The 140999-nt window shown below is 42.1% G+C and overlaps 10 protein-coding genes across 21 annotated transcripts in view; 5 read left to right on the forward strand and 5 right to left on the reverse strand.

Annotated features, from left to right (window-relative positions):
* Nucleotides 1-565: 565 nt before the first annotated feature.
* cmya5 (cardiomyopathy associated 5) lies at nucleotides 566-13240 on the reverse strand. Its single transcript, XM_062384709.1, has 14 exons — nucleotides 13017-13240; nucleotides 11509-12148; nucleotides 8232-11342; nucleotides 6122-6217; nucleotides 5728-5946; nucleotides 5594-5616; nucleotides 5234-5358; nucleotides 5010-5144; nucleotides 4637-4783; nucleotides 4371-4512; nucleotides 3626-3759; nucleotides 3425-3542; nucleotides 2809-2985; nucleotides 566-2732 (listed from the first exon to the last, which is right to left on the reverse strand). The coding sequence occupies exons 1-14, from the start codon at nucleotides 13130-13132 to the stop codon at nucleotides 2480-2482; spliced, it is 5436 nt and encodes a 1811-aa protein (XP_062240693.1). The 5' UTR covers nucleotides 13133-13240; the 3' UTR covers nucleotides 566-2479.
* Nucleotides 13241-14316: 1076 nt separating this feature from the next.
* tent2 (terminal nucleotidyltransferase 2) lies at nucleotides 14317-21331 on the reverse strand. Of its 2 annotated transcripts, none has more exons than XM_062382102.1 (15): nucleotides 21261-21331; nucleotides 20782-20936; nucleotides 19588-19695; nucleotides 19195-19441; nucleotides 18964-19078; nucleotides 18797-18882; nucleotides 18636-18693; nucleotides 18311-18377; nucleotides 18141-18217; nucleotides 17881-18009; nucleotides 17736-17779; nucleotides 16863-16999; nucleotides 15815-15906; nucleotides 15621-15700; nucleotides 14317-15507 (listed from the first exon to the last, which is right to left on the reverse strand). In XM_062382102.1, the coding sequence occupies exons 2-15, from the start codon at nucleotides 20898-20900 to the stop codon at nucleotides 15418-15420; spliced, it is 1449 nt and encodes a 482-aa protein (XP_062238086.1). In that variant the 5' UTR covers nucleotides 20901-20936; nucleotides 21261-21331; the 3' UTR covers nucleotides 14317-15417. The 2 variants fall into 2 exon arrangements, with proteins under 2 accessions (XP_062238086.1, XP_062238085.1); XM_062382101.1 differs by having other exon boundaries at nucleotides 20782-20978.
* A 1718-nt stretch (nucleotides 21332-23049) lies between these two features.
* homer1b (homer scaffold protein 1b) lies at nucleotides 23050-45166 on the forward strand. 4 transcript variants are annotated; one of them, XM_062382107.1, is made up of 9 exons: nucleotides 23050-23495; nucleotides 29486-29642; nucleotides 31616-31747; nucleotides 33204-33293; nucleotides 35929-36077; nucleotides 40901-41057; nucleotides 41280-41390; nucleotides 41475-41555; nucleotides 41730-45166. In XM_062382107.1, exons 1-9 carry the CDS (start codon nucleotides 23476-23478, stop codon nucleotides 41919-41921), a joined length of 1089 nt encoding a protein of 362 aa, XP_062238091.1. In that variant the 5' UTR covers nucleotides 23050-23475; the 3' UTR covers nucleotides 41922-45166. The 4 variants fall into 4 exon arrangements, with proteins under 4 accessions (XP_062238091.1, XP_062238090.1, XP_062238093.1 ...); XM_062382106.1 differs by lacking the exon at nucleotides 23050-23495 and having other exon boundaries at nucleotides 29114-29642; XM_062382109.1 differs by lacking the exons at nucleotides 23050-23495; nucleotides 40901-41057; nucleotides 41280-41390; nucleotides 41475-41555; nucleotides 41730-45166 and adding an exon at nucleotides 36363-38038 and having other exon boundaries at nucleotides 29114-29642.
* A 75-nt stretch (nucleotides 45167-45241) lies between these two features.
* On the reverse strand, nucleotides 45242-62272 carry LOC133946346 (junction-mediating and -regulatory protein-like). 2 transcript variants are annotated; one of them, XM_062382103.1, is made up of 11 exons: nucleotides 61114-62272; nucleotides 55839-56012; nucleotides 51773-51923; nucleotides 51003-51172; nucleotides 50748-50913; nucleotides 50276-50314; nucleotides 49686-49855; nucleotides 48886-48969; nucleotides 48709-48804; nucleotides 48106-48622; nucleotides 45242-48009 (listed from the first exon to the last, which is right to left on the reverse strand). In XM_062382103.1, the coding sequence occupies exons 1-11, from the start codon at nucleotides 61912-61914 to the stop codon at nucleotides 47702-47704; spliced, it is 2676 nt and encodes an 891-aa protein (XP_062238087.1). In that variant the 5' UTR covers nucleotides 61915-62272; the 3' UTR covers nucleotides 45242-47701. The 2 variants fall into 2 exon arrangements, with proteins under 2 accessions (XP_062238087.1, XP_062238088.1); XM_062382104.1 differs by lacking the exon at nucleotides 50276-50314.
* Nucleotides 62273-65047: 2775 nt separating this feature from the next.
* On the reverse strand, nucleotides 65048-68596 carry LOC133946419 (betaine--homocysteine S-methyltransferase 1-like). Its single transcript, XM_062382110.1, has 8 exons — nucleotides 68485-68596; nucleotides 68005-68137; nucleotides 67760-67872; nucleotides 67478-67669; nucleotides 67235-67382; nucleotides 66912-67094; nucleotides 65834-66062; nucleotides 65048-65467 (listed from the first exon to the last, which is right to left on the reverse strand). The coding sequence occupies exons 1-8, from the start codon at nucleotides 68503-68505 to the stop codon at nucleotides 65350-65352; spliced, it is 1137 nt and encodes a 378-aa protein (XP_062238094.1). The 5' UTR covers nucleotides 68506-68596; the 3' UTR covers nucleotides 65048-65349.
* Nucleotides 68597-69883: 1287 nt separating this feature from the next.
* cenph (centromere protein H) lies at nucleotides 69884-72976 on the forward strand. Of its 2 annotated transcripts, XM_062382112.1 has the most exons (11): nucleotides 69885-70027; nucleotides 70083-70149; nucleotides 70573-70715; nucleotides 71397-71452; nucleotides 71537-71582; nucleotides 71696-71764; nucleotides 71917-71973; nucleotides 72065-72128; nucleotides 72255-72306; nucleotides 72505-72665; nucleotides 72775-72976. In XM_062382112.1, the coding sequence occupies exons 3-11, from the start codon at nucleotides 70594-70596 to the stop codon at nucleotides 72865-72867; spliced, it is 720 nt and encodes a 239-aa protein (XP_062238096.1). In that variant the 5' UTR covers nucleotides 69885-70027; nucleotides 70083-70149; nucleotides 70573-70593; the 3' UTR covers nucleotides 72868-72976. The 2 variants fall into 2 exon arrangements, with proteins under 2 accessions (XP_062238095.1, XP_062238096.1); XM_062382111.1 differs by having other exon boundaries at nucleotides 69884-70149.
* An 893-nt stretch (nucleotides 72977-73869) lies between these two features.
* On the forward strand, nucleotides 73870-77744 carry dimt1l (DIM1 dimethyladenosine transferase 1-like (S. cerevisiae)). Its single transcript, XM_062384845.1, has 12 exons — nucleotides 73870-74049; nucleotides 74655-74728; nucleotides 74845-74931; nucleotides 75430-75491; nucleotides 75838-75931; nucleotides 76024-76073; nucleotides 76170-76293; nucleotides 76420-76512; nucleotides 76772-76836; nucleotides 76941-77004; nucleotides 77127-77233; nucleotides 77331-77744. The coding sequence occupies exons 1-12, from the start codon at nucleotides 73992-73994 to the stop codon at nucleotides 77371-77373; spliced, it is 921 nt and encodes a 306-aa protein (XP_062240829.1). The 5' UTR covers nucleotides 73870-73991; the 3' UTR covers nucleotides 77374-77744.
* A 4533-nt stretch (nucleotides 77745-82277) lies between these two features.
* Nucleotides 82278-99988, reverse strand: LOC133946461 (kinesin-like protein KIF2A). 5 transcript variants are annotated; one of them, XM_062382113.1, is made up of 22 exons: nucleotides 99786-99988; nucleotides 94954-95048; nucleotides 93779-93901; nucleotides 92712-92766; nucleotides 91750-91866; nucleotides 91560-91604; nucleotides 89366-89466; nucleotides 89133-89228; nucleotides 88989-89043; nucleotides 88738-88900; nucleotides 88435-88525; nucleotides 88236-88299; nucleotides 88034-88125; nucleotides 87410-87552; nucleotides 87056-87260; nucleotides 86836-86946; nucleotides 86678-86745; nucleotides 86283-86408; nucleotides 84709-84856; nucleotides 84392-84493; nucleotides 83286-83421; nucleotides 82278-83195 (listed from the first exon to the last, which is right to left on the reverse strand). In XM_062382113.1, exons 1-22 carry the CDS (start codon nucleotides 99844-99846, stop codon nucleotides 83110-83112), a joined length of 2283 nt encoding a protein of 760 aa, XP_062238097.1. In that variant the 5' UTR covers nucleotides 99847-99988; the 3' UTR covers nucleotides 82278-83109. The 5 variants fall into 5 exon arrangements, with proteins under 5 accessions (XP_062238097.1, XP_062238098.1, XP_062238099.1 ...); XM_062382114.1 differs by lacking the exon at nucleotides 91560-91604; XM_062382115.1 differs by lacking the exon at nucleotides 86283-86408.
* A 2989-nt stretch (nucleotides 99989-102977) lies between these two features.
* unc45b (unc-45 myosin chaperone B) lies at nucleotides 102978-112396 on the forward strand. Of its 2 annotated transcripts, none has more exons than XM_062382120.1 (20): nucleotides 102978-103120; nucleotides 103835-103996; nucleotides 104081-104117; nucleotides 104213-104388; nucleotides 105444-105533; nucleotides 105650-105817; nucleotides 105947-106112; nucleotides 106211-106381; nucleotides 106705-106876; nucleotides 106957-107257; nucleotides 107522-107616; nucleotides 108293-108434; nucleotides 108517-108657; nucleotides 108765-108892; nucleotides 109092-109158; nucleotides 109369-109482; nucleotides 110092-110207; nucleotides 110296-110413; nucleotides 110537-110692; nucleotides 112003-112396. In XM_062382120.1, the coding sequence occupies exons 2-20, from the start codon at nucleotides 103835-103837 to the stop codon at nucleotides 112273-112275; spliced, it is 2793 nt and encodes a 930-aa protein (XP_062238104.1). In that variant the 5' UTR covers nucleotides 102978-103120; the 3' UTR covers nucleotides 112276-112396. The 2 variants fall into 2 exon arrangements, with proteins under 2 accessions (XP_062238104.1, XP_062238103.1); XM_062382119.1 differs by lacking the exon at nucleotides 102978-103120 and adding an exon at nucleotides 103359-103418.
* Nucleotides 112397-131520: 19124 nt separating this feature from the next.
* Nucleotides 131521-140999, forward strand: part of pip5k1bb (phosphatidylinositol-4-phosphate 5-kinase, type I, beta b) — a 24725-nt gene continuing 15246 nt past the window's right edge. Inside the window, exons 1-6 of the mRNA XM_062382121.1 lie at nucleotides 131521-131834; nucleotides 131924-131992; nucleotides 133105-133235; nucleotides 136273-136390; nucleotides 140054-140206; nucleotides 140779-140999. The exon at nucleotides 140779-140999 is cut by the window's right edge and continues 79 nt beyond it. Of these exons, the coding sequence (XP_062238105.1) occupies nucleotides 131924-131992; nucleotides 133105-133235; nucleotides 136273-136390; nucleotides 140054-140206; nucleotides 140779-140999 (692 nt within the window). The 5' untranslated portion in view covers nucleotides 131521-131834. The remainder of the gene's footprint in view (nucleotides 131835-131923; nucleotides 131993-133104; nucleotides 133236-136272; nucleotides 136391-140053; nucleotides 140207-140778) is intronic.

Raw genomic sequence — 140999 nt, forward strand, 5'->3', positions numbered from 1 at the left:
GTTCCCTGAAGGCCTGCATGTGTTTGCCCTCCTCTTCCTCTTCTCCCCTCTCTCCCTCCCCTCTCCGTTTCCCCAGAAATGAGGAAAGGTGTCAGACAAAAAAAAAATGGGGTTGAGAGTCTGGAAAAATAGAAACATAATACTTGAATAATGACATGTCTGCTGGGAAAGACACGCTTGTCATGGGAGGTGTTTAAACCTCAAATCCTCAGTAGCTGTAGCTCATAAAAAAGTATTTGAAAGTTTAAATACATGATAGATTCAGCATATAACGTTTGTAAAAGTACAGTATATTTGTCTGAGGTAAATTTCAAGATAAAAGAATCTTGAACACATTTTTTACAATTAATTTGTGCATCAAAGTTTACATACAACTGTTGGTTGATAATGTTATACTATATTATAAATGACTTATTTTTGCTCTTTGTCTCAATATTACAGCTAATGGAGCATGTAATGGAGTCCTGCGGCCCTCTGGTGGTGAGTGTGAGTAGGACAAGTGTTGAGCTGAGTCAATGATCAGTCCAGTTGTGCAATTAGAAAACAAAAATCTTGTTCATACAGCTCAGGGTTAAAAATCTGTTTTACAGGTAAAGGAAGTAAAACAGTTGATCTCTGTTGACCATCAAATGCACATAAACACAAATTAAAGAACTGATCTGTTTACAAAGGTTATTTACACAAATAGACCTATTCACAATATGAAACACAGTTTAAAAAGTGCTACAGTCTTTTTGGAGATATAAACTCTGGGCTGACAAAAGACTTGATCTATCACAGCTATGACTTAAATGTGTCGGAGCCTTTACTCACAGTGTCAGGTCAGTAAGGCAACTGAGAGTATATTAAATCAACAAACATTTACAAAACATACATTATGGCCATAATTACAGAATAATCCACAACACAATTCACTTCTCCCTCCACAAAACAAAGTACAAGATGTTCATCGGTGAAAAAAATGTCAAGGCCCTCTGATTGAATTCCAGTTATGTTCCACACTTGCTTCTCTCTTTGATATTTGCAAAATAACAGTTTTAATTTCTCCAGGTTTTCATTTGTGTTTGATCTAGGGCTTGGCAATGAAACAATATCAATAATTATCCTAATGTCATTTTAATAGCAAAATGGCAAAAGTCACATATATAGCTCTATAATGACTATCCTTTGTGCAGGCATAACTCATCATTTACCTCATTGTGTTTGTTATCCTCTGTCCATAAAGACGAGTTTAAATCCACAACCTTCACTCAGGAGCAAAATCCGTCTTTAAACCCAATACATAATAATGTAACGTATATCGTGATGATTATCGATATCAACTAATTTGAGCATTTTTTATCTTCATATAATTTTTGACCATATCGTTGTGCCTTAGCTCGATCACAGGAAATGGAGCTCTAGGCCGATCAGGTTCCTTTAAAGGGCCCATATTTTACACCATTCTGGGATTTAATTAGAGGTCCTGGTACGACTAAGATGGTATATCAGTGGTTTAAAGCCGAAATAACTGCTGCTATGTGTGTTTCCATGTCCTCTCCTCTGCCTCTCTCTTGAGCTGCAGACAGATTGGCAGACTGCACTATGAGTGACACGCGACCAGGCCTATCACCGGTCTCCTTCTGGCGCATTCACTCAGGTAAACACAGCTTCAGTTACATCAGGATGTTTCTGAACGGTAAGTAACACCGTCCTCAAGTTTGTTCAAGTTTCAGCAGGACAGTCGCCATGTAGGAGTAAATCCTGAGTTACAACACAGAGTTTCAGTAATGTCTACGTTACTTCGTACTGAGCACCTGATACGGCACGTCAGAAGAAATAAAGTGTAGCTGCTGGTCTCGAACACTAACGCTGTCAGAAGGAATGTGCAGGGACACATTCTCTACCTTGCATCCCTCCAGGCTGCAGTGTTTCTTAAGTGTTGTTTGTTGTGGTCAGCCTGTGGAAGCTAACAAGCTGCTAGCTCAGCAACATGTCTGCTGGGTGTCGCATTCGGTGTGCAGGGGTGGAGGTGACTGGGAGCGGTGTTGGTGGGTTTGTATGCTGTACTGGTACCAGCTGGGTGTGGCTTAGAGAAACGAGTGGGATCCCGAATTACATCATTCGGGGGAGGAAATAAGAAACGAGACGTTTCAACAACATATTTCTTAGAATGGACTGAGTGCAAAAGTCTGCGCAGTGACTGTTTTCATACTTTGAGGATCCCTACCGACCCCTTCAAGTAATAGCGGATAGTTAAAGCACAGAATTTTTTTTTATACAATATGGGCCCTTTAAACAAGAAAACAACCAATCAATGGCGCTCTTTAAATGAATAGGATCCATTTGTGTCTTCCTGCTTGACTGTGGATTTAAATATATGTTATGTCCTGTCAGATCTGTAAAAATATATCTACGTAGAATAGTGGTCATTAAAAAAAACATAAAGAAAGTGATATTGTCCATCATTTAGTGTAAACTCTTCAGGCGGGTAGCTGAGCTAACTGTCCTTGGTAAACTCTGGCACCTCCAGCACCATCCTGACTTCCAGACTGCCCGGCATCTCCAGGGCCAGAGCGGGGTGGCACGGCTGGGTGAAGCGCTGGCTGAACGTCCCCAGCAGCTGACCACTGAGGGGGTTGTAGAAAGACAGACGACCGAGCTGGTAATCCAGGAGGGTACCTACTCGCTCCGGCATCTCAATCACAAACACGCTGGACTGAACGTGGTTGTGGAGCAGCTGATATCTGCAACTGCAAAGACAAACAGTTGGAACATTTAGAGTGACGATGTGAGGAATCTTTAATAAGAGGGGAGAGGTAAGCATACCCTGAGGGTGTAGGGACACATTGCAAACACCATGACTGGCTGTTTTCCCCCAGTGAGCTGTCTCTATTGGCTGCGCTGTACGCCACTCCAAGTCTGTACGCTGTGCTTCCTGAGACAATCGTCTCCCAGTAGTAACGCCCACGTGCTGACAGCAACTCACCCAGGACGGATGGACACCTTGACAAAAAAACACACAGACTAAAGGTTTACACATGTTCATGAAACATTCCCTCAAGTAGGAGGTTATTGAAACTTTGTTAAGGTTCAGTGGGTGAAATATAGTGACATCTAGTGGTGATGTTGTATGTTGCAGCTGAATACCTCTCAACTCACCCTCCCCTTCCATATATGAAAAATAACATGTGGTAGCATTCAGTTGTCATAAAAAGTTTTAAAAAAAAGTGTTTAGTTTGTCCAGTTTGGGCTACTGTAAAAAAACATGGCGGCCTCAGTAGAGTGGACCCGCTCCTAATGTAAATATAAAGTATTTAAATATAAAGGGCCCATTCTAGGATAAAGAAACTAGTGAAAACATCACCCGCATTTTTCTATACTTATTTTTCTGCCAATAGATTCCCTTCACCTTCACCATGAACACTGGACCTTTAAAACTCACTGTGTGTCTGCGAGTGGCATGTTTTCACTTGTGTCCTGGGAAAAGTGCAGAGCGGTCTGGTCCTCTGAAAGCTCCAACGCAGGGTGAGCCGAGGCCTTCAGCAGGTGGAACCTCGTACCTGGAAGAACGAACAGGTCACAGGAGAGAACTTTAAAAACAAAAACAACAACAAAAACAATTAAAGTGTGTGTTTCTTTTAACCTTTAGTGGAGATGAGTGCAGCCTCGCTCTGTTCGCTGGCTCCAGCCTCATTTACAGCTTTGATGTAAAACAGATAATTCTCATTGGGCTGCAGAAGAACCCTCTGTTCACAGATCCTGATACCTGAGATAGTTCTGGGAACACACACACAAACACACACACTTTAAACCATTGTACAGCATAAAGGTTTAATGTATGAGAGCAGCAGCATCACTGGATTCAGAGGCCAGCAATTAGAGTCAGACATAATGCTGTTGCATTGGGAACAATTTTGTAAATTAAAAAACCAGGTACTTACTTACTATTAGACAAGAAGTAGTACTTTTACTTGAGTACATTTTTGTCTATTTATTTGTACTTTTTACTTTAGATATATTTATCTATATATTTAGTACTTGCTCCACCTCTGGGTAATGGCTTGACGTTTTAACTTACAAGTCATTAGCAGAGAGTAATTTTCAAAGTTATAATCACAAAATATTTTCAAATTAATCATAACATTTTTCTGTATAAAAAATATATTTATTTTGTATATTCACTTATTCATGAATTTCACTGATGTTTTTGTCCTCTTTACTGCTCACACAGCAAATTTCCACACAGTAGGACTAATTAAGGATCATCTGATCTGATCTTATCTTATCTCAGCTACATCATTTTCCTGATTCTACTACCTATCAGATTAAAACAGTAAATTTGACTTGCTACAAACAAATGATACGTGTCAGATCATGCATGGTCTCACCTGAGCCCCTCTCCCTCCAGGTCATACTGACGGCAGTACTCCAGAGTGTAACTCTGTCCGGGGGTCTGCTTCTGCCACCTCAGCGTGGCCGAGTCCCACATGATAGTACAGCGGTCTGTGTCAATCACTGGCACTGATGGAGCTGCCAGAGGGAGAACAAGGATCTAAGACAATAGACAAAGTGCTGCTGCCTGGATAAACCTGGATATGTCATGCAACAGAAATCTAAACGCTAGATCAAAAAGTTAAAGTCATTGTGCACTGACCGGTTGTGAAGGCGAGTCTGTCGCTGGGCAGAGAGCAGCCTGTGTAGTTGACAGCCATCACCCACACCTTGTATGTCTTATCAGGCTCCAGCTCCTCCAAGACACAGTAACTCTCCTTCACTGTCACACGGTACTCCTCGGACACAGCTGTGGACAACAGCAATATAAGAATGACGCATTATATCAACAGCACTATACCCACTACAAACACTGGAAAAAAAAAATATATAATACAATATAATACTTATAAAGACCAATCATTTATTTTTGTCTCAAGATAGGTCATCATTTGAGATCATACCATGTTAACAAGCTCAGAGCTGTAAGTCTAAATAAGACACTATACAAATGTCAGTCAAATAACAGTGTTTACCCCCATGTGGATCCTCCATGCAGTAGACCTGGAAGCAGTCTATGATATCTCCAGGGTTGACCTTCCAGTAAACGGTGACACTGGTGCTGGTGGCTGAGCCTGGCTCCTGGGGCTGCAGCGTGGGCCTCTGAGGCACTGAGGCGCAGAACAAAACACACATGCATGACACTAGACTTCATGTGGATTCACATGTATCTGTAAAGAGATGTCTGCATTTGACAGACCTGGGATTCCCTTGCGATGTTCGACGTGTGAGCTGGAGGTGTTGCCCTTGGCGTAGTCCTCGAACACCAGTAGTCCCTTGGGACCCAGCTCCAGTGACATGGCTGAGTCTAGAGCTGCCTCGAGCCTAAACACACAACCACAACGTTTAAGTTCTGCCTACAACAACAAGCAAATGTAAAAAACGGTCTTTGCTATAGGTCGGGCTTGGTTTGTGGAATCAAAATCTACATCCAAAATTCAATCAGTAATGTTATATCCCTGCTGGTCAAGCAGCATGCTGCACTGGTTATCACTATCCAGCGACATTATTTAGTTGTTATGAAAACCACACTAGCTCACACTCCATTCACGGACATTACCTTGCACGAATGTCCTCAGGAGACTAATAGGAGAACAGATCGAAGAGGGGTTCATCAGAAGTGTGACTCAAACCCTGATCACCAATCTTTGTCCAATCACGACATCAATGATCTAATCAATCTTCAGGACTCACCCGTGCGTCGGTCTCGGCCTCTCGGGCCGTGGTCTCCAGCGTGGCCTTGGTGGTGTCAATGCTCTCCTGGAAGGAGACTATCTGGTCGTACAACTGCTCCAGCTTGGCCTTCTTTTCCTCCTCCATGCTGACGGACATGTTGTTGTACTGCTCCATCACCAGAGCCATCATCTCCTCGTTCTGTGCCTGCATCGCCATCTCGCCATCCACACACTGGTCCTGGTGGCGAGGAGAGTGACCAAGACACAGAGACACTTTGATTTCACAAACGTTCTCTGATAAAATGATTTACTGCTGAGAAGTCATGCTGAACAATGAATGTGAATCTGATCCTGCAAACATTTTAGAGCAAGGGAAAATTGAATGTGTGTGATATTAAGTGAACATGCCTCACCTCTACAGAGTTGTAGGCCAGCTCCAGTTCAGACACCAAGTCCTCAATGTTCTCTGACCGACCCTGCAGCTCTGAGATCCAGTCACTCAGCTTCTCCTGTTAAACAAACATTTATATGTAAATCACCAGGCATATATATATACATGTACATGTACATGTATATATATATAGAGAGAGAGCTTTAGTTTTGAAAGCTGCACCAAACTTAAACCGCCTCTGTAGTACTTCTAGTGATTAAATTCATCCCATCATTTGCTTCTGAAACATGTATTTTACAAAGGCAATCTGACTGATGTCTGGGAGAGGGATTCTCCTTCTTACTGTTGTTATTTCGACTGATGACACAGGTCAAAAAGTTGCCTCCAGCAGCTTTAAGGGGAATCACCATGGAGGATTCAGCAGATCACTCTCTGATCCTCGTAAAGCCGACTGCTCTCCACTAAGACTGTGAAGAACAGTTGTGTGTGTGTGTTTACAGGAGCTGAAGATGTGTCGGTGTATAGCTCAGAGAACTGGACTGGAGACAGGTTTGCTAAGTTGTCTTGGTAAACTTGTCACCATGGATGTTCCACTCGGTGTACTGTCTGAGTGAGGTGGGACTTGTATCACAGCTTTGATCTGCTTCTTATTTACAGTTTACAGGCTGTCAGTGTTTCTTATAAATACAACATCACACAGGCACCAGACCAGGTTCAGATTTCATATGGAACTGACATCTGATCATTCTCAGTTTGGTCCAGCTTTCCCATCATTTAGATGCCAAATATTTTACTGAGATTGTTGATCATATGTTTTCTAATACATCTTCTTAGACAAATATTTCAAAACTGAATATTTTCTCTCCTAATGAATGTAGCATCAAACTGATGAGCTTTCTCTAATTATAGCTTTTTGAAAACTGTGGGTAATTAATTGTTTTAGGTTGCTAGAAGGTGTAATAACATATTTTAAATACAAATGTGTCTGACCCTGTGCTGATCCGGAGGTACTCTACAACAAGAACATTGTGTGTATGTGTTTGTGGGTGTGTGTGTGTGGTTACAGATCAAATCTCACTCTCCGCTTGATGATGACACACTGGACCTTTCCACAGATCAAAGTGGAGCATTACATCACAACAATGCAATGTGCTTGGCCACAGCCTGAGGGAAACACAACCTTGCCAGCATGAGTGGAAAAGTTATGGACAACTTATTTAGGACCAGTTTATTATATGATGATCCAAACCAATTCCAGTAAAGAGCGTGACCATCATAACCGTGTGTAATAATTCTGGTAAAGTGTATGATGATGACCTGCTATATGATAACTGGTAAGTTATGGAAACTGCTACTGTGGCGTTTCAGCCACGAGCCGCTGAAGCGCTCAAACATCTGGGAGACGCTGTGACCCTCCGAGGCCACGGACAGACGTAAAGGAAAAACATATTTTCTCTTCTAACAGATTGTGACTCAATCTCCTGACATAAATAATTGTGTTACTCTCTGCAACCATTCAATGTGTTATATCATATGGGTCTGATTCACTTTTAATCTTCCATTGTTTCCCATGTTCTTTTGAGAAAAGGCCTATTTACTTACAGACAGAAAGAGATCAACTGTTCCTTTAAATGTATTTCTCACATTTTGTTTTTATTTTGAATAAATGTATTATGATTATTAATACTTTGCATGTTTATTTGTGGAGTATTAGTGTACATATCAATTGTTAATGTCCCCCAGTATATAATATATCTTAATGAACTAATAAGACAGCTGATGGTATATTACAACTGAGCTGATGTTCAAGATAAGCACTAATGACTGTATAATTTCTATCACTGTTTATCTTGTATGTGAGTATTTTATTATATATATTATATATATTTCATGATTTCCTTAAAGTCTATTGGTTCATTATTCATTCATATTTCATTGATTTCCCATAGTGTAACTGAACATAATCTTTTGTTAGAATCTTATGATAAATCCAAAGTAAGGACTTGCCATGCCAAAAACTGATCTTCATGTGTAATTTCAGTGAAGTTGCCCTTTGCAAACATGTAAAGCTGTACATTTAAAACACCTTACATGCAGATCACAACAAAGGCAATATGTGCTTTGTACAATACCTTGATTTCCTCATATGCTTTGTCCACCGACATCACCTCATGGCTCTGATGTTTCCCTGACTCACATTCGTCCTCTGGCAGCAGACATCCGCAGGTGAGACAGAACCAGTCCATCTCCTGCAGCTCAGCAGCCAGTCGGGCCTGATTCTCCTCCTCAGCATCGATGATGTCATAGTCAGCCTCGATCAGCTCTTCTTCTGGGGACACTTTCTCCTCTGCCTCCTCTATCTCCATCTCTACACCTCTCCTCTCCTCTCTGCTCTGGCCCGACTCAGGCCTGGATTCCTCTGCATCTCTTTGTGTTTCCGATTCAGGCATCTCCTCTGCATCCTGTTTAGAAATCATCTCATATTCCAACTCCTCCACAGGAGCTTCTGGAGCCTCTTCAACCACTTCATCTTGCTCAATCTTTTGCTCTGTATCCTCTCTTTGCAGATCAACATCTGGAGCTACATCCTGGATTATAATGATTGCTTCTGGGGCATCTGCCACTTCGTTCACCTCAGCCTTCAGTTCAACATCTGGTTCTTCTGTTTGTATATCCTCTCCCTGCAGCCCAGATAAATCCTCCAGGGGAGTAAAGGTCCTAAGAGGAGAAAAGACATCCTCGTCTTCATCTACGTCCTCCTCCATCTTCTTCTCCTCTGTGTGAACCTCCTCCTCAGGAGCAGGTGGTGAGAATGTTCTGTCTAATTCATTTTCAAGTGGTTCTTCTACCTTTTCATGGACTTCTGGCTCTAATTCCAACTGAGTCTCTGTCTTTGTTTCTTTGATTAGCATTGGTATATCTTCAGTTGCTACAAGATGCTCATATACACTATCAGGTTCAGGGACAGCTGGTGCATCACTTGGGGTCTTGTCTGACCACTTACTGATGTCAATGTCCATCTCTACAGCTTGTCCTTTGGGAACGAGGAGGATCAACTCGTCACCTATACTCACCATGTCTTGAACTATGGTCCCAGTGTCGTCTGTGGGTGTTTTAGCTTTGACTTCAGTCATTGATTCCTCTGGTTGCTGCTGCAGGGCTTCAACCATTTCACGAGGTTTTTCGTCTGAATCCGTCTCGACTTCCTCTGGGATCACGGGTTCGGCGACTTCGCTTGAAATCTCGGTTTTAACCTCTGATTCCTGATGAGCTTCAGCGTCATATTCTGGTGACTGGCTCTTAGCTGCAGCCTCCAGCGTTGCCATTGGAACATCTGCTGTATCATCATGTGTTGCCTCCTGAAGATCAATCTGAACCTGGGTTTGGATCTCTTTTTCATTCACTGCTTTTTCAGTTACCTCCACAACTGCCTGCACTGCACTTTCGCAGTCGGTGATGACATCCACAGGTCCAACATCCTCAGGAATGTCTTCTGTTTCCTCACACGGTGACATTTCAACTGATGTCTTCATTTCACCTGAGGTCTCGGTCGAGGTGATCATTTCCTCTTCGACCACGACCTCTGGTTTGGCCTCAGTCGTTGTTTTCTCATCAGCAGCCTCCATCTTGGTGTCAGCAGCTGCCTCTTCAGACAAGGTCTTTTCACTGGTTTCTGTTTGGATTTCTGATTGATCGTCCGTCTGTGGCACCTCGTTGCTTTCAGGTGCTGTCTCATCTTTGGCCTTCACAAGCCCTTCAGGCATTTTTTCCACTTCCTCTTGTGTCTGATATGGTTGCTTGGTTTCAGTCAAGCTTTGCTCACTTTGTTTGTGCTCTTCTCTCTGATGCTCCTGACTCTCTCTTTCTTTTTGCTCTACTTCCTTCTCTACCTCTTGAATATCAGGAAGTGGTTCATTACTGCTGCTAGTCTTGGGCTCGGCCTGGTCTCTTTTTACCTCATGTTTAATTTCCTTGACCTCACTCAGTTTAAACTCCTGAACTGATTCTTCTGGTGCTGTCTCATCTTTGGCCTTCACACGCCCTTCAGGCATTTTTCCCACCACTTCTTGTGTCTGATATGGTTGCTTAGTTTCAGTCAAGCTTTGCTCACTTTGTTTGTGCTCCTCTCTCTGATGCTCCTCACTCTCTCTTTCTTTTTGCTCTACTTCCTTCTCCACCTCTTGAATATCAGGAAGTGGTTCATTCGTGCTGCTAGACTGGGGCTCAGCCTGGTCTTTTTTTACCTCATGTTTCATTTCCTTATCCTCTGTCAGTTTAAACCCCTGAACTGATTCTTCAGGGGCCTCTGCTCCATCCAGTTCTCCAGTCAGCATTGAGAGTTTCTCTACTTCTATTTCCTCCTCAAAAGTTGCTGATTGCTCATCATCTCTCCTGTCTCCAGCTCTGACCTCCTGTATCTTCGGTTCCTCTGTCTTTGTCTTGTCTATTTCTGCGTCTTCAACCATCCTTGTTAGACACCCTGTCATCTCAAACTTACTATGTGAAAACATCATCCTCCCCTCCTTCATATCCTTCACAGACTCCGGTTGGGCCTCCACTGTGGAAGTTTCATCCTTCAAAATAAACTTCTCCAGGTAGCCGTCTGCCTCGTCTGAATCCGAGAAACGTCTCTTGTAAGACTTCTCAGACGTGACGCTCTCCGCCTCTGAGTATTCCTCGTCACTCCTCTGCCGCTGGCCTACAGCGTCCTCGTAGAGGTCAGAGTACATGAAGGACATGGCGGTGGGCTCCTCCAGAAGGATGGGGTCGATGATCTTCGGGGGTCCAGGGGAGATATAGATGGGTGTGAGCGTTGTCTCTTCGCTCCCAAACAACACCGAACCGCCCTCCTTCATTGTTCTCTGGCTCTCTCGTCTCATCCTCATCCTTATTCCTCCGTCTGCCTCGTCATTGTCCTTCCGCTGCGGTGCATCAGCAGGAGATCCTTCTCCGTAGAAGACCTCATCCAGGTGTTCTTCAACCATATCCACATCTGTTACAAAGACAAAAGAGTCTTCTGATGCAGAGGGGCTGTCTGTGACCGTCTCCTTTGCAGGTGTTTGCTCCTCTGCCTGGGGTATCAGTGGAGGCTGTTGTTCCTCCTGCTGCAGCTCTGGAACTTGTTCTCCAGGAACTGCATGATCCAAGAGGGTAAAATTCTCAAAGTAGTCAAAGTCACTGGTGCTCTCTTTCTTAGTGGGAGCGTGTCTGGCTTCTGTGTCTGCGGATGGCTGAGACGAGTCCTGTTCCGAGGGATGAGGAGAAATAAGCAAATCAGGACATAGTGATTTTTAAATCTCCAAATAAACAGGCATCTTATAGGACAAATGAAGTCACGTAAATGATAGGACTAGCGTTAGAAATTAGATATCCCATCATAATAATTGTTCAAATCAATCAGATACGTACCTCTTGGTGATCTAGTACTTCCCTCTCCTCTGGCAGGACGTGATTTGGTGTCCAGTCATGGGGATTTCGGGACCTGATCTGTGGAGTCTGGTCCAGATAAGACAAATTGTCGTGCAGCTCCGTGCTCTCCTCCTCATCCACAGTAGGAAGTTTGGAGGGGACCCTGATGTTGAGGATCTCATAACCCTCAGAAATCAAACTAAACAGTTGCTGATCTTTGTTTTTGATTTCTTCCAGGTCTGGCTCTGTTTCCGTTTTCTCCTCTTTGACGTTGGGGAGAGAGACCTCCATCATCTCCGGTCGCTCCACTCCCAACACTGAGGCGGATCTCGAGCTGCCAGGTCGGCTAAGCCTGTCCCCCAGTCTGCTGCTCCTTCCTCCAGACCTAATCCTCCTGCGGACTATTCGCTCCTCATCGAAGACGATGGTGATCTTCCCCGCAGCTCCAGAGCCATCCATGCTGTAGGCTTCAGAATTGGAGCTCGTTTCGGAGGCCCAGGGAGTAGAGCAGCGGCTGGAGGCTGTCTCCCAAACAATACCACTGTCCTCACTCTGCACTGTCACCATGGAGAACGATGGATCCACCATCAGGCACTGCAGTTTGGGCTTCACCGACTGGTCCTGGACAACCTCTCGCAGACTGAAGGAGGGAGAAATGGAACAGAGTTAGAGGAAGGAGCGATCAGGCTGTTTGTGCCATTCACTGGAGGAGGAAGGGGGATGACTTAACACTCTGAGTGCAAGAGGAGATCCTCCTGGCACGCCTCTTGGAAATGCAAGCAGAGAACAAACCAATGAATCAAATCAAAACATATCTGAGCAGCATCTGCCCTAATTCATGTTTTGCAGCACTGAGGCGATTCAGAAAAAACGAATCTGACAACACCAGAATGCCCGCTGATCTTTTCTCAAGACGATTACTTGACGTGTCAATCTCCAGCATTAGACCACGTGTTCAAGCCCAGGCTGCCAACGTGAGGGATGAGCTGAAAAATAAGGATGAAATGTGTCGCGAGCTGTTCCTCCCGTTATGAATACAGCTTGGTTCATGGAGGGGGGCTACAGCAAGGTGACATCCCAAAGCGTCACTCATGTAATATAAGAGAAGAGATGCCTGGACTTAACAGATACATCCAACATATCGGTGTCTTCTACTATTCAAGACATGTCACGGATAGCTCCAGCACTGAGAATGAAACACGATAAATGAGATGTGTGATATGGGATGGTGAATATATCAAATAGTCAAATAGAGCTACCTGCCATGCCACACTCACATTTCCTGCTCTGAACTGAATCACAGATGGTTATATTAAGTAAGTTATGCACTCTTTGTGTAACATGGGTCTCATTCTCCATAAGGAGATAAGACAAGGCTACAAACAAGTGGTTCTTCCACTCACAGACTCCATTCATGCATCTCTCAGCAGAAAAGAGACGATTTCACCCAAACGGATCCACAGTTGAGATTATTCCGCGTGTAAAGTCCAGATAAGTGAGTGAAGCACCTGTTCTGCAGCTCCTCTAACTCGTCTTCATCGTCCTGACTGACGGCCTCGGAGGCTTCAGACTGAAGCTCCTGCAGCTCTGTCATCTCCGGCTCCAGACTCTCACACTCCTCCATCTTGTTAACGTCCTCCCAGCTATTCCACTCTGCAGTTCCCAAAGCTGTTTTTCTGGATGTTTCCTTTTTCACTGCCTTCTTGATGTTTTCAGCTTCTCTGAATTGGGAATAGTTGCTCTGCCTGTTTGTGTCATTCTAAGTTGGGAGCTGTCCATCTGACTCAGCGGGGGACAGAAATAGACGTGAGTGGGGGAATGACAGAGGGGAGTGGAGATAGAGAGTGGGTCCATTTCACTTGCTGTTGAGTTAACATCAATAACACACCAAATCCAAGTAGTCAGATTTTAAACCTGTTGTGCAATATTGTTATAGATCTGAGAGAATTGCCACCATGTAGCTCTAGGTCTTTGCCAATGTCCAACAGCTGACTGAGGGTATGTGCCTTTAAGATCAAAATCCCCCAAGTTAAATATAGGATATGTGCTGAAACAGTAACCCCCCCTGCATGGTCCCCCTGCTGCTGATGGCAACGCTAAAGAGGTCCATGCTCATGCCCCCCCCATATGCAAACATCTACCCCCCCTTGCTCTGCTGGCATGATGCAGAAGTCACAAAAACCAATGAGTGCATAGACTGCCAGAGCAGGCTGCTGTGATCCCTGAACAAAAGGTGAATAGGTTTTATAAGGCCCGTGAATCAAAGGCACCTGTGATGCACAGAATTACGTAACATTTCCTAGAACATGCCTCCCCAAACCAGGGCAGTTTCAGTCAACAGTTTTTTTCCCCAAACTCATATGAGGTCACTGAGACCTTTCCCCAATGAGATGTAATGAGTTAGTCTTTGAGAACAAGTGAACTGGTCAAAATCTGAAGAAATTCCGTGAAGGCAGACTTTGGATTTGTCACATTCAAAGTCCCAAAACATGTTTTGCGATGCCACTGTGACCTTTAACCCGGATCTCATCAGTTCATCTGTGAGTTGAAGATTTATAGCAAATTTAAAAGAATTCTCTTGAGATGTCCTTAAGATCAAGTGATCAAAAGGCAGATAAGTTTTTATAAGTCACAGTGAGCTTAACCTTTGACTTCGAATCGGCTCATCTTTGAGTCCACGGAAAGGTTAGCACCAAAGTTGAAGAAGTTCCCTCAAAAGCACTCTTAAGTTATCGTGTTCACAAGAATGGGTGACAACAGGAAAACCGGATGCCTCATAGAGGTCAAACATGTGAAGCGACATAATCATAAATGTTCAGAATTTTAATATTTTTAAACAAACATTTGGAAAACAGTAATGTACAAAAAGAGCTGAGGAACAATATAAGCTATGGACAAAAAAAAACAAACTAAGTCACTCAAGAGTGAATTCTGTAAATAACGTGAGTATTAAGTGAACTGCAAATTAACGAATAACAAATCTGAACTTGTCCGAATAAATCAAGAGGATCTTAGATCTATAAGGTCACAGTAGGTTTGTTACCGCTAATTCAAAAATAATCCAAAAACATCCGGTTCAGTGATAAAGGATCTCCTCAAAATCATTCAAACCTAAACAACACTTTTAAAAAGCTCAGAAAAAAAAGGTGATGATAAAAAAGAGAGGATCCTTAATGTAGCGGTAGAAAAAGCAAATTTCGTGTTTAAGCCCAAAATCACTTAGAAACTGACCAAGAATAAGGCTGTGATGTTACAAGTTGATCCTAAGAGAATATTCATACTGTATATTTTGCATGTATACATCAGAAACAAGATTTCTCATGTCACTAGGCAGTACGGCTGTGACCACTAAAATAAGTTTTTTATAAACCTGAACGCAGTTGATTCCATTAAAGCTCACTTCAGACATGAGCTGTTTGCAAGTGGTTTTTGCATCTTCTCATTCTTTGTTAACAAACTTAGCTTCATCCCAGGAATACCCTGTGTATTGGGACTAGTGGTGTAGCAGCAATAACCATCTCATGTAACATGAACAATTATCCTCCTGCTTCAGTGCATCTCTCTGTCACCAGTTTAGGTTTCGACTCCAGAGCTGTCTAATGTCGCTCCACAAATATTGTAAATTATTTACACTCTGTTTTCTGGATTATTATGGAACACAAATTTAAGAAAGACGGCAAAACATTTGACAGTGTAGTATATTCAAAAGGTGATGCCACAGGACACACTGTACGTGTACGATATGAAAGCAACCAGGACTTTCAGAGTCCCAGAAACGTTTTGGGCTGTGAGGTGCGGAGGCAGCACGGCTTCTTGCTCAGCACATCCCAAAGGTCTTTCATCGTTTCTGGGCAAAGGGTCGGGTTGAGGTAGAGGACTCCACTCAGCTCGTCTAATTAGAGGAATCCCTCATCTCCTGCCTGCAGACTCTCTATTAATGACAAGGCTGACTGGGAGGATCGAGTCCAGGTCCTTCCTCTCACGGAGGATCCGAAATGACTGAGCAGACAGAGATGAGAAACAGGAGGATTATGAAGAACGTATAGCTAGACCACAGCGGCTAATGGGAAGGAAACAAAATAAAGAGCACATTTATCTGGACTAGCATGTACCTCTGCAAACTGATCTTTGATGGTGTCAAACTTGATCTTCTCATGGACAGCTCTGGCAACGTTATTTCTTTCAAATGGCTCTGAAATGCAACAAAACACCATCGATCAGATCAAATCTGAGTTCCTTGTACTGAGGCTACAGTTATTATTATGTGGAGGTGGCAGCAGCGTTTTACATCCACTGAAATGTTTACCTTCCACACATATGTATTTGTTTCTCCACTCTTTGGAGTTGTTCTTGGGAAAAGCTCTGGCCTCTCTAACAGAGATCACATGCCTGTCCCACCTGCAAGACGGAAAAGGGAAGAAATTTAGCACTGGAATTAAACACAATGAACAAGGTCCTCAAAAGTGACTTTGCAGGTTGTAGCTAGAAACATGTACATTTCAATGCCAACAGGCAAAAGTTATTTAGATTTTAGGCACCTGTTAGTTTCAGTTCAGGATGAAAACAGAGACTTCCTGAGAGACAATTATAATATCCTGTAGCTCTTTTTACTTTTTGTTACATGATCATCAATTTACAAACATTGAACAAAGGCTTTTCATTCTTACTTTGCAATAAAGTTACTGAAAGAAAGTTGATGAAATTGTTTTCTCTTCAACAGTTTCTGCCTGTCTATTGTCTGTCTTTATATTTTTGAGTTTTAAATGATGGAGGTTCATTATACCTTGAATTTGATGCATTCAGAGACATTTTGTATTGTGAATAAAATAGGGGCCAATTAAACATTCACTGTCACGTAATTCAGTCTTCTCGGGTATAATTGTTTAGTTTATGGATTTGAGTTGTTGTTACAAATGATTTTGTTACGATTCTTTCTTTCCCAGGAGTAACAGAAAGGGAAAACTAGAATCACCGCACTGCGGTTTGAGCTGTTTGAGTGTTTGATTCTGTAAAATGGAAAAAATAAGTGCATGTTTTTGTGGTGAGTTCTAGTTCAACGTCTCGACTGCGGCATGACGTGGTAACACACATACTGCAAACACAGTGACCGTTGTATGTCGTGTAAGTGCTGTGTAAGGCCAAAGGTCCCACCTGCTCCTGCCTCTCACCAAGAAACATGACACCAGAGTAGAGGATGCAGGATAGAGGAAGGAGAGGAAAGATAGGGGGACTGAAGAGGGAAAACATGTTGGCGACAGGAGACGAGAAATTGGAGCGAGACAATGAGCAGGCAAAGGGAACCGTGGGTGCATCTGAAACATGAGACTCATTAATGTGATGTTCAAGGGAGATACCTGAAGTTTGTGGCATAGTATTTAAGGAAGCCCAGAAGCAGGTCTCCTAGAGAAGACTGGTTTCTAGAGATGAAGGGTGGGATGTGTTTGGGTGCCTCTGGAACCATGTCGATGTCCATGAAGGGATTGAAACACTCCTGAAAATCAAGGCACAGGACAAATGCTCTTAACTGGGTGAAACTGCACATTAGGGAGGTGTGAAATAATTTACAACCATTTTAAATGTGGATGATAACCTGTCAAAGTGGAGTTAATAACATAAAATATAACAGTTATAAAGGACTTGATTTTTGTCCAAAGCTGCTTTTCATCATTAAATAATTGTTTTCTTTCTGATGGTTGTTCTATTTTACATCATAAAAAGAATTGTCTGCAAAGATTTTATTTCGTGAATTTCCTGACACTGTGCATCTTTTCACATATAAGCAGGTATAAGCTATTATTTTTTTTAGGCAAGTTCAAACTCTTAAAAGGGTGATGGACTCTTTTCCCACAGCCAGTAGAGGAGTTTGCCATTCAGTCTTTTTCCACCTGGTGCACCATGTTTGATGTCATGAATGCAATAAAAACTGAGGCCCTCTCAGCTCAAGGCCTCTCCAGATCTGCACGCTCACCTGGCTGTCACAGTTTCATCGTGGCCGATCAGAGTCGAGGCTGAATCAAACTTGTGTCAACTGCAGAGTCATTTGACCAGGGAGTAAATGCCTATTGTAACCATTCCCATTGCAGACAATAGCCAGAAGTTGAGATATAATTGAGTATATACTGTTGACTTTTCACATTTAAGTTTCCAGCTCGGGAGGGTTTTGACAAAATATACAGTTATGATTCTGAGAGAAAAATTTACATGACATAAGCAATGAACACACTCACTGGGTGGTCCCTCTGCAGAGAAGGAAGGACAGGTTCATTAAGAGCTGTAACGAAAGTAACATCACATACATGATGAGATTCACTCCAATCAAAAGGTACAGAGCAAACAACAACAGATTTTTGCTGCATGTATGATTGTACTGACTTTGCAGGTAGTGCAGGATCATAAGCACCAGTGTGTAGCTGCTTAATGTTCCTTTGCTGGCATCATTGATTTGGTGATGCCGTGCCCACTTCTTGATGACAAGAATCAAGGGCTTTATCCTGTGATCAGCTGTGAGAGACAACACAAGTAAACACAGCAGATCAAAACCGAAAACCTCTATATCTTCATTCCTACAGCTGACATGGAAAAAGACGATAAATAGTAACTGCCACAGAAACTGAAATTGTACTCTTACCCACCATAAGCGTAACTCCTCAGAAGGAATGTGTTTCTGATGCCAGTTAGGTTGTTGATATTTAGATCAAACTCCAGATTACTAAAGGAGGGAGGCATAGTGACAGATTCACATTAAGACTACTTTCTGATTTGACGTATTAAAGCTTCAAATGTTTAACTCTTTTGCTTCTACCTGTCTTTTTCTTTGAACCTGAGGATTGGCACTTTGGCTCGGATTAGCTGGGTCCTTTCAACATAAGCTGAAAATCAAAACAAGCGTCATTAGATTCATTTTTAGTTTCAGTTTCCAATTCAAACGTGAACCTCCTTTTAAAACTGTATTACAGGCTCCACCTAGTGGAGGCTGCAGAGAATACAGAGACAGAGGAGATAAGAGGCAAAGCAGAATAAGAAGTAAGATGGTAGTAAGATGGCATTACATTGTTTCCATGTTCAAAGCTTATATTATACATCTTATTCAAACTTATTGGATATTTGCATTACTACTTATTACTTACGGAGTGTTTTAAACAGCCTTTGCAGTACAGAGAGCACATTAATAGCATCAGGTCTTTTCTGAAACAAGAAACAATGTGTAGGTGTCCAAGTGAAAGTAGATATGACTGTACATTTTAGATATACACTATGACATTTGCTGCAGAGAGTCAGAGATACTTACTTGAACCTGAAGGACCAGACACAGATCAGCATCACTGCTGCGGCAGCCAAATCCACTCATGGAAGATCCAGTCAAGTAAAGTCGTGCTACAGGCAGAAACACGTTAAATTACAAAAGATCACAACAGCAAATCTGAGCAGAGAGTGACGTATTATAGTTTAACACACCTTCATAGACTCGCTGTATGTCTTGCTGAAGCCGAGCTCTGCACATCTCCTTCCAGGTCAGATCTGAAAGTTGCTGCTGACATGCCTCAAACAGCTCCATCATCTGAGTGCTCAGCTGAGGGCACAAACGCATTAACTAAACCAAAGCATACCTGCACGTACAAACACAGTCAAACTTGATCTATGTTAGCTGCAGATTGAGACCATCTGAATAGTAGCCAAGGGCAGTACCTTGTCCTTGGTATAGGTCTGCAGGCGGATGGGGTTTTCTGGGACAGGAGGCACCTGAGGCCAGGGATTGGGGTGTGGTCTGGGATGAAAACCAGAGAAGGACGATTGCGAGGACCCAGCAAACACTTGGTCTGGACGACAAGGACGGGGAGGGGCCCGAACTGAAGTGTACCCTGTCTTTGGGTGGGTAGAGGAGTCCAGGCGTTGGCGTTTCACGACATGGGGGCTGTATTCCTCGAACTGCCTCCTGGCAGAAAGACACAGATGAGGAAAACACGTGACAAGACTTATTAAAAGGTAAACTTTGATATGATGGATGAAAGTTTAAAGAAATATGAGAATGAGACTGAGGGTTATTCAGCATGAGAAAGAATGAATAAGAGAATGACTTACTTGCGCCTGTTGCTCTGGGGGGCTGTGTACAGAGGGGCGACCTGAAAGGTAGGTGGTGGGGGTTTCCATTCATATGTGGGTAACCTCTCTAGACCAGGAAAATTAAAGCTACAAAAAGACAAGCATGTTTTACTGAACAAGAATCTGTCTGCAAGAGCCTCTTGGCACATCAAACTGCAATGAAGACAAAGTTATCATCTCCCACAATAACAAACTATAACAAGCTTATCTCTGACACTGAGACACAGGACTGGACAGTCTGGCATCACAGACTTTCAACTATGATGGAAATTTTGAAGCTTGGTCGGGAGAATAGAGATGACAGTAGATACTGTACTATTGGTTCATTCTGTAGTATTCCTTCATGTATTTATCAGTATATCTATCAGTATTGTATATCTGTCCTTCTCGAAATGATTTGTGTAACTATGCCTTAAGACACTGGCTGTTAAGGCAGTAACCTCCTCCACCAGAGTCTATCACATCCTCTACTTCCTCGGTTCCAAAACTGGGGTACATGTACCCCCAGGGGTACGCAAAGTGGTTCAGGGGGTACATGGGGAGAAGTTTTATTTGCATTTTCAAAGTGAGTTATAAATACGTAGGGTACGTAGCTGGAGATTGAATGTCTGAAGGGGTACGAGACTGTAAAAAGTTTGGGAACCACTGCTCTACTTGATACGTAGGGTCGGTGCCAAGACCTTGGTTTCTATGGCAACTGCCTTTGGGGAATTGGCCAGCATCAGCCGGGCTACAGACAATGAACTGTGGATTATAGGGCCTTCTAAATGACAATTTCACATTAAGGGGACATAATTAAAGAATAATCTTTTGAAAAAGATGATTTAATAATAGATCAGCTACCAATACATTTCAGTAAATAATAATAATTTAAAAATATTATTTAATTATAAGACTCTTTTCCAAATAATAGTATAAGATGCTTGGGCAAAGACACATGAGCAGGAATAAAACAATTTACAATAGAATGGATAAAATCCAATAAAGTCTGACTGGTCATAAATAAAAGCCAATATCAAGCATATCCAACGGCTTCCTCAACAACTGTAAACAAAAGGGATTTAAAAATAGCAAAACCCAATGTCTGTGTCTCAGATTAAATGCCAGAGAGTCTTTACCATGTCTTTACTGCTGGTTACCGATGCTGCTGATCTCCAGCACACACGGACTCACCTGTTGGCTGCTGCCGGCCTCTGGATGTTGTAATCATAGTATCTGGTCACTGGAGCTGGCGGGTACTGGCCGTGGCTGTGGGCTGAGCGGCCCCTCGGAGCAGCGCCGCGGGGGAACATGCTGCGGCTCTTCGCGGAGATCCAGCATCAACTCCGCTGAGAGGGAAACAATGGCACCTCGTCAACAGTCGAGCATCACTAAACGATGGAAGGTGACACACACACACGGAATTACTTCACATTAAAGCGACGAAAAAAACTGATTAAAAGTTAAGAGGAAACCAAAACTTCCTCCAGGCTGTGTAGCAAGTTAGCAAAGTTAGCTCGTGTAAAGTAGCGCCTCGCTAGCTAATTCAAACATCTTCAACCATGTTAGCTTGATATTAATACCATTTCTCTGTAGGTTTACATGAAGAGTACACCTGTGATGAAATGTCTCAAGTGTTCCCTCAATAACAGAACCCACGTTCTGTCACTCACCAAATTTCATTTCAAACGTCAACAAACTCCAGCAGCTACTTTCGAGCGTCCATACTTCCGCATTGATGCCGTGACGTCATGAAGCCCTGCTTAAAGGGAACGCAGCACTGCGCCCGTTAAAGGGAACATCAAACCAAAACACAACCAAGCGAACAAAAGGGTTTGGCTCCTAGACACCGCAGCTACAGATTGTGTCTGTGTTCTCTTTGTTCCCTGTTTGATACCCAAATGACTCTCCTCTGATTGATGTGAATCAGATAAGGAAGATCACCAGTAACATCACTATGGCTGCTTCAGGCTTCATCACCTCACTCTCTCTCTTGAACTGAGTGGTTCAAATTCAACTAAGCTTTTCAATGTTATTAACAATACAGACATGTTTCTTTTTTTAAATTTATTTCAGGACGGTGGTTCACTTATTAACCACTGTGTTCAGTGACAAGATATGAATGCTGTGGCAGACGATCGTTATTGTACACAGACACACAAATATAGACCTGTAAAGTACATTAGAGAGATTTTCATGTAATTTCATATCAGTTACGTTTGAATTGTGTTTAATGTTACTTTATGCTGTTGTGAGTTCTTGGAGTTATTTGTGTGATGCAGCATGATCAACTGATCAATTCCTAAATGGATTGATATTTCCCAGAAATTTGGCAAACCATTGAGTAGAAGCATAGACAAGTAAAAAGAATAAACTAACAAAAGGTCACCCTCAGACTAATAATTTCAAATTACATTCCCAGATGATTATCAGAAATCATATATGCACATATGACAAATGCTTATAAATGGTGCATAAATTAGTGACTTTAGAGAGAAGTGTAAAATATACTGTGTCGATTCAAAAGCTGTCAAAAACAATTATTGACAGATAATAGCCCAAATAACTCTTGGAGCATGAAATGGATAATTAGTTTTGTCCCTTTATTATTGAGCTGTGTCATACTTAAAGGGATAATCATTATCCACTCACCACTATGGCGATGGAGGGGCGGGTGAAGTGTTTGAGTCCACACAACTTAGATTATGAGTGAATTTTCATTTCTGGATGAACTATTCCTTTTAAAGATACACCGGTTACACATTCACTGCACGTATTAACAGCCGCCTCACTTTGAGCTGCAGAGCAAAGTATGAAATCTAATTTTGCAGCTTTATAGAATAACATTGTCTCCAAGCCCGTGCGTGAGTGGGCACAACTTCCCATTAAACTTCTCATGAAACAACCTCAAACATCAAATGGCATCGGTCCCTTGAGCGCCGAGTGACGTCACTGCGGAGGACGGGGTCGTGACGTAGGCAGTTCGATACTGACACTGATCTGAGTGGGAGGGAAGCGGATGCGTCCATCTGCCAGATGTGGAGCGGCTTTTTTTGGGGGGGGTGGGGAGGGGGGTGCTGCACATAGGGGCCTATTAGATCAATACAGCACTGAGAGAGGGAAACACAGCACGTAGAAGCTGCAGTAGAATGTAAGTCATGCGAGAACATTAAAACAGCATTGATAAGGGGCTCATTAATACATGAATCAATTGTTTTTTGCAGAGGCACAACCGATCGCTTTATATCCAAAGAGCTGCATCAATCTTTATTATAGGAGCGCACTGGTGATGCTGAACGTGGGGGAGAGCTTTGAAATAGCTGTAGTCTGGGCGAGAGTGGGGGTGTAGCCTGTGAACCTACGGTAATGAGGGAGGGAGGGCGGGAGACGGAAAGAGAGGTGGACAGTGTGATGCTGTCTGTGCGTTATCTGCTGCCTAAATGAGGGTTGTCTTTTCCCAGCTCAGGCAGCAGGGCTCTTCCACCCTTCCAGCGACCGGGATCTGGCATTCACGCGGCTACAGCAGGGCGCACGTCGAGTCTCCATCGGATCCTTGTGCTGGGTCTCCCACAGCCCCTCTGCTGCTGCTGCTGCTCCATCATCACCAAACGACCCCCAGCACCGGAGAAGAAGAGGCAGAAGAAGAAGCTGAGATTTCCGTGCCATGTGCACAACGACATGTATGTGTGAATTCACGCGGTGACCGGCGGACAGCGGCGAATGGAGCGGCTGTCATCAAATTCCTGAAGACGCACCGATAGAGGGGAGGCTGTCGTGTAGAACAGAGAGAGAAGACCTTCATACGCATCAGCAGCCAATCCGAGACATTCATTTTGTCTTTTCTTATTATTGCCAGTGAGAAGGATCAGTGGTCAAGTGTCGCTCTCCATGTCAACCATAACAATGGGGTAAGTGTGATTGTTATCCCGCAAAGGCTTGACTGTGAGATCCATTCGCCACCTCATCCTCTCTGTATTCACATCAGCTGCATGCGGCCGCCTCACACCATATGAACTTCCCTGTCATGGAAACCACAACATGCATAACAATATAATAACGCGGGTGCATATGCGTAAAAAAACCAGGCCGTCTTTACACGAGGGCTTGTGGCGGTTTCACATTTGCCAGGCGTGTGGCTTAGTAATGATCTTGTCATGGCCTTCATGTGCGGCACAGGGTAACAGCTGATTCTGATGTGTATCATGGAGGAACTTGTATCTCTACCCTCACAATAAGATGAAATACGTTATGATGGGTAAAGTAGAAGCCCACCTCAGGATGAAGACAAATGCAGGTGGAGAAGTTCCATCATCAAACTTTTACCATCCAGATCTGCAGTGAGACACTCCAGGTTGCCTGTATAGGAAAGTTCAAATCGGAATTTACAATCTGAATTCCTCACTGCTCCTTATTTATTTTTGCTGCCTTGTAGAACAATAAGAGAATGGATAAATATGCTGTTTTTTCTAGGCCTCTCTGTCCCATCGTTTACTCCCCACCTACATTATAGACAGTTATGTAATTCTGAAAATAGGCATTTGAAACACCAGCATCTCCTCCTCATATATTCTCACGTAGAGAAACTGTGGTCTGATCTTCTGTAGGATCCTTGTCCTGCTCAATAGGGAAGGTCTGCCAACCATATTGTCAAAAGCAGGTAAATGGTAATATAGCTACAGTGCTGCACAAGGCTCCAGCGACAGAAAGTGGCTTCCTGTCTCTATGGCAGCAGGGTGACCGCTGCCGTACACATCCTCAACAAACAGACACCCATCAGTGAAGTATCTAGCCCGGTGCGCGGCGCTGCTCATTTGCATGTCCCCTAACCCTGAGCTCAGCGGTCCATTCCCCCCACCAAGCCTGCCGTTCATTAACAGCTGTCGCCTGCAGTTCATTGTGATTAATTGCGCGGCAGGAGGTTAACAATATGGCACAGGCATGGTGTGATTTCAAGGCATCAGCCGAAACTCCTGCATTAACTATTTACAATACACTGGAGGCCTCTCAGGCGCCCACTCTGCCCTCCTACAGTGTGGGCAGCACACATCATTCAGCAATCTCCCACTCAGCCCCAGCTCTCCACTGAGCTCCGCCACACCGGTGACTAACTTACTGTTATGCAACTGACTCAGTGACTCAATTGATCCACAGCGGATTGAAATACAGACCGTGATTCAAAGCACAAAGCTGAAGTGTGAACATGTGCAGGTGAGATGAGAGCGAACATGAAGTGGGTATGTGCAGGACTGCTGTCTTGCTGCCTGTCTGGCAGGAATGGCACTAACACACAGATCGAGTCATATTTCACACACGGCCTCGTGGCTCAATACCAAACCGCTTACAGGTCTAATGGTAACGACAGGGAGGAGAACATTAGTGTTATGGGATGAGAACAGGAGATGCCTATCAACACTCTCTCTGGTGCGCTCTCACTTCCTCTGGCAAATACAATCAGTGCTCAGATGGACTCAGTTTCTCTCCCTGTCTTTGCTCGAGTGTGTGGGTGTGTGAGAAAGAGAGTGAGTGTGTGGTTTACAGGCACATTTTAGGTCATCCCTGTAGATCTGGGCAACAGGGAGCTTTCTCATTAATTACTCCTCTCTACCTTAAATAAGATCTACTGGCTGTCAAACCTGTTGCCGTTGAGTTCAAGAAAAAGACAGGAAGGACAATTTCAAGAGAGTGGAGGAGTAGATTTGGAGGTGGCGCGGGAAAGTGAGATCTCCTGAGATGTTTCATTTTGCTTTAGTTTCACCGGCAGCGTCTGTAGAAACGGGGGCAGCTGCATAGTCGAGAGGACACACTGAAGTAGAAAGTCAAATGCAGCATGTGAGTGTGCGTGTGTGTGTGTGCGTGTGTGTGTGTGTGTGTGTGTGTGTGTGTGTGTGTGTGTGTGTGTGTGCGTGTCTAGCTGGTTGACTCAAAGCCAAGTATTCACATCTGTGCATCAAACCCATGAAACCCAGGAGGCTGCTATATACAACACTTGTTGGAACCTCAGGTGTGTGTGTGTGTGTGTGTGTGTGTGTGTGGGTGTGTGTGTGTGTGTGTGTTTGTGTTTGTGTTTGTTTGTTTGTTTGTGTGAATGCCCTGTAGGCAGCTGTAGAGACTTGTTCACAGATCAATATCAGTGTTAACATAAGTATAGTTGAGGTGAGCACCAAAGCTCAACATAGTACAAGTTTTCATAGATTTGACCTCTTTATCCATACAATTTTACAAAGTCCATTAACATCCCGGACATTTTTCTTGGGGTCTATTTATTTGTTAAAAACTATTCACAATTAGGGCTACTACACCCAGACAAATTCGGACATTGTTTCTGACAAGATATGTGGGAGCAGAACTATCTCAAAGTCTGGGCAAATCCAATCACTGGACACCACGAAAAGTATGTGATAACGTTCTGTGTACTGACCCTTTAATTCAAATCACACATCAGCCAGTCTGTCTTTATATCAGTCCACCTGAAGTGACCATTCCATAAATTACCCCAAGTGTCATTTTAGAAGATGGGATCAATTCCTTATTGCGTCGCTGATGAAGTCAAACTAAAAGCTGTCGACCACAATTATAATAAAACATTAGAGGACCATTAAAAAAAATATCTCAGTTTTCCTACAAACAAATAATTTCACGTTATATAAATAAATAAAAATAGTGGATAGTTTTACATTGCTGGATGTTAGGATAAGAAAAGATAATGTAATGTAAAATAATATAACGTTACATTGCGTTATGTTACGTCACGTGTTACGTTACACTTAATACTGTGAAGTCGCAGCAGACCATGAGCCGATGTTACGGCTCATGAATGGGATTTGCTACTTTATGTACATTACATTACGTTTTGTTACTTTATATTATATGACATTCAATTATATTATTATGTGTGCCGGATGGTGCGCAGTCCCTAAGACCCTTAGCTGTTTGACATTGTACCTTTCTGACAAATAGATCTCAGCATAATTTAAGAAGCATAAGGTAAAGCAAGGTAACGTAATGTTAAATAATGTAATGTAAATCAGTGTTACATGGCATAACATTAATTTACCTTACCCTATGTTACCTTACATTACCTTACCCTACGTTACCTTACCTTACCTTACCTTAACTTACCTTACATTAGACTTTCTAATATGACCAATAGCTGTTTGACATTGTACCTTTCTGAGCGTATTGATCTGAGCAGCACACAGCCACAGTTCATCTAATTGTGTGCACCTCTCAGTTTAGAGCTTCCCACTTCCTTCATCTTCTCCTGTGCGAAGATGGGTGGATTCATCAACGCTCAATCTTCTCCTACATTCATCACCTCCTCCACGTTCCTCCTCCTCATCCCTCCCTCCTTCTCTCACTTCATCACTCGCTCTGATTCTGCCTGCCCTCTCTCTCTTTCTCTCTCTCTGTTTTAACATTCACGTTCCATCACCTGCCCTTGTGTGACGCTGTACACTCTGCATACTTAACACCTCCTCCTCCTCTTTTTCCTCTTCCTCCTCCACACTTTCTCCATTACCTCTCATTTGCTCCCAACTAAAACCACCACTTTTCCTACACTGGTTTCCAGCTTCAATTTCCTCTGTGTCCTCCTCTTAATGCAGCGGGCAGCGATAGTTTTCAAATTCCTACTCTTCACGCCTCCTTCATGCACTGATAGAAGTTAGATAGCTTTTTTATCTTCCTCTCTTCTCCCACATGCTAGGGCTAGACATCATTGTTTTAGTGTGAGAAGATCAACATGGTCTGAGTTGACCCCTTTTTGGATTGCATTGCACTTGCAGAGTCTGGTTGACATTTCACGTTATAAAAACTTGCTTTTAATGAGGAAAATACACACAGAGATTATCTTTATTCAAAATTTGTAAGAAGGTAGCATTCATCATTTCGTTATGGAAGGAGTTCCTCTTTTATTGGAGTGTGTTTTGACTGTTCACTAGGAGTAGATATTGCCTATTTGACAATTGATGGGTTTCATTTTTGAACTAAAGTGTTTGGCTCAGGTGTTTGTGTAAAAATCAAAGCACACAAAAACGCTGTTGTGTTTGGTGCACACACACACGAGAAGCTCAACATTTTACCACAGCTCCATCAAATTATGCAATGAAGAGCGACGCCGGTTGCCAAGCGGCTATTGCACAGATCATACAGTGAGGCCGTGGTTGTGTGATGTGTGCCGGGAGAGAGTTGAAATGACTCACAGTTCTGCCACTTACGCTGCTGTCGATGATTATGATAATTCACAAACAGCACTCCACAAGCAGCTTTGTGGGACGGCATTAATCATCCCAGATTCACTCTCTGCCTTCCCATACTCCTCAAATTCCAAATCATTCTGTCTCTTCCTGCCTATAACTTCCCTCTTTCTGTCTCTCTCTCTGTCTCCATGTTTTTCTTTCTTTCCCAGTCTTGGCTAATCACACTCAGGAGGGGTGCTGCTGCTGAATTTTAATATTAATTTATACAGCAAGCCTTTTGATGTCCCCCATCACCCCCTCAGTGCAGTGTAAGCACTTCTCTATCTCCTGCTCTGCCAGCACTGCCAGCCCAGAATATCTCCCTCTGCACCCTGTGCTTTGAGTGTGTGTGTGTGTGTTTGTGTGTGTGTGTGTGTGTGTGTATGTGTGTGTGTTTGTATGTGTGTGTACTGACTGTAGATATTACCCAAGAAGCTCCTACAATACTGGAATATATGAGGGCACAGGAGGAGCAAACCACTGAGCAAGGGATAAATGGACGAAAGAGCGAGGGAGTGAAGGTTACATGTGAGTGACGGGTGATTAAGATTAAGATGCATTTATTCGTCCCAAACACATGCACAGACATGCAAAGGAACACTCATGCAGGTAGGGAAATTTAATCTCAGCTTTTTACCCATCTGGTGCAGGACACACAGAGCAGTGAGCGATCATGTACGGCACTCGGGGAGCAGATGTTGGGGGAGTAAGGTGCCTTGCTCAGGGGCACTAGACAGGGTAGGGAGACTCTTGGATTTTTGGACAGATCAATCCAGGTTCGTCTTTTGTTGTCTCTCCGTGAAGTCGAACCAGAGACGAACCAGAGACCTTCTCTGCCCATAGTCCAAGTTTCTACCACTAGACCACCGCCTCTTGTTTTTTTGGTCAACAAAAAAACAAGAAAACGAAGATGACTCTTATACAATCCCCAGCAAACACACATCAGGGTGAGTCTAAACTCAGGTTTAAGTATCACACAAAGGTCAATAATGAATTAAGTCAACTCATCTGAACCCGTCATGGAGTTTTGATCTTCTTCTCTTCACACATATACTCACATATTTGCATTTATACATATTCATAGGTTCATCGCAAGGATGTTTATGCATTGTATGTGTGTTTGTGTGTGTGTGTCTGCAACTGCAGCTCTGTGGGGTGTGTCTGTGGTTGTTAACCATGGCCTACTCTCTATATTTAGCCTTGAACCCTCTCGTTTCCCCCCCTGTGCTCCCGAGAGTGACCCTCACTCAGAGCTGCAGGCATTCCCATATCAGAGCAGTGAGAGTCGAAGCTGCCTTACACAGGGAGAGGGACTTTCTGCAGGAGAGCTGCGCGCACTGAGTGTGTCGATTTGAGAGATAATGTGTGAGCGGACGTGTAGATTTAACATGTATGTGTGAACTCTGCTGTAGTTCAAGGGTTCATTCAGCTTGTTGTCCTCGTATACAAGACTATGAGTGGGAGCAGTGGTCCTTTGACAGCCTCTCTTCCCGTGGCGTAACTATGGAGGATTGCGAGTTGGAAATCCGGTTGCCAGGGCGATCTGACTCCCCTGTGGGCCACAGGAGGTCCGATGGCGGCGGCGGTGGCGGCGGCGGGTTTGGTGAGACGTTGGTGCTGCGGCACAAAGAGGTTCACCACTTTTTCTTCGCCCCCTTCAGGGAGCAGCCCATCTACAGCACGAGGGCCCATGTCTTCCAGATCGACCCCAACACCAAGAAGAACTGGCTGCCCACCAGCAAGCACGCTGTCACGGTCTCCTACTTCTACGACAGCACGCGCAACGTCTATCGCATCATTAGCCTGGACGGCACCAAGGTGAGCAGTTGATTCAGATTTTTACAGTTCACCTTGCACACACACACACTTTGTGTTATTTTCTAATTTCCACCAGCTGGCATGGTCCTATTAAGATGTTCCAGATGTTTCTATATAATCACCTCATCACACATCAAAAATCATTCCAGGAGATTTTAGAGAGTGCTAATGGTGTTAATAAGCTCTGCACTGGAATCTAATGTGCAAACACATCTCAAAAGAGGTCAGTGTTGCAGCCCAAGACAGGATGACTCGTGTTTCATCCTGTGCCTGCGTGCATCTACTGTATTTGTGCATGCATGTCTTAATGTCTCAGGTTATTCTTGTTAGAAATCCAGGAAGGATATTTCTGCTGGGCATGGTGTGATGGAAGATTTTTATACTGGGACGGACCAGTCACACACCGCCAGATATGGAGACAGGGAGGGGGGAGTTTAAATGAGAGAAACAGATGATAGAGTGAAAAGGATGAAGAAGTGTGAAGCCAGATAAGAGTTGATCTTAATAGTTTCACTTAACAGCCATAATATTTTAACTATCCAAGGTAGACTTACCACAGGCTACGAGAAACAATGTTATATGAACCTGTAGAAGCCAGGAGTACATATGATATCTACTGTGTTTTAAGACAAACATGTCTTATTCACGATGTTAAGGAGAAGTCCTGCACTACCCACAATCCTCGGGTGTAATAGTGACGCCTCTGATTGAGGGAGCTCGCTGTTACCATGGTAATGTTTAATGCATCTTTTAAAATCGTGTTGGCTACGCAACGCTCGGATCGCTCAGTCTTTTGCAACACAGCATTAACAAGGTTAAATTCAAGAGGAAGTGTTTGGAGAGGGATCATTTGCAATGGTACATGGGACACGTAGTTCCTTCTTTGTTTTTTCCAATATTTAGTTTTGCTCCGAATCACATGATTTATGATCATGTAGTAGCTGTTCGGCCTGTTTTTATATAAGGATTTTCTGAAACGCCAATGGAGAAAATGTATGACAAATTTACTTCTGGAAGCAGAACCGTTGCGCTCAATAGACACTTGATCCCTGAATTCCACACATACTCTCTGACTGCTACCCTGCTCAAAGTCATTCTCGCGTATTGATGCCAGCCAGAATATCAGCTATTACACAACACTGCTAATTGATTAGCCATTCATTTGTTCTCTACTTGTGATACATAACAAAGGGAGTTGACTGTATGTAAAAGGTTTTTGTTTATGGAAATTAAAGGATCTCAATACCCGGCGACTTTTCCACAACCTCGTCTTTTGCAATGAGGAAATGAAGAAAACGAGACGTGAATATATACTTTCCGTCATTACTTGATTTAATTTTTTATGTGCCGATAACAGATTGGTGATCTAGTGAGTATTTGCGCGAGCCGGATGTTTTACTTGTCAGCCATTTCCTTTTCCAGTTTCGGAGTTGCTGGTAGAGTTACCAGCCACTCTACCCTCTATGTGTATCTCTTTAAAGTTTGTTGTGTCGTAATGATGCTGCATCACCGACTCTGCAGCTCAAGGCTTTCAAAGTCACACTCAGCCGCCCTCTGTTCCCTTCACAAACATGGATGTTATTGTGTTGGTGGGCGTGAGCCTGACGTAGACCTGAAGCTATATAATTACTGTTCTCTCAGGCCTCCTCCTCCAAACATGCATAGAAGCACAACTCTCACAGTGCTATTTGTTACAGTCTATAAAACCACAGAAAATTTTGTAAAATTCTCAACGCAATAACTCAGAAGCCCCTGGTGATGAATTCAGAGACTTTGCTTTGTGTATGATTTAGTACAAATTCAAAATTATCCAGTTAGCAATATTTCTTCATAAATAACTGAGCAGAGAGTTATCATCAACATTTTTCAAATAAAGAAGATAGTTATCGATTAATTGTCGCACACCAACATGTGTGCATTGCAATAATACAGTTAACAGAATACATGTTAAGTGTGTTGTCTCTGTCTTGCAGGCAATAATCAACAGCACCATCAGTCCCAACATGACATTCACAAAGACCTCACAGAAGTTTGGCCAGTGGGCGGACAGTCGGGCGAACACCGTCTACGGCCTGGGATTCTCCACTGAGCATCATCTAGCCAAGGTGCCACATGCACACACACACACACACACACACACACACACACACACACACACACACACACACACACACACACACACACACACACACACACAAACACACACACACATCAATCATGTTGGCTTCTCTTTTCTGCTTCTCCCTCACTTTGAGAGGAAGACGTGTTAACTTTCATTTTACTCTAGTTGCTATAGTTTCAAAGTATAGAGTCTGCGTGGCAGTTTGACGTGATGTTTTTTTTTTCCTGTGTGCATGTGTGTGTTTATGAAAGTATTAATATATGTGTGTGTGTGTGTGTGTGTGTGTGTGTGTGTGTGTGTGTGTGTGTGAGTCTGTGTGTTTGTGTGTTTGTTTGAGTAGGTGTTGGATTCTGTCCTCTGCAGTATGATTAAGCTCTGTCGTGAACTGAGGAGGCTCACAGCATCCCCACACATTTCACACACACACACACACACACCAATACACTCATATTAAAAACAGATTTCATATTATACACTGGACATGATGGGTGGAGTCAGTGATGCTTCAGATTTAAAGGGACAATCCACCAATTTTACATATTGGTTCATACTGGTTCAGTCCTTTAATGAGAATTGTCTTGTGATCTTGTGCATTATATATATATATATTATCGTGTTTTTATAAACAAACCGTGCCAAAAGTGCCTGGTAATCATATTTAAGGTTTAGTTTAAATTGAAGCTTCCATCATCGCCACACTCCTGAAACACTTACACTGAGAACTACTGGGTTTATTTCCCTGTACCAGACCTATTATATTGCACTGAAGTGAAATGATATTGAGTTACTGATTGCAGCATGGCAGACACAGGACTGGCTCCATTAGAGCTGTCAAATCTCCTCACCACTCAATTCTCTTTACATCTGTATGTACTGGATAACTCTCTAAAACTGTTGGAGTGTATTGTTGGCGACGAACCACGCCCTGAAGGGACATCAGGGATGTTTATATTTGCCCAAAGCCCCTCAGCTGAGCTCACCTTACCTCTTCAAGCTCACTGGACGTATCTTTGCATCCGACCAAAATAACCCCACAGATCAACTTCAGCAACCGGCAACTATACTCATTAAAAGGAAACTATACGAGGAAACGGCAGAGTGGCACAGTCTTCTTTGTTCAAGTGTGTGTGTGTGTGTGGGTGTATATGTCTCTGATAGAGAGGTTACTAACGGTGACCTAGTTAGCTCACATTTCAGCTTGGGCATTATGGGTAGGGTGCCATCTTTTCTAAGTTCAACACTGGGTCGTTATTGGCAACAGATTCTCTCCGTCCTTCGCCTTGCCACACAGTTGACCTATTACACACTGATCTGCATATGTATGTGTGTGTGTGTGTGCATGTGTGTGTGTGTGTGTGTGTGTGAACATATGGCTTGACTGAACAGATTAAACCTCATTTGAATTAAAGTCCATACTGATATCTGTCCTCTGTGACCAGTTTGCAGAGAAGTTTGCGGAGTATAAAGAAGCGGCGCGGCTCGCTAAAGAGAAGAGTCAAGAGAAGGACATGGCCACGTCTCCTTCTCAGGTACGTTCACTACACGATACCCTAACCCTGTTGGTTGTAGTTGTGGGTTACTTCCTCTATTTCATACCGTACTGTGAGAATAACCCATCTCCCTATGAAAATATATGTAAATGATCTTAATCTACTCCACAGCCATTGATACCCACCTTCTTAATATGACAATCATGCAAAGTTAACTGAAGTAATTCCCGGATCTGCCTGTTTATCCGGTTCCATTCCAAAATTAAATGAATTTTTCCTTTCCCCTTGTCCAATGGAAATCTGTTTTTGTGTAATCTTGCTTACAAACAAACCGATATACAAACCAACCAATGAACAAATTAACTGTGGTGAAAACATATCTTCCTTGGTGGATGTAACAAAGCTGTCTGCGAGCTCACCATAGTTCGGTGAACATAATTAGCTGTATGCTTGCTGTTTGTTTCTGTAGGGTAGCTAATAATGAAGTGTTTTAGGGCATGTAGATGTGTCTGAGAGGAAATTAGCTTGTTTCAGAGGAGAATCCCCAGAGAAATCTCTTCTTTCATTTAAAGGCTGCTAACAGGCTTCATGTCCTCCCCTGTTCATTATGTAGGCAACAGGAGCCACCCCCCACCACGCTGCGGCCTATTACTTGTGCTATCAATGCGGCTGCCCACGTGGGCTGAAATGCTACAGTACCTTTGTGCTTCCCCATGGGAGGATGTTTTTTAATGAAGCCAAGTGGACAGCTTTGCTCTCGTCGGGGGTCGAAGGCTGCAAGTGTGCACGCTGGCCAGCGCAGCTCGCGTGGTGCTGGAAGAGGAGGGACTGGCGTTGCATTGTGCAGCCTCCCTGCTATAAGCCTGCAGCAGAGCACTGAAGCTGTCTGCTCTGTTTCACCACTGAAAGCCAATGTTTCACCCACATGCCTGCTGGCTCTTTCTAATCTCCCCATCTTATCTTTCTCTTCTCTAAAAAAAGAGACGAAAGAGAGGAATTGTTCCGATGAAACGAGTCGAGAAAACACGAAGCTTAATTCTATATGCTGGTCCCAGTGGGCCAGACCCCAGAGGAAAATGTGTCCGGAACAGATATTAAATGGTATATTAATGAAGGTTGAGTGCAAAATGTAGCGCCCGCCATAATCTTTCTCTTATCTCGCACTTCCTGCTTGTCCATTAGAGACGTAGAGGCAGTGTCATTGTGCTGCTGCATTATGCCTGAGCCCAGAGTTGTAACAGCTTTGTTTTATGTAGGCGCAGCAGCTAAATGATTTGTCTCTCGTATAATTCTGTGCTTGTATGGGATATAAAGATAAGCATTAATCTGCAATTTCCCACTGTCATAGTAAGCTATTTAACGGCCTATAGGCATGTGGAACCACAGCAGTAAGAGCTCTATCACTGTGTGAGACACACACACAGAAGATTGTTTATGTATGAGATTCTTATTTTTATCTTGTCGCCATAATTATTATACATTTTGTATTATTACCTGTGAGTTAATCATCATTTATTGGGTAATTGTAGGTACAGTCCCTCGGTGGCAAAGGGCTGAAAAAATCTGTCGACAGAAAATCCACATCAGTGTTGATAATTCTGAGCAAGAACAGCTTTGATTAATGTCTCAAACCTGAGGATTTTAGTGTTCTCTATTTCATGTAGTGTTTTAATCATTTTAAAGTAAACTAAACTCTCGATTTAATTATGAAAAACAATCCACAAGTGAATCACTAGTTAAAATCTTTGCTACTCCAGACAATACCGCCCGTCATTATTCATACTAACTACAACTCTGTTCTTATTCTGTGTAAAAACAAATGACTGTTCCTGATTTTGGTAAATGCCCCATCTCCTGTTCGCCTGATGCTGTTGCTCTGGATCAGAAACCAGACTCGACTGAGAAGAATCTAATGTAGCAGATGTAGAAGCTTTCGTGAACTGACTGGAGGTTTAATGATCACTTTTTCACACATATATCTATTTACTGAAGTTGCCAACATGAACCCTAAATTGTTAAAATATCTATCTCTTTAAAACTTTTCTTTCGAAGGTTTTATTAATACAAACATTGCAGATATGTGCTCCACACAAAAAAAGATAATATGACATTATACTTAAATAAAGCAGTAGAACATACATATATCGTGTATAAAAATAAAACATAACATAAATTTACAAAAGGGAAAACCATTTTTTTTGCTCAATAAAAAATCATTGCAGATTTCCCTAGTTTTATTTTCTATACGTTTTAGAGTCTTCATATTTTCTTTGAATCGACATAGAAATCCCTTGAAAATTGAGGAACAGAACCCCTATGTTTTAAATGAAGTCAAAGTTATGGTTCGCTCTTTAAAATGTGTAATAAATTGTACTAGTATGATTGAATTCACACAATGTATAATATTTCAATCGAGTCCAAATTACACTTGAATGGATGCTATGGTAAAAAGTGTATAATAGATTCTGGTTTAACGTTGAAGAATTTGTTTTCAACAACTTTGTTTTCAACAAAAACTGTACTTAGATTAGTTGGATATATATTTTGTGAATTGATTTCACATTTGAATCCTGTCTTGGGTAAATCTGAATAGTGATACAAGGATTAGGGCTTTTCAATTTCGTTAGGCATCTTAACTGACAGTAACAGCTGAACACCTCTGTGTCACGTGCAGGAGTCTCCGGCTGGTGAGCTCTCGTCACCTTTGACACCACTGACCCCGCCCATGGAAACCATCAACGGCACAGATGACATCTGCGACTCAACTCCCAACTCAGACAGTCGCCCAGAGCCGTCACAGAACGCACTGGCCTTCACACACAGGTACATCCCACAGCATGGTGCCGTGGTCCCAGTTCCGTGCTGTCATGGTTACTACAATAGAAATGTTACAGCATTTACTGTCAAATATCACACACACCACACACTTTTAGAATAGAAGATATAATAGATATATAATAGTTTCTCTCAGTTTTTCCATATTTGTGAAGTACAGAGGGGCATACCTCTTGCGTTGCCTGGACGTGTGTGTGTGTGTGTGTGTTGCATGTCAGCATGGTTGTGGACTCCCTCTATTTACGGCTGCTCTCTCGTGTTTTTCCTCTCCAGGGAGCAGTTTAAGACTTGTCGGGTCTGCTCTTTCTGATAGGGATGTCGTTACAAGTCCTGACAACCTCGACATCATAACTTCACAAAGCATATGACAATAATAATATGACATAACACAGACAAATATGTTCAGCCACAAGCGTTCCAAAAAAACAAAAGCCTGGTCGCAGGTCAGTGAGTGGGAGAGTTATGCAAAACCTGCAGCTCTGCCTGGTTTTACTAACTGATAGAAGCTCCGCTGAGGAGGGATATGGGCGCAATGACATTACAGGACTATTTCTTGAACGATATCGGTGACACTCACAATGCTTCACTTCTCGTGGACCAGCAAGACATGAAACTAAGTGTTTCTCAGGAAGGAGGAATTATTTGTTGAATCTGAGCCTGCTTTTAAACTCACTTATTTGTCATGTTTGCCAACTGCAATGCAACGATATCTTATAAAATTGTGAATTCAAAACTTTTGACTTTTATGATGTTTTATGCATTATAGAGTATGTGACCTCTATATGCATGCGGCACTACTGTTGTATACATTACTTGTGTCTATGTGTCCTGTTTGCACAATGAATCTGGAAATGGATGATTCCTGTAACTTGTGACTGTCAATACTGGAACTTCACATACAGTAAATAACAATAATAATAATAATAATAATAATAATAATCAACTTGATTATTTTCCTTTTATATAGCACTTTTCAAAGGTGTTCACTAACAGTAGAACAGAAACATTAAATACACTAAATTATGTAAGATAAGGGGGTCAAAGTGCAATGTAAATATTTGTATCTGTGCATAATGGATTTTTGAAGAGGTGTGGCTGTGAGGTTCATCACTGAAAAAGGTCAATGACGCGTTTATGTAAGACTTATATAACACACTGTGGATAGTGGGTGGCAGAGAAAGACCAAGACAGACAGACACCAGACACACAGTGTGCGTGTGCGTGTTCTTATGCGTGTGTGTGAGTGGGAGTGTATGTGTGTGTGTCACTAGATGTTTAGGAATCTTATGTACAGACTTTATACAAAGCCCCTGTCTTTCGCTTGTTCTTCCCCTTTCCTGTTTCTGACTCACATTGCTCACAGCATCCCCACACATTACACATTATACACAAGCACACACACACACACACACACACTGTAGGGCTTGGACATTAAGTTTGAGTCATTTCAGTAAATTAAGTGATGTTTTTTCTCAGGAAAGGGAATGTTATATCTCCTGTCTCTTGTAGTTGACTGTAAACCTATTTCAAATTTTACAAATCTTCTTTTGTAAAATCTCTGTAACTTGTGCCATTTTGATCATTTCTCTTTACTGCGATTCTTAATAATTAAAGATATCAATCAATCGCTTAATGTATTATCTTTCTTATTTGGCTAACTCTTGGTGTTTGAGTGGAGAACCTTTCCATCTTCAATATTTAAAGATCATTTTAGAGACCTATAGAGATTGACTGAAGTGCAAATGCCTAGAAATCCCCACCGCTACATCACAAACTCTGTGAGGCTACAGAGATCTGTGCAGAGAGAGCAGGATGTAGAGAGGACACCCACTGCCTGCTGCAGCCTTGCTGCTGATATGTCTATTAATGCTGCATGCGTGGGAGAGGGTCGACTCTCAGCATTTGCGATGGCAAGTATGGATGTAACAAGCAAACCTCATTCTCACATTTTCAGATATTTTATCCTTTCTGCTTTTACTGTGGCTTCATCATCCTCAAACTGTATTTGGTGATTTTTTGTTTAACAGTGTGTAAGCATGTTGTTTGATGGCCAGAAGAAAAGAATAAAACCTTTTGTAGTATTTTTTTTTTGTGTTTATTTGTACACATCTTCAGACACACATGTAGAAATGCCCCTGAAAACAGAAATCAGGTGTTTTGTCTCTACATGACGGTCTCAGTCGGTCTCTCTGTCATGTGTCTGGAATTAGCTGAGGACTTATCCCCACAGCGTGTACACCAGGCTGCTGTGTGGGCAGGTATGAGTGGGTGCAGAGGGCAGAGGAGGAGAGAGATCTGTATGCAGGGCTGTGAGAGGGGATTGTGTATCGCAGGATGTGGGCGTGTTTGGCAGGTCTGCAGTGCACTCGTTTTGAATCGTTGTCAGAATGTGATAAGACCTTTAGTTGGGGCTGGCTTGGCTGCGTGTGAATGGTCTTCTAGTGGTGGAGGATGTAGGCTTCTGTTGGCGGATTCGCTCTGGGCTTGTGTGAACGGGGATGATGCCGATGTCATGCGTCAGGATGCCGCCTGCATCCTCCGTTCCTCCGGTGCTGCCATGGCAACTGCTCTGCCTCCCTGCCTCTTGAAGGGAACCATGATGAGAAAGAACCTCCCTGATAGCGCGCGCTGGTCAGCAACACGGTAGAAACACGGAAAACTGTAGAAAATCTTTTTGTGTCATACAAGTTGATGCTCTGTGTGTTTGTTTGCATTTTATTGAGCCTGGGAGGAGAAGTATTTGTCATTGTGAAAAAGTAAAAGACACTTAACAAACTGTTGATGTTTTATTCATTGAAGGTGAATTAGCAGGGTGTACAGTATATACAGCATTAGAATAAAATAAAATAAAACAAATAAAAAAAGGCAGAAGTTTCATTAATCAGATCAGAACAGCTGAAAACACATAACTTTTGCAACTTCTGCATTTGATTTGAAACTTTTGATTTTTACAGTCTGAGACTTTAAAGTTTTGAATTCCTTTTATTTTAAACATGGTGCAAAAAGTGTTTAATAATTTCATCCCGGTACAAACAGGGACTTATTTCTCCCTTAGTTCAACATCGCATGCTTTGCTCCAAAATGGCTATAAATTGAAAAAAAATGATCATAAACAGCAACTAAAAATAATCCATAGCTAATAAATCCTCATGATAAATGATTGTTGTCTCAATAATCACATCATCTTTACAAAGAGAAGTTCAGCGACACAGCAGCAGCTAACTTACCCTCCACGTCTCACACACCCTCCGCTCTGCTCACCCAGCATCGTGCTCAGGTGCCCTCCTGAAACCTCTCAGCCAGCCTCATTTAATGGAGACGAACGCCAGTGTCAAAACTTCTTGAACTCTTTCCTCTCCTCTAATTCTCCCTCTGTCGCTCTCACTCGTTCTCTCCGTCCGTCTCGATCTGCACATCTTGACGTCTCTCCTGCTCTCCTGCTCTCTGAGCTGCTGTGTGGGGTTTATACATTGGCGGGGCTGCATGCCTTGGTGACAGCATCCCTCCATGTGTGTACATGTGTGAGTGTGTGTGTGGTTGTGTGTGCATGTGTAGGATGAAGTGTCGTTTCCCTCCAATGCGTCACACACGCAGACACACTTGCACTCACAGAGGGGGTGGCTGTTGTGTAAGAACTGAAGGCGCTGTGGGAGTCCTGAGTGAATTAGATCTGGGCTTTCTCTCTTTTACACTCCACAGAGTGGGTGTTATGGCATAGTGGAGAATGGCTGCAGTGTTTGAGCGTATATACATGTGTAGGTTCCATGAGGGGGCAGAACAAAAGTGAAAACACTCTTCTGGGTCAAACACATAGACTCATCACTCCTTGAACGAGCTCAGCTTGTTTTTTGTGTTTTCCTGTGGACGTGTTTGCACCACTGTGAGGGATTACTGTGAGGCATGTGGGAGTAGGAGCTATTTTTCAAAGGTACTTGACTCCATGTCAGTACTCCACAACATGTAGATCTCTGAGTAATTCACCTGCCCAGGTCAGACATTATATGAGAGTCAGAGCGGGCTTTATATAAAGCTAAATCAATGCCTGCAATGCTCTGATCTAACAGGGGAGATGCACAGTGGAAGCATTTCTCCTTCATACACACATATATCAAATTTTCCAGCCTTTTTCTCCCCCACACATGCCACACATCCATCTGGAAATTCAATCACTTCTTCCTTATCTCTCATCTAATTTCCCCATCTGAGAGTAGCTGGACCAGATTAGGCTCCAGCCAGTCTGAGGATATAATCTCAGATTACAACTCATGTGGCAGACGGGTGCTTTCACAGCTTCCGTCCGGGGAAGTGCCACCCTCCTGTCTGAGTGCCCGCTGCAGCCTCCGTCAACTTTCAGTGTTGGAGGATGGATGGACGGATGGATGGACATATTACTGGATGGTTCAAGACTGTTAACACAAAGCGTTTGTCTGGATGGATGGATGACTGAATGTCTGGATGGTTGGATGGATGGATGACTGAATGTCTGGATGGTTGGATGGATGGATGACTGAATGTCTTGATGGATGGATGAATGACTGAATGTCTGGATTGTTGGATGGATGGATGACAGAATGTCTGGATGGATGGATGAATGGATGGATACTTACAAATGAGTGTAGTTCTAATACAGTATTTGTGTGAGGTCTTGTTAAAAATGTACCTTCACAGTCACCACTTGATGTTGTCAATTCAGATCAGACATCACAAATGTACACATTTACACAGTTATATACATCCGACATGAAACTATAATCACTTATCATTTAATGTTACTGTTGTGGTAACCTGACATCTCTCTGTGTTTTCTGCAGCCCCGCCATGACAAAACATTGGGAGGCTGAGCTGGATGCACTAAAGGGGAATAACGCCAAACTAACGGCAGCTCTGCTGGAGTCCACAGCCAACGTCAAACAGTGGAAACAACAACTGGCTGCCTACCAGGAGGAGGCTGAGAGACTACACAAACGGGTGAGGGAAGGGGCGCGGGAGTGCCTGCTGGCTTTCATGTGTGATACTTTTCTTTTCAAAGCAAACAGGAGGGATCATTTGGAAAAGATTGTGTGAAGTCTAGATGAGAGGATGGGAGTCAAAAGAAAGAGGAGAAATGGGTGTAAGCAGGAGGGGGAGTAAAAAGAGTTTGTCTAGATATTAGAGATGCGTCACTTCACAATGTCCATTTCCTCCTTTTAGGTGACTGAGCTCGAGTGCCAGAGCAGCCAAAGCCCAGCGATCAAATCCCAGAAGACTGAACTCAACCAAACCATAGAGGAACTGGAGAATACGCTAAGGGATAAAGAAGAGGTGTGTGTGTGTGTGTAGGTTTTCGTGTGTTTGTGTGTGTATGTGCATGTTACACATCCTTATCATCTATTTACTGTCCTACAGGAAATGGAAAAGTTAAAAGAAGAATTGGAAAACATGAATGACCTGATGGAGCAGAAAGACACCCTTACCCAGAAACTTGAGGTGAGTGAAATGAAACTAAAGGTGGGACCACATTTATCAAAAAAATATTTGATTTCAGTAATTACAAGAACTTTTACTTGGTGGTATGAATCTGCCCTGGGACTTAGTAGGTAGGCCTCACATTACCCACCTAATAGCATAAATATCTCATAGACACTGCCTCTGTTTCTCCAGGAGACAGATCTGCGCAGTCGGGTGCTGGAGGAGCAGCTGGCGGGTGCAGAGCAGCGGCTGGAGGAGAACCAGGAGGAGCAGGAGAATTTCAGAAAGAGCCTGCGGACGCTGCTGGAGATGCTGGACGGCAAGATCTTTGAGCTGACGGAGCTCAGAGACACCTTGGCCCGGCTCATAGAGGAGGCCAGCTAGAGACAGGGCTGCCCGATCTTCACAGACAGAGCCATATGATAATTGACACCCCCAACTCAACTGCATCAATCCCACCGCACCATGCCCAAATTCTCCTACACCCGACACACACTAAGACTGAGACCCTGCACTGCCCCGATTCTGATTTTGCTCATAAAAGGGCAGCTAACTCCCGGTTTTTAACCTTGCAGGCACCGAGCTCCAACCAACCACAGGCACTCCTGTCGTTCAAGACAATACAGGGACTACCTCATCTTGGCCTTCTGATTGGCTGGTGTAGGCGTAACCTTGGTTGAATTTATCCTGTCGGTGAGATGCCCCCCCACACACAAACACATGCATATACATGCACAACACCTCACTCTCACCAAGAGTTAACTTGAGAACTGTGCCTCAGTGCCATCTGCTGTTTGTCTGGGAGAGCTGCACCACAGATTGCAGCATGACAACATCTCTCTCTTATACACATGCACACACGTGCACACACACACACACACACACACACACACACACACACACACACACACACACACACTCCATCGCTAAACTGCCCCCCCACAAGGGGAATGTTGAAAGTCATGTGGAAATAATTGCCGTTAACACTCTGCGAGAACTGCGCCAAAGCTGCCAAATCCCCCCGAAAATATTGTCCTCTAACTAGCAGCTGCTTTGATCCAAAGTGACTTACTGTACAGAGAAGTGCTGAACACAGAGAGTCCCACGTTTGAACTCGGGCTGCCAGCGGAGTTTCACTGGAAACAGAATTAAAGGATGGCTCTGTGTACCAGCCTGGACACACAAGGCTTTCTCGGAAACAGAGCTTGCTTTATGCTTCTTGAGTGGAAATGTAAGACTGCTATGTACCCACGGCCTATTTAAAAAGAAAAACCCAACATGATGGATAGTGTTCAATCTTCCAGAGGCATCGCTCGTGCCACACAGTAATTTGAATGGGCACGCGCCCTTTGCTAGATTTGATGTGAGAATTCCTGTATCCAGACTGCTTCCACCGTCTCAGACAAGTGACCTATCTTCCTGCCAAGCTCAGTGTGGTGTGTGTTTCTGAACAAGGCCTGACCTTACAACATAACGTGTGCCTTCAAAGCGCACGCAAGTGGACACGTGTTTGTATAATTTGTGTGTGTGTGTGTTTTGTGTAGTGAGAGGAAGACCCTGTTCTTTTGTTTTCTTTTTGGACATCAAGGCCGTTATACACACACACACACACACTGAGCAATACCAAACAGGCTCTATAAGACACCTCTATCTCATTCTATCAGGTACTCTACTCAGTGGACTCATGCAGATAAAGGTCAAATGCAGCTCAGTTGATCGCCCCCAAGTCCGACAGAAAGTGTACAACCGTTGACCGCGAACCTGTGTGGCAGCCCTGTCGAAGTAGTGCGTCGTGAAGGGCCTACAGAGCGTCATCGACATGTTCGTAAATCTCCACCCTGAAGCAGGCTACAGATATTCACTCCTCACCGGGTGAACACTAAGAACTGTACGCAGTTTCTATCCATTTTGTTTTATACATAGAATATAACACTGATGATATAATTATAGAACTATATAGGACAACTTTCTACTCATGATGGCATTGTAAATGAATGGACGAATAACACAAATGCAGTAACACCCTGCCGCGGCTTATTGTTGTGTATTAACCAATGGAAAAGTATTGCCTAGTATAGTAGAGTAACCCTCCTCAATATCTGTTTAAAATGGCATAGCAACACAATGTAAACGCAGTGTTAAATGTTCTGTACAAAAAAATATCCACATATAAAGCGGCTCCAGTAACAGTAAAATCCAAAACTGCATCTTTAAAAAAAATCACGAGAAATTCTAAAACGCTATATGCTCATGTGAAATGCTGCTCATCCTGCCTTTCAACTGAGCACCCTGTTTACACTGTGTTATTACACTATTATAACTCCACTATATACCCAGAGATTTAATCATTAAGTCCTATAGCACAGCAGAACTCTATACGTAAAACATTAGTGTAGTTAGTGACACAGCAGGTTAATACACTGGAATAAGACCCATGTAAAGGGAGATGTTACCTAGTTTTTTTTTTCTCTTCCTGGTTGAACTTTGACAGTCAAATGTCAGAGATGGAAAACCTTAATATTAATGCTGTTGTTAAATGAATGCCTTTGTACAGTAGTGGATAAGAAGCTTTTCATTCTCCTGTTTTGTAACTTATGGTATTTAAATGTAGGTATTATGATTATGATTATTATGATTACTGTATTTAGAGGTATGAGAAGACTGGCAATATTTTTGACTATTTAAAGTAATTTTGAACTCATGATATTAAAGAGGTACCTCAGGCTGAAGATGTTCGTAGATTGGTGAGACTTGTGTGTATGCAGGTGAAAGGATTTTACTTTATTTGTATTTATTTGTATCTTATTCAATGGCATGGTCTTTCAGTTTGAAAGCAGGAATAATTAATTACCTATTCAGATTTGGTAATGCTTTAGCTCAAAACCCGCACTCAAGTAGCCCCTGCTTTTGGTTTCATTTGCGCTCAAACTGCATTTGCACTCAGATCTTTGGTAGCTCAGGTCTTCAGGAATTCTTTATTCTGCACAACAAGTCTGTCAAAATTCCCCAACCAATAGAGCGGGAGTGCATGAACCCCGGTTAAGTAACCGCCTGTATGGTTCTCTCTCAAATTAAAAGAGTTGAGTGAGGGCAGGACAATTTCACTTGACAACACAGAACATGCCATTCTATTGTTGGGGAATTTTGACAGATTTGTTTCACAAAACAGGCCGAGAACAAAGGAGCAGAGACGCAGCAAGTGTGAGGAAAAGAGCTGAAGCTGGAGCACAGGAAATCCAAATAGCTGAATATCTGAGTGTAAGGACACAATTTGAGCACAAGCAGAGCGAGTGTTATGGGTGTATTTGAGTGTGGGCGCAGGGTTTTGGGCAAAAGCATCACTAAACAAAGTCAAGCGCTGCTCTCAAACTGAAATACCACACTCTGGAATAAAAAGCAAATGCTGATGGAGGCCGATCAGGAGACCCGCCTGGTGGTGCTTCAACCGAGCTCAAGCCTTTTGTTGTGTTGAATTTGCCTGGGCTGAGCAACACACCCCTGTGGACAAAGTAATGCTATGTTTTGTATTCAAATACATTGACCGCAGAATTCAAGCTGTACAAATCACTTTTTGTTGTTTCTTTTCTTTTAAATTAAAAACACATTATTCAGTCGACCGTGATGGAGACAATCTTCACAAGGTTTTATTCAAATGCAGGGGTGACGTTGTAAAAAAAGAACTGAATAAATGAAGGTGATAGGACTAAAGGCAGAAGGGTTTCTTTAATGAACAGTATCTGTGTAAAAACAACCGCAACCTGCAATAAGTAATCTGAACACATTATCCCCCATTAGGTTGTTTCATCCCTTTTTTGTTCATTTCTTTATACTGATATTGCACTTGTCAAGTGACTGCTTATACACACAGAGGGTCATACATTGTATATATATAGAGCCTGAGGATAACAGGACCACATAGGAAATGTATAGAAGCAAACAAATTTGGCTGGAAATACTTTGGAATAAAGCAAAATAAAAAGAAAGAAAGCGATGAAAAATTACAGTTAGCCGACAAACAAGCTCTGTGAAGGTTATTAATAGCTAAAGGTCTGTTTAAAACAGAAGACAGTGTGTTTATAAGGTGACCCAGGTGATAGTCAGCTCATGGCGGAGGTGTCACTTTCTCAACTCAGTTTCCCTTAAGTTTTCAGCACATTGTTGGCCAATGTTTTGAGCAGCAACATCTTTTGGGAAACTGTTCTGGTGACATCATGCCAGGTGTGTTCTGGGTTAGGTTTAAGTTCAGGGTTAGATCTCTGTCTCATGCTACGGTAAATGATGAGGTTACCATGAAAGAACATTTGTGCTGACAGTGACATAAGACATTTAAAAGTGCCTCGGACTTGCCCTGACCAGCCTCATGATTCATCTCAACACAAGCACGAGAGAAAGAAAAAAGGCGCATCCAAGCTGTTGAAGAATGAACCCGCTGAGGCTGCTCCGACTCAGAGCTTAGTTTATGACACATGTTTTTGCTTCATGTTAAAATATGCGTGTGCTCCTTTCCTTTGCCGCTGACTATCTCACTGGTCCACTCATACTGTCCCTTCTTTTTTCGGTCTATATCTGCATGTTCAGTACTTTTAAGCCTCCTCAACTACAACAGAGATAATGTTTCACCAGTGTTTAAAAATAAACAACAAAAAATGTTGTTTCTGTACAGATAAAGTGATTCAGAATGTGTATCATATATCATCAAACCATTTTAAAAATATCAGTAAAGGCTGCACACTCACTTTTGCTCACGTTGGCTGTGCGTTTAGTGCACGAATCCAATGCGTGTGTGTGCGTGAGCGTGTTTTCACCTCAAGCCCTGTGAGTAACAGACCTCCCACTGTGCGGCTCTGCCCACTGAGTGCAGAGGAAGAAATTAGGGAAGATACAACAGAGAAGAGGAGAGAAAGTAAATAAGACGGTAGGAGAGACCGCATCAATCACGACCGCCTGCTACACAGCCCACGGTGGCACCCTGCAGCTCCGAGACAATCCAACCTCCCACATGCCATCCATCATTCAAACCAGCGTGACCGCTCTCACGGCTCAGCCATGACTGTCCCACGTACGTTTGGGAACCACCGACCAAGTCTGCCCACACAATTACCGACAGTAACCGTGACCTCCACTTCGGTGGAGAAACTCTCTTTCAGCTCTCCTGCTCTAGGAGACCCGCTGCAGGTCAGAGATGTTGTCGGATGTGACAAACAAACAAGTGACTCTGCATATGTCCATGTTTCACCAGCCTGGCCATACAGAGCGGGTCGAACAGATGGATCTATACATCCTCCCTCACCCAGAGAGGGTATGGGGTGGCGGAGGCCGGAAGAAGCCAAGGGTGGGGGATGGTCACGAATCTGGTGTGACAGACTAAAGGATTTACAGTATTTGCACAGCGTCAGATTAGACAGGCAGGGGTCTTGTGACAAGGAAAAACCAGCTGTTTAGCCCAGTGTGATCAGTCATAATACACTGGATGAGCAAAAACAGGGGAGAAGTGATGCCTGATGGTGCCATGGTTTTCAATCTGGGCAGTAAATCCTGACACCAGTTTAAATTTCTGTGTAATCTTCTTTTAGGTTTTCCCTAATGACCTGAAATCGGCAAACATACACACATATCATTTTTTGTCACAGTTTCTCATTTCTGATGCTTCGGGGCAACTGGTAAAGATAAGATATGAGGTTTTCAGTATTACAAGTAACTGTCAGTACAGTGTGTCAATGTAAAATGTGTAATGTGCTGTTTCTGAATGTTAAAATGGCCACAGAGGGTCAGTGCAGAGCTTAACAACCTAACATAGGACAAAAGTAAAAAATAAAACATGGCATTGTTAGCGTCTGATAACAGGAATGAAACACAGTGACATACAGTGGAAAAAACACACAGATCATGTCTATCATGGAGGTGAATGCAGTGTGAAAAACCAACAGGTCGACCATCGTCCTTTGGAGCATTTAGTGGTATTCAGTTTGTCTCAGGTCCTGGCATAGTCACAGGGAACTGTACATGGGCTGTGTGAGTGAGTGAGTGATGTATGTGTGTGTGTGGGTTTGCAGTACAGCGCAGCTCTCTACAATGCAGTAAAGTACAGTTCATGCAATGTCAGAGGGTGCAGGCATTTGTGTTTGTGTGTGAGTGTTATTTGTTGTGCCTGAGCCTCAAGCCCTTTAGCTTTCCCAGTCAGGGTAGGCGAGCCCATCATCATCCGAGTCAGAATCGGGTGAGGCCTCCTTGATGCGGCGCAGCGCCTCATGAATGCTCCTGGTCAGGGGGTCGGTGGAGGCCGGGAGCTCTCCCTTGTCCTTTCTCTCTTTATGGGGGACACGTCTCAGTTGGACACCCTTACGAATCTGAGCCAGTATGCTGTTTGTCTCGTCGTCATCCTTGGAGGGGGGCAGAGATCGCTGGTCAACCTTCCTCAGGTGGAAGCTTCCTCTCTTCAGGGAGGCCAGCACCTCGTCCATGGGTGAGCTAACTGCAAGCAGATGGAAGAGAAGACATACAGTGATTGGCGAGTGAAGCTAGATAATCTAAAACGCTCCCGAGAGACTTTTATTACATGGTCCTGTACCTCTTCTGTTGGCGTCAAACTCTGGAGTTTTCCTCAGCTTTTTACGGGCATTCATCAGTTGGCTGCTGTCAAAGAAGCGAGGGATGAACGGGCCGAGCGGGGAGAGAGAAAGCGCCTCTGTTGCACCCTTCCCCTCAGCCTTTGGCCCGTGCCAGCCTGGGCTCTCTGAAGGCGAATGCCCCTCCCTTGTTGGCGGGGGAGGTGGAGGGGGTGGTGGAGGTGGAGGGGTGATAGGGGAGGCTAGCAGGGAGGACAGCGAGCAGGGGGAGCAGGAGGACTCTGCAGGAACGGGCACAGGCAGCGGAGGGAGGGAGGCCGTGCGGGCTGTGACGGGCTGAGTGGTGAGCGTGGAGCTGGGTTCCGTCTGCACACTGGTGCTGAGACACAGCCGCTGGCCCTGCGGCTGGACGCTCTCCTCCCTCACGCTGCTCAGCTCCACTGTCCTTCCTCGCTCTCTTCTTCTGGTGTGGGCCACACGTAGTCGAGTGGACTTCAGAATCACCTGACCTGGGTACCGCTGGAGAAGACGCAGAAATAAGGGTTCAGTAAAAAAAATAGGTGGAAACGTTCAGTGACGCTTACAGAAAATAAGAGAACACGTACCTGTTTGAAAGTGCGGAGTCTGTCCAGAGTTCTCTGCCTCTCCTGACTTACTCTACTATTCTTCCTCTCCTCATCTTCCTCTTCTTCCTTTTTCAGCTGGAAACAAATTCAATGACTTTGAGACTGAGGGAGTTACTGATAACACCGCACAGATACAGAGATAAGAAACACATCTACCTGTAAGACCTTGTGAGCTTTAGAGTCTTTGTGTACAGTTTGATGATTCTGCTGTTTCTGAGTGTGGCTGGATACACAGATCTCCTGCAGACAGACGAGTGGAAAGAACAAACCCATTTTCATACACACGTCCATCAATGAAACAACTGCTTCCTTTATAATTCTGTTGTATGCAACATTGACTGTTTTGATAGTTAGTGGACATTTAAGATAAAAGCAGTTTACTTTACATGTCTACCTTTTGGGTAATCTCACAACCCAATCCAATATTGTCAAGAATAGTTTCAGTGCAACAACAATTGAATTGATTAAGTAAACACTATCTTATTATTTGTGGACAATACAACCAACAGCAAAGAAGAAAGAGAGGCAGCCCATTTGAGAATATTCAAATTAAAGGTTCATATTTTTAGCTGTTTCTTGATACAACAGGACAAAGTTTGAAGTGTCACTTTTACAGCATGAACACACTTTATTACCTCGGCCAAGGAGGTTATGTTTTCATATGCATTTGTTTGTTCTAGATCTTGTGGATTTAAATGGTTTCATAGGGGTATAAGCTTTTGTAGCCGGTGTATTACAAAGAAAATAGGGCTAGAAACCTCTAATTGCAAACAATGTGTCGCTGATTAAAGTGGCTTGTTTTAATTAAAGGAGACCGTTGAGCCTCGGCGGAGGAAGGAGCTCTACTGAGTGGTATTTTAGTTCTATACTCTGTATTGAATACTATGCATTTACCATATGTAGAACCCAGGTTTCAATTTTAGGATTGAACACAAGTGTGAGTGAAGGATACTCACCCTCTTGTTCTTCAGGTAGGAGCGCTTGGCAGTGATGCGCCCCCTTCTGGCCTCCAGCTGTCGAGTGCTGACCTGAAGTCTGTGCAGCTCTTCCTTCTCTGCAGTATCATCCTCTGTAATTTCATCAGCACATTCAAAGGTGTCATAGTACACCACTTCTTCCTGACGCTCTGCAAGCACATGGACACAAGAATAAAGATTTAGCCGACACAAATTTACAGATCTTTCATGTGACACGGCACCGTGGTAAAAATCCAGACAGTCTTGATCCATGTATCATTCGTTTCAAGACACGCACGTCTGACAAATTATGTATCAAAATCAAGTTTGACCTGTGACCAGCTTTTTTCATTTCCTATTTTGATTCAAGCAACAAATTGGTATTTGTTTTTTGGTATCAGATTAATAAACAAATGCCAAATAACAAATATTTTTTTTCATTTTATGATTTTAGAATTCTAGATTAAGTATCCAAAGAAAGAAGGATAAATGGATTAGTCTTGTAACAGGTTTACGCACAGCCAGCCATATAGAATAGTTTGTACAGTTTTGTGTCTTCTCAAGATTCTCAAGAACAGAGATTTCCAAACCTTTCTGCCCCTGCCTGAGACTTATGACCCCCGTTAGCCCTGGATGTGGTTGGAGCAGACAAAGGTTTGATTTCAGGTATTTTGCAAATAAAAAAAACGACCTACTTGCATATGTCACAATGTTAGCTGTGTTGTATATGAACTTGCTGCAAGTGTTGCTATCACTTATCTGTCAATCACCTCAGGTGTCGTGGGGGCTACTAAAATCAGAAAGCTGATGGGGTTTCTTTTATTTTCATGGCTAAAAAAGTTGATCTTTTCTAACAAATACAGCTAATTGTTTTCCAATTTAATAATATTTCTGGAAATTATTACGTGACTACCCCTTTGTTGTCTTGCGACCCCCCAGGGTGTCCCGACCTCTAGTTATGGAACCAATTGTCTAGAAAATTTGAATATGCATCTCAAGCAGCTTATCCTGAGAACTTTTATCCAAAAGCAGCTCGTAAACTCAGCCAGAATCAGTTCGTACCTGACATTTGTCTGCGAATGCTGTCGAGCTGTGCGGTGAGGAGCAGCTCTTCACACTGTAGTATATCTGCCTGGATGTCATACAGTTGCAGCTGGAGCTCATAGTACTGTGTCTCCATGTGGTCCAAGAGGACCATTGCATCCTCACTGCTGCACAGACTCTGCATCTGAGAGGACAGATCAAAGGACACAATGTCTGTGAGTGTGTTTGTGTCAGTGCATGTGATTTGGATGCTGTGGAGTGTCACTACCACACCTCGTCTCTCAGGGAGTGTTTCCTCTGCTCCAGGCTGATCTCCCTGGCTCTCTGGAGCTGCAGGGTTTCCTTGGCGGCAGAGTAGCGCAGTCTCTCCATGCGCTCCACCGCTGCCGTCCACGAGGATTTGCCAAACTTACGCTGGTCCACTTTCATACGCTCGAACACCCCTGAACACACAAACTCAAAAACTAAGTAGAGGTAACTGAGTTGCACTTCACACTATTAAATGTCACATATGCTCATGTCAGGGAGTCAACATGTCACTTATGATTTAGTTCCTATTAATGTGACGACTTGAGTCTCACAGAGTAAAGGTTTATTACAGTTATGCAGAGAGAGACATCTATTGGCCACATTTGAACACTACAACATCCTGCTTTTGAAGCCCCTCACTTAATAGATTTTTTATCTAGAGAGATTCAGATAACCAATGGACTAATCAGCATTGGAGAAAAACTGGGATAAGCAGGGGCCTACTGTGGAGAACCCTGCACAGAGAGGAAGTGCTGGCAGAGCTGTTTGATCAATAGGATGTCCTTGTTTCCTCCGGTCCCTGTCAAAGCATGGCTGTGTGCGCTGTCTCATTACTACCAAATCACATTAGCCCTGGCGCTCAAATCCAAACACAGGTCAATAGCAGGCCAATGCTAACGCTGTATGCTCTCTCTGTGTGTGTGTGTGTGTGTGTGTGTGTGTGATCATTCAAAGTCATTCCTCTGCTGCTTTATTGACTCGACATTGGCAGCGACAGTGACAGTGTACCATACCTTTCTGTGCTCTGGCAGTGATCTCAAAGTACTTGACTGTAAACTCCTGGATGTTAAGCACTGCCTCCTGAGCTTTCTTCTGCCAGTCACAGTCCTCCTTCTTTAGCGCTTCTATCCGCCTTAGGCCCAAGTAGTCATTGTCGATGGAGATCTGTCGAGAGAGAGACAATGACGGTCCTCAGTAAGGGAGTGATTAGATAAAAGACTTATACCTTCACATGTTGCAGAGAAAATGTTGTCTGAATTAAATAAGGAACGAATTCTAACACACATTCATCCACTTTTGCAAACAAAGTTTTTTCATACTCAGCAGAATTCAATCTTTTTCAAATATCAGCATCGATGTCACAAGGTTAACAACAAATCCATTTTCAACCAACTTACAAAAATATCAACACTGTATCAATATTGAATTGATTAAAACTATTGTTAATTTGTCCTGTATATGAAAAAAATTATATCTATAAAGACTTAAACAAACACTTAAAGCCTATTTTTTACAAATGTATTATTTTTATCCCCATACAGACAAAACAATCACAGACAGAGCAAGGCCGATTCCCAAATTCCTGAGTTTAATGACAAAAATCTGGGATATAAAAGACCAAATGTCTGAGGGGAAAACAAGAGCAGTGTAACACAAGAAGGAAAATGAGCACTATGGGTTACAGAGTTACGCAGCATCTCTGTGTGACCCTGGGTTACCTCTCTATACCTGGGCTCACGCTGCACGACCAAGCAGTGCACCAGTATCACTTTCCACTGCAACTTCGTCCTGTGCGCACTCCTCAGACCCCCCCCCCCCCCTTATCAATGTTTAATTTAAGAACTGTTGTATTCATATGCAGTGATGCAACTCAAGTTAGTGTTGCATCAACCAACTATTTAAAATCTAACTTGAAAACATAAAGGTAATCTCTATAGTTAATGCATAAGAATAGAGGATGGTTATGATATTAAGATGCTACGACTCAGTTAGTAGCTAAAGCTGCTCTCCAGCAACATGCAAACATCTTCAAAAAACTCAATGTGTTTTGTGTGTTATCAACATTTAATCTACGCAAAAGGTGAAAAGAACATTTAAAGGATATTAACCTTAACTCTCACTCTCCTATTGATTCAACTTGTTTTTTTAATTCATCATTTGACACTTCAACTTTACTTTAACTGTAAACATTTGAACAAATGTTTGGCTATTGGATTAAAAAACATTTTTCTGCGGTGTTGTAGTTAGTACTCGGCATGCTTGAGCCAGTGAGCCAGGCTCAAATTTCAGCCTGGCTTCAAATTTCAAATACCAACTTAAAAAAACTTTTTAAGAACTTCGAATTCTCTCATTTGCACTATTGTCTTTTTGTTGACTTGTTTATGAAATGAGAAATTGAGTTCAGAAACATAAATGACAAATTGTAGAAGTGACAGAATGAGACACATAAACTGAAAGTAAAGGAAATTTGAATAACACAAGTGATATAGACACTACTTGCTATAAATAGACCCACAAGAGCTCACACACTCTCCCACTACCACCCAAACAGATGGTGCCATGGTGTAATGGTTAGCACTCTGGACTCTGAATCCAGCGATCCGAGTTCAAATCTCGGTGGGACCTGACCTTTTCAGGATGTTATTCTTACAAAGCCTCTCAGGGATCATTTACTCAAACATGTTTACACACAAAATACCTGAACACATTTCATACCTTACAAGTGTGGAAGCAGCGAGTCAACTGTGGCAACTTTGGAATACTTAGATTGTGATTTTAAAGAAAGCGCAGCCAAAACTAACAATCTATAACATTCTCCATTATTTTTGGTGAGAGGAGGGACACACTACCAAAAGAGTTACCACCTACACTATCAAGCCACTTTGAACTTTGATGTTTACTCAACACCTCATGGAGTCTGATTCAAACTAGTAGCATAATGTGACAAAAGTCCTTAGTGTGACGGCATTTTAGAAGTGCAATCACATTGCATTAGGGTGCTCTGCCGACTTTGTGTTAAATGATTAAGGTATATTTCAATGTTGATCAATGAGGTTTAATGGTTTAATTTGCTTCAAATATTTTTTATTTTTAATTCAAAGGCTTCTTGTACTTGCTGATTTCATTTAAAGGGGACATATTATGAAAATTCCACTTTTGTAGTGCTTCTACACGTTAATTTGGGTATCTGGCATGTCTACGTCCCAAAAACAACTCCCGCGATTTGTCGTGGTTCTTCTATTTCAGAAACGATACGCTAGAGTGCGTCGAATGGGATTACAACCGAAATAAACGTCATAGCCACACAATGCCCAGGTAGGGAGTCTAGGACTGCTGCTACCCGTCAGACATTTAAGTGGCCGCATAAACAAGGGACCCCCGGGACACCTCTAAACGTTGACTCAACAGTGTGGAAGGATGCTGCGCCAGCTCAAGCTCCCACTGCTCCCACTGCGGGGCTGCGCTGGGGAGCTGGGGCTCTCGCAGCCAGGTTCACCGGGGGTGAGGGAGGCGGGGCACTTAAAACAGGTCAATCTGAGGAGTTTTAGACAGAGTTAAGAGGGAGCAGTTTTAAATGATCCTTGTGGTATTTTGACCAAAATGTGTTACAGACATTTCATTAAGACCCCAAGGAACCATATCAACTGTGGTAAAATGGGCATAATATGTCCCCTTTAATCTAGAGATCACATCCAAAAAGTGTTTTGGCCTCAACCAGTAGTTGGTTGAAGAGCAGGTAGGATTACAGTCAACCCGGATTATACTGCTTTTATTCGTCTGATTACAGATTCCACTGTCATTTGATTGGCAACACAAACTTTTCTTCAACTTTTTTATCAATTATACCATATACAACTTTTAAGGATGTGATCTTCCTTGTTGCTCTATATTTCCATAGTTCATACTTAGTCAATAGGATGTAAAATTGCACATGAATAAAGTGGATTTATTTCCCCCCTCTGTAAAAAGATGTCACTCAGCTCATTGGGATACATCCCTCCACGCTTACTTTTCAGTCCTCCGCTAAAAGGTTCCGGACTTTATTCAGCCACACCTAAACTCCAGAGGTCTTTAATTTCACTCTCCATCTTTCAATTCTGCTACACGTCTGCTGATCCCAGTGTGTCAGCATCAGCCTGTGCCTGCTGTAAACCTATAGGACTGCACACAATATAATTTATTCATGTCTCTGCGAAATGTCGGGGAACAGGAGATCCATGCGGCTCACAGCACATAACTCAACATCCACATGCCACTTCCAAGAAGTGCTTCAGATATTGTGGCAAAGGAAAGAGAACTGACAGGATGTCTGCTCACAGCTGAGGTTGGAAAAGGCCATATGTGCTCATTGTTGACGGATGTCGCGTGGTAATATGATACTGAAGTGTTTTTATTACTGATGTTCTGTGTGTGAGTCAGGGTGCTAAATATAAATGTTCCATCAGCAGTGCAGTGATTGAACAAAGCCTTTCCGCTGTTTATCCACTCACCAGCCTCTGTCTTCTCTTTGCAATTAGATACATCTCACCCCCTCTCTTTGCTTTAATGAGCATAAAATGAGCACATTTTTCATGACACATCACAGTCAGACATACACATACATGAACAGTGATGCACACGAAAAGAGCGGAACCTAGTTTAAGAGAATTTTCAGTGAGCACACATTGTATTTCATATTTTATTTTATGTCTGTGTCTTCAGAGACATACTGAAATTAATCTCTGAACTAAGGCCAATCTTTACAGTGGTCAGCTTCTTACGTATGCAATTTAAGAATAGCATCTGAATCAGAGATCTAGAGCCATACTACCCGAAGGCACATGGAAAAAACGTGGTCATATTGGTCTTTGTCCTTTCTCTAGTTAAATGTCTTGTATACTATGTTCTTGTCATAGGAGCATCAAGAGGCTTGGTAAAATCCCAACAAATTACTGGGTCGCTGCAGGATTTGGGCCCAGACATAAGAATCAATGGATTAAAAATGTAGTGTGTGTGTCTGTTTCTTGCGGTGCAGACTTTTAAATTATTTGTTGCATATGTGCAATGTGCATATTCACTCAAACAGCTGCGGAGGGTTACCTTGATCTGCTGTCTGCGTAGCATCGCCAGTTCCCTCATGTCTCTGAAAGGCTGCAGCAGATACTGGTACAGCTCTGTGGAGGCATCCAGTAGACCTCCATAGGCCAGGTCTTCTTTCTCATAGAGCTCCAACAGCTCCACCATGCTGTCCATGGTCCTGTGCTTCTCCAGCAGCTGCAACACGCAAATACATACATTCAAAGACATTGGTTATTTTAGAACCAAGTTCAGGCACATTTCTACATTCCCTTATTACAGTTTTTCTCCATTGCTTTGGATCATTTCACGAAACAGAAATGACTCAAAAACAACACGTGCAAACCTCCAAACCACTGGGCACTTGTTCACAACTGATTGGAATATCTCATTCCTTTAATCAAATTGCAATTGTATTAGCACATCCTTGCAATGACAAGTACAATTTCCAACAGCTTGCATAAATTTCAAATGATTTAGCCCACCTTTGCAAACGGTTAGGTACAATTGCCTTTCAGTTAGCCCAATTACCAATTGAATATATATTGTTGGTCAAAACTGACTGTCGCTTCTCAGTCAAGTGGTTGTTCTCTGCAGAACATGTTGGCATAATTTCATTGTTTACATCATCACCTGCACAAAAGTTCACTCCACTGTCAAAATCGTACAGGCACATAATACGATGAAAAACATCATGGTATATACTGTAATAAGGATATCTTTGATCATCGGCTTAATTTTCAGGTGCAACTAGAACTTTAGTAATCAAGGTTGAGTTTCACACATCTGATCACCAATCACACAGTAAGTTTACAGTTTTTCTCAATTGCTTTGGCTCATTTCACGAAACAGAAATGACATTCTCAGAGCTCTAAGTGCAATTGGCAAAATAGCCCATATGGTTCAGCACAACTACATAGATCACCTTCAAAAGGTCATATCTCACTATACCAAATTTTTGTTTTGATGTGCTTATTGTTTGACAGTATATAGTGCTGTACACATTTTCTGTTACTGTAAGCACGATGTATGGCAATTACTGTAACAATTCCCATGGCAGTTCAATAAACATATTTTATGTGAAACCTTGAATAAATCTTTTTTCTGTTTGATACACATAATATTCTGGAAAGAAAACATCTACTGTAACCATTCAGTGACCATTCAAGGACTGAGCCAAGATTGAAATGTGCACATGAGGGATATTTCTATGGTCCACTGCCATACTGACAAAACATCTAAACATTTTGACCTGTAGTGTTTAAACAATGCCGAAGGGACTTTTCATTTTGGGGGCACTGACAATTTGTATGAGAAAAGGATTTAGATTTGACTGATGAGTTGTCTGTTTTGGGAGAGATATGACCTTTTGCAGGTGTGCTATGGAGATTTGCTGAACCATCTATGTTATTTTGAGAGATGAGCCACAGCAATTGAGAAGGAAATTTTCATTTTGGGGGCACTGACTATTTATATGAGAAAATGATTTGGTTTGGAAACTTGAGTTAACTGTTTTGGGTGAGATATGACCTTTTGAAGGTGATCTATGTAGTTGTGCTGAACCATATGGGCTATTTTGCCAATTGCACTTAGAGCTCTGAGAATGTCATTTCTGTTTTGTGAAATGATCCAAAGCAATGGAGAAAAACTGTAAAGTATTTTCATTCTGTGTAGTTGATAAACATGCTTCAAGTAGCTGTCACGTATTCTGCAGATTTGTGTCTGTATTGCAGAGTAACAGCTATCACTAAGTAAAAGTCAGGTGAACCAACTTAAAAACGTCTTTTAGTGTAACTCAGCACTAAATGGAAGCCTGCAATTCTCTATCAGACGATTGGGATGCTTTGTGTAACAGTAAATAATAGGAGTGTATCTGAGTGCACTCAATGAGCAGAGTCCTTTCTGCTGCTGGGAATACGATCGATACGCACACACATTTTTGCCAGACTGAACAATCCTGTAGGGCTGGAGTCGAAGCACTGAAATAGCCATTAACTCCGCCCGCAAATTGAGTGGGAGGATGTGTGTGAGTGTGTGTGTTTGAGAGATATAGAGATAGAAATAGAGATAGATAGATAGATAGATAGATAGATAGATAGATAGATAGATAGATAGATAGATAGATCTATCTATCTATAGGATAGGTGGAGAGAGAGATAGGGAGAGAGATAGTTTTCTTAAGAAACAACAAACTGTGACTGTGTTAAATGAATTACAGAGCACTGCTGCTGCCACTGCAGCAGTGCTCAGTTGCTCCTCCTTCATCCTCAACACAACGTCATTCAGTATTATTGTTTTTGTTTCTGTCCTGTGTCTGGTTTTTGTTTCTTTTTTTCTAGTGTGTGTGTGTGTGTGCTACACATGCAAAGAGATACAACATCTCTTTGCGAATGTCCACATCCCACAGAATGTCCTACTAGACATGAACAATAAAACAGTGGAAGCTGTCAGGAGATGGCTGGGACTGAACACTCACTCCACTCGGGATATACTCTTCCTCTCACACAAAGAGGGGGGGCTCGGTGTCCCTAATGTGGAGTGGACCTACACCACTACAAGGCTGACACACCTCATCAGGATGCTAAATAATGACGATGCTGCCGTTCGAGAGCTAGCCAGAGCCTCCCTCCTACTGGACCTCAGGAGGAGAAAGGTCCCTTTGGCAAATGCTGGCCAGGAGAACTTCCTGGGCTTCAGGAGGAAAGGCAATGGCAAGCTGGATACCCAAGCTGCAGGCTACGGTTGTCGGTCAGACTGGCCGGACCTCAATGACCTGTGCAACAGAGCAGCAGTTCGACTGAAATGGGTGAAAGGAAATTCACCCACTGCACCAGACGCATCTGATGCAGTTGTCACAGACCCAGCGGCCAATGTGGAGGCTACTGTCTACCACAATGGGACACAACACACACTTAAAAAAACAGCAAGAAAGTCCCTCCTGAACATTAAACAGGCAGAAACAAAACTACACTGGACTGGACTGAGACTGCAGGGAAAGGTGGCGTGCCTTGACTTTGCTGACCACTCTGTCTCTCATACAATGTACAAGAACGCCTCTGTAGGAGAGGACATCCTCTGCTTCACTGTTAATCCCAACCAACATTTAGAATCCATTGCTCATATTGTTAATGGCTGTAATAAGTAGAAAGGACTCTATATTGCACGCCATGACCACATTGTCGACCTCATTTCAAGCACTGTTAAGGGAGTATTCCCCCAAATGTGTCAATGTACAAACACTCTCGACTAATGCCAGATTGGTTTAACAGTTCTGATGATGTGTTCTGTAACATCCCTAACACCCCTGATGTTGTTTTCTTGGACAAGGTTGAAGGGAGGTAGTAGTCCTTGAGGTAGCCTGTGTCTATGACCTCTATATGGACATAGCCTTCCTTGACAAGTTGACCACATACCAGCCCATTGTTGCTAAAATGAGAGACCTAGGCTATACATGTAAGCTGGTAATATTGATATTTGGAAGTCTGGGGCATGTCCATAAGCTTTCGGTCAGTGGACTATGACTGGCAGGACTTAGTAAGACACGATCTAAACAACTAGCAAAGTTCTGCTCTGTATCAGCTGCTATAGGTAGTCTTGCTGTTTGGCGTAGGAGATGTTTCTTGTACCCATGGGTCACTAAGCTGTATTCAAACCCTGAGAAATGTTTGAATCCTTTTTGTATGAATATGATTGGTGGATTCAAATAAATTATTTAAATGTGTGTGTGTGTGTGTGTGTGTGTGTGTGTGTGTGCGTGTGTGTGGATATGTCTGTCAGTGTGTGTGTGTGTGGGTGTGGGTGTGTCTGTGTGTGTGTGTGTGCTAATGGCACTGGGTGTGGGACTGACTGGGTGGAATGACTGCAATGATTCCTCTATGCTGCTCACAGCTTCTTTTCACTGCCATAAACACAGCAGAGGGGAAACTCACTGGCCTGAAATCATATAAACAATCAGTGTTAATACATTAAGTCCTTCTCTCCTTACTTACCAGTGTAGAGATTTCAGAACAGGGGCGATGTGGCCTGTTCTTTTGGTTATGGTCAGAACTCATACCTCTAAATTTTGAATGAGTTGTAGGTGCATGAATGTCTTTTTAAGGAAGTCCTGTTAAAAGTCTGTTGCAGTCGTCCAATTTACTGTAGATAAACGCATGAGACATGACCAGTGCACTCCTATAGTTTGTTTTTTTAACTTTCCTACATGTGCAGTCCTAGATGTATTTTCTAAACACGGGTAAACATGGGTAATGTTGATGTACCATTTACCGTCATTGCCAGGAGTAATGCTGTGATGCTAATAATAGAAATCGTCCATTAACACTCCCTCTCCCCTGCTCTCTCAAAGGGGCTCCTCTGCTGTCTGGCTGTGTGAGTCAGGGATGCATTAATCTACCGTCATTGATAAGTGGGAAAATATGTGAGGGCCAGAGCGTATCAATACAGTGTCTGTTTATCTTAGGAACAGCTCTTCAATCACTAGCTGCTGCTGATGGGGTTGAGCAGGCCTCTGTCTGTACTCACTGTGTCCAATCAGAGATAAATACAGAGCACAACTATGTTCCATTATATTATTTACATACACATTTCACAGAATTGTGAAAAAAAGTAAATTTTATAAATTGAAGACTTAATTGATTCAATTAAATACATGTAACTCATATTCATAACCATATGAGTCGTATTAATAGATTGTAATAAAAACAAAACCTGATTAATAACATTGAATGATATCCTAAGTGATTCAATAATCATTTGAATACTGTGTGTAACTTTAAATCCTATTAAAATAATAAATAATTCTTTAAAAAATGCTGACTACATTCTGAAACACTGCACCTAAATTAAAAACTAAGTTAAAGGTCCCATTCACGGACTGAGTGTGCTGGATTATATACATTTCGCAAATAAGATGAAGCATAATAAAAGTGATGATTAAAATACACAATCTTTGTGTTTCTTTAGTTTGTACTCAAGTTGACTAAAGTTGTGTGGTTGTGTGACTCATGGAGAACCTCAATACAATATCACATGCCTCTCTTAACCTGTGCTCTACTGTTTTGCACTTAATGGGATGCAGCCGTCCTACTCAGATTAATGTCTGGTGCATCACATTTCCTCATCATCTTTATAGTCTGACACAGATTCCAGGAGACCAGCTGGTGTGGCCTCTACATCAGGAAGCCAGTGGTTGTGCTGGGATGCTGCTGTGTACCGCTACATGTGGATGCGTTGTGCAGATGTGAAATAGGCAGGTGGTGTATTCAGGGAGGTGCTGTGGGAGGATCAGTGAAACTCTCACCTCCTGCAGATGTTTTGTTGCACGGCTGAGCGCCTCCTCGTACCCGGACTGCCGCAGCTCGCTCAGGCTCTCGTAGTACTCGTCTGGGTCGTCGTTTTCCGTGAACAGAACCTGCGAGAGGATCCTCCACCCACACGTGTCGAGGGCGTAGCCCAGGTACACCTGCAGCCTGTAGCACAGCTCATCCATTTCGGCCTCGGATACCTCCGCTGGGCCGAAGAGCACCGTCCACATCCCGACCGGCTCCTCGGGAAACACCGGCAGGCAGGGCTCCAGGTCCGAGTTGACCGAGCACAGCTGCTGGTGGACGGCCCGGAGGTCCTGGAAGGAGAAGAGCCCGGCCCAGCTGCAGTCCTCCCGGCTCAGAGCGTCCAGCTCCTCCAGGTCCAGGCTGTCCAGAGAAGGGGACCCAGGATCGGGGCCGACGGGAGATGCTGCACATTTGACCACAGTCTGGATTTTGACAGGACTTGCTTTAGTCGCCATCGAAGACTTGGCTTTTACCGCAGCCCCTCCGGCTGCTCTACCCGCCGGGCTCCTGCTGGACCCTTTATCCCTGACAGGACTTTCGGGCCATTTTGTTTTGTCTCCATCTTGACCAGTCGCCTCCACCAGCAGCAGCGGGTCCCTGCCGAAGCTTCTCCTCTGCACCGTTCTGTTGTGACACGTAACCGCAAATTTACCCTCCACTTCGTTCCAGGCCACGATGAAGACGAATTTATGCTTCTCCTTCTCCTCAAACGCGTTGGGGCGGACGGCTACCCAGCCCGACTCCAAGTTATCCTCCATCGTGAAGGACATGTCTGCTTAAAGCGATGAACCGGAGACGGTACGAGCCGCTTGTTTGGGATGCGGCGCAGTGAGGCGGTGTTTGCAGCTGCGTGTGTTACCGAACCATGGTTCGTCTCGGAGGATATTGTGCCCGGAGCGCTGCCCTCCTCCTCCTTCGCTCAAGCGGATGAATTTGGAGCAGTGCGCCGTCGTCTCCCATCTCTGCCCCACCTGCCCTCACTTACCCTGCTTGTCTTCACCCCCTAATGTCGCTATGTCTCATGTCTCCTCCGACACACAACATGTATTTGTTTACCAGCTGGCGGCGGTGGCGCTCATCCTCGGTCCCCCCTCAGTCAGCTCCAGACCCTCCTCCTCCTCCTCCTCATCCTCATCATCATCATCACAGAGTGTCGATGGGTCTCGAACGCAGCACCGTCCACGCACCAGCGGTATTGTGGTCAATGGGAACGTGTTAGTAGTATGTTAATGTTTACATCGTCTCACAAACTCACACAACAACCTTTTTTTCTTCATCTTTCGCCATAAGTTAAGATGTCGCCTTCATGTACTGTGAGAAATATCGGAATTGCCAAGTTTTTCAAAACGTAGGATTTGCCAAGCTCGCTTTGTCCTGAGGGTACTTGAAAGCAACATCAACTTCAGCAGGGCACGTGAGGACGTGCTGACGTCATGGATCGATGGTCTGCAGCTGCAGTGTCAAGAGCAGTGTTTACAAAGAATAAATAAATACATAACAATGTGCCTCCTTTTTAAAATACACTTCTATTTATTCATGTATAATTGTGTAGGATTATCTAATAAAAAAGGTTGAATTGACCCCCTCTCCTCCCCAGCACAGTACAGCATAGCACAGACCACTTAAAGCACTCATTAATCACATAATCTATTTGTATAGTTTTATGGTACAGACATAAAGGAGAGAAGAAACAGCCACTTTGTATTCAAGGGCTATCAGATAAATGTATAATACAAAATTGTGATTATAATAGATGCATAATCTGATATCATTACAATAGTAGCCCTATAAAATACATAAAGGAAATATTACAAACTAAACAGTCAGTGAAACACAATCCCAACAATAACTTGCTTGTGGAACATTAATGATATTACTCATCATTTGATAGAAATTATATTCACCTTAAATTGCATATAATTTGCATTAAAAAATGCAATGCGCTTTTAAACTCTTAAATTCATTCTCATTCATTAAAACAACCAAGGATTTAAAACTAACTGCTTCCACTAATTACTAAAGTAATGTGGTAAACTTTGGAAAAATGCTGTACGAATCTTTGATTTAAATATAAAGATTAATTTAGTCTTAGTTGTCACAGAAGGTGTGGGAGAGAGCAGCTGAGTTGTCCTTGTTTAAAGACTTTAGCTACACTGTAAAGAGGACATGAGGGTGCATCACATCTGATGACACTAAGAGAAAAGCCTTTGGGTTCCAACAGCGATTGCAGCTGCTGCGATGAGCCCTGACCCTGACCCATGGCACAATGTGGTTGCATTCCTGAGTAGACCCCCGGTGCTCCTCTCAAACTCTTAAACAAATTCAATCAAAGTTTCTCATAAAATACTGACTTACGATGATCTGGCTAAGAATGCTGAAGAGGAGAGAGAGAGGCTGGTGTTATTGTGAGGAGCCGAGAGGCAAATAGCACAACCAAACTCTACATTCAACGAACATTCACTTGAATGTTTTTTGTCTTCATCTGTGACAAATAAATTCTGTGTAAACATTTAGACCAGCCTACTGAATTCTAGCCTGAAGAGAATTTAGTGTTGGCTGCTGTTGAACACATGTTGTAAAAATATGGGGAAATGCAGTTAATCCGTGTTACTCTCACATTAAGAGGGAATAAAACAATTACATAAATATGACCATCTTCGTCTATAGAGAAATCTATAGGGAGCATCTTGATCTGTAATATTATACCTGGTGTAAGTAAACACTGCCCTGTTGGCTCTCCGGGAGAGGAGAGGGGCTCATAAGAACAAAAATGGGAACAAGTAAACAACAACAGACTCTGTGTTTATTTATCCAATGAAGGGGAAATGTTTTGTAGTTTTGTGGCATGATTCTGTAGTGATATGCCAACACAACTTGTGTTTCAATTGTTTATAGTAGATTTTGGAAGCTTTACACAAGTTTTCCTTTCTGCGTTCAGCTCCTCGGCTGTAGCTGAAATCCACACCTGTAGTTTCTTTCTCCAGACCCAACAATCCTTATTATACACGCCAGCAAATCCACATTTTTTTTCACTGCTGCAAAATGTATGATGTTTTTCCAAACTGTAGTTACATTTGGTCTCTAAAGCAGATTCCTCTAAGACCATGAACAGCTGCACCCTTTACAGGTGTGACTACTTGCTTGGAAAACAAACTGTACAGTGGATGTAATGTACAATCAGACAATATTAATCAGTGTTAATATACACTGTTTTATTGAGACTTCTATGTACGTATTGCAATTCTATATAAACAATATGACTCCACCCAATATATCAAAAGTTAATTATTTTTATTCAAAGAATATTTTGTATAATAAAAACTGTATATAAAGAAGCCTACATGAACAGTTTAACAGTTCTATAAATCAAATTGGTTCTGTTGAAATTGAAGACTTTGTTTATTTTGTGTAAATATTCCATTTTTAATTAAGCATTATTTGACTGATGCAGTGATATATGTTCATAAACAGACTTTGACATTGACAAACAGGGACAGATTGAAAAATGAGATTGAGTGTATCAATCAATACTGTAAAAGATTACGAAAACACTATATTGGACTAATGTCGCCCCCTGAAGGCCCACTAATGGTGTTGACAAGTTTTTAACTTGTCCCTCTCTAAGTTATTACACAATAACCAACACTCATTATGAAACATTCATCCAAACTAGATATGTTAAACCTGTGTTTGACAAGTCATGTACTCAAACACAGCTTTAGTACAAAAAGAGCTGAGAAATATAAGGAAATCTGCATTGTAATATTTGGCTAAACATATTGTTGGGATGATTATGATCAGGTGAAAGGATTTTCCCAGATGCCTTAAGGAGCCCTCATGTAGAATTTCGGAAGTTTAGTTGGTTGTAACACAACACTTGTAATTATTGACAAAACAAGACTGTTGCTGAAACAGTGATTTATTCTTTTATTGAAAACAATTATAATACAGTTAAAACTTTAGTTAGAAAATTACAAAAATCAGTGTAATAACTGTGGAGACGTTTTATATTGAGTAAATGTATTAACTAGTAAAAAACAGTTTGTTAGTAGGTTCATTAACAGTGTTAGATGTGTTTGCTCACACAATAATCACGCCATCATACAAAGAGGGTAAAGGACAAATCAGTTGGTGAGTATGTGTTGAGAAAGAGCTGGTTAATTGTTTACACAAATACTACAACACACTGTGCAGTACAGACACAATTATGTTGGTATGTTGGACTTAAGCTGATGCTCTTGATCCTCGGCTGGTGTAGCCATGGAGGGGCATTTGGGACGTCCAGAAGCGGGCAACAGGTTCTCCCAGTACTCTCGGTGAGCCCTACAATAAATTGTGAATTTAGTTGGCTACAAACCAAAACCTGTACTGAGCAGAAACACACACTTCCCAGATTACCCTCTATTTTGCAATCCTATATAATAAGCGCCACTACAGCACCATAAGCTTTGTGCGTCAAATATGGGCCACTGTTTTCAGTCTTCTGTCCACATTTAATGCAGATGCTGCACCGTCATTGAAAAACAGCAGAATGATATATAGGGTCTGCACAGTTTGGAGTTTGCATGTTCTCTCATTCTCACCTCTCCCACCAAATTTCAGGTGGGATTGTCTCCAGCTTCCCCTACAACCCTCAAAGATAAGTGTTATCTATGATGGATGGAGACTCATATGGTCTGTCAGTCTTACCGGGCTCTGACCCAGGGTTTGGTGTGCATCGCCAGAGCAGCTCCCCAGGGCCCATGCTTCTCTGAGGCTGGAGGGAGGAATCCTCTCTCTGCACACAGCTCCTCTGCTATAGCTCTGATATGGTAAGGCTCAAATCCACAGCAACCGCCAATGTAGCGAATTCCTGCATTGTAAGCCTCCCTGGCGTATTTATGAATGTCCCAGCGGGTCATTGCTCTGGTCTCCAATGCTGAGAGGAGAACAAAACACAAGATTATGTTGACGCTCTCCTCAAGCTACACATACGATGAGTTTGCAGCACATGGGCTCTAAACTCAAATCCCCTCCGATTTATACTTAAAAAATTTTGCAAAATTATAGTAACAGATACAAATCGCAAACCATCAATGACACTGAGGGGCATTAGGGCATATTTGGTTTCATTAAGCAGGATTATAATTACAGACCCACTTTACTTGACTTAGTTTTATATACATATTGTGTCATGTTCTTTTCAAGGGAAACTTATTCTCTTAATGTACCGTAGTAACAACAATAACAATTGTTGAAATTGACAATGATGATATAATTACATATGCCAAGAAGGTTATGTTTTTGTGTGTCAGCACAATGACACACATGTATTGACCAATATAAGCACCCATTTATTTATTTTTTTAAGGGAATAATTATTGATCTTGAGCTTATTTAAGGGACCGATAAGTGTGTGCAATTTGGGGCATCTTGATTGAATTTAAAATAACTCCAAAACAGCTGAACCGTTTCCGTTATATTTGTGGGGGAGGGCCATGAGCCAAGGAAGACCCCACAAAATGTTGGTGCTGATTCGGATCAGGGGCAGATTTTTTCAACAATTTCCTTGATTTAACAATATTTTGTTTGAATCAATCTTATGAAATAAATCGGACATGTTTAGGGGACTGACGTTTATCAGTGTTGACAAATAAAATGAGTGCATTTCAATGTGGTTTCATGAAGGGATTGTTGGGTCTTGGTGGAGGGACGTGCTCTACTGAGGGACATTCTAAATGAAAAATATTTTCTTGATTCTGCGAAAAACAAATACGCAAACACCAACCAAAGGGGAACTCCGGTAGGTTGATGTATCCACTGTGGTTGCGCTCAGGTGTGTGAAAGCCCAACGGCTGGATCATGAGGTGGGCTCTGAGACCTGCTTTCTCTAATCCCTCTTTCATCAACTTCACTGTGTCAATGCATGTGAGAGGGTCCAAGTGGCAATTTACACCAACAATGTCAGCTCCTGCAAACACACACACACACACACACACACACACACACACACACACACACTCACGTATATATATATAAACACACATCCAGGTTGTACAGCTGAAATATGATGTGAGATTTAAAGTAGCAGAACACAGTGGGTCAACGTACCAGCCTTGACCAGCCTGACTGCACACTCTCCAGGTGGGATTCCCTGCATGTCTCCCTGAGGAGAGATGCACATTGTTGCACCCACTGGTTTACCGCTGGTCTTCAGCACCTGCACTGCCCACACTGCCTCCTCCACGTGATCAACGAACTGCAGGAGAAATGTGCATCCGATCAGGAAACGTTCACTTGGGACAAAAAAGCTGATCTGGTGCATAGTTGTATTCCTTTTTGAGCTGCTCGTACCTCTACTATAAAGAAATCAATGTCCTTTTTGAGGAAGTCATCCATTTGTTTCTTAAAAATGGCCTTGACCTTGGGCTCATTGCGACTGTTCTGATAACAAGGAGTCTTAGACACACACCCAGCGACCAGTGCGTTCCCCTCGTTGGCGACCTCCCGGGCGAGGTCACAGGCTGCCTCGTTGATCTGCGCCCCCTGAATCAGAAAAAATCAAATTAGATTGACACTATTACAAACAGAATATTAGAGTTGATGGTATCTCCACGTTAAAGGTTTTTTTCTAACACTGATGTTGGAGACATTGCCACTGATCTCCAGCTTGTCCTCGCTGCAGTAAAAGGTGAACGTCTGGATGACGTTGGCTCCTGCTCTCAGAAACTCCCTGTGAAGCTGCCGCACTGTCGGAGTGAGAGAGAGAGAGAGTATGGGCTTGACTTACTGGGGGAAAACGCAGGCGAATGGATAGGCATATACAAATTCTGCATTAACAGAGTCCGCTGCTCTTTTATGACAGATTATGTAACATGCACCTGCTTCAGGGTGTTCAACAGCGGCCTCGGGTGTCCAGTGTCCTGCCTTCACATAGCCACGTCGCTCCAGCTGCATCACATAACCGCCATCTCCTACGACCACCTCCCCAGCATTGAGGCGCTCCAAGATACCCTGAGTACACACACACACATATGACATTCACACACACACACCCACACACAGACACACACAGAGACACAAACGTACCCACACACATATCCACGGGACATACATACATTACTCTGGTACCTGGCAAGGTGTGTCACAGTACAGTATGTTTTGTTCAGCATTAGTTTTTTCTGTAAACTAAACATTCCATCCAAATACAGGAATACTTCATGTAGTTATTGATAATAAAACAGCCTCCAGACGGCTCAATCTGTAGTTTAACAGATATTATGTTTCGGATGTTTTCAAGAATAAAGCAAACATGCAGATTTATGTACAAACCACCAGCCGCAGCTGAGTTCTGCTGTTACCTTGCTCTTCTTGCTCTCCATCACTTCTTCTCTCTGTGCAGCTGTAACAACTGAACCCTGTCAGCTGGTCACTGACCTACTTCATGCTCTCTGCGCCTTTTATGAATGTGGCCTGTGTGCAGAAATCATTGCTGTAATCTCGCGAGATTAAATGAGTTGCATAACAAAGTGAAGTCGCTCTTAAAGGAGAACATTTCATTTATGATCTTTCCAGGAAAGGATGAGATCAAATGTAAGAGTTTTAATTTTTTGCTTTAGATGTCAAAGAATTATGAGGAAAAAAAGTTTTGGGAAGGAAGGAAAGTCTTAAAGATCACCTCCAAACAGGTTTTAAAACTTTTTTTAAAGTTTAAGGATGATAAGGAAGAGTCAAAAACTTTTATGGTACCCTATATACTAATAATAAGTAGTAATATCATAATAGAGAAGTAAAGCAGCGATTTTAAGTTCTGTTTTTAAGTACTGTAAGTAAGCTGGAGTGAGTGAAACATTTTAATTTGATCTCACATTGACCCGCACAGTGAAAAATCATTCATGCCTTGATGTGTCATCGTTTGAAAAACTGGAAGACGTTTGTAAATGACTAAATTCTACAATTCCCATGAGCAAATAAGAAAACACAATAACACAACGGCGAAAATGTGCCCTCCGAAACACCCTAACCTGTCCAGTCCAGGAATTAAAAAGATACCTCAATGATTTTTCCTCGGATTTAAATTACATTTCCCCTATTTTGTCTTGAATGTATGGGTTATAATTGCTTTCATAATCTTCAAACAAGAAAAATACAGGTTCCATGAAGCAAAATTCGGGCAATTTTCTTAGGGTTTGGTAAATGTGATTTTCACTTTAGGGGGACCACAAAATTCACAAGAAAGAAAGAAAGAAAGAAAGAAAGAAAAAAAGAAAGAAAGAAAGAAAGAAAACAATGGCCCTTTCATATATTATATTTACAGTCTGCCATTGTTTGGACTCTGCCTTAAACACTGTAAAATCAAATGTACCTTTGGACAGTGTGAATCCAGCTCTTACCGACCTCCTTATCTCTTAGGTTAGTTAATAATAAATCAGGTGGTACATTCAGGGAATCTCGTGACCCTGACCACATCTAACTTTATATTTTATTTCAGGGGCATATTTGATCATATTTGATTATATTTCACATTAGTTTTATTCTATTTTATATATTTCATTCTATTTATTTATTTTGCTTGCATGGTTTTCTTACTGAATATTTTTGACCATGGCTAGAATGCCAGCAGATGCTGTATGTTATTGCTGTTCACAGTCATGACAAATAAAGTCTCGAATTCTTGAAATCTTGACACGTTACCGCAACTTCACTTCTCACTCCGGGCCTACAGAGGGCGCTGACAGACGTGTGTCGTGATGTCGTCACTTCCTGGCGGGTTTCTTTCTCTCTGAAACTGACGGATGTAAACAAAACCACCGTCCGAGAAGTGACAGTAAACAAAGCCTCACATGGAACGGCCGCTGAAAGTTTGTGAGAAGTTAATGCTGAACTTGTGTCTGTCAGTCGTAGCTAGTCGCTATCACATTAACTTCTGTGTTGGATTTCAATTTACCGACAACGTTAAGCTCGATTAAACAAAGTGAGGTAGTTTAATTCATCTCCCATTAGTCCGGAGTGTGACCTCAGCAACGGTGAGTAGAAATAAAACAGCTACAGACGTGCATTTTTTTATCATTAATAGTTTTTTCAAACTTTACAGTGCATTAAAAGAGGTGGACTCTTCTTGAATCTAATTGCACTTTCTAGGCAGTTGTAGTTTGAGTATTTATTATTTGCTATGCTTCCAGCCCACCGGAAAATATTTCCCTTTTAATATGTTTTGTATTTCTTTACTTTGCTCTTCACTTCCACCATAATTCTACCTCTATATATGTTTTGCTATTTCAGCAGTGTATAATATTGTTTCCCCATAAAGCCAGTTCATTAGATTCTAACAATGATATTTCCGCCTGCTTAGATCTTAATCCAAATTCAGTAGCATATAACAGGAAGTAATTTATTTTTTAATTGGTAAGCCTGCGATATTGAATTGACATGGACTTTTCCTTGTGAAGATCTTTCCTCATCGCTCTCTGATGGACCAATCTGAGAGCGTGGGAGACCTCAAACACACGATGGAGGCTGTGGCCCTGAATGACGGTCCTGCTCCCGACAGCCCCAACGCACAGCGGGACACCTCGCCCGCAAACATGCTGAGGTTCCTCTCTCACATCTGCTTCAACACTTCGGTTTTTAATACACTAGTGCAGTGCTGGCTCCAAACCTGCCTGTTTCTGCAATGGGCTGTTTGCTTGGCCTTGTGGTGATGCTGGTTGCAGCTTTCAAGCAAGGGTGCTTGCCTGCAGTAATGGAGCAATGACAAGTAAAGACCAGCTGAAGGACACACAACCATGAAGCTGCACCCCCGCTGCTGCTTAAAGAGCTTTTCTCCTGTTTATCATGAAGCTTGACTCAGTACGCAGAACACTAAACTGGAGAATCAGTTGTTGTTGCTGTTGTCTTGAAAACACTGTTGTCATGATCAACAACGTTCCTTTTCTTGATAAGTCCCAGCCACCGCTGCTAAAGAGCGCTGCTTGCCTGTTTATTCAAACTTTATTCATATTGAACGTATTGCATGTCCAAACCTCACCAAAGTGGAGACTTAACTTCCTTGACCCCTTAATATCACACATGCCAAGTATGAAGGCGATAAGATGGATTTCACCGTACAGTTCTCAGTCACTAAGTGCTGGTTCATCTGCTGTATTACATCCTAACCGCAGTGGTCAAGGATCCACTTTAAATCCAGTTGGATCTCGCACAAATTAAAATACTACTTCATGACATGAGACTGCAGCTGGAATCTTTGTAATCTTTGAAATCACTCTCTTTTCAGAATAAAGCAGCAGATGTCTAACCAGTGTTTTGAGATGGCTGTACAGCTCAATGCAGGTATATATGTTTTTTTCATCACCTTGTAATATAATGAATTAAAAAATTGAAGCATTAACATCTTTTTTATCTTTCTTGTGACAGGAAAAGCAAAGAGGTCATGCAGCACATCTGAAGCAGAGAGAGACTTGTGAGTATTAAACCAATGGTTTGGATCTAGAACATAGAAACAAATACAGGATTAATATGATTTTAGAATTTACATTGTTGTAATGCAGTGTATATTTTTCATCACGTTTCCAGACCAGATTACGTCAGCGAGCTGGAAAGAGTCAAGACAAATCATTTTAACAGCATGTTGACACTGCATAGGTAAACAGCTTGAAAAACATCATTTATTCTGTTTGATGAATGATGGCTTTCTCTGCATGTATGATAATACAATGTGAAAATTCTATATGATCTAGAATCCGTAAACCCTTGGTTGTCCTTGGACATTAACTGATTTGACTGGTGTCTTTCAGGATGCAGATGTGGCATGCTATTGGAGAAAAGCTGAAAGAAAACGATTCAGAGGCAGAGTATGTCAACTCATAGCTGAAATAACTCTTACATTTATTTGGTTAACATTTTAAGGTATTGATTGACAGCTTTGTACGTTTATATTTTTAGCGCACTGAAAGCTGTGAGCGATCGCTGCATGGCTTTTTGTTCACATATAAAACAACTTCAGAAAGTAAGTTGATTCTTCTTCTATTGAGTAGATCGGAAGGAGCTCTGCAAGTTTTCTGTTTTACAAAGTGATACATGTATTCAGATGAACGTGTAAAATTGAGGTGATTTATTAAAAAATTGTCTTCAGGAGTCCAGAGATCTTCAAGATGAAATTACAGAAATACAGAAGAAGAGACTTGGTATGTTCTCTGGTTCTTTTCAAATTTTCACTTGATGGAGTTTTTCTCTGCTCCATGTTCACTTGACAAATGATGAACAACGAAGTCCCAGAATTATCATTGATTCATTTTTTTATTAAACAACACATTTGGTGTTTTGACAGAGTAGACTCACTTTGTCAATAATATTTGTGTCTGTCTGTGCGTGATTGTGTGTAGAGATGAAACGGCTCACACATGAGAAAATGAAAGCGATGGAGGAGCTGATGTCCAGGAAAGAGCACCCGGACACAGAGAAGTACAAAGCGGTGATAGAGAAAGGCCAGGCGAACCTGGAGAAATACAAAAAGCTGGCCATTATGACACAGAATGTCCTGAGGGTAAATTGTACAAGATTCAAAAAACACATTCAATCATTTCAAGGTCTGACTGGTTAATGAGTGAAGTGAACTTAGCAGCTGGTGTATTGACACGTGTGTCTCTCCTCAGGGCATCCTCCTGGCCTGTAAAGTCAACTGGCTGGATGATCCCAAACTTCGAGACATCGCCATGACACTGGAGGAGATTCCCATCTCTGACTAGGAAAAGGAATCTTTTCACTCATATTTATGTTTCAGTGTTGCATTGTTTAATAGATAATAAAATATAAATATAAAACCCACTATTCAAATTGTTATTCTCTCCTATATTCTCAGTTTTGTCTATCTTTTACTTTATGTTAGAATTACCCAAAACTACTGGACGGATTACCACAAATCTTGGTGGAGGGAAGTGGTGGGGTCAGAAAAGAAGCCCTTACATTTCAGTGTAGATCCAGATTTTTTTTTTTTTTTTTCTTTCTTCTATATTGCGAGATGTGGCAGTTTTTTCCAAATTTGCATTGATTACTCTGAAAATAATAGATGAATCTTGATGAAAAACTTGAAATCTATGAGTGTGTGCTGTTTAGTGCAGATCCAAATAAAATCTGGATCTATTGAATTTAACAGTGCTCTCTTGGTGTAGGTTCCGTGGAAAAAAAATAACTCAGTACATTTAAACAATTCTGCAACTGAATACAATGTTGAACTACCTGTGTGTATTTGATAATAATAAGATTAAGATGCATTTATTAGTCCCAAACACATGCACAGACATGCAAAGGCACACCCATGCAGGTAGGGAAATTTAATCACTGCTTTTGACCCATCTGGTGCAGGACACACAGAGCAGTGAGCGACCATGTACGGCACTCGGGAGCAGATGTTGGGGGAGTAAGGTGCCTTGCTTAGGGGCACTAGACAGGGTAGGGAGACTCTTTTGTTGTCTCTCTGTGGGGTCGAACCAGAGACGAACCAGAGACCTTCTCTGCCCATAGTCCAAGTTTCTGCCACTAGACCACCGCCTCTCATATGTTTACATTTAAGTATTTTATATTTCTATTCTACAACATTTCAGAGGTAAAAGCTGCAGTTTTCTTACCTCAGTTCACTTGTTTCAAAAATATAATGACAAGTCACAGAATCTACAAGGACAAAACCAACTCATGATGATCCCAGTGATCCTGTAGGAGGCGTTCAGCTGCCACTAGAGGGCGACACAGGAGGAGAGGAAAGCTTGACATCGCTGAAGAAGAGAAGAGAGTTTACACGTGTTTCAGGAGCTCGCACGGATTTATCTGCTATAACTGTCAACTGCGTGTTTGTGGATCTTCAAACGGAGCAAAAATGCCGAAGGTGAAAGCAGAGAAGAAAAGCAGGCAGCACCAGGAAGTCAGGAACCAAGGTTCGTCTCTACGGGGGAGGGGGTTAGCATTAGCACGACAGCTAACATCACGGCCAGCTGCTGAGTGAAGAGTCAAACCCTCGGTATTTACAGTGTGTGGTCAAACCTCATCTTCATCACCATGATGATACCAAACATTCACATCAGTGTCAAACACCATTAACAATGAATGGAGTTGTCACGTTATCAATAACGTTTTGTTGTTACGCTCCCGTTCCCAGTTTGTTTCAAGGTAAACAAAGTAATTCAGACAATCTTTATTTAAACTGACATCATGTCAACATACGCGTTTATGTCACTAAATCGTTATTTAATGTCAAACTGATTAACCATCAGGCAGTTTGGGCTTATATTTAATTCAAACAATCATTAACTGCAAGTGAAAACTAGAAAATCACGTTTCTCCTTATTATTGTTTTTGTTGTTATTATTGTTCATTAACTGAATATTTAACTCAACACATAATGCAAACTGACTATTTAATGTAAGTTTATAAACTGTTTATAATGTATAAGAGTATTGTAGAAGTTGTTTGTTTCCTGGTCTTGTGTAAATCCATTTCCTGTCTTCACTGTTGACACTGTCCTGTTTACTGTCTGCTGCAGGGATCATGTTCAACACCGGCATCGGCCAGCACATCCTGAAGAATCCCCTGGTCGTCAATAGTATCATTGAAAAGGTGGGAGGCTGTTCCAATGCACTCTGCCTCTGCCACACAAGCGCCTCCGCAGACACACAAATGTATCGTCATTGTTCACAGTTTTCTCTAATTGGTGTGTGTGTCCTGTGTTTCAGGCTGCTCTCAGGCCGACAGACGTGGTTCTGGAGGTGGGGCCCGGTACCGGAAACATGACGGTGAAACTGCTGGAGAAGGCTAAGAAGGTGAGAGAGTGCTACCAAGCTCCAAGTTCTCAGGTCGAGAAGGGAAAGTTGACTTATGTAAACTGCTGTGAGCAATCAAGTGAGTGTGTTGATGACATCTCTGACACAAAACGTGAAACTAAGAATACAAACACATAGACGAGGTGATACGGATGAAGATGTCCACTTTGAAAGATTCAAGAGCTTTTTGGTGATGAGGGCTGATGTGAACTTCTCAAACAAGTTGCAGGGAGGAGGAGTCGTTAACATGGCAGCAGCAATTATACGTCATGTCCTGACTCCTGCATGTTCCCGACAGCTCTTTGTTTTTGTGAACGCTTCTGACCGAGACAATCTCCTGCTGCGATCTTTGTGTACGAAAGGCAAACCACAGAAAAAGTACGGGCCTGAGTTCATGTCAGATTCTCATTGAATGAACCAAGACTTTAGCATCACTGTTTACAACAACCTGCATTATCTGATACTTTTCATTCTAAAGAGTAACTGATATTCCTGCAGGTGGTGGCCTGTGAGTTGGACGGCAGACTGGTGGCTGAGCTTCAGAAAAGAGTCCAGTGCACGTGAGTGATGACAACTGATGTGGTTTTTTTGGGGGGCCAATAAGAAATTGTCAATATTCCTCAGATGTAACCATAAACCTTACTATAAATAACTATAAGTAAATAAGAAATTGTGTATATATAATGTAGAACTTGATTTTAGAAAATAATTTTTCTAAAGTTACAAAATTAGAAAAATGCACATCTTCTCTGCATTGTTGATTTATCTGTGAAAGGCTCATATCGACTGGTTTTGATCTGCCAACCACAAATCACTCGGGCTCTACACTGTGTATCGCATGGTGTCTACAATTGAACAGAAGTTGAAAATGTAATCTAATGAAAGGACGCTGCGTTTTTCCAACAGGCCCATGCAGACCAAACTTCAAGTATTAGTTGGAGATGTATTAAAAGCAGAACTGCCTTTCTTTGACGTCTGTGTGGCTAATTTACCTTACCAGGTAAACAGCTCTCCTCCTGCACGCAGCTGATCTGACAATATATCATTCACCGCATTTATCTGAATTTCTGCATTTCTTTATGCGTTGTGCAGATTTCATCACCGTTTGTCTTCAAGCTCCTGCTTCACCGACCTTTCTTCAGGTTCGAAAGTTTATAAAAAAGAAAAAGGTTTGAGCTACATTGGTCTCATGTGCCGGTCGACCACTCAGAAGCTCTTTTTGTTTCACTTCTGTTCAGGTGTGCCGTGTTGATGTTCCAGAGAGAGTTTGCCATGCGGCTGGTCGCCACACCGGGAGACAAGCTGTACTGCCGCCTGTCCATCAACACACAGCTCCTGGCTCGTGTCGACCACCTCATGAAGGTCGGTGTGCAAAAGAGACTCTGACACCGCAGCATCATGACAGTGTCTTTGGAGGATTCCCTTTCATCAAGATTGTTTTCTGTTGCATCAGCCGCGTCTCTCTGTTGATGTTTCCCCTTCAATCAGGTGGGGAAGAATAATTTCCGCCCCCCTCCAAAAGTGGAGTCAAGTGTCGTCAGGATAGAACCGAAAAATCCCCCCCCTCCAGTTAACTTCCAGGTAGAGTTTCTTAAAATGGTTCCCACTGTGAGACTGTATACTACGGTGGCCGAGACTTCACACACTAATTAATGGAAAACTAAAATTACAAACCCACACGATGGAAACGCAACCACAACGGAGGTGAGCGACAACAGATGATGACAATTAAACGAATGTTGTGTTTCCATTGTGTGGCTATTGTAGTTGTGTTTTCAATAAACACTATTCAATATATGAACTGTAGATATTTAACACTGCTCTCGTCTCTCCTGGACAGGAATGGGACGGCCTGGTCAGAATAGCTTTCGTGAGGAAAAACAAAACACTCAATGCAGCTTTCAAGTGAGTAACTAACCGCCTGCTGCAGATGCTTCCACTCCACCTCCAGCCTCTTCTGTCAGTGTGGGGGAAAAAACCCGTCAGTAATGTGGATTTCTAATTTCCAGGTCAACTGCTGTGGAACAGTTGCTGGAAAAGAACTACAGAATTCACTGCTCTGTGCACAATGTGGTGAGTGATAATCCCAGTGTACAGCTCTGTCAGCCGTCTGAGATTCTGACTAAATGCTGCCACTTGGTACACACTCCTTAGTTTTTCGTCTGAATCTATAGTCTTGTGCTTCACCTTGACAGGAAGTGCCCACAGACTTCAGCGTCACCAAGAAGATTGAGAGCGTGTTGCAGGAGGTCGATTTCAGTGAGAAGCGAGCCCGGTCCATGGATATCGATGACTTCATGGTGTAAGCTTCTTCAAATCCCTTTTTATCAAAGAGTCCACATGTAACAACATGACTGATTTTTTTTTGTTTAATCATTGGTGTATTTCTTCATCCTCAGACTGCTGCACGCGTTCAACTCCGCAGGAATCCACTTTTCTTAAATGGCAGATGGGACAGACATTAAGCTGCTTTTTGACTCCAGTCTCTATGGGGGGGGGGGCGCGGCGAAGTGAGTGGGAAGACAAGGGACAGTCTGACTCCTCGTTCTTCTTCTGGAGATTTGCTTGGAGGAACTGAATTCCAATGTTGAATCACAATGAATATGTAGAGGAGACATTGAAAGAGCTCATATTGAGTTTTTACCCCGATGACTGTTAACTTTTGGGCTGGGACAACTTTTGGCTGATGGAGGCTGTATAGGTTTTGTGTGTGAGTGTGTGTGCATTTGTGTGTGAGAATATGATATCCATCAAAAATAATCTGTAATAGAGGATTATTCTAATAAAAAGTACAACACAAATGTAACCAACGATATTCTCACAGCTGACCTCTGCTTGTTTGGCCAATTGCTTCAAGTCTGCCTTCTCTCCACAGAATAAACTCCACAATATTTTCATAGTCGTAATACTTATGGTAATTTGGTGCTGATGAGTCAAAAATATTTAGTATTTGGTTATTTGTGAAACCTATAAAGTAAATAAGATGTGACTTGGCAGATTTTCTGATTTATTTTATTTGCCGTAACTTCAATGTGCATTGTCATATCAACACCAAACTTCTGTCTCATGATCAGAGTCCAACTCTGAACAGCTCTGTGCCAATACTTGATCAGTGTCATAGTAAGTACTTAGTAAATCCACTCTGCATTATCCAACCGGCCTTGAACTACTGACCTATGATCACAATCCTGACCTAAACAGCTCCATATATTAATATTAGTGCAGGGTCATAGCGCTACCTATTGATCAGTGTGAAGATGAAGTCAAAAAATATTCTGTACATAGTAGTATAATATAATTTAAGAAGCAGAGGAAACTGAAGAAGGACAAACTCTTTTTCCTTCCCAAGTTTTCTTACAAGACCATAATGAGTGAGCAGCCAGTTCTGTTAGAGGAGACTTGACATTCATGTATGTAGGTCAGGGAGGTCCTGATCCCAGGCATATCAGTCTCTCTGAACTTATTGAGCAAAGTGTTTTTACAGTACTCTGAAGTATCCTGAAATGCACTGTTGTGCAAGTTCACACCTCATGAACTAGTTCAAATTTCAGTTCATACGAGTAAACATGAATAGTTCACGTTCATAGTTCACCATTTAAATTCTGAACTAGTTCAGTTCATTTCATAGTTTTAAGGTGGAAAGTGAGAATGACAGACTTAACTTGTTAAAGAAAACCTTATCCATCACTACCCCTTGCCTTTACTGTCGGAATCTTTATCAGACAGTGTGTAAAAATCCCTCTCTGCTCTCTCTTGCCATCTGTATATGAGACCGAGCTGTTGTGTTGCAGGTATGGCCTGCCCCTTTAAGGAAAGTTTGTAGTGTGTGACGTAGTGCATCTGGGTATTGTGGGTAACGAGACGCTAAAAGTGTGTGTATAACAAGAAGTGACGGACCAACTGGAGGTGATTCGAGTGTTGCTCCTGCGGTGTATCCCATGGTGTATCCGAGAAATAGAGTGGCCTCATTCCAAGTAAAGAAACATCTCCTCTTCCTTATTCACGGAGCGGTCCGGACGGCTGGTTACCGGCCAGACATCGAGCCAAGATAACCAGTGACAGGGCCGGCTCCTGGTACAGGCGACATAGGAGACTGACTTATCATGACGTGACACACATGCAATGTAAAACAATACATTAAGTCACTCCATCATTCTCTTAACCCCGGGGACGCACCAGAGGTAGAAGCGCTGCGAAAAGCGGTCCGCTTCTTTCCTCGCCCATGTTAAATACTTTGGCTGTTCGCATCGGGAAGAACCGGGAGGCTCTGCGGCCAAACACACACACACATAATCTCCTGAGAACACCAGCATCATTCCCCCTGAACCAGCGCGGAGAAATGATGATTATGAAAATGAAATATAAAAAAATTAAATATAAAAATTTTAATTAAAAATTAAATTAAATTAAAAAAAAAAAAAAATGCGCGCGTACATGCTGCGCAGAAGCCCATTGCGCACATGCTGCGCAGAAGCCCATTGCGCACATGCTGCGCAGAAACCTACTGCGCACATCTGCGCAGAAGCCCATTGCGCACATGCTGCGCAGAACCCTACTGTGCACATCTGCGCAGAAGCCCATTGCGCACGTCCTGCGCAGAAGCCTATTGCGCAGAAATTGCGCGCGAAGTTTTTTTTTTATTTATTTTTTTTCAATTACATTTTTTGCCTTTTTTTATATTTAATCAGGTTAAATTTACATAGTGTAAGATATTTTGCAATTAATAAGTGGTATCCCATCAATTTTAAGAAATCATTATTTTTCCCGGCTAAAGATGGGAAAGAGTGGAATTTGAACCCAGAGCCTTCTTATTTGAGAACAGACACTCTACCAACTAGGTCACACAGCCTGATGGTTGATCTGATGAACTAAGCACTATAAGAAGATGGACAAATTATCATGTGAGCGTGTCCATGTCATTTTATGCTGCTTTTGATAAACACTTCAGAGAACATATTTTGTACTTTACTACATAAATTTGACAGCCTTACTTAAAAGTTACTTTTAGATTTTTGCCTTTTAGATACTGGATGATTGTTAGAGAATAACCCAGTACGTTTTCCAACCTTGTCTTTGAACGATACAAGAATCACAGTCTGCTGTGATGTCCTGAGGCTGCCCCCTGCTGGCTGCTGGGTTCCTCTGCTGCTCTAGTTTGGTTTGTGCAGCTTGTGATTAACTAAAGTTGTCCATAAAAGAAAATCTTTAATATCCTTCAAGGGCAATTTGATGTACAACCAGCAATCAGTGCACAACAAAAATAAACATATATAAATAATGTAAATAAAACACAATATGAAAACCCTATAGACTAAGTAGCAGGGGGAAATTAGCTTTTAATAAATGAATTGATAAGTGGACCAACAGAAAATTTCAAAAATCAACTATTTAGATATTCTCAAAACATTTCATTCTACTTTTAATTTCCTGTTGTGATTCTAATAATTATTAATGTTGGTGACATTTCCTTGATGAATGGGTGGAGGTTTGATTACCTCTGCTAAGGTGGTTATGTTTCATCTCTGATTTGTCAGTCAACAGGTTTATGTTATAAACTACTGGACCAATAACCACACAACTTGTTAGAAGGAAGCTGCATGGATCAGACATGAACCTATACGGCTCTGTTGAGCTCTACTGAGTGCCAGTCTAGTCTGGAATCTTCTCTCAAAAAACATTTCCCCAGGCCCATAGGGTTTGTAGTGTGAAGCTAGTGAGGTGTTTTATAAAGATGTGATCGAAAACATCAGAACAAGTGAATCCACTTTATTTCAGCATGAACAGAAAAAAAAGGAGTTTCATTTCACTTCACAACAGTTCCTCATAGAAGCATGCTGCATACAAAGAGATGTATAAAAACCTACTCATTTTGGCAGCATAGTAGGGACATTATAGACTGCGGTTAGAGTCAAAGATTAATCAAAAAAAGATTAAAATAACAGGTGCACAATTCAGAAAACACCGCAAAGTAGAGGAGAAGAAAGAACAATATAGAGGTAAAAATTACCCCGATTGTGGACATCATTAATGTTTATTTGTGTCGACATGACATGATATGCTATCAGTACAGGACTCTTTTGATATATTTTATAATATATATTTTTATTTATGTGATGCATGACAGTTTGCGTGTGTATATTGGGGGGCACCAATTTTAAATCTCGCCTAGGGCGCCAACATTACCAGGGCTGGCCCTGACCAGTGAGCTGAGCTCCCAACTACGGTTAGGAGCCGAGACACTGGCCAGAGAAGAAAACACTTGGAATACGTTGCTTGTTTGATCTGCATATGTGTGCCATGAGTGATGGGTAACATAGTGCGAAGTCGACTTAGTTGGTTTAGGTTAAGCTAAATCGCTTAACCTAATCATTAATGCATATTTTTGTCGACATGATGAGCTAGCTAGCTGTCTGTACAGAGGAACATTACAAAGTGGTATATGCTTTACCGTCCCAACTTTTGTGTTGTTGATTGTGTAGTTACACTCTCTGGCCGCCAGAGGCTGTCAAGGTAGACTGTGATACATTAGTGTTTCCAGTAAAAACCGTTCACAATAAAACCTAATGAGGAGAGACTCTCAGAACTGGTGGAAATCAATTCCTTATGAAAACAGTGACTATTGTCTGCAGTGAAAACGGTGACGTCAGCAGGACAAGCCTGTTGCTGCGGCTGTATGAAAACTCCTGAAGCATCAAGCTGCTGTTGCATCAATGTGTCGGGTAAGAAATAAGTGCTTACTTGGCCACATCCATTTTCTGCCACACACTTCAACCATGATGTCCCATTGTTTTCCTTGGAGGGTGTGCAGGGATACATTTGTCACTTCAAGCAGGAAGCAACTGTTACCATGGATACTGACGCACATTGCTTCCCTCGGTGCTGTTGCTATGTGGCGTTTCTCTGTAAAACCACAAAGACGGGTACAATGGTACAAGGCAGCTCCTCTGTTGAAAGGTTAATGGAGGTCATTCAGTCCTTTGATTTGTATAATTGTCTTTGTTTAAGGAAAATACAGCAGTCACAAAAGAACACGCATCTTATCATCAGGTGAAGAATAGTATCTTGAGCGTCTCCAGTTGGGCCACTGGGAAAGTCCGCGGCAGCTACTGGGCCTTCTTCATTTCTACGTGTTTGATTTGGCCCGACGTAATTCACCGTGTTATTGAGTGTAGAGACAAAAGAAAGTTTTGTGAGAAGTTAGTTAATTTCTTGCATTAGTTATTTTGCTTCAAATAAGTTTTATGAACTTTGACTGCAGGAACACAGTGACTCGCATCCTTAAACATGGCCCCTGAAGTAGTCAGTATTGAGTTTTGTATAATTAACTGACCAAAAAGCCTTTAAAATGAAAGACAGGAATCTTTTATTACTTCATCCAGCATTACATCCGGTGCAAGCACTGAGCAACATAACCAATGCTATGTCTCTATACATTTATTAATAGCAGGTTTTTCTAGTTAAGTTTTATAACAAAGTGTTAAACAGGGGTGGAAAACATGTTTTACATCAGGTAAGAATTTTTTAGGTCAGTTACCACATAGAATGAAATGGCACAAACTGAAGCATACTACATGTAAAAGAAACCTCAGGGTCACAAGGAAGGAAACACAAATAGGAAGAAGCCCGACACTGCAGCAGGGAGGAAATGAAAGAAGAGATCGCTTATGAGATATGTCTTTACAACTGAGGAGTCACAGCCTGAAATCTTGGGACAGTGGTGTACAAACGCTATCACTGAGTGCACATGCAAACATGTCAGCAAGGGACAACCACTAATTAAATACTGGTTTATTGCGGTAAACCTTAAAAACACGATTGATGGGGATCTCTTCTTTAGCATGGTCAAAAAATATTCTGTTCAAAGAAAGTACAAAGAAGTATAAAAGAAAATAATTTAAGAAGGAGAGGAAACTAAAACATTCTTCATGAAAAAAAATCTACTATAAGAGGGAAAAACTATTTTCCTTCCCGAGTTTTCTTACAAGACCATATTGAGTGAGGAGCCGGTTCTGTTAGAGGAGAGGGATCATGACAAATGAGATTCCTTGAGCCTGTTGATACATCAGACAGTCCTTTTTTAATGTTGTTTCACGGCTGCTCTTGACAGCCTGAGTTGTGCTGAACATCTAGTGGTTACGTTTCTGAATGTGCCACTTAAATCTCTTCGGCCTCCAGTCACTAAAGAGCACGTGGCCTCTTGGGATTGATCTGCTTACTGGCCTGCTCCTCCTCCTGGAGAGTAGAGCGGAATGACTTCACTTTATCTGTCGAAGAGAGGAAAAAACATCATTGTAAAACAGAAGTAATTCGGCTTTGTGCATCGTAATCGAAATGTGTCTCGGCTGGACTCATACCTCGGAGCTCGATGAGGATTTCTATTTTCTGGTCTAGGATCTGCTCCAGCTGAGTGGCGTAGGACTCCACGTCATAGTCCACCTCCTCTGTCATCTCCAGCAGCTCCTTTTCATTCTCCAGCCATCGGATCGACTCCTGCTCACAGAGAAAGGTGCTTCATTAGTTAATGAAATCCATCACAGCAACACAGAAGAACAACTTCTTAACTAGCAAATGATTTACAAATGATACCGGCGTGAGCTTCTTGAGAGAGAACATGAAAACTACAACTCCTTTGTTACACACAGTTTCTAAAATAATGAGTGATGTCAAAATTGATATTTAACAATAACCTGCATTTATTAATACTAATGTTAAGACATGGCTAGGGTTAGTTCCAGATTTATTTGCATACCTAAAAGCAGATGGAATATACTGTCTTCATATATAGCATAAAAAGTCATAAAGAGGCAAGCTGTAGTATTTAGGGCGTCTTCACACACAAAAAAAACCGGACAAAGCTTTATGTCTTAATTATATGTTTGCCTTAATGATCGGATACGTTTTAGTCTCTCAGAGTAATTAAGGGAGCAGACTAAAGACTGTGAGACGACATGTATAACCCATACTTGATATTGAATGTTTTTTCTAGATGGGCTTGCATCTGAAATCTGTGTGTGGTCATTTCAGACATTGTGTACTGTACTTTTTTGAATGAAGGGCATTCAAATTGAGTCTCTGTTTGAATGGAGAAAATGAATGACTGCTCCATCATCAAGGTTCGAATACCAGCAAAATGAGATCCATGTCAATCGCACATGATATTGTCTGAGGCAGAGACACCAAGCAATCCTGCGAGCTGCTTCCACTCTTTTCCCTCTTCTATTGTTTAATACGTTCGCAACTTCCTGCAATTAGTCCGAATGTTCAAACTATCAAATAAAATGTCTTCACTTTGCAAACCAACCGCACCATGGTTTTATTTTAATCCGGACGAAGACCACCTTGGGATCTGTTGTCGTTGGTCAAGACCATGGTCCGGGTCACCCTTCACATCTGGTCTTTTAGTTAAAAAGTGGAAAGGTGTGAAAGCGGCCTCAGTGTAAGTTTTCTTCCGTGCTCTTACCTGGAAAACAGCTCGATGGTCCTCAAGGACCTGATCCTCCATCTCCACTACCTGAGACACGGCCTCATGGAAGGTAAATAGCTGGGGAGACACCTCCTCCTCCTGGAAAACATTTACAGGAGTTCACCTAACTTCACTATCAACAAAAAACGGAACACAGACACATCTGGCTTCCAGTGGACTTTAATGACAGTGTCAATTTCCGATTGTTAATTATCCATGAATTACTTATTTAGAATTTGCTGTATCCTAATATGTGATATGATGTAACATATAACTTAATATATGATTAGATCCATACCAATAATCCTACTTACATTCTGCTCACAGAGCAGTTTGAGGTCGTCTCTCTGTGGCGAGATACTCAGCCACTGCTCATCTAAAAGATCCAGCTGATTGACAGCATGGATGTTGGGTCGACCACCCTCCATCACTTGGTTAGTGTCCACAGTCAGCTCCTTGACTCTGCAGAGAAAAGACAATGAGCCGGTCAGGCAGAGTTTCCTGCGGCGCAGACCCACTCGGAGCGTGGCTGCTGTTTGATCTGGAGGTGCGGCGTTAACGGTCGGGTCAAAAGCGTTCACGAATAGGATGACAGCATCATGACAGCAGTGAGATCATGCATGGGGAGAGATCACTGTGTTGGTCCTGTAAATGTTTATATAATTTCTGTGTACATATACACACCGAAAGATTGTCTGGTTCCCCTGTAAGGTACAATTCTATCAAATACATGCCACCTAAAGACTGAGCTCATGTTAAATAAAGCCTCAGTCAGCTAATAAGATATTAGCACCTTGGACCTGACCTGCAGGTACAGTGGCAATTACTCAGGACCATGTGAGAGGGATTACCCGCTCAGCATTTGATAAAAACAAAAGCTCATCCTTGATACTTTTACTAAATGGCTTCATTTTTCTGTTTCATCCTTCCTGAGCGTCAGAGGCAGTTTTCACTCAACGACGAATGTGCATGCGTAGGCGGAATATTTATAAAAACAAAGTGGCGTGTGACCCCAGACGATCCCAGGCCAGGTATCAGTGTGCCCTTATCATCTTCTTGTTAGCGCAGGTTACTGGCTGTAGAATTCATTTAACTGAATCATATCAGTTTGTAAACCCAGGAGCTTGCAGCCTGTTGCCTTATAACCACATCGGTCAGAGTTGCAGATTCTTTTTCTTCCAGAGGCTGCGATAAGCTTTCCCTCTCCGAGGGGAGAACAGAGGAGAGAGCAGTGGAAATGCTGAGGATATTAGTAACTATGTTACTTTGAGAGACATTCTTTTTTCAGTTAGCTCAAGCTCCGGAGGTAACAGGAGACAGGAGTGTGTTCTGGGTGGGGGTCATCTGGTGGTGTAACTTTGCTGAGATGAAATATTTAACCTAAGCAAGCCTGAGAAGAAAGAAATTCAGTGTTGAACTTTGCCTCTGAACGTCATCAAGGAATCATAAAACTTATGCTACATCCATAACCTCACAAAGTCCAGTCTTGAACTGTTATGTATATATTGACAGATGTCCCGACCAATCAGACCTCACCACTGATGATGTCACACAGAACAAATAAAGAACACATTGACATAGGGTTGTGTTGTACTTCAGGAGTCAGTGTCCACAGCTTATTTAAGATAAAAAAAAGACAAATGAAAGCAAAGGAAAAGGATAACAAGTGTCAAATCATGCAAAAGAAGGATGAGACGACAGTGGAAGTTTTCCACAGTAAACTGCTGATGAAGTGAATGAAAGCAGTGAAAATTAGATCATGGACGTGTATCATGTTGATAAGATCTGAAGGGAAAGCATGCTTTGTGTGTGTGTGTGTGTGTGTGTGTGTGTGTGTGTGTGTGTGTGTGTGTGTATTTAGTGCTGTTCTCTTTGGGGAGCTCTTGACCTGCTGGGAGAGGTAGCAGCAAAGTCATCGTACTCAAAGGTATTGGTGGGCGAGAGGTCAGAGCGGCTCCCCTGGCCGCCCTGGGAGAAGGGGATGTCCGAGGGACTAATCCCAAACTCCTTCACTCTACACAACGGCACCAGCCCACAGACGAGCAGAAGGTGGGAGAGAAGAGAGGGAAACAAAGCAGGAAAAAGAGAAGTGAGAGGGGTCACAAAAGTTAGAACTTCTGAGGGTAGGTAGAGGAACACACAGTTACATTTGTACAGCGAATTTTAAATCTATACAAAAACCACTGGGGATTATAGTCGAATTATAAGAATTTTATAATTTCCATAGGCTTCTGGTGCAAGACGCACTGTTGAAATCACTTTGGTACATTAACATATTCCCACCTGTTGGCGTAGCGTAGTGTGTTGAGTGTATTTTCACAGGATGTCATACCAGGAGAGATTGTTGCAATCTGGGGAGATAAAGAGAGAGGATCATTAAGATTAATGTCATGTATGGCAGAGGTGAGACAACACGTTAGTTATAAAAACAGAGGACTGACCATGCATGTGCGGGAATTTTCCCCAATGAAGGAGTCTCTAAGGACCTGGGTCAGCTTACTGGCTCTAAATGGAGTGTGGGGCTTGTTGAGGCCAAGAGCCCTGATGCACTCCTGAATCATGAAGAAAGGGAGTGTGATCATTAAAAAAGCAATTGAATGATTATGAAATAAAGTGAAACGATCGATTGTCTACGAAGAGAGCTACTCCCTGCCTACAGACCTTCAGCGCCAGCAGGCTCTTGTTAATCTCAGCTCCCTCCAGTCGCGTCTGGCGGTCAGCACTCGACGTGTCAGCGCCCCTCTCGTTTCCTGCCAGGTCGATGAGGGAGAACTTGCCGTGCATCTTGCCTTTCCTCCGAAGAATTATCTGGAATACGGCGTGGCTGCGAGATGAGTGAGCGTTGGCTGACGTCTGCCCTGACGTTCTAGGGGAGAGAGCAAACAGACATAAAGATGAACAAAAGGCAAACAAGGGTGCAGAGAAAAGTGCAGCAGCCAGAAAAATATGATCATAATCATAACTAGGGAAAAATAACCACTAACAACGAGATTGCCTGAGTTTCTGTTTTCATACCTGCAGCTGTTTCCAACTTCTATCAGTTTCAGGACGTCCTCTGTGCACTTCACGTCCTTCTCCTGAAGCCCCAACACCTGCACCTGCTGTTTGCCATCCTCCAGCACCCTCAGCTTAGTTTTACGATTCAGCAGGTCAAACACCTAAAGTTACACACAACAAAACAACAAAAACTAATGACTACCGATAGTGCTGTGGCGACTATCTGCGATTGACTACAATTTAAAACTATATTTTGTCAATATTAAGCACATGATAACGTTGTGTAAATCCATAGCCTCCTGAATCTTTAAGTTTTTTTCTTGTGTGATGCAGTAACTATCTGATCGACACCCCAACATGGTGAGTATTATTTATTAGGGTAGAATTAAAAGTTAAAACTAAGTATATAGCAAAACTCTCTCACACAATAAGAGCGGCAGAGGAGCGATTTGGAAACAGCTCAATAATAAATAAATACATTTATATTTTAAATATTACCAATATGAATAATTCAAAAATATTTATAACATTAATAGGAGTTATTATTGTATTAAATCTATGATCGCTCTAACTGCCAGTTAGTACTTTATAGTATTTCAATATTTAATTTGTGAGCATAATTAAATTATAATAATCACTTGCCTTTCCACTGTAGATTTCAAAGAAGGTTGCATACACTTGTAGATCTAATTTCTTGTAGTTGGGTTTCTTCAACATGAGAAATACATCCCGAGCTGCAAGAAAAGAGATGAGCGATTGAAACATTTAACATAAAATACATTTGAACAACTTCCATCATTACAACACAACAAGTTAGATGAGAAAACATAGTTCACAGACTTACCAGCTAACGCATAAATTCCTTTGGAGCAGTCTTGGTTCTTCCCAGAGAAATCTCCACCCATAGTCTAAAATACAGAACACAAGTGAAGTGACATTTTGAAATTATAGTCAATGAAATTCCTCTAAACTCTCAAAGGAAAAATGAGGTTTCATCTGTTTTAAGCAATGTGTTTTTTGGCTTTTCATTGAAAGTAACTCACGTGTGTTTTTCCGCTGCCTGTCTGTCCGTAGGCGAAGCAAGTGGCCATGCCTCTCTCAAAGATGGTCTCCACTAGAGGTCTGGCAGTGAACCTGCAGTTAAACACAGAGCACACTTCCATTCACTACTCCTCCTGCCACATCTAACCATTTTACACACAAAAACGAGGCATGTTCGTCATTCAATCAGTTCTGTAAAAACAATGCATTATCCCCATCACACTACTCCAGAGTGACTCGTGTCTGTAAGAACAAGCACATGGAATGGCCTGTTCTCATGACATGGCGTGTTTGTCGTTACAAACCTGTAAACCATCTCGTTGGTGGTGCTTTCATCAAAAGCGAAGTCAAAGCGGAACGTCTGGTTTTCCAGGTAGCGAGTCAGGTCCACCTTTTGTTTAGGTTCATGCACCATCACCACATCCTTACTGGGGATGGTGATCACATCCAAATCCTTCATGGACAATTCTGCAAAACAGCAAAAAAGAATTATAATACTTTTATTTTTAATAAAATATGATGAGTGACAGTTGCTCACAAATAAAGAAAACCTTACCTTTTTTGTTGAGTGGACGTTTCCTCACACAAACACATATTCTGTGCTCTTCAATCTGGTGAAACGGAGAAGGACTTTTTAATTATTTGTGACTCAGGGGTAACAAACAACAACCCAAAAGGTAAGTAGAAACAGTCTACTCACCAAATCTGACGTGGTCAGTGGCCGGTAGTCTAGACTGGCTCGGAAATCTCGGATCATGTACATGATCTCATAGTTAGGAATGGTCGTATCCACCTCCTGAAAAAAAAAATGACAAGAGGGAGATGTATTCACCGATCAGAAAATCTGTATTTCAGGATATCATCTCAGTACCATGACTGACTGATGATCAAGATAATTAAATGAATCCAGAAAGTTGAATAGTATTGTTGTACCTGAGCTCTTCTCTCCCTGAGCTCCTGTTGCTGAAGCCGACGCCTCTCTCTCTTCTCCTGCAGTTTCTCCACCTCCTTCACACAGTTCGACTTCCTCCTCGCTGCCATAAAGAAAAGAGAGACTGTAACTCTGCTCACTTTCACTGCCAATATGCCATCAGCTTCTCTTTCAAGATATGTCTCTTCCTCTCTTATGCCTCTTCCAATCCATTTCCTTTCTCTCGTGCGGCGTTCGCTCAAACAGAAGAGGGATACCTTGGCCTATTTCCAACTAAAGTAGAACAGTGATAGTATTCAAGCACAGACGAGGATGCGGTGTCTTGCACACAGTGGTCCCAGTATAACAGCAGCTGTTTTCTCTACATAACTAACAAAAGGTCTTTACAATCTGCTCAAAACATGCAGAGCGCATGTTGTTTTGCTCTCTTTTTATTCATCACTTCTATCTGCATCCAAAGACACAACTGGACCAGTGGACTTGCCGTGTAACATATGTGCTTTGTATTAAGGCAAGTCAGTGAGGCCCAGGTCTGTTTAACATTATGTGTAATAACTAACCAAGGTAGTGCTGGGCAATATGGGCCTAAAACAAATATTGTGATATTTTTATGCTATATCGTGATACACGATATACATCTCAATATTTTGAAATCTCCACTAAATAACTCTACAAATGTTAAATTCCTAAAAGTCCACAGGAAGTGTCTATGCTAGCGGACGTAAGCATTTCTGACGGCCACTGAATGCACCTTGTTGGAAGATAACAGCGGACCTTTTGTCTTAAAGACGGTGTAAATTACCTCGTTTGAAGCTCAAAGAGAATTAAATGCTACTTTAAACATTCACGTGACAATTTATACTCGATGGTCACGATAGTCATTTTATACTTCAGGCGTGGTAGAAACCGTGAAATATTGAGTATATTCGATAAACTGCCCACTCCTAAGCCAAGCCATCTTTATTATACTGCAACAAACCTGCAAAGCTGACAGCAGACAAGCCTCGTTTGTCATCCATCACCAGGACAATAAACAGACAATCTTTTGAAAAGCTTCTTTTTTTTTTTTTTTAAATGAGGTGTAGAAAATCAACAACAATTTTCAACCAGAGGATTATTAAAAAATTTCCCAACACAGAATACCCAGATATTAGTATTAATTCAGGTCAGTGACAACCTCAATAAGAAAACACAAGTTAGCAAATGTGTGAGTAAGCCCTCTCTGACGCTTTACAGGGATAGTTCACCGAAAAATGAAATTTACTCATTATCGAAACACCACTATGCAGATGGAGGTGTGGGTGATGTGTTTGAATGCACAAAACACTATTGAAGTTTCAGGTTCAAACACAATATATAAACATATTTGATTCTGCTGTAACAAAGTTTCCCCCCGAAACTCCTGAAGTGTTTGTGTTGACTCAAATACTTCACACACTCCTCCATCTGCATAGTGTTGAGTAATGAGAGCATTTTCCTTTTTCGGTTAACTATCCCTTCAAAAGTTCATAACGATCAGTGTCATCTGATAAATTATAGCAGCCCAGCTTCCCTCTGCAAAGGCACACCAAAGCCTGCTGGCACCAGTCACTGAGAGCCTAGACTACCAGAGCAGAGGGATTCATAATTTGCACTAATCTGGGAGGAGTAGATGAGCTGGGTCAGCACTGGGACACAGCTCTACAACAGGATTGCAGCACTGTCACTACTTAAGGGTTATTAAGTCATAGATGCAGTCTGAGGGGCAACTGAGGGGATGAGGAGGGGGTACAAGGGGTTTCCCTCCTTCTCTTCTTAGTTCATCAAATGACAGTGAGCATGTGGAAGGAATGGAGAACACAGAAAAAGGTAATGTTGCCATCTGGACTGGAGGAGCATGGCAGAGTGCCACAGGCTTTTCCACATGTGCTTGTGTGTGACTCAGCAGAAATCAGACGGATAAAAGAAAGCACAGTAAAACAGCAGCACAAACCCTTCTTTTTTTTTAACTCCTTGTCTAATACCCTGAAAGCCTGCCTGCCCAATGGATTTGTTGTTCTACTTCACCACCACACCACAGCTCTGAATAGTATCTGGCAGACATTTTGGGTGTACAATCTTCTCTTAAGGACTAGATTACTCTCAGATTCTATTGGGTACTCTATTAGAATCACCATGAAGCACTTAGGGCAGGGGAAACATTCAGGTGATACATACAAAGCTGTCCAGACTCCTTTCTGGATATCAGGTGATGCGAGAACTCTGTGATAAACATGTAGTCAACAAAAGCATAAGCCATTAAAAAAATTGATGTTTGTTTCTACAGGTGGCCTAGAATCAAATGATCCAATCCTTCATTCAAAAGAAAAGAAGAGAAAAAAAAACTGTATTGTTTTGAGGATGTTACCATTCTGTAGTTGCTGTTGAGTCTGAGCTTGATTGGGCAGCACAGGCTGCTGTGATGGAGGCGGTGGCGCCGGCTCTGGTGGCTGAGGCTGCTGGGGTCTTGCCCGGGTCGGAATCACTAAAATCACAAAGATTAACAACAAGCTTGTCTGACTCATATGCTCTAAAAACAACACTTTTAATATTGAGATTAAAATAGAACCCTCCGTTTTAAATAGAATATTCAAACAACTTAAAATGTGTTTGTCCACAGTTGACTCCGACACAAGGTAGCAACTCAATGTATTGAGTTGTAATTAAAAACTAAGGCTGGGAGAAGCACTGTGCGGACCCGAGCACTTCTGATCTCGGGACCTGATGCGGCCATGTTGGAGGTCGAACAGGTAAAACGCGAAACGGCTCCTTGCTGTGTGCCTTTTCTGCATCGCGGGAAGTATAAAAACGTCACTTCCTGCTGCCGTCATGGACTGCACCCACTAATCTTGAATTACCGTCCATGCCATATTGTGTAGATTTGATCGAATCAAATTAAAGTGGTAAAGAGGCTTACTTCCTTACTGGTGGTGCTATGGATATCCCTATATACAGACTAATCAGTCAGACAATCATGTGTCCTTACTTACTAAATCAGGTTTTCAATTAAAAAATCTGACACTAAGTCTACTTGGCCACATGTTGAATATTTTATGTAAATCAAATCAAAGATGTACAATGCGGCTTACTTCCTGTAGGACAATGCAAAGTCAAGTTACAACAACTTCATTTTCCCGGTGATCAGTAGGTGGCGCTATTTCTCTACGTTAATTTTGACACATGAAGCGGTTCAGGCCGGGACTCTGATCATAGGTGAGTATTTTGGTGCTGATTGGACAATGCACAGGGGAGTAAAAAAGTTATTATATATATATATATATATATATTTATTATGAGTAACATTTCATGAGAATAATTTAACAAACAAACCTCTATTATCCTTGGACGGAGTGTCGTTCTTATTTGGTGCTATTGTCCGACGGTTCTGCAGGAGAAAACCAAAGCAACAGTAAGCTATTGTAGGACAAGAGGTTTCCTAATTTCAGGCCCTGAAGGAGGAAACATTATTTTTCTTATGTGCCTCTGTTATGTAGAAATACAGAAATAGACAAACCCTGAGGATCAGATTAGTGCTGAGGACAGAGACCTCTTCCATTGAAACCAATGCATGTAAAGACACAGCTCATGCATGAATCCTAAAGTATCTTTTCAAAAATTCATAAGAACAGCACACATACAGACTATATAGACTACCAGGCTAAAGGTTTAAAGGGTTATTTAAATGCACATAATGTATGTTTCTGAGATTAGGGCAAAGAAAAATGTGAGATTTAAAAAAAACAGCAATAATGGACTTTTTGTTGAAGTCTTCTTCTTCTTTGTTTGGATTATTCGCGAGTGACAACCGATGTGTACTTTGTTTGTTTCTTGTTGAATAAAATGTAATACAACTTAATAGTTCAAAGTTTATCCCAGAGGTGTCAGAAATTGGATGCACTTGCAAGTTGCTTTGCTTTTTTTGCTTTTTGGCCAATTAAACTGGACATTAGTTTAATAACCGATTTAATTGATACTTAAGCCACATCATTTTATTTTACATGGCCTCACAATTTTTACTTTAAATAATTTGTTGAAAACATAAGAAATAATACAATAGCACAAGTTGAATCATGACTGCAATGTTTAACATAGCAATCACTGTGATTAAGTGGTAAAATGCAGTCGCTCTAATCTACTGTGTACTTCACACAGTGTACAGAACAGGACCAATTAGCTGGTTACCTTGAAGGATCCATGTTCTATATTAAGCTCTAACTGCAGCCACATAACTAACTGAGTAAGCCTGAGCACTTTAGATGCCCTCTTGCTTTCATGTGGAGCCAGATACTCAAATCAAAATAAAAAAGAGTTACGGTCGTATTTAAACAATATAAAAATCATATTTTGCAAGGATTTGTTACCGTTACTGACAGATAAAGTGGGGCACTGGTACTCACCTTTGCAATCTTGTTGATCTTCAGACATGTTGGTGTTGGTGGGGGTGGAGTCTCTGGACTAGGGGCAATCTCCTCATCAGGAGCCACATCTGTGTTAAGTGCAAATATACTCTCCAAGTCAATCTGTCCAGAAACAGAAGGGCATTGATGTTAAAGTCATCTGATTACATGTACGCTAAGGAATGTTACATCACAATGTATTACCAACAATTTCAATATAGAAACACTATCGGCCAACTCTAGGTATTGAATAACCCTAAACTGATCATTTTTTTTTCACAAGGCTTGAAGTAGGTTTGAAGCTTATGAAGTAGCATGTTATTTGTGTTTTATATTTGTGAACAATTCACAATGTCAGTCCTTATTTGTAGATTTTTTCTTCATTTTTATAAAAAACAACTTTTTTCTCTGAAAAAAACATCCTCACTGTGCCCTGAACGCCGCACAGTGAGGATGTTAGCAGCTGGAGGAAGAAGCCTGGAGCTCGGCTTCATGTCCGCACACGGACCGTCGATCCACGGGGAAGGGAACCTGGACAGACCCGGGTCTGGGTGAGGGGTTCTGGGAGTGAGGATGTGACAACAACCGGACTGAGAGGTCGAGAACCGTACATTCCAGCTAGCGCTCAGCGGCTAGCTGCTGCTCTCTCATCGGGGCTTAAGATCAAAGCAGCACATATTTTCAAAGGTTACCATTGAAAGGAACCCGTTTAACTGCCACAAGAGTTGTTCATCTTGTAATAAAGATCTCAATGAGGAAACATGCTGTTTTTTTTTTCTTTTTTCACCGCATTTTAATATAGCCTATAAATAGTGAATTTTAATATAAAAATATGAATGATTAATCGCAAGTCGATCGTTAATTCTCCCAACGATCGATTAAGACCATTTAATCGAATGCCCTTCCCTAGTTTATATACAGATTTTTAATACAGAAAGAATCCAACGGAGCTACTTAGGTGAGAAGTGGGATATACTGTTGAGCAGACAGCGTATGACCAGAGTAACAGTCTCACAGAGGGTACGACGTCTGGTGGGACTGTCGTACAGGCAAACTGGTTGTGTAATAGTCGCAGCTATTGAATATCTCTGGATGCATTATTCATTGCTTTGGACAATAAAGGAACCGGCTGCTGCTACTGCTGCTGTTTTGAGTGATCGTGAATGGTGGCTTACTTCTTTCCCTTTTGTGTCTCCATTTTCTATCCACTCCACTGTGACGCTCTCGTTGTCATCATTCAGCGAGGTCACCATCGCCTGGTGTATACGTCCTGTGGAAGTATCATAGAGAAGAGACGCAAACATTAGATTGGCAGAATAACTTGAAAGCAATGAAGGTAGTTCTTACTCAGACCCATTTTCTTTAAGGGTGCCAGCAAGTTTTTAAAATAGCTGCAGGGATTGCCACACGGTTTTAAGCTTTTTGATGTCAAGTTGAACAAAGGGTAGCAATATTTTAACAGTTTATGGGTAAGGAAATAATGCTTCTGTAGTATTTGCATTCTCAAGTTTTACTAATAACAATGATAATTTCATATGAGGAAAAACAGTTTTAAATGAGCGAAAGACAATATGCTAAGGTTAGTTTTAAGTTTTAGTTCTGACCATGATCTTTGATAATGACCCTTTGGAGAAAATCAATGATAATGGAGACGAGCACAGCTGCTGCTTCTTCAGTGTGCTTCTGTCCGCCTCCCTGTCTGCAGTGTAATATCATCAGCTGTAAAGAACATCCCCAGCCCTCCCATCTTTGTCTTTGCAAAATGCAGGGAAACACCATGTTCTTGTATCCATTATTCATAGACACAGAGGGAGCCAAGATGCTTTCAGTGTACGTGACTGCTTAACATTTGACTGATTTACCTTACAGTGGTTTTACACTGGCAAAATGCAGCAAAGAAAATCTAGCGTCTTAAAACAGGGGGAGCTGGGAAGAAAACATGTTGTGCATTTTAAAGACATTTTGACTTAAGAGTGTTGACCCATCTCATTCTGAATAATAGATTCATATCAGATGAAGATGCAAATTAATATCGGATCAAAAGCATACTCATCAGTATTTCAAGAGTATCATGCCAGAGATTTCCATAAGTGCTGGCTGTCAGCCCGATGGCCAGACATCAAAACATCAGTCTAAAACTATCACTTTTTTATAACATTATAATTATAACCTACAGTATTTTATTTATCAGATATCTGTTATCAGAGAAACATACAGAACTGAGTCTGCTTACACAGATATCACTTATTTTAAATAAACCCTAAGTAACTTCTGCCGCTAGGCGTCTCTCAATCAAAACTGTAAAAAAAGACCTAGGTTGATTTGACTCAGGCGCAAATCAGAATGAGGTAATCTATTAAAGTTCTATTCAAATTGTGTAGCAGACTGTAATGACTTATCATGATCCAATGTGAGTGAGTGAGCAGTGTGTCCTCCGCCACACATCGTTGGCCATAATTTTGCACATATGAAGACACCTGCATTTATTAAAGTTTTAATATGATTTGTCACATGTCTAACTGTGCGTCTAACTTTTAGTGTACTTCAGTAACTACTGTGCTGACATTTGCCAGGTCTGGGCTGTTCAAAGTCAGCTCTAAATGATACCAGTTCAAATCTGAATTTGAAACAGCGATCAACTAGGTTGCAGACAAACCCACAGGAACAACAGGCTTGTGGCATTTGGTGTCACATATCCACTTAAGGAGCACTGAAAGCATGTCATGCTGCAAAATACAGTGCAACACTCAAGAGGATGTACAAGGCCCACTAAATCCCTACTGCTTCCTGTTAAAAGTTATCTGCTAGCAATAAAAAAAATGGTACTTGTGGCTAACTTAATTTATGACAATGTTGCAGCTTACTCCCACATCTTTCCTGCGAGTTCATAGAGACTGGACTGCTCTGATCAGAAATAGAGTTACAGCAGCTCAGTCAGAATTTCCTCCATTACACTTACAGTATATGGAAAACTCTCCTTGTTCTACATTTTCAGGAAAAGTGAAGATTATTTAAAAATACAATTTGAACCTATTCCAAACCTCAAGTATACAATTTGTAGTTTTGTCCAATCTTTGAAAAGGATAGATGACAGACGACTCCAATTACAACAGTGAACCAGCAGCTGGACACAAATAAATGTTACATGAGGCTCAGTTTTTCTTCCCAACTCTGTTTGTGGAGAAATTCTTCTCTGCTTTGACATCTTGTCAAATAATGAACTAAACATCACCAGGTTTACAAGGTAGCTGCTTGTCGAAGTATGCAAATATGAATACACAACCTGAGAATGAATACCAAAACCACAACAACAGATAAACAACAATTGGCTTGTAGCACACCTTTCTAATCTGTTGCTGCCAGAGGCCCCAAGAGATGGAGCCACAGAAACCAGATCTACATCACCACTAAATATTGTGTCTAATGTCAAGAGCAACATACTGCCTCCACACAGGGTGTAACACTGTGACAATGCTAAACTTAAGATTATTTTTGAGGATTGATTAAAGGTTGAATATCTTTTTTCTTCAAGCTACTACATTCGTCATATAAAATTGATTATATAATGATAAATAATAGTCCAAAATCAAACTATAAAAATAATGCATATTCATTCAAAACAGATTTGCCTGTTTTTTGTTTTGTTTTGTCAAATAATTAATAATTCCATCATTAAACATTTAAGCAAACAAGATCCAAATGATGTGAAATATTTAGTCACATATGCTGGTGTGTCTTACAGCAGATGATTTGTTGATATGCTGTAACTAAATTCACTGTCCCTCTGTGTCCCACTTTTATACTAAAACCTGGCTGATTGGGTACGCTGACACCTCCCAGGAGCTGAAGGGGCTTAAAAGGGGAGCTTCCAGCTCTGTTAAGCCGGAAGAACAAACAAAGCCCCCAAAGCATCAGTTTCACTACAAAAGTTAAGGGACCCATAAATGTCACAGATGCACCCACAGATGCACATAGCAGGTGGATGGCCCATGCCTCTCTAGTAGGAAAATATAAAAGGAACTAGTATATTTCACATAAAAATGTAGGCCCAATGACAACATTTTAGAGATGTGGATAAACACTCCATTTCGATGAGGGCTAAGCAGTGACTGCAGGTTAGCTATTGGACAGTAGAATATTATTCTCCTTGAGACCTTGCTCTCATCAGGACTGACTGGGAAAGGGGGGGGGGGGGGGGGAGCGAGAGTAAGTCCTGGCAGAATCAAGTGAGCTGCCTACAACAGATGGGGTGGTGGCTGATAGTCTGAATCTGGCTTGAATCTGATCCCCCACCACCACCACCCCACACACAAACACACCCAGAGTGAGGGCAATCCCTGCTCTGGATGCAACACCAGACAGCAGGGAATCAGACAGACAGAACCACTTCCCTCCCTGGGCCTGCTGAGCATTTCCTTCACATCAACCCCCCCCCCCCCGGATTTGGGATGATGGCATTGGGAACAGAATGAACATCAACCAGTGACATATATAAAAAATGCACTTAAAATGCAGTTTAAACTGTTGACTCTAAAGTAGGTGGTTGAATCAAGTATTCAACTATTGATAAATACTCTCACTAGGTGTAGCCTACTTCAGGAAGGCCCGGCAGGAATGACGTAAGCTTCTCAGTCATCTTTCGGCTGCCCGGCCCTCAAGCAATGCTCCTTGACGACACAGGACTAATAGAATAAAGCAGACATTCACACAAGAGTCATTTACAAACAGCCAGCTCTCCCGTTCTGGGCCTACTCCTCAGTTTACCCTTCAAATAAAATTAAACTCCGGTGTGTTTACGGTCACACCAGCTTCTTCTTGGTGATAGTTAAACTACAGTATGGAGTACCTCTGTAGAAATCCCAGAGCTGCCATGGTGTCTTCATACACCTTTTATGGCTTTTTATCATACTTGGTATGGGGTTACAATATGGAAAATCACATTTCATTTATTAAAAAGGGGCGACCTTGTCCAAGAAAGTCAATAAATAGTATCATCAGTCATTATCTAGAAAACCAATGTAAGTATTAACTTGGGGATAGTACAGCCTATGATCCAGTAACTACATCACATTTGACACTCACAGTAAAGATGGTAGAACTGGGTTCAGGTTTAATGCCCATTTTTAATTAAATTATCTGATAATTCACCAACAACTGTGGTTTTATATTCCCATCTTTGTTATCTGGTGTTTTTCATGATTCTTGTAACTGTGTCCTTGCTGTGTGGCGATTTTTATCAGCTCTTCGTGGTTTGTATGATTGTGAATGTTTCCTGATCCCAGGTCTCTCATTAAAAAATATATCGCAAATCTCCATGATATCTGAGTGAAAAAATTAAATAAAACCAAACAACAAAGTCTGTCTGTGGTGTTGCCACAGGATGTTAACAGGACGTTTAATGACGTGTCTTCCATAACAACTAACCTTCGTTTAGTTAGCTCAATGTATGGATTATATAGGGTGAAATATAATGCCAAACAGCAAACTTCCGAGGTCGGGGTTTGGTTTCAGTCCAGAGTTGTTAAGCTTCAGTATGTAATAAAGCCGGTTAGCTTGCGTTAGCTATTAAGCTAATCACAACGAAGGTTGCTCTCCATCGAAGCAGCTGACGTTAAGCTAACTTGCTTAGCAATTGCGCTAGCTTTGCTAATGTGGAATCTTGATCACTTGTAAGAATACATAATGTGTGTGGCGGTGTGCCGTGCTGGCGACGTTTTCATTTTAGCTTTGTTGATTTCTCATAGCCAGCGTTTGCTGGTAAGATTTGAATTAACAGCTAACGGCTAATGTGTGTTGAATTCGCATTGCAGCTAGCTAACAAAGATAGAGGCTCATTCAAAGGCTCTGGCCATGTTGAAGCCCTCCGCCCTGACAGCCTCTCCGTGCGGCTACCGTGAGCGCCACAGCGAGGAGCGATGGTTGCCGTGTTGATCAGCACCGCAGCAACAAAGATCCCGGGACAACTTGCTCAGTGCGACGGGGACAGAATCGACAGGATGAAACTTACCATCACTGCGCTTTATCTCCACATAAGTGCCGACCACAATCTTCCCAAAAGCCGACGCCATTCTACATTACTTAAACAAATACCAGGAACAGGACCGACGACTTATTACGAGCCGGGGAGACGCGGCTCCTTGTGTTTAGCAGTGTTTGGTTGGGGAGGAAGATGAAAGGCAGCAGAAAGGAGCTAGCATTACGTGGCTAACAAGAATAGCTTAGCGTTTCCGGTCCTGCCTTCAGTTTTTCAAAATAAAATCCAGACAGAAACAAATCACCTTTGCTTAAAAATACCATATAACTCATCACACTTACAATCTCCAGAACAGTTGAAGATTGTAATTGATATAGTATTATAGTATTATAGTATTATAGTATTATATCAATTCAATGCAGAAAGTTATATATAACCAAATGCCATACATGAAATCCAGTTAGTTGGTGGAAACAGACACTAATAATGTTGGCCTTATGCATTTAAAATCTTTGAAGGGACTTGGCATCTGCAATCATGGTGAAGTAATTGACCAACTAATTGATTTTTAATATTGATGATGCCAGTGATGGGGTGTGAGTGCATTTACTCCGTTGGATATATTTAAGGTTCAGAGTGCAATCATAAGGGCACCTTTATATGTACAGATGTGGGTCCTTTCAACACAGGCCGCCATGTTTTTTACAGTAGTACAAACTATATAAACTAGATGCCTTTTTAGTTTTCATGACAACTGAAGGCTACCACAGGTTCTCTTTCATGTTTGGAAGGGAAGGGTGAGGTGAAGGGTATTCAGCTGCAATCTGCAACATTACCCTTAAATGTCACTAAATTCTACACAATGAACATTTAAGAGGTAATCTCTCTCCTGTCAAATGGGGGCAAATACTCTCAAAACAAAAATATCATATTTATTTTTCATGCCAGTTCAATTTGCTGATAGTAATTCAACTTATGTACACGTTTTAATGCATGGTATTTACTCATAAAACGGAGGGTTTGTATTGTGATATTGCTCCTGAAGTAAGGAACCCGGTACAATAATCCCTATTTGTCAGTGTAATTGTCACTCAAGCTGTAAGAGATGTTTACACCAGCAGGTGGCACCAAAGCTCTAATAGTCCACAAATGACAAATGCCAAGGCCCGAAAAGAGCTTTCTCCTCTTTGCGCTGCGTTTGCATGTTAGAGGGAGAGAGAGAGAGAGAGAGAGAGAGAGAGAGAGAGAGACATTTAATAATGCCATTTCATCCTGTAATGAAACTTCATTTATTTCCTATATTTTAAATAAAAGACATCAAATTGTTAAAGTTTATTTTGTTAAACCTTACACCCTAGCCCCGCACCAGCACGTCCACTCTGCATCTGCCAATTGGCTTGCTGCTCCCTCATTGTGAGGGACAAGTAGCCTCTCAATGTGTACAAGTGTGTACGGTTTATGTCTGTTGATGTTTTTATGTTATGTTGGTTTGTGTTAAAAGCCCTGTGATTGTTCTCTGCAACTGGACATAACAAACTCCATTATCAGCATTTATTAAGATTAAGATTAAGATGCATTTATTAGTCCCAAACACATGCAAAGGCACACTCATGCAGGTAGGGAAATTTAAGTTATGCTTTTGACCCATCTGGTGCAGGACACACAGAGCAGTGAGCGACCATGAACGGTGCTCGGGGAGCAGATGTTGGGGGAGTAAGGTGCCTTGCTCAGTGGCACTAGACAGGGTAGGGAGACTCTTAGATTTTTGTACAGATCAATCCAAGTTCGTCTTTTGTTGTCTTACCGTGGAGTCGAACCAGAGACGAACCAGAGACCTTCTCTGCCCATAGTCCAAGTTTCTGCCACTAGACCACCGCCTATCACTGTTGACATTCCTGCATGACAGCCAGTGAGAAAATTGTCTTTTACATTACATTAGGCGCATTTTACAGTTAGTGTATACAACATCAGTGAGTGGCCATATAAGGGTTCAGTATCTTGCCCAGGTACACTATGGCAGGATTGAACCGCTGACCTTCTGCTTGGAGTACAAACACTCTACCCCCTGAGCCACACTCTCCCATTGCTGGTGATCTGATAAATTACACGATGAATCATGAGACTATTGTGATATGCACATGAAAGTAACACAATAGGGCCCTGTATCAGCCATTTCTCCCTCTGTCTTGTCAACTCTCGACAGGACCATTGTAATTCTGTATCAACAGGATGTCCCAGTATGTCTATGAAAAGCCTCCTGTCTTATCTTCTCTGCATAATTAACAAAGCCCTAACAATCAGGCCCCTTCTTAAATCAAAGAGCTAATTGAAGCATATTGTCACTAATCCCAATACATGTGTGTCGGGGAAAGTGATATCACATTGCAATGAATGAATACATAAATCCTGGGCTTTACCTCTTTGGGGGCATTTTGTTTTCTTCAGCTGTACAGATATCATGATGTATCATTACATGTTGTCAATATATTATTGCAGAATCACTGTACCAATTTTATTATATTATTTATATACATTATTTAAAATGTGATCGTGGGCCATGTATCACGTTTTGTATCATATCGTGAGTAGCGCATTCCCAACCCTAATAATATACATTGACTTTTGTAGTGGGATGACATCCTGACTTCAGCCTCACTGGGTTCTATATATCGAATGCATTCTATGTAATGAATCAGCCTATAAATTCCCACATGCTTTTTCCTATTTACACTCAGAGTGGGACCGCAGCCTATCCCAGCATGCACTGGGAAGGAGACTAACACCCAGTTCATCAGGTCACCACCTCACTGGAGTGTGGGATTCCGGATCATTCTCTTTCCAGAAGCTACCAGATTCTTCTGTTTGTCACACAGCTGTTGGTCCCTCCTCCCCTCACCGCCACTTTGGCATTGGGCATTTGCTGGTGAGTTCTCAGCTGTCTGAGACTGAAATAGATCTTATCAGGAGCAGACCACCTCTGACGGGGGTCAGTCTAGCGGAATTCATTGAATGGGAAATAACAGTTTCATTCAAGAAGCCTTTTATATTTTCAAAAACACTGAAATGATATTTGTTGCAACACAAGTAATCATGGTTTATGATGACCTTCTGTTCAAATGATCTTTAAGGGGCCTTTGTATGCTTGGAATGAACCCCCTGTGTGTGATGGATGGTCCTACTCAGTCCTGTCCCATCTCATTGAGCTGCAGTATAAATACAAACTGAGGTGTTGGTGGGGGGAAACTTACACCAGAAAGAAAAAGTCTGAACCGAACACTGGAGACTGGAGGTGAAGGCCGTCTACGTGGGACAAACACCTGAGGAACTGATCCATAGAAGAGGATTGAGCAAGACACACACTCCATAAGGTACAGCACAGCTTCCACAGAAAACTTTTGGTCCCTGTTTTTGCCTGTGTCCATCAGGCATGGATAGGGTGCTTAGGATAAGAGCAGAGTGGGGGGTGGACTGTGCCATATCAGGGGGAGCATGAGGACGTGGCGTCTGTCTATCAGAAAAGAAGCATTTGTTTCAAGGCTCCACTTGGGGTACGAGACCATGCCCAAATAAGGCCTGCAGGGCTGGCCATTTAAAGTTAGGGATAGCATGTGCGTGGCCATTTGCTACAGGAGAGCCAGGTCAGCAGGACACCTTTTAGCAAAAATGGTAAGTTTTAAAGATTCAAATGATATTATTATATTAACAGGTTATGATCGCTGTCCTATAAATATGTACTGCTTTTGAACTGGTTACATACTTATGTTCTGTTGATATTTACAGTTACAATGGGCAAAAGTATAAAACTGTTCAGGAGGTTTGTTTTAAACCTTTATATCGTTTGAAATGTTCATTTTCTAACCAGAACCCTCTGTATGTGATTGGAAGGTTTTAGTTAAATATGACGTTTGACGCATGCCACATGAACCTGAAATTGTGAAATTGTGCTTTGGCTGGTGACGTGTTGCTGTCAGACACAAGAAGCGTGTGCGTCTTGTCGCGCATGCTGATGATCAATTAACATGAAATTTGAGGATTTATAAGGATTTCTTTATTTTATACATGATGATTGAATTCTCCCCCAGATGGGAGACGCAATCCAGTTAAAAGACGAGGGAAACAAACACTTCCAGGCTGGAGAAATTGACAAAGCCATTGACTGCTACACTGCAGCCATCAAGCCATGCAAAGACAAAAAGGTGCTGGCTGTCATTTACAGGAACAGATCAGCATGCTACCTAAAAAAGGTAAGCAGTTTTTGTTAAAGCAGATTTGTAATTCCTCCGTTGAATAGACTGTGATTATAATGTTTTCTATTTTTGCCGTTCAAGGAAAACTATGCCATTGCAGCATCTGATGCATCCAAAGGTACCATAATCAATATAAAATCTAAATAACTCAATAAATAATAATTTGAAAATTAAGGTTCCACGAACTCATTGTGACCCACCCTACTTTTTTAGCAATTGATGTAGATGCAGCGGACATTAAAGCCTTGTTCCGGCGATGTCAAGCTCTGGAGAAACTGGGGAAACTAGACATGGCTTTCAAAGATGTGCAGAGATGCGCCACCATCGAACCAAAGAACAAGACCTTCTTGGAGACTCTCCGAAGACTGGGGGCAGAAATCCAGGCCAAGGTCAGTATTAACCAGAACATCAAAGCCACGCACACATTCATACAGGGCAGTATATGACTGCATCCGTCACTATACATAAATATATGCAGCATTCACTGCTTTCAAATGAAAAATGTGTAATTACGATTACATTTCATTTAGCTGTAGCTTTTATCCAAAGCGATGTACAATAAGTGCATTCAACCATGAGGGTACACACCCAGAACAACAAGAATCAAGAAAGTAAAATTTATAAAAATAAAAGCAAAACTACAAAGTGCTACAAGTAAGTGCCATTTAAGTGCTCCTAAATTGTTAGTTTCAACATTTTATTCAAGGTACAGTCGGAAGAGTCAGTGGAATTTTCCTCCACATAGATTTATTTAACAGCCAACATTCCCCTGAAAAGAAAATCATATTTACCCCCTTCTGGGAGTTTTTTTTAGTTTTTTGGTTGGCTTGTTTATTTGTATGCAAGATTACACAAAACATTTTCGATGGATTACCAAATAACTTGGTGGAGGGATGTGGTATATGTCGGGGAAGAATCCATTAAATGTTGGTGTGGATCCTCAGGGGGGTGTTTTTCCTTTTTAGTGTGAGAAATTTGCTGCAGATTCAATACAAATCTGAATCCATCATGAATCATCATCATTCAAATTTTATTTGTATAGCATATAGGAAAAGCTACCCACAAAAAAACCTATGAACAGGGAAGAAAAAAAATTGAAACCTCAGAGAGAGCCACATGCGAGGGTTCCCTCTCCCAGGATGGACAGAAATTCATTAGATGCCTTATGTAACTGGGCACATCAACAAAATAACAATATTTATAACATTGATTGTAGTGAATTTAAATGGGGTTTCCTAAGGTGACTGTTGGGCCTTGACAGGGGTACATGCAATAAATGCTATTCTAGTTGTGACTGCTTTTTTCATGGGATAAGTATGACATTTTTGGACACAAAGAAAATGGGCAGGGAATGATCAAGGGGAAATGATTGCAGGAGATGATCACAGGAAATGATGCCAGGATATCAGAGAACCTTCACATACAAAACATTTGTTCTCCACAGCTTAAGACAACATTCTCTACAGATTCGAGAGTACAGAACATGTTCGAAATCCTCCTCGATGAAGAGATGGAAAAAGACAAGCGGGAAAAGGTGGGTTTTATTTTAAATCTGGATTAAAAATAACTGGGAGATTAGTTAGTTTCCTGAATTTCAAGCTGCAGATTTAACCCCACTTCCACTTTTTGATTCGCTTCTTCTATGTCTAGGCTGCAAATAACCTGATTGTGCTGTCGAGGGAGGACGCGGGAGCAGAAAGGATTTTCCAGAACAACGGAGTCCCTCTGCTGCTCAGTATGATAGAGACAAACAAACCCGAGATGATCCTGGCTTCTGTCCGTACTTTGTCAGGGATGTGCACAGGACACAAGGCTCGCGTGAGTATAGTCTTACAAATCGCATCTTCTGAATAGAGTCAATATTTTAAAGTGCAACTCCTGCCTATACGATTCACTCAGACATATACTCTATACTATTTACCCGTTTCTTTTCACTCCCCTGGATAGGCCATGGCTATTGTGAACATGGTAGGGGTTGATAAGATGTGCAGCATCATGGCAGTCGACAATGAGGAGATTGCACTGGCCACCTGCAACCTCTTCCAGTGCATCAATGACTCCCTCACTGGTGGAGACTCTAGGGAGTACGGGAAAGAAGAGGCCTTAGTTTTGGGTGAGACCACATCCTCGTCTGTAACTGACTGACCTCAGCTCTTGGTATTTTTCTCCCTAGCACTACTCACACTTTTTCTATCATCTGTCCCTCTGCAGACACAGCTAAAGACCTGAAATCCATCCTCCTCTCATTGCTGGAGATGGTTCAAAATGCAAAGGTGTCCGGCCATGGCAGAGACCAGGCGCTGAACCTCCTGGCCCTGAATGTGCCGCGCAAAGAAAAGAGAGGGAGAGATAACAGTAGAACCCTCTTCACCATCGATCACGGTGAGAGATGGCTTCATCAAATCGCTCAGAATCCAATTAGACCTGGTTTTAACATCCGTCCTGAGTGAGTCGATCACAAATGGTCGAAGCTAAAAGTCAGAATGCACCCATATGCGTCCTCAGTGCGTCCTGAGATCTGATCACATTCTTTTCACTGTGTGAACCTAAATCCATCCTTGGCCACATTTGAAAGACTCAGCTGAAGTCCTCCGACCTGCTGCAGTTTAAGCGTTTTTTTCACAGTCGTGTCGCTAGATCCTCGACTCTCTGACATGATGTATTCAGCAGATATCCATGAATGCATCTATGTGCTTGTTCTCCAGGTCTGAAGAAGATCCTCAAGGTGTGCGGTCAGGTTCCTGAACTGCCAGACCAGCTGCCCTTAACAGACAACACACAGCTGATCGCCAGCGTGCTGCTCAACAAGCTGTATGACGACCTCTCTTGTGACCCAGAGAGAGACAACTTCAGAGACATTTGTGATGACTACATCAAGTATGTCCACAGAACACTGATACCAGAGTGGCTCTTTTTGCCATCAAGACATAACTGATTATAATGTCTCTATTCCACAGGTCCAAAATTGACCCCAACAACATGGACAAGACCATTCATGCTGTCAACACAATCTCAGGGCTGCTGCAGGGACCCGTGGACGTCGGCAATGCACTAGTTGGACGGCAGGGTATCATGGAGATGATGGTGGCACTGTGCGGCTCAGAGCGGGAGGTGGACCAGATGGTTGCCGTGGAGGCGCTGATCCACGCATCCTCAAAGATGGCCCGTGCCTCCTTCATTGTTACCAATGGCGTGTCGATGCTCAAGGATATTTACAAGAAGACAAAGAATGAGAAGATTAAAATACGTGCGCTGGTGGTGAGTGTCCCAAGGAAAGAACAGAACATAGAGGAAGTTTGCTAATATAAGACAGGTTAATATACAGTATATATATATATAAATATATATATATTATATATATATTTTATTTTTTTACCACGGTATGAACATAAAGGAAAGTAAATATAATAATATACTGCTGTTTAGTTGGACTTCAAAGTTGTGTTGGGATGTAAGAAAGTTTGATGAGAGCACATGACTTGTGTCTATGTGTATATATGCTCATCTCAATGTCCCCTGCAGGGTCTCTGTAAACTGGGTTCAGCTGGAGGAGATGATTACAGTTTAAGGCAGTTTGCTGAGGGCTCCACAGAGAAGCTGGCCAAGCAGTGCAGAAAGTGAGTACACACACAGAGACAATAAGCAAATGTACAATAACTATACAAAAGTTGCAAATGGATTTATTCCTAGATATATAGCAGAATATGCCGGTACCCTGCAATCAATGTGCACAACTTTGTCTCATTCAATTTACTATTCTGAAACCAAAATCAGGCAATTGTTTTTTAAAAATAAAACAACATTCTGCCACTGAATGAAAAAATGATATTGAAGCATTTTGTAAAGAAAGGCTCAAAATTCTTTGTGTTCATAGGTTTATTTTTTCTTGATTAGAAACCCTCTTCTTATCATACCCTCTCATCATTAACAACATCAGCTTAAATTTAGACAGTTCAGTTATAAGAAGTCTGGTGGCCCTTTGTGAAGCTGGCAAGAGATTTAGATGATTGTTTGCCTAAACATGCAACAAATATTGTGAGAGGGTCTATTTTAACAGTTTGTTAAGAAAACCCTTACTCTCTGAAATTTTGAAGACAACTTGCTCAAGCTTTGCAGTAAGAAAACAACCCTAAATCAAGAAACAGAGAGATTAAAACTAAAAAAACGATTTCCTTTTACAAAACCTAACTTTGGTCTCAGAATATGAAATCAATTGACACTGAAGTACACTGATTGGCCAACTTCTACTTGACATCATCAGGATGGTGTTAAACCTGTCCTTTGTTCCTTCAGGTGGCTCTGCAATCCCCAGATTGATACCAAAACAAGGAAGTGGGCTATCGAGGGTCTCGCTTACCTGACTAATGATGCTGATGTGAAAGATGACTTTGTTGAGGACGAGCTTGCCCTGAAAGCCATGTTTGAACTGGCCAAGGTATAGAAATTATAATCAGAAGCGAACCTGCAGTATATCTGATTGGATATGAGTAGATATAACATTTCTCTTTATTTTCTAGTCGAAGGACAAGACAATCTTATACTCAGTAGCTTGCACACTGATCAACTGCACAAACTGCTATGAGAAGAAGGAAATCCTCCCAGAGCTGGTCCAGCTTGCCAAGTTCTCCAAGCAACATGTGCCTGAGCAACACCCTAAGGTAAAAGAGGAAGCACAGAAAACTGTATCAGGCAGCAGAAATGGGCAGAGCGGGTATTGTCACATGTTCATGTGCATAAACCCACTTTGCATACCGTTGTTTCTCAGGACAAGAAGGACTTTATTCAGAAAAGAGTGGCTAGGCTGCTGAAAGCCGGTGTCACATCTGCTCTAACTGTAATGGTCAAAGCTGATAACGCCATCTTGACCGACCAGACCAAGGAAATGTTGGCAAGGTGAGGGAAGCTTCTGTGGAACTCACTGGAAACACACAATGAACGATGTGACTCAACACAATATGCGACGAGTCATATCTTTTAATCTGCAACTAAAAAACGATTTTAGCATTTTTTCAACCCTAACCCTAACCCTAACCCTATGTATACAACAAATTAGAGTACCTTTCTTTTCTTATTTTGTATTTCTTATCTACAGGATTTTCTTGGCATTGTCAGAGGATTCCAAAGCTCGTGGTATTATTGTAGCCCAAGGTGGTGGAAAGGTGAGCGATCGGTTTGGTAATCAAGGTTGCGTGAATCTACAACATGACAAGTCCTTCCACTTTATTCCACAGCTGAATACCCAAAAAAATGTCTAAAACAAGAGTTCATATTTCCTTTTCTGCTACTACCCAGACCAACTGGTTCTTTCATAGTATCCACACTGATGTTCAGCCACTGTCTTTGAAATCAAACTGTTGCTCTGCCCCCAGGCTTTAATACCACTTGCTCTGGAGGGGACAGCTGTCGGAAAGGTGAAGGCATGTCATGCCCTCGCCAAGATTGCAGCTATTTCCAACCCGGAAATCGCCTTCCCTGGGGAGAGGGTAAGATGCTGCTTTGTTTTTGAAAGGGGAATGTATATTGTTTGAGTCCCTGTTGCTGGAAGACAGGCCCTGGCAATGTTGGAGCCCTAGGCAAGATTTCAGATTGCCCCCCCCTTACCCCCCACATATGCACGCACACAAACACACATACAAGCACACACACACACACAAACACACAAATGCAAATTCCTACCTTTACTCCAAAGGTTACATTCATTAGTTAATAAAACAAGTTCACCAAAAAATATATTTAAAAAATGAAGGCTATAGAAAAGCAATACAAATATCTAATAAAAAATGTAAAAAGAGTCTGAAATCTGCTGTACTAACAGCTAGCTAGCTATTCATGTTGAAAAAATAAACATTAATGATGTGCAATTCTAGTGCGAGCCTGTCTGTCACACAAGAAGCGCATTTCTCTGCGCCGGTTCGGGGGCAAATGATGATGGTCTTCACTGGTGACTGACCTAGGCAACCGCCTATGTCGCCTATGCCAGGAGCTGGAAGATGCAGAGCTTTTACAGAATTTCTGATTGCTGTGATCTTCTGTTGGGGGTTTAAATGATCGTAACTATTGGATTTCATCTTCAGCTGTTGCTTTGTTGACAGGTGTATGAGGTGGTGCGGCCTTTGGTGACCCTCCTTAACACAGAAAATGATGGACTGCAGAACTTTGAAGCTCTGAAAGGCCTCACCAACTTGGCTGGCTTCAGTGAAAAATTGAGGTGACAACTCCTTCCTCAGTAATAAGTGTCTTCGGTGCAGCTTTCGGGTCTTGCCTCAGTGTGGTTACATTGTTGTCCTGTCTTCTAGAGTAAAGATTGTGAAAGAGAAAGCTCTGCCCGAGATCGAGAACTACATGTTCGAGGACCACGACCAGATCCGACAGGCCGCCACTGAGTGCATGTGCAACCTCGTGTCATGCAAAGAGGTGAGAACTGAAAAGTTGCCAAAATCCTTACTTCATAACTTATGGTGCGCAGTCAGACATGTGCAAACTGCGGCTTGGTTTCTAGCAGGTGCGGTTTAATTAAACATTTCAACTTTGTTTTAGGTTCAGGAGCGTTACATGGAAGACGGCAATGATAAGCTGAAGCTGCTGATACTGCTGTGTGGTGAGGATGACGTCTGTCTTCAGATAGCTGCAGCTGGAGCTCTGGCCATGCTCACTGCTGCTCAGAAGAAGCTCTGCACCAAAATGACCAAGGTGGTAAGTACAACAGTGTTTGTATGCCCGTAGCCAGCTATGAGGTCAACAAGGTCTGGACCTCTGTTATTGTTATATGTAATAATTGAAACATTTTCCCGCACCCATGCTCAGAAATCCTGTGGTTACCTTTACCTCATGAACTGATAACTTACATCTGGCACTTCTAACCATGGCAAATAATGAGGACCACTCACACTTTGAAGCACAATATGACCTAATTTAGCTGCACCTTTTTTAGAGTAAAGGTGCAGCTTGAATCTGTCTGTGAATGCGATGTCATAGGAAAACACTAGGACACTCGTAGTCTACCCTCTGGGATGTTCTTTTTGGGGGGCATCATGCAGTGCTGCCTCATCTATGCTTTGTGGCCAGACATATTATGCACCCCACCATGTCTACCACAGCACTGTTTGTGACACTGAAGGACTGAGGGAGTGAAAGTTTGTGAATTCCACGCACTTTATTGGGATTTAACAAAATAGCCAAACATCTGTAGCTGGTTTTAACACAGACCTTAATGTGGTTAAGTAAGTTAGATCATAAATACAGAAAATGTTTGGACAGTTGGGGTTAAGACTTTCTCCAGATTTGACCTTTTACACATGAGGAACACAGAAGGACATTCTCTGGTTCAGACGGCAACTGGAACATCTCAGGAGTGTTCGGGTGGTGGGTGGCTTCTGGGTAGTTCATGCAGGAGACAAGGCATAACAAATACATTCCCCAGATTTGATGGGTTTTATTCAGTTTTTGCACCCTGTCACGTGTTAGAAACGTCATCAAAGCGGCCACTTGCTTGTGATGAATTATACAGGTGTTATCCTGTCCCATGAGCTCACTCTGACATTATCCAGAGATTCTAATAGGGAGCTGTCACAAAAAACTACAGTGCATGTCTGAAAGCAGCTTACGTCTATGACAATGTGAGAGGGGACTTAATAACAGAGAAGTGGACTCACAAGTAGTCTCCATTGGTCAGCCTCCAAAAACAATGGATCCTGCAGTTTAATCCAACTTTATGGCATTGCATCTCAGGTTCGATAGGCCGAGTTTGTAATGGAGGCTGTTGAAATAATAGAGATGAAAAATAATTTGCCATCATCAGTGACATAGCTTATTTTTTATAAGCATAGGGAAACTACACTGGTGCTGTAGAATCATTGGAAATCTCTTTTAAAACAAAAAAGGAAAGAAAATCCATTCAAAACCCGGATTTCCACCTATTGACTCCGCTGACATATGCATGCAACTTGTGTTTCCTTTTGTTTTCATCATTCACACACTTCACCGTGTCTGAACTCTCCCAACAGACTGAACAGTGGCTCGAGATCCTTCAGAGGTTATGTCTCCATACCAACCCTAAGGTCCAGCACCGCGGCCTGGTTATTGTCTACAACATGCTCAGCTCCGACAACAACGAGCTGGCCAAGAAGCTGATGGAGAGCGAGCTCCTGGAAATCCTCACCGTGATTGGCAAGGCGGAGGATAATCCCAAGAGGCAGGAGCCCATTGACGTGGCGCGCACATGCCTTGTTAAAGCTATGGATCTCGGCCTCATCAAACCCTTCACTAACCCTTCTTAAAATGATGGCAACAACCAGAACAGCACCAATGGACCTTTTTCTTTGTTCCCTCTGTTAAATAGAGACATTTTTCAAAATGCTTTTTCCACATCAAAAATATTAAAGGATTTAACAACCTGTCTCCCTCCATGCACCTTGTCTCTCTGTTCAACATATGTGCCTGGACAAAAAGCGAAAAAAAAAAGTACTTTCATAACAGCTAAATGTTTCAGTTTCAATATGTAACAAATAAGCAGACAATCGCTACCTTCCTACCTACCAACCTACTACGTCTCTACCTGTACCTACCTACCTAAAATAAATACAATTACAAACTAACTAAACCTCAACAAAAGAGATACTGGAGATAAATGATAAAAAAAAAGGGAACCACGTCCTTTAAAGTCTAGCTCTGTAATGGTTGCTAGGGGTGAGATTATTGTACCAGGTGATTTAAAATGTTAAAGCTATGTTTGTATTTCTGGAGGTGCATTTCAGCTGTTCTTTCTCCATGTTCTCAAGCTGCTCGTGTGCGCAAAGACTGTTCTGATCCTGTTCAAACAATGTAATAACCACATATACTTTGGCTATTATCATGGAACTTACAGGCTAAAGTTAACTACGCACCTAGCGGAAGTATCATAATGAGCGAGTACAGCATTATCTGTATCTGTATCTGTTAACCATGTGAATTGTCTGTATCCGTATCCGTACTCGGAGTGGGCGGGGCCTAACCCGGAAGTGGGTGTGATTTAACCCGGGAGTGTGTGTGTGAGTGTGCGTATGAGTGAGTAAGAGAGAGACAGAGAGAGAGGGGGAGTATGTGTGTGTGTGTGTGTGTAGCTTAATTTGTAATATTTTTTATACCACTACTACCTAGAACGTGTCAGACACTCAGTGCGTGAAGTAAAATAAAACTGGTTAGAGCCAACTGACGGTTTAAAAAAAAAAAAAAAAAACTCCAACGACCGGCAGGGAGAGAGAGGGAGAGAGCGAGAGAGAGAGAGAGAGAGAGAGAGTAGCCAGACGCTAGAGAGTAGTCAGACACTCAATGCGTGAAGTAAAAAAAAAAAGACAGGCAGAGACGCAACGCGAGTCGCTTTCTACCAGCACCACGTCTGGCAGACCCAAGTTTACAGACCTCTACTGGTTAATAAGTAAGTACAAACTGAAATAAAAACAAACTTAAAGACCCGCGAACCTGAGTGACTGAGAGAGACAGAGAGCTGTTCTGTGAGTGAGTGAGCAGAGCGGTGTGTGAAGGGGAGGAGCGCTGTGACGCAGTGTGAGGATTTTCATTCAGTCCGAGCACAGATATTGACTCGTATTACTCGTATAATACTCGTGCTCGGCAAAAGTGCTTTATCCGTACCGGATACTCGTTTCAGCCGAGTATCCGGCTCATCTCTAGATTTATTCTATAACACATTTAGCTTATGTGGATGCACTGTTTGAGACACCTTTCTATAATTTAAATACCAACACTATACAAACTCAAACACAATACTCTGGTGATACTGCCTACAGGTCGGTAATGATCAAATCCTGGCTACGGGCCAGGAAGGGATAGTTGCAAATGACGTGAGATCAGCCCACCCTCTCTGTGCCAACCACAATTAATCAGCACTTTCAAGACGGACACAAATATAACTACTGGCTGCTGAACACACTCACTCCTCCTGTGGCTGAGCCTGACTTCTATTTAAGGAGAGGGGAGATTAAGTTGCAAGCAGTGTCCTAAGAGTGTGTAACTCTCTTGTGGTGTGCTAGATTGTCAGAGCCCTTCCACTAGTTTTCTGCCCATGCGGGGGGGGGCACTTTGGGAATATAGGACTCAGACTGTGATTAATTAACCCGGTGGGCGAAGCTGTGGCTGTATGAACTAAATAATAAAGGTTATGATTTTCTATTACTCCAGGTTTCCAGCCCCTATCATTGCGTATTAATGACACCACTGCTGTCCCATTAAATTGCTCTTCACCTCCACATCACTAACATACACCTCCATGGGAACCCAGTGAAGCGCTTTTAGGAGTACAAGTACCTCAGCACCTTCTTTGACTAAACTGAAATTCTCTTCCAACACAGAGGAGATTCTCAGAAGATGTCAGACAATACCTCCAAAGGAAGTTCAATTCCTTCGGAGTCAGCAGAGACGTTCTCCGGACTTTCCATTACATTATTTCATTAATCATCATCACATTTTCCATCATCTGCTGGTTTACTTTCATCACCCTCCAGAACAGGAAACGGTTGCAGAGAGCCGTCACTGTCTGCTCTAAGATCATCAGGCTCTCCCTTTAGATCACCCCCTTACATCCATTTGGACAGTTACCAAGTCCTATTCTTTTTTGACCCAGCACATGCAGTCTTCAACAGCTCCCCTCAGGACATATAGTATTTATTAATTTCCTGCTACCTGGTCCTGTACAAATATTGTTATTCACTTTAACTGTATATAATTCACATCTGTACTCCTTACCTCAATGCACTCCGATGACTTCACTCATTCAGTATTTATCTACATTCTTACAATGTGTTTTCACAGCCATTATCCAGTTCACCCTCCTTTGACTTTTATATACACTGCTCTTCCTTTATAGTTTTAGTATACTGCATTGATTTGTTTAGAAATGCTCTATGTGCCTTTGGATTTCCCTCCAGGGACAAATAAAGTTATATGAATTGAATTGAGCATTCTTACTAGCACTTATTCCAAAAATATCTGTCTCATTAACAACTTATGGCAAACAATTTTTTATTCATCATCAAAGATATAGCATGAGCTCATTCTTGTTCTTTGGATGGGACCTTGACAGAGGATTACTCAAAAAGTGCACAGTATGAGTACTTAAAAGAATATGTGAAACTAGTAATTAGTACTCAGTCCAACAACATCAGTCTCATAAAGAGAACTTGTGGCAAACAACTTTTTTATCCACCATCAAAGATAGCAGAGGAGGCTCATTCCTGTTCTCTGCCGGGAAATTATTCGTAATTAATTATGGTTATAAAGGGAAACTGTCAGGGACATGTATTGTTTGTTTGACCGCAGTAGCATCCGGGGTTACGTTAGGACAGGAGTATACCGCTCGAGGGCAAGTCTAGCCGGCGAAGTAAGCACGCGGTCATGTGACTTCTGCCTTTACGGTAAAGCAGCACCGATGGTGAGCATCGCTTGACTGGAAGAGCCGAAAGCGAGAGGACGGTGAGTGACTGCTGTCTCGTGTGTGTGTGTGATTGCATCATTAAGACCTGAGTTGTGTACTTTGTGTTATCAGTTACTTCAGATGGTTTTTAATTTGTGAGCACGTAATAATAATGCCAGTATGTAAGTAGAACGGGAGCAAGGAAGAAAGGAACGTCGATGAGGAGACAACGAAGTGCCACTTAAAGTACTTAAGTAGTTTTTGGGAGGATCGATACTTTCCTTGATAATTTATATTCATCTGGAGTTCCACCTTCGACACTATTTTAACCTCGGTGTATAAAGGCTGCCTATCCGCAGAGCCTCGCGGAGGTGCATCCCGAGCACAGGAATCCCGTGTCGACTCCCCTGCTAGCTTGGGCGTGAGCGAGCATCAGCCGAGAGCCCGCTGAACGTGGAGCGAGCAGACAGCGTGTGTCGCAGAGCTCATTGAGAAGGACGCGTGAACAAGTTGATCTAGGGTTCCCCTAGTTTGTCGTCCCTTATGCTTCGCATGTGCCTACCACTGACTGACCTTAAACAACATGACCTTAAATAAGTGCGCCGGCACACCGTGCAGTGCGCTTTATAGATATTTTCGAGCACATTTTCCACCCAGGTATTTGCTTTTTCCCATTCGTGTCGTATTGCTGCTCGAAACTGTACCGCCCCGTAAAGCAGTGCCGGCGTCTGTGTCACTGTCACCCAGGCAAGTGCACAGATAGACCCTCCCTCCTCCTCCATGCAGCTGAGCGCCAAACGGCAGCATCAGACAAACAGGTAATGACGGTGTTTGTGCAATCCTCCGACGTTGTTTGGTGTTAAATGAACCACAACATTAGCGCCACTGAAAACATTACGTCGCAACTGGTCCGACGTTTCCTAAAAAATAAACAAACAAAGCCTTGTCCAGCTATTTACTGACGTTTGTCATGTTTAATGGAGAGAGAGAGAGAGAGAGAGAGATTAGGTAAGTCACTCTTGATTATTATGCACAACATTGATTCATCTCATTTACAAATTTGCAGCATAATGCCAAGAAAAGAGAGACTCCAAAAGCAGAAGGACAGGGAACTACAGCAAGCAGCTCAGGGTAGCAGCTCTCTTTTACCTTGGATCAGGCCATCAACTTGTAACAGGGAGAATCAGTAACCCTACCTGGTCCAGGGGAGCAATTATTTCTTTATTCAGTATTATTATTTTTATAAATAATTTTGGAGATGGCTACACTTTTTTGGGGGGTTTGAGCACCTGCCCCCCAAAATGTCTGTGCACGTGCCTGCTGTCACCCATGCTGCTTTGTTGTCTTCCACTATCTATCTCCACAACAGTTTGCAACAGTGTTTAATGCTGGCCTGATATGATGATGATTTAACAAATCATCATGAGCAATAGTTCACTGTTTGTGAAAAATATGAAATTAGAGGTGCACGAAAAGCTCTCTGAGGTGCTCGGAGAGGGCGTTGCCTAGTGTCTGTCTCCGTCATAACGGAGTGGAATTTATTGGCCTTAAGTGATGCTGTGTGACTAGTGGAGATGCTTCACTGTGGTGTTCCCCACACAGCAGACCTTGTCTGAAGCCGGATGAGACTGTGATTAATTAACCCTGTGTGTAAAGCTGTGGCCTAAATAATAAAGGTTATCATTTTCTATTAGTCCAGGTTTCCTCCTCCTGTCAATGTGTACTCAGTAAAATCATTGTGTGTGCGGGCTCTCTACGTTCTCACATCCGAGGTTTATTCCAACAACATCGGAGGGATTGTGATTCAGAAAGCTCCCTCCACACTGACCTGCAACATGAACAGTAGGTGTCTGACAACTCAGCAATCTAAACTGAGATTAATAAAAACAACCACAGAGCCTCCAATTTTATGTACTTTTTGTGTTGACAGTTCAGATCTTCACCGTTCTGCTGTCTCAGTTTATTCCTGAACTCGTTCAGTGCTTTCCAGTTGCAGCAGGTCAGAGAACTTCATCACTTGTTTACATTCATCTTGTGATTACAGAAAGCCAGAGAATAAACAAACAAAGCCAAACTATTCACGTGTGTTGTATTTGCCAGGTGGAAAAGGATTTAAGCAGGAGTTTTACTGTGAGGATCCAGACTGCGCAGCGCATGTGAAAAAGGTGTTCTGCGACGACGAGCCGGTCTCCTTCGTTGCTCCCATCTCAGAATGTGCCGGAAACCTACCACCGGATTCTGTCTGCCAGCACCAAGGGCGGGCATTCGTGTCCACCGCCACAGGAGGAACCTGTGAATTTGAAGGCACTGACGTTTATATTAAGACCAAAAAATGCACAGGTATTTACTTCTACTCTCAAGAATCCATTGTATTTCCAAACTGTACTAATACAGGTTTTCATTGCACACTATGCTTGAACATTGAACATTTTCATTTGTCCAGAGGATTTCACAGATTAGGTCTGTTCAGAGAAAATATAAGACGCAAAGTTGTAATAATGTGATGATTATCTCTATGCCACTAGAAAGACAATAAACCACAGTGGTGAATGGGGCAGATGACAGCAGGAAGCTCCAGTTTCCGCTTTTCCAGATAGTTACTAAAATAAATAGGTGTAGTTGTGGGAAATATGTCTGCACAGATTGAATCAGTGACAAATTAAACCATAGAATGATATTATTTCTGATGAAAATGTTTCTTAAGACGAATAATGATGACACTGAAGATAAATTTGAATTTTACACATTTTTGGATTAAAAGTGATCATGATGACTTTGATTATTCCGTCACAGGGTTCAGGTAAAATACCTCACAAGATAGAATGAACTACAAAGAAAAACACTACAAAGTTTATATACTGTAAATATATTAATGTCTAAAAGAGAGATGATTACTATAGCAATGCATCAATAGCTGGAATTGGTAGCATTTAGTGCTAAACATAACATTTGATAAAACCAAGATGACTCCATTTTCAGATTTATTGAGCAGGCAAATACATTTAAACATAAGATTTCTTAGGACGTATGGGAAAGTGTTGAACTCCTGCAGCCACAACCATTTCACTCACACTTGACCGTCTCAGTCTCTTGATTGATAATCTCATAGCATCATGATAAGCAACTTCAAGTTTCTTTATGCTTTCTTTTTTTAATACTTTGACCAAAAAAAGGAGCAGAAAAGAGAAGTGTGAACAGAAACACCTTCACTCAGTGTGTACACTCATTAAAGCTGCGTAAAGGAACGTTTGCTTATGTGTACATCCTGGTGTATTGCTTGTGAATATCATCATTATCTGTCTTCTCATCTGTGACCAAGATAATTTACTTTATTACTGACACCATGATTACTGTTACACAATTTGAAGTCAGGACATTTTTGGTCATTTGTCCTCTTTGTATATTGATAAATATCTTTGCTGGTGTCTGTAACTGAAACTACACAGACTAATAAAACTTTGTAACACGTGTCTTGTTTTCTCAACTAGACCTCGACAGCACATGTGTTTTTACCACTGGTGAGTTTTACCTGCAGATACACCAGTCATATTAAGCTTCTCACTGTTTTGTTCGACTATTAACTGGATTTTTTACCTCTTTCCTGCAGATACCTCACCACCTCAACACCGAGCCTACGTAGTCAGCATCGTCTGTGGACTTATAGGTAAGTTCTGAACTTCACTTTGTCTGCATGCACCATGCTTCCTTATCTTCTGAACAAGTAACTGTCAACAGCAAATAACTCTTTCCCTTCAACTCCTTTTAACCCACGTCTTTGCATTAACTTTCAGAAGATATGGCTTTTTGATACTTTTCCTACTTGCTCTCTCTCTCTCTCTCTCTCTCTCTCTCTCTCTCTCTCTCTCTGTTTCTGTCTCTCTCTCTCTTTTGCTGTCGTCTAGCTTTCTCTCAGGGCTTAAATGTTCGGCTTTCATATGCTGAGAACAAGGTGACATCAACATTTTATTGAGCATTCTATCTATTGTGCATTTATACAAACGTCTTATAAATGCATCTCTGGATTTCACAGGGGTTATGAAAGTCCTGTGACTGGCTGAAGATTTCTTCTCGGCCCTGCAGGACCGTGACCGACTCTGGCGTGGCTGATCCGTGGACCTCACTGAAATTTGTCCTGCAGTAAAACTAGACTAGATTGTGTATCATTCCTGCTACGCTAGTTGAAATATAGACTATAAAAAGCATGTTTTATTTTTTTGGTACTTTTACTTTTGATACTTAAGTATATTTCAACACCAGATACATTTGATACTTAAGTACATTTAATATGAGCTACTTTAAGAATTTCACTTAAGTCATTTTCTTACGGGTGACTTTAACTTTTTTTCCTGAGTCACTTTCAGGTAAGATATCCGTACTTTTACTCAGGTATGGCTTTCAAGTACTTTATATACCACTGGTTCTACATAGATCCAAGCTTTTGATTGATGAGACGATTGCATGTGGGATGGTCACAGGACTGGCTACATTTTCAACAACCTGCTCATGCAGATTCATGCTGCACCACATCAGGAGAACACGTCCCCTTCAGAAAACTCAGAAGGCGGCAGAGGTTCTGGTCCAGGCTCTGGTCATCTCACACCTAGACTACTGTAACTTCCTCCAGGCTGGTCTGCCTGCTAATGCCATCCGACCACTGCTGCTCATCCAGAATGCAGCAGCTCGACTGGACTTCAACCTAGCTAAGTTCATGGCACAGCATGATTCTTGCTGTCCTGGGTTTGTACCCTCATAATGCACTTTGGATAAAGCGTCAGCTAAAGGAAATGTAATGTGTTGTGTGACTCTAAACTTATAGTATAGTCCGGCCCTGAGAGTTCTTACACAAGGTCTTTTTTCAAGTGCTGTGATGCAGTTTTGCTTGACTGTAGCTGGAGGACATTGTTAGAAATCCAGTTTTGAAATCATTAAGACAAGTAATTAGTGAACTCCGCTGTCAAGGTGGCTCCGTAGGTCATAAATAATGACACCAGGATTACTGCAGGTACGGCAGGTCTGTAACGTGGCACAAATTCTTCCCTCTTTGTATTTTTTTCCCTGTTGTACAATATTTATGTCCAAATATCTACATGGTAATACCATTGTAATAAATAACCATTAAGAAAAATGTTGTACGTTTGTATTTTGTCATTTATTTATCTTTTGGGCGTGGCTTTCATATAAGCCATTACTGGTTCTGGTTCATTGTCAATGGGTGTCCGTGACTAACTGCCATGGTCTGAAAAAAGTTTCCAAATCCCTCCATTAAAATGATCATGACATGGGTGTTCTGTGCTGACGTGGCGACAATATAAAATAGACAATTTTACTCATGTTGATCTTTCATCTTGTTCATTAGAATTGTAATGACACCAAGGCAATGTCATAAGATCGATTTACTGTATGAGGGGGGTCCCTGGGATGCTTTCCATCTTGTAGGGGAGGGTCCTTGGCTGAGAAAAGAATGAAAGCACCAGCAGGGGGCGTGGCAGAGTTGTTTATCATACTTGTGTGCGGTGAATGGCAGGGTTGTGTGTAAAGAGGCAGGGCAGGGACATAGCACACACACACACAGCTCCTTGCTGCTCTCAATAGAGGTGAGAGTCTTCAGCAGTCCACAGTCCTCCTGTGGCGGAGATACATCCTGTCACTTCAACTGGCTTTTATTCCTCTGTCTGCTGGGGATTGATTGTCAGCTTGAAGGAGAGATCCTCTCTGTGAGGACTGCAGCAGCAGCAGCAGCAGCAGCAGCAGGAAAAACAATATTTCTACACGACTCTACAGCCAGGAGGAGACAATCAGGTGGTGAGATTACACTGTTTGTTGGGTGTATGATCTGAAACTGTGGATATCTTGTACATTATTCACTGACACAAAGCCCTCACCTCACACACTGTGGTATTTCAGAGTCACTTCTCTGGTTGTTGTCAAGTGAAAAACTGCAGGTGTGCGTTGAGAATGAAGTCAGCCAGATGTTCAGGAAACATATCAGCTGGTCTGAACTTAAAAAGGCAGAATTACTCTAATAAGGCTCAGCATGTGTTTTGTATGATTGGGTGATGGGCAGGAGGTCAGATGTTTTTCATTTGTTTCAGAATTGAAGTGAAAGTGAGACTAAAGATGAGTGTGTAGCTCATGTGAAGAAAGGCAGTTTTATTTTGAAAGCACATTTCACACACAGAGGTATATTCAAGGTGCCGTACGGGGACATTAGAAACAACACAGCAGAGGCAAAATGAAAAGAGATAACTTCAAGAGTCTGTAAGAAAATTTTTTCAAGCAAATTAAAAAAGGCAAAAATAAATCAAAGGGCAAAATCTATATTACAGCTAAAGGAGTGAAATTGTACAAATAAAATGGATAGATCTCCTTCAACTTGAAATCACATTATTTCTGCTGTTATTGTTCAGATAAAACTTGTGTTTCAAACATGGGGAAGTTTTTTTTCTTTTTTTTGGTTATATGACACCATCTGTGCCATGCTCATTTAATGTTTAGTTTGATGGGAAGGAAGAGGAAGAAATGGAAATGTGACCTTTATGAGTGTGGATGTCTTGGGGTCTGACAGCAATCATGTCCACAGATTGCTTGTATCACTCTAGGTGGAATCAAACTGTCTCAGTTGAACTTTTTGTAAGACGTGTTGTTGCGAAAGTGGCGTGCAGCAGTGCACTGGACCAGGTGGCAGATTTGTATCTGTATTATCTCGTGTGCTACGTTATTAAAACCACGACCAGGTTCTAATAATGATTTACTGGCCTTGAGTGTCTGACACATCGTCACCGGTCTTCACAGTGAACTGCCACATTTCACCTCCTGGTATTTGACAGCGATGCTCTTTACAATTCCTCAAGCCTGACACATCCCACCAGTAAAAAGGGAGATATACATGCTAATTTTTAACGTTATCCCAGTTTGTCTGTGAGCAGCAAAGTGAGCACAAGTGGACTCACTTGTTACGACCCAGTGGCAGCTCCGCAGCTGAGTGTGCCTTTATATGACATGTGATCTTAAACACATTTAATATGAATGTGATATTTCCCTCTTAAGAAGTGTCTTTTTAGAGGGACTCTATCACAGGTTTAGTTATATTATGTCTTTGCGGTTTGAATTAGAGCAAATAATAGATCACATGTTCAGATATCTTGGGATTTTCATTGGAACATTAAAGTCTAAGGCTGATTGGGATCAAAGTGCGATGCCTCTACTGTACGTTCGGGGGAAATTATCATCATGCAAATGTGACTTGTCTTTGTTGCCAGACCTTAGGAAGGGCAAGGGCAAGGTGCTACGCATGGATACAAGCAGCTGGTTTCCTTTATTAACTTCCTGTTTCTTCCATATTTGACTGTCAGGGCCAGGTTGGTCAGTTTGCCGCAGAGGATGTTTTAAAGGGAAAAATCGTTCATGCAAATCCTCTGCTCTCTTTCTCTCTTTGGGAACAACACCTGAGCTCCCTGCCCTCGCCAGGCGATGGTATCTCGCTTGTCAAGAGTGAGCAGCATCTGCACATTATGTAATGTTTTCCAGCTGAGTAGCAGCAGAATTACCACATCACTGCAGTAAAGTAAAAAAAGTTCTTCTTTCTTTTGTGACCCTCTGGTTTTGACTGTGGTGGATCGGGTTCTCCCCTGAATTGGTGATTGAATTGGAGATAGCGGCCGCAACAGTGAGCATTGATTAGTGACAGTGATTCAAGCAGAAGTTGTTTTTTAAACCAACATTATTATAATATCTCTTTGTTGCTGCATAAGCTTCTTGAGGAGAGGTAGCACAACAATTTCCGGCTGTTGGGATTTTAGTGGCGTCTTGTGATTTTGGGTCAAAGAGCACTCTGTGTACTGTGCTCGAACTGTACCATGGGATCCCAGTAGTGATAGGTCCAAAAATAACAGGCATATGAGGCTTATTAAGACAGTTACATAAGTCAGGGCCTTGAACAGCTCTACCCTCTCTCTGTCTCATTTCTGATTATGGTCTGACTGACCCATGTGCCTTGAATCAGCACACAGGGGTGTGGCCCAGTGTTGGTCTGGTTACATTCCAGATACTAATCTGATTTGAAGAAATAGAAATAGCTCACCGTGCTGCTTGCTGGAAAAACTCCATAATGTTTGTGTGTGTTTTAGTGTGACCTAACCAATTCTTCTCTCAGAGGAGCCTCTTTCACTCCTGTCCGCTATCACACTCTGAAAAGTGTGGATAACTACAGTGGGTTGACCCTGGACTCCCCCCCATTCTTTAACATTGAGAGTAGGGACAGTGCTTTTTATATTTTCCAGGGAATTATAATATTTTACTGAACAGATATATGTGACCGTCTAATGTTTGGTGCAGCCCGATTACATTTAAAGGGAATGGTATAGACGCTCTAATATATAATCTGGCATTTTTTTTCCCATGGAGAGACATTCATAGTGATTTAGATCACTGCTGGATAAGATGGTGTGTTGTGGCATAAAACACAGACTGGTCAGTGATCAGTTTGACCCACATACTACCTTGACCTGATGAGGTTAAGCCTTCACACCTTTGTTCTGAATTACCTATACATGGTCTCTCTCTCTCTCTCTCTCTCACCCTCTCCCTCTCCTCTCTCTCTCTCTCTCTCTCTCTCTCTCTCTCTCTCTCTCTCTCTCTCTCACCCTCTCTCTCTCTCTCTCTCTCTCTCTCTCTCTCTCTCTCTCTCTCTGTTATCTCTTTTATTGTGCTCGTTCGTTGGTCGGGCTGCGCGCTTGTCAGCACATACCACGTACGTATTTGTCTCCTGATAGCCACCATGTAGGACTCAGTCAGGATTTTTATAATGAGCTGTGTTTGATTGTCAGTGCTGTGATCGATAATCCCCTGAACATATACTGTAGAATCAAAGGAGCCAGAGTCTGGTACACAGCACATGGAGCATGTTTGAGCTGAGACAATTAAGATAATCATCTCCTTGACATAAAGTCACTCCCTTTATCCTGTGTTGATTTAATTTGTTTATTTGATCCAGAGTACAAGAACCAGCAGGCTAATGTAATGTTTGTATAAAAACATATACTGGCACATAGGCACTTTCTGATAACAATGATAGAAAAACATAAAGCATGAGTAAAATGTTGTGGAAACAGGCTTAATAAAATTATTAAAATTCTCTTGGTCTTTAGACCACTGTGTCTTAAATAACTTATCCATCACTGTTTTCTGGTTGAAAGTGAAAACAGTCAAATGAATTGTTAAAGGGGCACTCCACCAATTTTATACATATGAATCGTTCTTTTTAATCATAGGGAGTACTGAGTGAAAACTGATGTATGTCTCTTAAATGGTTGAATGCTCTAATGTTTTGTTTCTTTCCTTACCAATTAAGTAGCAGTTTTCTGACAAGTGAAACATGCAAACAAACAGGGTACATCCCCTTTGGATGGAACAGAATACTTTGTATCAGTAATGGTTAGTGGATTCCATTGTTAATGTAATTAATTTGGATTTTTAAGTACTTCCTGTCACCAAGGGAGAGGTATGTTTTTGGGAGATGTTAAAGAAACTAAATAAATAAAAAATCCTGGATCCACCCCCAGATTTGGATCTGCATATGTTAAACACATCCTTCCACCAGTTTTGGGGGAATCTGTCCAGTAGTTTTTGCATAACACTGCCAACAAAAATGAGGAGTGCTTATGAATACATAACCACCTTAGAATAAATGCAACGTAAAGCCCCTTTCCACTGGTCTGTAGTCGAAAAACCCACTAACACCTGGACTTTGTCTGCGATGGGAATGGATACAATCAACAAGGATTTCTATTGGCTCATGCTAGCTGGACTGGACAGGCCAGGGATCAAACCAACGACTTTAAAGCAACTGGACGACACACGCTAACTCCTCCGCCACAGCTGATGGGATAGCTCTATTTGAACCCTCTTTGAGGGCAGATACAGTTTGTCACAGCAATCATTCACCGCACCTTATGCAATCTTAATGTGACCTGACACATCAACACTTTTTTTCTTTTTTACACTGACCTTTGACGAGTTAATGTTAATCTTGGATTTACACATTCCAGTGTCAGGGTCTGTTTAAAATGTCCCTCATTGACGCTACAGCATCTGAATGGGGATGTAGAACTTTCCCAGTATTATCGTTTTGATCTTAATGACCTCAAAAGAGCCCCCCCCCCCCCCCCACCGTTAATGACCCTACTGCACGTCAACGCTGTTTGAAAGGATGAAAGAAAATCTCCCAAAAGAGGCCTACAGCGCCGATTGGCTCATAATTGTTTCCCTCTGCGTAACGATTGGTTGGCTGGAGGCTGCTGGCAGAGGGTAGGGTTGGCAGCCTTGCAGGAATTCAGATTATTCGAAGGTTGTGATGTTTGTTGTCGTTGCTTGTTGTTGTTGTTGGTTGGGCCCTGCTCAGAGTCCCTCCCCCTGTTCCCTGCCCTGGTATTGATGGATTTTCCTGGGGGCCCACTTGGGGGACCCTGTAGGGTATGAGAGAGTTGGAGGAAGATAAGACGAAAATAAAGGGTTTTAACGGCGAGACATGGAGGGGTGGGTGAAGACAAACAAGTGGGTGGAAGGAGTTAGAGAATGTGGAAAGTTGGCAAATGTAAAAAATTCCTCCTTTTTTCCTCTTAGCAGCATGAAGGCTCAGATAAATAAAGGCAGGCCAGCCTACTCCCATGATCAGCCCCATGATCGATCACTTCTGGGAACAATAAACCTGCACCCACAGGGATATGCTTAGGTAGTAAACCTGCTTGTGGTTTAAAGAAAACTGAGAGGACCTTTGGACTCTAGGGCAGGGCAGATTCAAACTAAGCAGGGCTTTGCTTTTCGATAGACAGGACTCTTATTCGTCACTGGATTATGTTTAACATGAGCTAAATTGTGTATATGTCACTGGTGGTTGATTATGTTAATCCTGCGTAAAGTATAAAACCTCGCCTCTGCAGTGTATCGCTCCTTCGGGGAAGCCTCTCTGTTTTCCCTCTGTATGCTTATCTGTCTCCCTCCCTCAGTGGAATCATGTGACTGGCTGGACAGTGGACACAGAGGGTGACCTCCTCCTCGCTGCTTCTCATGCAGAGTGGAGCCGGAGTGAGACGCTCCCTGAATTACAAATACAGCGGCCGATTGTCTTCCTTGAGTCTCTGGTATTCATGTCAAATTCTGTTTCTGTGGGTCTTGTGATTAGAGATGATCAGATACCATTTTCCACCTCCTGCTACCGATTCCGATACCTGGTATTTACGTACTGGCCGATACAGAGTACCAATCAGATATTAGTGTTATTTTATCTGGGTGAAACTTAAACTTAAAGGCAGCGGATCGCTGTCGAATCATTTCATACATTTGCGTACTTCCAAATACCAACCTGGCATTTTCATCAGTATCTGCGAAATTCCTGATACTGGGTTCTCAATTGGAACATCTCTACTTTGGATTATATATTTTTTGTGTCTCTCCCAAGGAAAATTGTGTGACACGGGTCCTACTGTACATTGTTGTGACAGAAATCATGAGTTATGCATCCAACTAGATATTTAAAACGATCACACTTTTTGCTCCGTTGTGTCCGTTTCTAACTCTCATTGTCTTCCTCCTCTGTCTTTTTCCTTCCCTCCCTCTTTCAAGCTCATTTCTTCTATTCTATGTCACACCTGAAGGCCGAGGTGCTCTTTCTATGCATTCTCTCCTTACCTCACTTGTAATATTTTTCTTTTCTGCTGGTGTCAAAAGGTCAAATACCATCCTGCCCTGAGCTGTTGTCAGGGCAGAGAGCTGCCATTCTTTACACCTCTGTGATGCCTCTGCTCACAGCATCTTGTTGCCCCTAACCAGCATATTAATACACCTCCTAAAACTCTTCTTTCTTCATCAGATTTATATTTTCAAAAAGTTGAATCATGAAAAAATGACTGAACATTTGACGAAGGCAGTGTGGGCCCCTTCTCCCTCTTCACTGAGCGTCATCTGCTCCTCGGCCCTCTCACTGTTTGTCTGCGAGCAAAACGCATTCTTGAAATATCCACAAAAGCCAGGTGGTGGAGGACGGCATATTGCTTCTCTTGTTATTGTCTTTGTTCTACATGTTATTGTTATTGTTCACTAGACTGGTTGTTTCAGCTTGGCCGGTGGAGGGAAGCCTGCATACCTGCTGTTTGTTTCCCAGCTGCTTGATTCCTAACAGCACATGGCACATTTCACAGAAGCAGTATTTCACATGGTTGAGGTAACTGAGCCAATTATGTAATGACACTGAAAAGTGTTTACACACAACGTCAGAAAGATAATGACTTATGAGGCTTTGGGTGGAGTTATTTGACTCCCCCAGCAAAGGAAAAATGTGGTAGTGTTTTTTTGTCTGTTTATCAGTTGGACTTTGCAGAATTAATGGACAGATATCATTAGATTTTTTTGAAATGAGGTATCAAAAGGGGACCGTTGGGCCTTGGCAGAGGTATGGCCTCTACTTAATGACCGTCTAGTTTTATCTATGATTTCATTCTTCATTTCAGTGTATCACCCTGCTCGTAGAATACAATAGTTTAGATCCTGAAGACAGATTGGAATGAAAAAATCAACAACGATGCAACACGGCAAGTAGTCCAGGTTAAATTTAGCTCGGGAGGAGTTTCTGTGAGCAAGGATCAGAGCAGTTAAGTTGATGAAGCTGCTCCCCTGCAGGCTGAGCTAAGCGGACTCCCCATGCATCTTCTTGATTGTATTCATCCAAATCCAGATATCCGTGCTTATCTAACATCTCACAGCCGTGTGTGTGTGTGGGGGGGGGATTTTGATGGTCATATAAGCCCAGCACTCCACTCCTCCAGCGCTCTGCATCACTGCTCTGCCATTGATTCTCCATTATATGTCAAGAAATGTTCTGCAGTAATCCAATAGGATCTTGGGGCTGAGGCGAAGCAGAGCAAACAGGAACTTCTACGTGTCCTGAAGTGTCCTGGTGACAGAAAGTGTGACGTCATGGTGAGATGTGTTGAAAATGAGATGTGTTATCTTATTGAATTACAACAACACACAGAGATAATTGACTTCTCAAACAATTGTGACGCATTTTGCAGGTGATTGGCGACTTTAATTGATTTGCTAAAGTATTATTATTGCTAGTTTGATCACTGGAACCAGTGTGGCAAGTTCACTGCAGCTAGTTAGACATTCAGATGTATTGGGTCTGAATATTTACCATACCAGACAGCCCACGTCTGCTCTGCAACCACACACATTTCCTTGCCAGGGCTGCTTGGCTACGGAGTGGCTATTTGACTTCCACAGGGGCTGACACCCTTGGCAATATCCCCGAAACCGTGGAGGAGCTATGCAACGAGAGCCAGTGTTTGATCTGCACTCAAGTGTGTTTGTTTGAAGGGTGGTAGAGTTTCTGACAAGGGCGTTTGGACAAGTGGGAAGAGAGCTGTTTGAGTAAGAGTCTCCTGGAAAAAAACAGCAGAGGAAGTAAGGTTTATGTATATGGCACCTTTTTAAGAACAGATGTCACAAACTGCTTAACAAGTACAATGATGAAGTGACGGAAAAGGACCAAGTCTGAGTTTTGACAAATATCTATACTCACATAAAGAGCTTTAGTGAGTTTATAAAGAAATAAAGCAGATTTGTGAAACCAAGAACTTTTTCCAAAGGGGATTATTCCTATTTCCATTCAATGTCCCTCAGCATTATGCAGACACTGTGTCGTATCAAGTCTTTACATGACCTTGCTTGACGTCACAGAAACAAACAAACCCTCAACTCCACCCACTCCTCGCAGGCTAGATCTTAATGTTTTACTGAACTTAACTTTTAAGTAAACACAGTGTCCACAGCATAACTTTACTGATTTGGATTTCATCCAGACCACAGAACAGCCACTATTCCGCCAAGGGGTTATGGTCTTATCTGCATTTGTTCGTCTGTATAAGTGTACGGCTAAATTGACAAATTAAGGAATTAGGGCGTGCTTTAGTTTGTTTGTTAGTTTACTTGCAGGAGGATGAGACAAATATACTTTTCAACCAAACTTGGTGCTGGGATTGAGCCGGGACTGGGGAAGAAGCCATTACATTTTGGTGCAGATATTGAATTTTTCAATTTTGTTTCACTGTGTTTTATGATAAATCAGCTCTACTGTGTGCCATTCTAGTTGTATATGTAGCACACAGTGATGAAATTGTTACTTACAGCTCACAAAATAACATTATTATATACACATCGTTTTACACAGGTGAAATAGTGCACAGTTCATGCGCTCACTTGTTTTCATGTGAAACTTCTGTAAGCCATAGGTGTTTGCTGTGTGTGTGTGTGTGTGTGGGGGGGGGGGGGGGGTACAACAGCAGAGAGACAGGGATGATTAGGACGAGCCATCCATCCACCGGTTTTCATCCATGTGTCCGTCCATCTGTCTGCCTCTCTTTGTTGGGAGGTGAACAGTAACAACAGACCTGCTGTTGTCCACTGCAGCAGCGGGCCTCCCGGGGATTGTTCTGGAAGCAGTCGGTTAGAGCGCCAGCTGGGGTTGTGCAGTCAGGTGAGGGGAGAGAGAGAAAGAGAGAGAGAGGTGGAGGGGGTTCCGAACACTAGTGAGACCCAGGCCATGCAGGGCTGAGACAGACAGTCTGCCTGCAGGGTTGTTTAACATTCCTCAGGTTCAGCGCTCACATCCGATGGCTCAGGTGCACCAACACCTCATTACTCAGAGTCACTGCTAATGACAGGGCCCCAGATCGCTGATAGGATTTGGTTTTGTGGCATTCCAGGTGACTTTGGACTCCTTTTCTGGGCTACCGTGGCGACAGACTGGCCAGAATGAGTTGACATTCATGTTTGACCTCATGAGGGAAACGCTAAATACAGAGTGGAGGATAGACATGCTTTGAATAAGTATGGAAAACAAACAGATTGTGTGATTGTTCTTTGAGTCAATTCAAAATGTAGCATGGTATCGTCTCTGTGTTTGTAGCAACAGAGGTGCTGGTGCACAGATAAAGAGTCTGAAGACAAGAGCTGTCTTTTAAGTACTTTATATATCTGAATCAGTGAGTGTGTGTCTGATTCTGCTTATAAAGGCTATATTTAGTGATTTTATTAATACACCCTTCAGCATAGGAACACAATGTTATTAATGTGGATAGTTGATACAAATAAGTGAAAATGTAAGTTTCCTTCTGATGAGAGGTCACAATCTCAGTTCTGAACCGATTTATTATCTGGTCACTGAACAGGTGAACGGTGGAAACAGCACTGCGAGCACTGATGAAGCAGAAAGATATTGTGTGTAATCGCAGCTCGGAGGCACCATACCACCTGCATATAAATGCACCTGCAGGCCTATCACAGCTTATCAGAAGAAATCCCAAATTTGTCATTGTTTCTGCGACGCTACACCTCACTTCTACCTCAGAGACTCTGATTCTCAGAGGGCAAACACTGAGAATCAGTTATGTCACAGTTTCGTTGAGTGAAATAAGGTGGGGAGGGAGAAAGAGAAAGAAAAGGGTGGTGCAGTAACATTTATGGAGACCATATGAGAAAATATGACATTCATATATTCATTGGGAGTGTGAACACAAGTGACACACACTCTGCAGCTCTGCTCCTGCAACAGTGGCGGATCTATGCTTTTTCTAAACCAGGGGGCATTAAGGGGGCACAATTTACAAGAGTATATGTACAACAGAAAACGTATCATTTCTGATTCAACGTTTAGTTCATTCTTTGTTTACTGTCAGCTCTGTAGCTTTTGAGCAAAGCCACACACCATTGAATACATTTAGAAAATGACTTCTTGTTCATACACGAAGTGTTCTTCTTAAATGCTTAGAAAATAAAGTTAGTTAGAAAAATGTGTGTATTTATTGTTTGTGTTGCAAGTGGGTGATAAGATTTATTTTAAAGACTATTGACAGGACAGGGGCCAATCAGACTTTAGCTGGGGGCCAGTGCCCCCCCTGGCCCCGCCTCGGCCCTTGTCCTGTAATGGAAGAATTTTATCAAATAAACACAGTATATTGACAGACAGAGAGGTATTGTTTCTCCAAAACAAGGCTGTAATAAGAGTAGGTTGGACTGTTATTATACACACACAGGACGTCACAAGTGGCTGTGGAAGCAGGAGTGAGGGTTTAGAAACAGACTAATATCAGACAGAGATTAACACGAGAGTAACAGCCTCAAACTGAAAGTGCATCGCAGTTAATTAAGGAATCTTTGCTGGTGGCCATGTTCCCTTTCTTCCTCTCCTCAGCTTGTTGCATCTTCATTTTTTGCCGCAGCTTTTCTTCAGAGTTTGTTTCATTGTGTAACACTATTTCCCGTTGTGTGTCTCCTTTTCTGCAAAAGGCTCCAGACCTCCTGATGATTACTCAACCTGACAATCCAGAGATGTCGCCCTGATTCCTGTTTGTCGGACACAGCTTTTTTTTAAGCAAGGTAAGTTTATGAATTGTTTTAGTTTGAGACATCTGTATAAATAATCTTACTACTGAACTTTATTCCTTTTTAATATGTATCTCTGTCAGATGTCAACCACAACAGAAAATGGATTGGGAGGGCCCTGGAATACAAGCAGGGAGAAAACTTATAAGAAGGTAAAAAATTATATAAGAGCCTCACTGTGTTTGGTTTTATTTTACTCCTATGATGAGCCAACAAGTCCACAAAACCTTTACTTGTCACATGAGTCATTATAATTGTCCTTGTGCGGCACATAATGTCCTTACTCCTGCCAGGGCCCACTGCCAGAAATCTCTCAAGTGCTGGTCACACATGTTTTCTTTCTTTTATTTTTGCTTTAAACCTTAGACCTTACACTGCTTATGGCAGCATTTCTCAAGATGTCAAAATCACATGGCTTCTCACAGCGACACTAAGTGTTCAGGTTGAGACTTAAAACTGGTGAAAGGTCTTTTAATTGTAGCAATAAGAGTACGTTTGAGTTCCAGACTCTAAAAGTGCTTTCCGGTTTGTTGTTGATATTTCAATCCATCAAATTCAAGAACTATTTCAATAAGATCCATGTGTTATTCTCTGAGAAATCATCAAAAATATGGAAATATGCAATGTTACATGGTAACACGTCAAGTAGTTCTTGTGTCATGCTACTAATCTCAGAGCCCGTCGGCCGTTGTGGACAAATTAACTTCTGGTGTAGACAGTGGATATCTGAGTCAAGACTCTTACATTTGCAATACGCTGTTTACAGTCCAACTAGTCCACACCCGTTGAATGTAATAATAGAGTATACAGTTATAGGTATAGGTATTTTAGTTCCGGCAAGATTGTTGCTAATGTCTATTAATAGCTCTCCGCATATGAACTCAGATCAATTAAAAAGCTGATAGCAGGGATTTTGTCTGCCTCTTTTACTCTCTACACAGACGTTTTGCCTGCGGACAACCAAAGCCTGCTCAAACATGATCGGTCAAACTAGAACCAGAGACCTGAAGGCTTCTGGCCCAAATCCTACAGGCTCTGTTTGTTCACAGGCAGAATATGTGGATAGAGATCATAATGCTGCTAACTAACAGACAAATAAATGCTGATGAAAACATAACCTTCTTGGCAGAGGAGATAACACAAACTGCATGGTAACCATTCAACCTTCAATTTTTAGGTCTAGCAGGGACTGTGACAGGGATTACAGTGTCAGTGCACTAGAGCCCAGCTGACGTGATGTTTTCCCTCTTTTTTCCCCCTCTAGACCACGTCATCGGCCCTGAAGGGGTCCATTCAGCTGGGTATTGGCTACACAGTGGGCAACCTCACCTCCAAGCCTGACAGAGACGTGCTTATGCAAGACTTCTATGTGGTGGAGAGTGTCTTTCTGCCAAGGTCAGTGCTAGGGTCAACCGGCTCAAACACACATTTATACTGACGCAGCCAGCTTCTATACCCGACCCAATATTTTCTATGCATCTTTGTGTAGCGATGGTTTGCACACTGTCACAGACTTTTACAAGAACTCAAGGTTAATCGAGCCAGTGAATTAGAGAAAGAGATAATGCGTAGGTGCGGTGGTGACTGGCTGTTCTGTCGATGCAATGGTTTTCTTGATTCTGCTAAATCAATGAGTGGAAAGCGACTCAAGGTTAATCTCTGATTGTCTGCCACATCCCATATGCCATGTCTGGTTCTTGTATTTAAAACATGTAAATCCATTATTAATCATGCTGAATGGAAACTGCAGGTGGTGCGCTGGACGTCCAGCCCAAAGAAATCCCTCTGCTGCCACAATGTGCTGCTGTCATCATTTATCAACAAAGTGAATTCAGCTCGTCTCATGAGGCAGGGATAAAACTGTTCTGGCGGATTATCCTGCCAAGAACTGTGAAATCAGCTTATACTGTGTGCCTCTTACTGCCATAGTGCCAAACATATTTCAGTGCAGTGAGCGCCGTCATCTCGGTCAGTCTTCACAATTACATCATCAGCTTTAGAAAACATTTTGTATAATCCACAAGCCAACGAGGGATTCTTTGAAAGTGTGACTCACACATCCAACACATACAGTAAAATATAGCACAGAGTTCCCATATCTACTTTTACAAAAGTAATAACTGTATAAACATGTCAAACTAAGTCTCTCAATAGCTGGTACCAATGGTCAGTGTGTATTTTCTGTATTAACCCTCTACAGATCACTTCCTATCTCAGTATTACTGAAAAGCAGTAACAAAATAATTCATGTTTACGGCACATGACAATGAAATTGTGTGTACATTTGAACATTGGAAACTGAAGGGGTCATGGCAGCAGGGCTCCAAAAATTAGTTATTGTTTAATAATTAGGCAAAATTCTGTCAAGAAAAAAATTTAAATTCTCTCTAAGGTAAGGTAACTTTACATTTTCAGCATTTAAACCAGTTTACATGTGATAAGTGACATAAAATACAAATTATATGAAGGATATTTAATGAGAGAAACTCATGTCCCTGCTTAATATGACATGTTTATGTGACATGTGGCATTTTAATTATTTTTTGAAATATTGCCATTATTTAAGGGCATAAAAGTAATAAAAGCAAATCAAAACATCTTTGCATGATAAAATAATAATTCAAACTCTAGAGGGTGGGTAATTAGTTTGATAGGCTGTGAATTTTTCTGTGTTCATTTTAAATGTTGAAAAACATAAAGGATTTATCTAAAAAAAGAGAGTGACAATCAAGTTAAAGGTGTTTACTTCAAATAGACACATCATCTGAAGAGAATTAGAATCCTACCAGGAAATATTTTGCGGTTTACCTTTTAGAGGCGGCAGCAGGATATGTAAACTAACTATGGTTTATACAAAGCGAGCGCTGGCACGCACACTGACCTTTTACCGCCCTGCTCCTTGGCAACAGCCAAACATGACTCCAGGGTTTGATGTTGGCTGATGAGAATTAAAAACCCTCCTGTAGCCTGTTGAGACACTGAAGAGCAAACAGCTGACAGTTCTTCATCTTAAGTTTGTTACATCATCTTCAATCTGCCCTCGATGTCAAGAGCTCTCACATAATGGTGAAATTAAATTAAATAAAAACAGTCAAGGCTACGAATTGCACAAGACGCAACAGATTACACATAAACAGAGCGAGAGAATATTGATGTCTTCTCATCGTCTGTATGTGACATATCTGTTCCCTCTTTATTCTTCACTTTCTCTGAGCATTTTGTTCTGTAACGGTAAAACAACACAAACCTCTCTGTGTCTCTTCTGACAGAGAACCCTCAGAGACCAGCTGAGTGATAGAGGTGGCTCTCAGACGCTTTTATTGCCTCCTTGTGTTTCACCGCTCTTCCCCCCCTCTTCCTCCTCCTGGTGCTGCTCCTCTCTTGAGGCGTCTCTGCTGTTGTTTGTCCCATCAGTCTGGTTTTGTGTGGCTTAGAGACGGTTTTTAGTTTCTCTGTGTATATATCTCTGACAACCGTCAAACATCTTCCCTCAGGCGGCTGCACACAGGCGGCTCCATAATTACGCTGAATGAACATTTCCAAGTGCAATGTGTTGTCAAATGGTTTCCATGCGAGGCGTACCTTACCATCGTTGACTGTCAGTCACAGATGACACACAATCGTTGTTGCCCTCACACTTCAAACGGAGCAATCAGATTTCATTGTAGAGTAATCACAGGTGTAGTGTTACACATCAGGGCCTGGTTGTTGAGAATAGAACCAACACAAAACAACATCACAGCGGCCTCTTTACCCAGAAGTCCATCCAAGTTCCCGGAATATAAACCCGATTTAGATGTGCCAAATCAAGATTTGTTTCAGATTTGGGGTCAGTGAGATTCCAATAAGAGTTTTACTGATGACAAAACTCCACGTCTGACTCACTCCAAAGCTGTGGTGGTACACACAGGTTAGGCTGGTTGCACAACAGGGTCAGTCTCTGTCAAAGTAGGATTCTCCTACGGTCAAAAAGTATGTAGGTCGTTGTCTGTTTTTCAGTTTTTGTACTTTTTTTAACGTTCCTTTTTGCAATTCCCTTTCACCCCCGTGGAGGAAAGGCTCATGTGTTGGTTGGTGTTGTTGAGACCTAGTAATCAAAGCCTTCTTCAGTCTCCAGGGGACGAACTCTATACAGGCCAGTTTGTCTCTACAATGCAGGAGAAGCTGGGGATCCCATTCATGACTTCACTTGGTCAGGGTGGAGCTCATTACGAGGGCCCACTGATACTCTTTCCAGGAGTCAGTAGCACAAAGATTAAGTGTTAAGGTTCACATTCCCTGTAATGTTGCCTCTTGTCTCTATGGGATCATTGCTTGGAGAATGACACTGCCACATTTTACGAATGCAATGCCAAATGTCTAGTTGAAGGACTCTAATAATGTCTATGTTTTTGTGTCTCCTGGTGGGGCTTGGTTATATTGCACATACCAGCGAGGGAAGCAACTTGACCCCAGCACATCACTATCCTGACTTCCGCTTTAAGACCTATGCCCCGCTGGCCTTCCGCTACTTCAGAGACCTGTTTGGCATCAAACCAGACGACTACCTGGTAAGGGTACACTACTGCAAATATTTTTTTCCACCATTTAAATGAAAAAAGTGCTACAAAAAAGCTCAAACAAACACATTTAGCTGCAAACTAGTGATTAGGCCTAGCAGTGCTAAGCAAAGCCGTATATGTCCTGTAACAAAGGAGGTAGATGCAATAATGTGAATAAAGTTTATTAAGGAAAATATCAACAATCAACATGGGAAGTGGTAGAATCAGGAGCGAGTGTGGGAGCATGGTTGAAGTGATCATGGCGTGGTGCATGTTGGTAGCCTGAACAAAAAATAATTAGACAAAAGAAGTGCAGCCGAAATGCTGGGTGCAGCTTGCAAGGCTCAGGCAGTGGCAATCGCTCAATGGAGCAGGGGTAGGCAGGCTTTAAGTAACTGGGAACACTGGCCAGGTGCTTCCGGGTTACTTAATGGTAATGCAGGTCCAGGCAATCTAGGACCTGTAAGACTGGGCACACACACAATATACAGGACCAGAGGTCTTCGGCCGTCACAAGCTGCCAATGGTTGTTTCTGGTGTACGCTCATTACACAAAGAAAAAGTGGGCGTGGGTGTGGCTAACATTTAGTGACTTAAAACTCTGTTTGCCTGCGGATGAGAGGCCCCCCCCCCCCCAGAGAAAAGGTTAGTTTGGACAGGCCTTAAAACTTGGCCTGAGACATATGGTAGCTTTATTTTCTTAGTCTTTCTACTCCTAACCAACTTATTTGTATAATTAATTCAAGAACACATACATGATAGTAGAAAGAAGAGAACAGTTGAATTTTATGCGAGGTTTCCAGCTGTTGAATGGTTTCGTGGTGTAATAGCTCTCTCAGCCGACAGCTGTGCAGAAAGTTTTGCTATGATGCGCTCCTCCATGGACGTCAGCAGTCTCTCCATATCTGTCAGGGTGAGCAGGTTGCTAGCCTCCGAGTCCGGTTGTTCCACTGCTAGCTTGTCTGTGTCGGCTTGTTTTGTCTCCCTAACTTGTTGTTCTGCCGTTTGGCCTGCATTTCTATTCGTCTTCTTCATCTTCAGGGTTTAGATCAGCGTTAGCACCGGTAATTTAATGTGATTAGACGGATTTAAGAAGGATTTTGACCGAATGTGAACAGAGTATTCCCGGTTTGCGACCTACTCTGCCATGCGTCAAACCAGAAGTCCAAAACAGTTGAATTTTAGCGACTGTATTGAAAAACCTTCAGGAATGGTTTGGGGAAATACAGTTGTTAGGGTTAGGGACATCCAGGGACAGCAGGGACATCCAGAGTCTGGAAGTGCGCCCAGGATGTCACTGTTCCAGCCAAGAAATAGTCCCTTACATAACCCTCTCAAACCTGCATGGCACCATATTTGTTCACATCAAACTAACCAAATATAATGCAATTTGTGATGGTGACTGGATTTTGTCGCCTTCAGACCCCTGTTCCCTTGTGTTATTTGTGATGAACTTAGCTGAACCTATCATAAAGAACTGCCTTTTGGCTACAGCTTCGTGTTTAAGGCAAATATTCAAGAGTAGGTTAAGTAGATTTTCCAAAATGCAAAACTATTGCCTCAAGCTATTATATCTATCATTGCAACACATTTGATAGAGACATACTTTTTATCAGTTCTTTTATTTTCTATAGTGTGTTATACAATTTTGCAAAGCAGCTAGTCTGGCACGCCCCCCCTAACAAAGCCAGGTGAAGTAAGAGTAGTAGACAACATTTCCTGCCTACGTTGATAGCAGTTGACCAATCACAACAGAGTGGCCAACGGATGCACAGCACTGAGGCGCTGGCCACATTGGATGTAATAACTGAGCTGATGGAGCATGTTCTCCTTACGACGGCTCTAACCAGCTTCCAATGGTGACGGAAACCATCAGACGATTCTGTGATTTCCCAGCAGCGTCAAAGACACACAGAGAATCGGATACAGGACGGATGAGAGAGTAATGTGTTTGTCTGACTGACATTTTAAGCTTGTTTGCATATTTGCCAATGTGATTCAAAAGCCTTTATTGACATTGGTGGTCTACATGCTGTCCTTTATGTTAATTTAATTTGCTGCTCAGTTTACCTTGCTGCCATATTCATCCCTGGCCTAACATGTCTTGATCGCAACAGGAATTAGATTATACGTAATCTTGTTTGGTATCCTTATAATAGTATGAGGCCAGTTTTCCATCTGCCTCCAAACCTTCCCACAATCCCAACAGCTGTATTTTTTGAATGCCAAATTTGTTTCTGCATTAGTGAAAGACAAAAGGCTCTGGCGGAGGAACCCAGACTAAATGTAACCTGAAAGCAGAAGGGGGAGGACGGCGTATATAAGGCACTGCTCGTGACTGATGTCCTTTAGGTGGTGAGGCATTCATTCAGACAGAGGCCACGGAGCACAGCCTAATTAAAAGCGAGAACACACACAGCCTCCTGAATGCAAATGTAATACACTACGGATGGGTTTGTGCTGGTGCGCTAATGTGACTGCAGACGGCCATCAGTGGACGAGTCTCTGGAGAGGGAGAGCGGATGCCTCCAGTGTTGCTGCTCTCCTCTGAACACGCTGCTTTCATAACGTGCTGATTAACATCTAGAAGTGCTCTGCTGTTCGCTGCTCTCACTGGCTCTCCCCTCACACGTTGGTTGCCGCGTGGCACTGAAGACTCTCAGTTTGTTCCGGGGCTGTTTGATATACAGCAAAAGCAGCAATAACTTGTATTACTCTCATTTATTGTGGAGCAGAAAAGGCATTTCTACAATTAATGGGGATGTGATTCTCTAACTATACACCAAATGGTAGCTGCTACCATTAATGCGATAGTAATCTGCTATATAGCCAAAAATATGTGGATAACTATGTATTTCAATTGGTTTATCATTTCATCATTACAAGCAAAATGTGGTCCATAAAAATATTTTCCTCATTTTGCTGTGGTAGAGCTTGAAGGGCCTGCACAAACGGTTTAACACCCCAGGAGGAACTGTAATGGGAAACGTGAGCCAGGCCTTATTACCAAACATCAGTGCCTGACCTCATTATTGCTGCTCTGGCTGAACTGAAACAAATCCCTGCAGCCAGGTTGCAAAACCTTGTGAAAGTCTCCACCAGGGCTGCAGTAATCAACTAGGTCAAAAACTAGGTTTCTGCGTTTGTTGACCCCAACGGTTCTCCCACGGATACTGTTATGAATTTAGTGTTTGGTAATTAGTAAGGGGTTGGTGTTCATTAAATGAAGCACACAAATCAATTCAAGAAAGTCTAGCCTATAAGCAAGGATGATAAATATGTTTCTGTTTACAGTTTTCCCTAAACATATTTGGAATCTATTAAATTGATTAAAGAAGCATTGCGGCCCCAGTGTGAGTCGGAGGTCCCTGAGCTGTCCCCCCGTCTCCAAGCTGGCTGTCCAGACTGGAACCATACAGGAAAATGTATGCCATTACCGGAGCATCAATGTTTTTTGAGTAAAATAGTTCACATTGTGCATGAGGCTAGAAAAACAAAAATAATAATTTATCTAAAGATTGACCAGTGAATATTTACCACAGCACCATTGTTTTACACAATGAACCATATGTTCCATTTCAAATTAAAATCCTGTGTTCATTTTCTTCTGTCTTGTGTGTTTAGAGCTGCTGTTGTGAGTCTCATAAACAGCATGTTTTTGTCCCTCCTCAGTACTCCCTGGTAAATGAACCTCTCATCGAGCTGGGCAACCCCGGGGCCAGCGGCTCGCTCTTCTACCTAACCAGCGATGACGAGTTCATCATTAAGACCGTCCAGCACAAAGAGGCCAAGTTTCTGCAGAGACTTCTACCTGGGTACTACATGGTGAGACACTTGATACACTCTTGACCTGCTTAAGACCCTCCAGTCCCATCATCTGATGCATTAGTGGCACAAATGAGATGTAGTGGACGTTCTCATCAGCTCTCACTGAAGAGGGGTTCAGTCAAGAGGATGCAGCTAACAAATGAAAAGCTAAAAAGATATTCTGTTTGAGTGGTAATAGGCCTATGCAATATAATACAGTCATTCACAATCTGGGTGTTACTGTGTTCCATCACACCATCAATGTTCCCGGCCTACTCCCACAGTACAAAGGCACGCAGATTGGAGTTAAGTTCATTCATGACGCTAAATGTAAAAGCACCGTATGATGTCTGAGTCTTTTATTATCTGTATCAATGACTTTTTTTATCTTCATCTTAATTTGTTTGTGAATTTGATCATGTTTGTTGTTCAGCACTTGGTTTCTTGTATTGACAAGTGCTATTCAAATAAAGTTATATCATATTTATTATTATCAAATTTACCCCCAGTAATCCCTAACAAGGCTAAGCAGTATAGATAATGGATAAAGGTCTTTGCGCACACTGACACTATTCTCTTCAAATTCACAGAACTTGAACCAGAATCCACGCACACTACTGCCTAAGTTTTACGGCCTGTACTGTATCCAGTCGGGAGGCATCAACATCCGACTGGTGGTGATGAACAACGTGCTGCCCCGCTCCGTCAAGATGCACTACAAATACGACCTGAAGGGATCCACGTACAAGCGGCGAGCGTCCAGGAAAGAGAGGGAGAAGGCCTGCCCCACTTACAAAGACCTGGACTTTCA

The sequence above is a fragment of the Platichthys flesus genome, chromosome 3, assembly GCF_949316205.1.
Source record: "Platichthys flesus chromosome 3, fPlaFle2.1, whole genome shotgun sequence".
In the NCBI taxonomy this organism is placed as follows: domain Eukaryota; kingdom Metazoa; phylum Chordata; class Actinopteri; order Pleuronectiformes; family Pleuronectidae; genus Platichthys; species Platichthys flesus.

Bases quoted from the DNA above. Each gene is read 5' to 3' on its own strand.
- cmya5 (XM_062384709.1), bottom strand. From the start codon at position 13,132: ATGGAGGAGTGTGAGAGTCTGGAGCCGGAGATGACAGAGCTGCAGGAG. The intron at 5,947-6,121 runs GTGAGGCATGTT...CCTCGCCACCAG, and splicing joins TGGCCTACAACTCTGTAGAG to GACCAGTGTGTGGATGGCGA. The intron at 5,359-5,593 runs GTAATGTCCGTG...TTGTGTGTTTAG, and splicing joins CCTGAGGACATTCGTGCAAG to GCTCGAGGCAGCTCTAGACT.
- tent2 (XM_062382102.1), bottom strand. From the start codon at position 20,900: ATGTTCCCCCGCGGCGCTGCTCCGAGGGGCCGCTCAGCCCACAGCCAC. The intron at 18,378-18,635 runs GTAAGTAATAAG...TTTGATTTTCAG, and splicing joins AAGGCTGTTTAAAACACTCC to CTTATGTTGAAAGGACCCAG. The intron at 17,780-17,880 runs GTCAGTACAATC...CTTTCGTTACAG, and splicing joins GATCCTGCACTACCTGCAAA to CTCTTAATGAACCTGTCCTT.
- homer1b (XM_062382106.1), top strand. From the start codon at position 29,217: ATGTGTGAACTCTGCTGTAGTTCAAGGGTTCATTCAGCTTGTTGTCCT. The intron at 31,748-33,203 runs GTGCCACATGCA...CTCTGTGACCAG, and splicing joins CTGAGCATCATCTAGCCAAG to TTTGCAGAGAAGTTTGCGGA. The intron at 36,078-40,900 runs GTACATCCCACA...TGTTTTCTGCAG, and splicing joins GCACTGGCCTTCACACACAG to CCCCGCCATGACAAAACATT.
- LOC133946346 (XM_062382103.1), bottom strand. From the start codon at position 61,914: ATGTCCTTCACGATGGAGGATAACTTGGAGTCGGGCTGGGTAGCCGTC. The intron at 51,173-51,772 runs GTATGGTACACT...TTGTGTGTTCAG, and splicing joins CACTGCCAGAGCACAGAAAG to GGGTGTTCGAGCGTATGAAA. The intron at 50,315-50,747 runs GTACGAACTGAT...AACCACATCCAG, and splicing joins CATTCGCAGACAAATGTCAG to GGCTAACGGGGGTCATAAGT.
- LOC133946419 (XM_062382110.1), bottom strand. From the start codon at position 68,505: ATGGAGAGCAAGAAGAGCAAG. The intron at 68,138-68,484 runs GTAACAGCAGAA...GTGTGTACTCAG, and splicing joins TGGAGAGCAAGAAGAGCAAG to GGTATCTTGGAGCGCCTCAA. The intron at 67,873-68,004 runs GTGCATGTTACA...TCACTCCGACAG, and splicing joins TGTTGAACACCCTGAAGCAG to TGCGGCAGCTTCACAGGGAG.
- cenph (XM_062382111.1), top strand. From the start codon at position 70,594: ATGGACCAATCTGAGAGCGTGGGAGACCTCAAACACACGATGGAGGCT. The intron at 71,583-71,695 runs GTGAGTATTAAA...TCACGTTTCCAG, and splicing joins TCTGAAGCAGAGAGAGACTT to ACCAGATTACGTCAGCGAGC. The intron at 72,666-72,774 runs GTAAATTGTACA...GTCTCTCCTCAG, and splicing joins TGACACAGAATGTCCTGAGG to GGCATCCTCCTGGCCTGTAA.
- dimt1l (XM_062384845.1), top strand. From the start codon at position 73,992: ATGCCGAAGGTGAAAGCAGAGAAGAAAAGCAGGCAGCACCAGGAAGTC. The intron at 74,050-74,654 runs GTTCGTCTCTAC...TGTCTGCTGCAG, and splicing joins CCAGGAAGTCAGGAACCAAG to GGATCATGTTCAACACCGGC. The intron at 74,729-74,844 runs GTGGGAGGCTGT...CCTGTGTTTCAG, and splicing joins TCAATAGTATCATTGAAAAG to GCTGCTCTCAGGCCGACAGA.
- LOC133946461 (XM_062382113.1), bottom strand. From the start codon at position 99,846: ATGGCGTCGGCTTTTGGGAAGATTGTGGTCGGCACTTATGTGGAGATA. The intron at 95,049-99,785 runs GTAAGTTTCATC...ATACTTCCACAG, and splicing joins GGAGATAAAGCGCAGTGATG to GACGTATACACCAGGCGATG. The intron at 89,044-89,132 runs GTGAGTAGACTG...CCGTTTCACCAG, and splicing joins CACTGACCACGTCAGATTTG to ATTGAAGAGCACAGAATATG.
- unc45b (XM_062382119.1), top strand. From the start codon at position 103,359: ATGTGCGTGGCCATTTGCTACAGGAGAGCCAGGTCAGCAGGACACCTT. The intron at 103,419-103,834 runs GTAAGTTTTAAA...ATTCTCCCCCAG, and splicing joins GACACCTTTTAGCAAAAATG to ATGGGAGACGCAATCCAGTT. The intron at 107,258-107,521 runs GTGAGTGTCCCA...TGTCCCCTGCAG, and splicing joins TTAAAATACGTGCGCTGGTG to GGTCTCTGTAAACTGGGTTC.